Consider the following 144,179-nt stretch of genomic DNA (forward strand, 5'->3'; position numbering starts at 1 on the left):
AGGGACTTAAAGTTTGTTTTTAGGTATTGATCAGTTCAAAGTTTTTTCACAACTTTAATCATTTCCTGTTTAATAAAACAGTCCAGTCTAGTATCTCAGACTCAAACAGAACAGACAAACACAAATGAAACAAAATTTTACTATAGAAGGTTTGAGAAAATTAAAGTTAAAAATGTGGACTTTTCAATTATGGTGCTCATAATTTGCTCATATTAAAAATGATTATTTTTTAAACCTTGAGAGGTGACACAGCTACTTCCCCTCACTCTTGTTCATGGTGACGTAGAGAAGTAGAGTTTCATTTTTAAAGTGTCACTGTTCAGATCTGACTCTGTTTTTTGCGTCTTGCAGCAGCAAGAAGGGCGCCGCCTCGCGCCGCAGGAAGTGAGCGGCTCCTCGTGGCGTCCGGCCGACAGGAAGCGCGTTCCCTCGGCTACAGGAGCGGCTCCAACATCAGCAGCATTGAGTGTTTTCTGTATGAATTTAGCTCCAATAAAATTACATAAATATAAAAAATGTTCTCAAAGTATTTGTGTTAAAAAATAAAAAAATTTAACTGTTGAGACAATAAATTCCAGAATTCTTCGTCCTATAGTCTGAGTGTCCAAGTTTGTGCGAATCACATCGATTAGCGTCCCGTGGATTCAATTAAAACCCGACACAATATAAATAAAGATAAGAAATAAACCTTTTTATGTTTTACAAACCTGAAGTGTGAGAAAAAACAGATAACGCAAGTGAATTGCAACAAGTGGATGTTTATTGAACTTAACATTATTGGTAATAACAAGTAATGTTTTATTAATCAGTACTTATTATTGTAAAATCCACATTGACTTAGAATCGTACTTTGAATAAAAGTCAATCTATTTAAGATAAGATTTGTAATTAAAACTTCCTGACCAAACTTTTACTATAGTGTGGGTAAATAATAAACTTTTAAAGAACTGTTAATTTATCTTTGCCAAAAATAAAGAAAAATTTAAGTGATTAACTTCCTTTAAATATTTACAAGCTGCTCTGAAATAATTCCTGTTCAACAATGTGCAACCATGTAACATTTCAAAGATGCCTGACATGATGACTGATATAATTGAAGCACATAAAAGTCAAACATTTTGATAGTCTGATGAAAACATCCTAAACATAGCAGGTAAAGATTTTATGTTTTTCTGCCAATCAGAGCAGCTAGATTGTGCTTCAAGTTTGTTTTGTACTGCCACCCAGTGGCGAATAATATGTTTGCAAGGACAGAAGAAGATGTCAAAGATGCCATAATGCTTCGAGAAATAATTTCAGTTTACATAATACAGACTATTGCTGAGGAGGAGATAAATAAATATTGCTTTATTCAAATTGTATACACTCATAAATAATATGTAGAAACATATGACACAACAATCCCAGCATCCTTTGTGTGTGTGTGTGTGTGTACTATAAACGTGTACTATAAACTAGTAACTCTTATTTACAGATGTACAAAATGGTCCTTGGTCATTAAGTCAGAAGCAGAAATCAATGAAAGCCATATAGAGATATTTATATATATATATATGTTTGTGTGTATAGATACATTTCTGCTGATATTTTTGGATCATGCAGCATCCTTCAGTTAATTCGGACTGAAAGCTGAAGGAAGTGTACTGAGATGTTCTCATCCAAACAAAGAGAGAAATCCCTTTAGCATGTTGGTATGAAAATATCTCTGCTCCAACTGCAGAGGGAATATTTTAGAGAGTTCTGAAAATAGGGGGAATAAGTTTGTTTCTCTGTGGAATTTGAGTCCGGGACTCCGTCAGCTTCAGAGCGGCTCGTACATGCTGCTGGGTTCGGCCGAGGGCCTGGAGCCAGCAGGGCTGTTCACAGGTGATCCAGGACCCCGGGGAACCACGCTGTCTCCCGGGGGGGCCACAGCTGGGTCCGTGCTGATCCGCTCTACGATGCTGGACAAACAGTCCAAACTAGAGATGTAGGACGGTTTAGAGCTGCTGGAATCTGTAAGAAACATAAAGAAATATTAGTTTTTGCCTTTAAACGAAACAGACAGGTAATGGAGGCCATGTTGAAAGAGGCACAGACTCGTTATTTCAAAGGACAAATAGTCAAAGTGGTTAAATCACGGTTATATTATGAAAGAATGGTCATGTCGTCACATGGGGTAAAGTCAGGAATCAAGTTTCAATAAAGAAGAAAACCAACGCATATAAAATGAAGCTGTTTATATGAAAGAATGAAATAAACAAGACAGGAGAGACAGGACAGAGACTCACCGTCTGTCTGACTGCAGTAGGAACCGTCACTGTTTTCACTTCTGGTTGAACACGGAGACATGAAATCCACCTGCAAGCATAAATCAAACAATCAGTCAATTAACCAAATATCATCGATCGATTAGCAGACACCAGGAGCTGATGCAGTGTTTACCCCAATCAAAAGTGAACAATTGTCCTGTAGATTTGTAATTTTATGGTTTTAACATCTTGTTCTTTTAGTCTGGAAAATGATTCACTGTGAACCTTTAATACACATACGTACAACTCTTAAAATTACAGTTTAGAATGTCATTAGCAAAGTTACATCAAACATGTTTACTGCCACATAGATTATCAAGATTGAATCTGCTCAAACCTGCTGCTCACTTGATAAAAATATCTTAAAGTTCAACAACTGAAACAAATATCTGCTGTAAGTGTCGAATCTGCTTTTATCACCAAATTATTTCTCAAGCCTAAATGTTATTTTAAGCATCAAAGATTCAAATGTACATCTTGAAAATCCCATTCATCGAAATTAGCCACCGTAGCCAGAAATAAAAACCCTGCAGACACATTCTTTACATTTCACGAGGCAGCACATGAACTCTTCAGCTGTTGGGCTCACCGTGCCATCGGAGCAGTTGGAGCGGGGGCTGGAGGCGTCCGAGTCGGCGCTGTAGTGTTCCAGCGGCGGGTAGAAGCTGTCGTCCCGGCCCGTCCTCAGCAGCGCCTGCAGCGACTCGATGTAGCTGATGGCGTTGCGCAGGATCTCCACTTTGGGCAGCCGCTGGTTGGGATTGGAGGCAGTGCAGCGCTTCAGGTTCTCGAAGGCGGTGTTCACTTTGCCGAGCCGACGTCTTTCTCTCACGGTCGCTGCTTTTCTTCTGTCCTCGTGAGTGGTCTTGGTCTTGCAGGCCTTGCAGGCCCACAGCAGGCAGTGTCCCGCCTGGTGGGGGGCCCCCGGGGCCCTCACATGCTCGTCCTTGGGCACGTGGTGGTGTTGATGGTGGTCCCCTGGCTTCACTAGGCCGGCGTGCAAGAGCCGGGCGTCCAGGTCATCGAAAAAGTTCAGGTCACTGGTGCTGAAGCAGGGGTCATCGTAAAGGTCATTGGTTGGAGAGAGAGGGAAAGGAAGGTCTGACAAATCCATCGTCATCTGCAGAGAGGAGAAGAAAACCCCTCTGAGAACCGAACTGATAAAAGTCTCCACAAAACTTAGATTTGAGAACTAGAAATAGTGTAAAACCATAAGAAGTAAAGAAAGCTCAACAGTCAGCTGACCTGGTGAGAAAGTGTTTAAAAATTAGAAATAGTCGAGAGAGAAGTGAGAGATTTTAAAGGACTAGTGTTTGTAACTTCACCTCCTTCAGTTCGTCTTTATAAAGGAGTCGGACTGGAGGCGGGGCTGTGGTGTAAGTGACCAACAGGAGGGTGTGTGTGGGGGGGGGGGGGTGTGTGTGTGTGTATGTGTGTGTGTGTTTGTATGTGTGTGTGTGGGAGTGTTGGGGTCACTGAGGTGAAACTCAGCGACAAAAATGAAGCCGTAAAAATAAGCTGATCAAGTCTTTACTAATCGTTCAGTCTTAAGATGAGTTGATATTCGACAATTTAACATATGAATAAATATTCTTTATATTGTATTACAAATAAATATATATTTATAATATATATATGATATATTATATACTATTTTTTCCTAAATAAATATATAAAAACCTGAGATTTTTTAACTTTAACTTGTTTAGTAGTAATGAATATTTTGAAAAAGACCAAATGACACATAAATCATTTTACAATAAAAGCTCAAATTGTAGTTTAATGATACTTTCATTATCTAACCAGCTGATTTTCAGGTAGTTTCACCTGCTAATTTCATATGAGATACAGATATTTCATAATTATATTTCATAGTGAAAATCTGTGCTGAGACAAGTTGTTATAGAAGAAAACAGCAGAACTGTGGTTTGTTCTCGTCCAGTGTTTTGTATCATTCATTCATTTTCATTCATTTGTATATTTATTTGATGACAAAATCCTGTAAATGAGCCGGAGTTAGTTGTGTGAGCTCAAATTCAGTTGTTGTCAGTTTATACAACCTGCATTAAAATAAAATGACCTTATATAAATATCCAAGGATAGTTAATGTGCATTGTATAAACATACGACATCCACACTAACTTTACCATAAAACACTTTGGCAGATAATAAATTAAATAAGAAAACCAAATGAAATCATTATCATTATTATCATTCTCACTTTCTAACAGGATAGAAACAGTGCAAGAGGTTAAAAAATAAAACAACATTATTGTGTTTAAAATTGAAGTGAAGTAAGATGCATAAATCTATGGTATTTAATTACTCATTGAATGAATATAACTTATAGTAATGAATTTGTATTTGTATTATATATTTTCATATTTTATCACATCATACAGATATTCAACAGTTTAACAAATCATATCTCCTGGTCTCTAATCGTCTTGTTCTGATTTAAAAATGATTAGTGTTTAAACGAACCCACGTTTAATACTTTGAATCCCTCCGACTGCTGAGAGCTGGCGTCCTGCTGAGGAGGTCAAAGTTCACCGTGTCGTCAGATCACCGATCTAAGGCCGACGGGGTTTTAGGGTTTTAGGGTTTAAGGGTTTTAGGGTTTTAGGGTTTAAGGGTTTTAGGGTCGTCGCTGGACAACAGTTTAAGACAATTTGTCCAAACAGGTGAAATGATCCCGACTCACAGGCTCAATGATTCTCATCACTTTTAAGGTTTGTTTGAAGTTGTCATCTGTTTTTCTTTCCTGTTGTAGATGTCGTCTGGGTTTCAGATGAAGCACTGAAATCATTGTCTTATATATATATCTATATATACATATACATTTATTTGAGACATTAGGTAAATGACAGATTTTGTTGAAATGTCAACTGTAAAGATTTCTTTGCTCTTGATTTGAAACAATCTCACTGAACTTGTGATTTAAATTTAACTAAAATAACTTAACAGAACCAATTTGTATTTTCACAAAATACTGAGAGAGAATCTAACTGATGGTATTTGTATTTTCATTTAATAGATATTTCAATACTTTCTTGATGATTGTTAACAAAACCAACAACCATTGTTTTCCTTATGTGATCTAACATTAACATGTTGTCTTGTTTTGTTGGATATTAAAAGTTGGGTTTTAATTCTTCCTAATAGTGTTAGACTGTATGTTACACACACATTAATGTAAAGTCCAGGTTTACTTGTTGGAGGGACAGTGTCTTCAGACATGTTCTGTGTGTGTTGTCTTGTGAAAGTGACTCTTCACAGCTTCAGGTTATAAAGAGCTGGACGGCTCAGCTCAGATCACAGACTCCTCCCACCTCCATGAAGGCACCGTGTTAAATTTAGCAGCTCATGAAATCTAAGACAAGTTCCTTTCTTATTTTGGCTGAGCCCCCCCCCCCATCAACTCTCACAACCCCCACCTCTTTTCTGCCGAGCTCATTCAAAGAAACCAATAGAACTTATAGAGCACATATGAGGACATCATAGTTTTTAAAGTGTTCTAAGTTAGTTAAATCTGTCCCACTCCTTTTTTATTACAGTTTCTTACTGAACACTTCATCACTCGCAACTTTACAACCCCAACCTCTTCATTTCTGTGTTTGTCTGCTGCTTCTTTTGTTGTTTCGTTGTTTTGTTTTTGCATTATAGACTTGTTTATAAAGCTGGCCGACATGACAGCTCCCAAAACTGAAATCGCCACATCATCTGCATTGCCCCCTGGTGGCTGGCTGCAGTATAGGCCACAAACCTAAATGTTACCATTCATGTATTTTACTATTTTATAGTGTTTTAATAAGTCTCGTCTGTTCTATATAAATTCATTGTTTTATAAATTTAGGAGCACTTGTCATTTTTGGATTTATTCGACATCAGTCAGTGTTCACTTCCTATGAGATTATCTTTAATAATTGTATTGTCCTGTTTTGTTGTTACTTCCTATATTCAAAATAATCTTGTTTTGATTGTGTCAGCCATTTTTTGTTTTAGTATATTAAGAACAATATTATACATCCATTTATGGATTTTTGGTTCAGTGCTGTTTGACATATACGTTGGTTTTTAATATAGCAGTTGTAATTTCACCACAGCAAATATTTAAATTGTTCAAACAACTATTTTGGTTTTCCAAATGCATTTTGAGGTCTGGATATCATTGCTTAAGAGAAACTACATATTTTTTTCATTGCAAAGCAGAGAGAGCGAAACATCAACAACAACAAAGATAAAAGACAAAAAAAAAACAGTAGTTGAATGACAAATAATAAGAAAAAAATTATTATTATAATTTATGTTTCTTTATTTCCTTTCCTTTCTTTCTCTTTTTGCACCAATCATTGATTTATTGAATTGAGTGAAATTTTGGCAAGTGCCCTTGATTGCTCAGTTCCTTATTTTTCTTTATTCCCCGACCAAACTGACCTGAATATATTATTTAATTATTTGATTCCATGTAGATATGTGACGTCTTTATACTCAGTTAGTGGGAGTTTGAGGATTCTTATATTGAAGTATTTTAAATAAATAACGAATAATACAAATTCTCAAACATAGGCACAAAGTAAAGTCAGAAGAATCCACAGGGAGGAAAACAATCTGTAGCAAAGCTCCTTTAATACGATTCTCATGTCAGTGGCGACAAGAATAAACATGTAAGATGTACTATTGTATCACAAAAGGAAAACAGAGTTATAGTTGTGTGGACCTGCTGGAACCATCACAGTGATTTCCCAGCTGGTTGTGTAATCGTCTGTCCTCATCTCAGATTTTCTTTTCTTTTTGAGTTTAGCTGAAGCTTTTAATCTCGTTTCCGTCTCCTGTGTTACTGTGATCGGATCCGGTTTCATAAGGATCCCACCAGTTTACAGGGTCAGGTACCAGGAGAAGATATTTTTATTAGGCTGTTGAAGTCTGTGTGTGGGGGGGGGAAGGCGTCCTCTGCTGTTGGAGTTGGTTTAGTATTTGTATGTGTATATTAAAATGGGTGGAATTTCTTAGATTTCTCATCATTTACATTATAATTATTCAAATGAAAAGTATAATTTATTATTCATATCATAATGAAACCGCTGAAACTAGTGATTATGTTTGCTGTGAATAATCTTCTTGATGGATCCATTTATCATTTATTTTATAACCTTTTGCTCACTGAGGTTCTCGAGGTTCTTTCCTTCACAGGCAGAACATCTTAAACTAAAATATTCTCAAGGTGCGTTTTACTAATCTAATCTAATCTAATCTTACTAATAATTCAATGATTTGATGGATTTGTTTTTTCCAGATCACTTTCTGTACCTTTCACCCAATTACCTGAATTTACTGCGGCTCATGTTTTGTTTGAGTCAGCCTGTTAATGGCTTCTGTTGTCCGTCCATCAAGTGAAAACAAACACACAGTAAATCTTTCAGTCGCGTCACCTGTCGCCAGCGTCGCCATCAAAGCTCCAACGAGGAGACCATGAAACCCCGGTCTGATCCGACCTCAGTGGGCGAGGACACGTCAGGACAAGTTGGGAAACATTTGAACAAATTGGGACATGTTGGGACATATTGGGACACCTTTGGACACGTTGGGAAAAACTGGGACACATTGGGACGCGTTACGATACACTGGGACACATTGGGACAAGTTGGAACACATAAGGACATGTTGGGACACACTGTGACATATTGGGACACCTTTGGACACGTTGGGACACACGTTGGGACATATTGGGACACCTTTGGACACGTTGGGAAAAACTGGGACACATTGGGACACGTTACGATACACTGGGACACATTGGGACAAGTTGGAACACATAAGCACATGTTGGGACACACTGTGACATATTGGGACACCTTTGGACACGTTGGGACACGTTGGGACATATTGGCACACCTTTGGACACGTTGGGAAAAACTGGGAAACATTGGGACACGTTACGATACACTGGGAAACATTGGGACAAGTTGGAACACATAAGGACATGTTGGGACACACTGTGACACACTGGGACACATTGGGACACGTTTGGATATGATGGGATACACAAGGACACACTGGGAAACATTGGGACATGTTGGGACACACTGGACGGGAGGACGGCCTGATGGACCTGGATGTGGTTTCCAGATGGACTGGAGCTCAGAGGGAGTCTCACAACACAAACACACAAACACTAACAACAACAACTCTGTTTAACATGTCTTTTCTTGTGTTGTTGACACTTTCTTAAAGTACAGCATCACTTTAAGATTAGATTTGAAATGTTTTACTATTTAATATCTATATTTATTTTTTTAATATTTTGATTCATTTAAAAACAGCTTTGTGTCGTAGTTTCTTCAAATCCATTGTTTTACAGTTGCTGAATTATTGTTGTATTTATTTATTTTTAAATTCGAAATATCCTTTGGCCTGAAAATGGGTTAAACATAAATACATTTATTTATATTTAAATTAAGAATATAAAAAAAACTAGGCTTGAGTGAAAAGTTCTCAGGACATTTTTTCCTTTAATCTTAAATAAGTAACTTTATTAAAGTGCAACAGTAGTGACGAGTGATATTTGTTTTTGTTTCAAGCTTTCACCTGCAACGTTCGCTGCAAACGAAGATGAACGACGTGAGGGTTCCCCAAATCCTCTGCACTGCCCCCTGGTGCCCTGTTGTGTCTACTGTTAAATATTACCAGCATTACATATAATGGCATTTGATTAGTTTATATCTAACTTAATTCGATTTTTTTTATACTTTAAATACATATTTAGTTCAGCCATTTATATGTACTATTCCCGTCATTTAAATGTCACCATATCATCCTTGTTGCCACATTTAATTAATTAATTAATTATCTATCTGCATTTGTTTTATTGTATTCATAGCAATATCATACTTGTAAATCCACAAGGAGGGTTTCATTTTAATTTCTGTTCTTTTTTCACTTGTAAATCACTTTAACTTGCTTGAAAATTAATACATATAAGATTTATTATCATTATCTTTATTTGCAGCTAATTTTGCAGCTTCATTACCAAAAAAAATGGAAGAAAAATCCAGCTGGAAAAGAAAACCTGATTCTGTAAAACTCTACAGATACAGGACGTCAACTTTGTTATTTCAACCCAAAACAACTTTAGAATTTGAACTGAAAGATGTTTCAAATGAACTTTACAGCTGTGGTGTGTTGGAGCTCGACAGGTGCACATGTTCTCTCGGCCACTGTCGGACTCTGACTTACTACTTCCTGTTGCGTGGCGAGGTGGTTGACCTCTGACCTCTTTGATGGGCACGACTAACCGCTCTAATAGGATGCAAATATCCTGCTGGGACACACACACACACGCACTCATACGCGCACACACATACACACACACACACACACACAGACACACACAGCAGATTGGTTAACCATGCCGTGCCTCTGCCCTTCACTCTCTGTCGTGTTTGCTTTAAAACGCATTTGTCATATAACAGTTTATATAAAGAGATATAAGTACATAGAGATAATATCCAGTTACAGAACCTCAGGACCTGGAAGTAAACTCCTGCTTCGATAATCAGAACAATGAAACTGTGGATCTCTGGTCAGAAATCGAGTATTCCAGCCTGTGTTTGTGAAAGAGGAAAGAGACACCGCCTCTAAACACAAGCAACAATCCATACACAATAACACATATTAATAATAATAACAATTATAATAACAGTATTAAACTTTATTGACACTTTCCAGAAAACTGATGATGCAATTTACAACTTGACACCAATTTCCTCTCAGATTTTTGAAAAGTGCTTTATAAATAAAGTTATAATTATTATCAACATGTTGAACCTGCAGAAACTCTGCGAACAAACCACGAAGAAGGTTTGTAAACATTTATTTTGCTTTTAGCGGAACTAAATTACTAACTGTACACAGTCAGTACTGCACAGTGAGTAGGAGTGTAGCTGTGTAGTAATCAGCTGGTGTCGATCTGAACTCTGATGACTCACGTCCTTGTTCCTGAAAATGCTCCTGTTCTCTCCTCTGTTGTGAAACATCACTGAAACTGTGATTTACCAGAAACGGTGAGAAACCACAGAAATGTCACATAGATGATAATAAGGATGAGAGTTAAATTCAGTCTGTCAATCAAACAGAAACATCCCTGTTCATTCATCACAGAAAGTGAAGTCAGAATATCAGAGGCTGAACTATAAGCATGTTCTCAGATTTAACTTATCACAGCCAAAATAATTCACCACAACTACACTATGATGATGTGAGTAATGATGGTTTACTGTGTGTTTCATTTCATCTTTGTCAAATATCTAATGGTTAAGAAATTACTAAAAGAACTACACAAAACTACAAGATACTGCTAAATTAAATAAAATACTGCAAAATAACTACTAGGATTGTGCAGATTGATGAAGATCTCATTGATCATCAGTGCGATCATAGATGAAATTATTATTATTGTTGTTATTATATTATATATTGTATTTAAAGCATTTAAAGCATTATATGAATCACGTCAAGCACTGACACTTCTTCTATTGAACGTTCTGCTTCATTTCAGTGAAGAATATTTTACATTTTATTACATTTCAAATAAGACCAGTGAATCAAATGTAAAGACAGAGGCTGAAGGTTTAAGTTTTTTATTTGTGCACCTTATTCCCAGTGAGTCTGTTAAAGGGTTCATGACGTATCGTCTCTTTAGTGTCCTCGCCGTCCTCCACTGTGATTCTGTCTTGAGAACAGATCTTCTCCTCTCAGGGGTCAAAGGTTAAATCAATTCAACCTGCTCTCTCTATCTGCCACCAGGTCACTTCCTGTAGAGGGGACAAATGTGCAGCTCTGCTCCTGTCCCTGGACGCCAGGTCTGTTGTTTCACTCCTCCTCCTCGGGGATGTAAATCAGAGTGAGACTTCTGTCCTGTTCAAAGAGTCGCTGACAAAAGGTTCCAGTGATTGAAGTGGTGACGGTGCTGATGTGTTTTATGAGCTTCTGACCTGAAGAGGAAGCAAGAGATTCAGCAGCGCGTCACTGTCAAACCTCCTGGTCCAGAGTTTCGTCAGCAGCGAGAAAGACGTGAGAGGAGAAGACGAAGAAGACGAAGAAGACGACGAAGAAGAAGAAGACGAAGAAGAAGAAGAAGAAGAAGAAGACGGGATGTGGTGTACGGATGGGTCCAGGGGGAGATCAGAGTTTGTATCATGTTTGTTACAGAACAGAGGAAGAAACTTGTTCATTCTTTCTGCTCCTTTTCAGACGGGAAATTAAACATTTATTTATATTAATTTATGTTACTGATTATTTATCCTGTTAGGTTGTTTTGTTTGTTACTTCTAATACTTATGTTGCTGACTTTTTAAAATATTTAAAATAAATTTGACTAAAAATGATTCTGGTTACTTGTTGCCATGTTTAACAAGATATTGTTTACTGTGATATAAGCACAAGATGTTAGTTGTTGTTCACAGGTTTGTCTTTATTTACATTCTGGCATTTTTGGGATAAAATAATTGACAGTGAAACATGATGAAATATGAATTGACGTCTCCAGAGTCACATGTTTAGTTTTTAGTTCAGGTTTTACTCATTTAAGTTCAGTATTTTCTTATATATTACAGATTATTTGTTGACCATTTGCACATCTTTTTACTTTACCTCTAATTATATCTATATATCTATTTATACGAGAACAGCAACGTTCACATTAAAGATCTTTGAGGTGTCATCAAGACTAGAAGAGAACTATATAGATACAGAGCATTTACGGTTTACATGAGTAACAGTTGTTAAATCATCTATCACTTTTATACACTTAGTATATAAACGACTTGGTTTCCAGGCTGTGGAGAATTGTTCCTCTCTAATGTTGGACCGTCTTCTTGACCAGGGGGGTGGGGGGGTTGTGGGGGGTGCAGCTGTTGTAGCAAGATTAGCAGAGCAAGTCGATCCCTTACAGCACCCCCCGCCCACTACACACACACACATGCACAGACACACACACACACACACATCTCAACACTGAACCTCTAAAAGCCTCCATGCAGAAATAGAAGTTTGAAATGTTGCGTTCATGAGCTCACAACTCGTACTTCAGTGTTCTGAACTTCTTACAGCGGATTGAATCTTCACACCACAAAGATTCTGGTTCTTCTCCAGCTTCCTCCTCAGTCCCCCCCCACCCCCCAATTCCCTCAGGGTATAAACTGTAAAGATAACAAAGATAACGGATGGATGGATTTCCTAAGCTCTATGTTTTATGTGGTGGGTTAAAGTTTAGAGTTTAACAGGAGATCAGATGAGTTTCTCAATGTGGCGTCACCGACAGATCATCATTTGACATTTAAACCACCACAGTTCTCAACGTCTCTGTGAATGTTTTGCGTCCCTTTGTTGTAATTTTGTGTTCAGTCAAACTCATTTTACATTTAAACTTGGCTGTTTTTGTCTCCTTGTCGTCATTTTTACTTCGAAATTATATCGTGTCCATTTGTCTTTGTGTTTCATCTCTTTGCTGTTGTGTTTCTGTGGATGTGCGTCAAATTGTTGTCATTTTATGCCGAGTCAAACACACGTGTCTCTTTTGAGTCCCTTTCCTTTTGCATTTTGTCGTTTTGTGTCTTTTCAGTTCACTGTTCAATGTGGAGGTTTTTCATTCAGTCAAACTCATTGTGCTTCTCCCTGTAACAGTTTAACAATTCTTTAAGGATTTTTTTGTCGACACTTTTCTTTTGGATGTTTTTGTTCTACTGTGATTGTTTTGCAGTAACTTTCTGTCTCTACGTCTCCTTTTACTTCTTCAGCATTTTGAAAGTCATATTGTATTTCCTTGTGGTTGTTCGGCCGTTTTTACCCGAGCCTTGTCACTTGTTCATAAAGAGGCCCCCCAGACGAATCTCTTGTTCACCTAAAGTACCTTCCTGATGATGATGGAACACAAGCATCAGTCCGGTTCCCGCACCACCGCTGATGCCAGGTTGGCGGCGTTCGGCCGGCCGTTACATGTTTTGTGACATCAGGGAGTATTTTGGTTTAACGTCAGCGGTCACAACAGCAGCTGTGTCACCGCGAGCTTCACATCATTGAGCCCGATCAGGTTCTAACAACAGAACGTGGCCTCACAGGAGACGGAGGAGAAACCAGGTCCCCTCGTCCTGATGCTTCAAACAAAGGACACACACACACACACACACACACACACACACACACACACACACACACACACACACACACACACACACACACACACACACACACACACACACACACACACACACACACACACACACACACAGCAGCCAGGCTTGAGGTTCCGTCCACTTCTTTTACTGTGTGTTAATATTAGGATATTATAGATTTAAAGAGCATCAGGCTCCAGGTCTTGGCAGCTTCCTGTGTCTCAGGGCAGAATCAGATATGAAGACTGACCGCCCAGATTACACGTCTGCTATAAACTGCTAGTGCCTGGATTTTGTGGCTTCGCGGCTCGGTATCGTTTTCCCGTCGACCAGCGCCAATGTGCTCCAGCATGTAATCAGCTGTGTGCAGAGCAGATTTACTGGCCTCACATCGTCTGCACATCCATCTGCACACATCTGGTTGAACAGTTGATTGATACTGGACCCAGAGTCTATGAAATTAAAGAGGAAACAGCAGCTTGGTCTGAACGAGTTGCTTTCTCGTATCTGCTCTGTCTGGAGTCTGGAGAATAAAAGTTTCACCATGTTTCAGTGTTGAACAAAGAGACAAGGAAAATTAAAGTTCAATAAAAACAAACCTTTACGTTTATTAAGTAGTTAACATGTTGACAATGTTTCAAAACTGTCAAATCCCACAGAAAGGATCACTGGGGTTGAAACTAGGATATAAATGTGATAATAAATGTTTCTGAAGCCAAACAAAAATGTGTTTACAGTCATTTCAATTCACCTACAATGATGAAAACCACCAGGGGGCGATACCTTGCAGATGCTGTTTATACCCAATCAGGCAATGATTTATTTATTATGTGATAAAGCCTGAAGATAGTTCTGGATCAGGTGAGTCCTGAATATGCCCTTTGTTATACCGCTGGGGAAATCCCATCATCCCCCCCACAACACACAAATTAATTTGTATATTTTAATACACATCACTTTTTCCATGGATACAATATTCTGGTATCAACCAGATTAAGACAATAATCTGAATAAGACACTGACATATAAACAGTATGTTCTGATGAGCTTAACCTGAATGAGATCATACTCAGAATAATCTATTATCATTGATAAAACATTATAACGTCCTGTCGGAGTTTACACAACATCTTGACATACGACAGTTACAAGTGATGACATCACTTCCTGGACGTAGTGAGGTCTGTGTGTGAAGTACGATCAGAGACTGTATATAAATGATTCTTCTGCAGTTGATTACGTTATGGATTGAAAAATGTCACTTTAAGGGATATTCCCTCGTTTCCTTTTATTTCATGTACATTTGTGAATAAATGTCGATGAGTGTGATCTTATTGTCCGATGTTATATAAACGCTGTACATGAAAGAAAGTCCACTTGTATAAAACTTTCTATCTCTTTGTACATGAGCAGGAACATGCAGATCAGTTATGAACACATGTGTGAAGAATCCAGTGAGAATGAAAATCATCAAAATATGAATTCACATGTTTTTCATGAAGTCATTGAACTGATTCGATCTGATGAGTCCAGACGTTTTCATCTTCTCAGTGAAGCAGAGCCGCAGGCTCCCGGCTCCAAACCAATTATCTGTGTTTCTAAACGTCTTTCACCCACAGACTCACACCACTTTACATCAGAGTCATTAGGTGAAGCAGGTTATTAAACTATGTTCATGTCAAACTTCACTATTTGACAAATAACGTGATTAAATTAACTTTGAACAGAAAACAACCTCAGCTTCTCATTGGGTTATGTTTTAATCTGAAAAAGAAATTTTTTTCATTTTCTTTTTTTCTTTATTTACATCGACTCTTAGAAGTCACTGTTAACTTTATACTTCAATGTACTGAGCATCTTATTTACAGCCTGGTCTCATCAATCTGTGTTCAGATAACACGACTTTACACTTTCTGATTCCCTGCAGTGCTCATGGTTTTCACCTGATGTCTTTAGTTTTCAACACAACATGCTAACACGCTGCCGTCAGCAGGATCAGGGGGAAGCTGTTTAAAATATAAGAAGCTTGTCTGAACTCAGCAGTTATTTATTTATAACAGCGACTGCTCACAGCTTCACGTCCCAACTAGTAAATATAATGTCAATTTTAACATTTGAAAGTAAAATTTGCATTAACTTTGATAACATTTCTGCAGAACACGGAAATATTTACGACTTTGACTTTTGTGAGTCAAAGGACAGAGCAGCAGCAGATCCAGAGATGATGCTGTGTCACATCCACAGGAACACACAGGGAGGACGGTGGACTGGACACTGTGTGACAGCTGATCTCAGAGCAGTTCACCTCCTCTGATTCCTCTGGAGCTCTGTCTCCACTCTGCCTCCCAGCAACAAGGCCCAGTCAGAGCCGCTCTACACACAAGCTGCTGCTGCTTCAGCCTCTGGATCCTCAGGACACAGCTCAGCCTCCGTCCACACACACTGTCCTCTTCACACTCACCTTCACACAGACTTCCACCTGTTGAGAGAAGAAGACATCAGTGTTACAGAGACTCACTTCATCAGCTGTGAGTCAGTGATGCAGCACATCCAGTAGAAAGAGCAGCAGGGACTTCAGTCCTGTTCAGAGGTGGAGCAGCTTCCTCTCTGCTTCATGTTCACATGTTGGAATGAACACGCTAAGAGCTCAGTGTGTGTCTTCTGCATGTCAAAGTGCAGAGTGGACACCTGAGAGCTGGATTTACTGCTGCTACAGGTGAAGACATGTTTCACTGTGTGAGCACATGCACATTTATGGGGCGGGTTTTACTGTGTATGACCAATCACAGACATGGACAGTTTGACTGACAGCAGAGCCTCATATTTCACAACCAGGATCAAACTGTTCTATAATAAAAATCTGAGGAGAACAAACACATGATCCAGAATAAAATAAACTCAGTTACAGCTGCTAAATGCAGGAAGAACAGCTGGTAAAACATCTGCAATTGTGTAAGTTACAGCGACTCCTGGTGACATTTGGAAAAAATATAATACGTGACCACGATATAATAACCTGCGTGAACGAGATAAATAACTCGAGGCCACGAGATCTGAATCTGTTGTTTACTAACAAGACACGTGGAAGAGAAGAAGATTCTAGATGAGAAACGTTTGAATCCCAGGATGTGTCCTCGATAATGAGCTTTAGTTTGACACACACTGTCTCTGAGACACACACTGACTCAATGTTTCTGAGTACACAAACTGACCCTGACTCCCTGACTCTTAGGACACACACTGTGGTGAAACCTCTGACATCACTACTCTATGAAAACACATGGACCTGTCTCCAGAAAGCTGACTGAGTGCATCTGGTGTTTTGGTGACAGGATGAGTCTGGAGAGATTGAGGTGTTCTGGGTGAGTTAGAGATCAACTGAACCAACCAGACGTTGATTTAAACTTCCCTTATCCTTCCCTTTAAGGAGAGTGTGCATCACACAACAGTGTAGAGTCACTGTGGTCAGTGGGCAGAGCTTTTATACGGTTTGATCTCCAACTTAACCTGGGGCAGGTAAGCCGTTTATATATATATGTTACCATGGTGATTTACCTCGTTAAGAAGTGGACAAGCTTTGTAGGACTGAAACAACTAAACCTGAAGTTAACCTGATAACCACAAATCCTGCTTGGTAGCACAGACCCTGGATCTGTGATACTGACTGTGTTTAGTAAAATACTGATGAAAGCAGCGTGGACTGACTCCAACCATCTACTGACCTCAGAGTCTCCAGTCGACAGGTTGAACTCTGCTTTAGATCAAGCAGCTCCTTCACTTCTGAGTCCTGAAGGTTGCTGTGGCTCAGATCCAGTTCTCTCAGATGAGAGGGGTTTGACCTCAGAGCTGAAGCCAGAGAAGAACAGCTGATCTCTGACAGACTGCAGCCAATCAACCTGAAAAAAGAATAAAACTTAACTGTAAATTAAGCTGAGTTCATGTGTGAAAATAACAGATACATATTCATGTCAGCACAGACTCTTAACATGGAAGATAAATATGAAATCAGACATGTTGGACTAAAAACGAGTGTTGATTCAGTAAAACTGATTATTTGGACCCGGTCTCTGTCCTGCAGATCAGTTTAGGAAACTCAGAACTAAACTCAGATGTGTTTTAACAAGTAGCTGAATATTTAAAATGTCACAGATTAATTAATCAATGGATTCAAGTTATGTATGAAGAGGAATTATATTAAATTAGAATTTGATGAAATCAATTGGGTATGAATGCTGTTTATAAATATGAGATCTACAAAAGTCAGTCAGTGAACTGACCACAGAGTCTCCAGTAGACAGGATGGACTCTTTAGAAAACCACACAGCTCCTTCACTCCTGAGTCCTGCAGGTCGTTGTCACTCAGATCCAGTTCTCTCAGATGAGAGGGGTTTGACCTCAGAGCTGAAGCCAGAGAAGAACAGCTGATCTCTGACAGACTGCAGTAATCCAACCTGGATAAATTATAACAATAATAAACTTTATTGACATAGTACTTTTAAAAACAGAGTTTACAAAGTGCTTTGACAGCAAACCAAGAAAAGTAAATAAAAACTTGAACCCATAAAAGCAGTAAAATGACAAAAGAGATAAATGAAAATTAAAAAAAGGTGAAAATTATTAAAAAAAACAGTAAAAACACAACATCACATAAAAGCAAGTCTATAGCAATGGGTTTTATGTGATTTAAAAGAAGTCATTGACTCTGCCTTATCTCCTAAGGGGGCCCTGATTGTGAAAGCACGGTCACGGTTTAGTTTCAACCTGGACATTGGAACAGCAGGATACACCTGAGGATCTAAGGCTGTGTGCAGGAACATACGGGCTCAATAATTCTGTGATGTAGTTTTGGGCTAGATGCTTTAAAACTGATCAGTAAAATCTAAAAATCAATTCTAAAACAGACAGGAAGCCAATGGAGAGAAGCGAGGATCAGGGAGATGTGATGTTGCTGTCTAATACCAGTGAGAAGCTGCTGCGTTCTGAACTGGTTGGAAACTAATTGTTGTTTTCTTTACCCTAAAATGAAACATTTATATTCAACTACTTTATATTTACATGCTTTATATATAAATCAGGAGTGGGTCCTCTCTACAGAGGCAGCTATGTTTTTTACAGTAGCCCAAACTGGACAAACTAAACCTTTTGAGTTTCTATGAAAACTGAAGCTACCACAGGTTCTCTTTCATGTTTGGAAAGGAGGGGGGGTGTTCAGCTGCAACATGACACTTCACCACTAGATGCCACTAAATTCTACACACTGAACCTTTAACAATAACACTTGATGTTTGACCCCAGAGACTCCAGTCGACAGGTTGGACTCTGTAGAAAACCACACAGCTCCTTCACTCCTGAGTCCTGCAGGTTGTTGTAGCTCAGATCAAGTTTTGTCAGATGAGAGGGGTTTGACCTCAGAGCTGAAGCCAGAGAAGAACAGCTGATCTCTGACAGTCTGCAGCACTTCAACCTGCACAAATAATAATAATAATAATACTCTTTATTGACTTTTTAAAAACATATTTCACAAAGTGCTTTAGCAGCAAAGCAAGAAAAGTGAATAGAAACTTGAACCCATAAAAGCATTAAAATGACAACAGAGATGAAATAACAAGTAAATAAAAGGTGAAAATGATAAAAACAGTAAAAACACAACATCACATGAAAGCAAATCTATAAAATGGGTTTTAAAGGAGATATATTATACCCATTTTACCACAGTTGATACGGTTCGTTGGGGTCTTAATGAAATGTCTGAAACATATTTTGGTCAAAATACCACAAGGATCATTTAAAACAGCTCCCTTTTTACCCTGTCTAAAACAGCCCTCCTCAGATTGACCTGTTTTGAGTGCCCCTCCCCCCACGAGATACGAGCGCCCGGATTTTTGCCATCCGTTACCTTTGTAGAAATATGGAGACGAAGATACAATCTTGCAACCATATCGTTTTGAACCAGAGTCAGGCGGATCGAAGCCTGCCTGCGAGGCTGGGGAAGCCGGTTTCCCAAGGTGCACAAAAGCTTGCACTCAAGATGCGCTGTGGTCGGCTGCACAGATCTGTATGTAACGTCCCACACTCAGAAGACACAAGAGTGAAATGGGTTGAATTCATATTTCAAGGCAAGGCCCCTGAAAGAATTGGCAAAAGTCTGTTGGTGTGCTCCGCGGTAAGCCCCGGGTTCCTCCCGGAGCTACGCCTGTCTGAGGGTCGCGTTTCCATCACTCGGAGCCGCTGAGACGATGGAGCCCGGGCTCCAACGGCCTGGCTCCGGTGGAGCTCTGTCAGTGCCAATGCTAATGCTAATGCAACTCCACCATCTCTCCCCGGAGCCGGTGAGATGATGGTGGGGGGCTGTCCAAGGCCATGTAGCGAGACTCCCTACTTGGGCATGGTTCGACAATGACGTACTTATCGGTCGTAATCCCATTGCACGCACTCAAGAGTATCGTTTCTGACATAGAGGAACCATAACAAATCGCGGGAGTTGTTTTTTTCCAGAGTTTTGGGGACTGTAGACATGCCAGATACCCATATTAACGTGTAGAAGCACTACAAAAGTGGAATTTGCACAATATGTCTCCTTAAAGAAGTGATTTAAAAGAAGTCACTGACTCTGCCTTATCTCCTCAGGGGGCCGTTCCAAAGCCGAGGGGCCCTGATGGTGAAAGCACGGTCAAGGATTAGTTTCAACCTGGACTTTGGAATAGCACGATCCACCTGAGGATCTAAGGCTGCGTGCAGGAACATACAGGCTCAATAATTCTGTGATGATGATTTAAAAGTGATCAGTAAAATCTTAAAATCAATTCTGAAATGGACAGGGAGCCAATGTGTTCAGCTGCAACATGACACTTCACCACTAGATGTCACTAAATTCTACACACTGAACCTTTAACAATAAAACATGATGTCTGACCCCAGAGACTCCAGTCGACAGGTTGGACTCTGTAGAAAACCACACAGCTCCTTCACTCCTGAGTCCTGCAGGTCGTTGTTTCTACTCAGATCCAGTTCTCTCAGATGAGAGGGGTTTGACCTCAGAGCTGAAGCCAGAGAAGAACAGCTGATCTCTGACAGACTGCAGGACCTCAACCTGAATAAAGAAATATAAATATTAGAATGTGTCCTCCTGTTGTTGTGGATCGTCATCATGTCAACACAGACTCTCAACTTGCTGCTGACCTCAGTCCAGTCTGTGATCTGAAGATAAATATCAGATCAGACATCTTGGACCATTTTTTCATTCATTAGCTTCTTCTCTGTGTGTTGGTCAGGGTTGTGTAATAAAACACAGTATAAAGTAGGGATGGCTCCTGACAGTCACTTCCTGTTTGTTTCTATACTTATCAACTGTGTGTTTCAATAAGAATGTATCGTATTTTGAAAACCTGAGGAGGACGAGTGCAGGTGAATGGAGTAGATGAGGTGGACGTGACTGACAGGCTGGGTGAATGACTGATGACTGAGGGACAGTGAGCAGAGCAGAACTGAGACAATTTAAATAAATAATGACCTAATAAGAAAGAAAGTCTGAAAAGTGAAGAAGGATTTAAGGACCTCAGAGTCTCCAGTCGACAGTTTGGACTCTCCAGTCCAGGACACAGCAGCTTCACTCCTGAATCCTGCAGCATTTTTAGAGTCAGATCCAGTTCTCTCAGATGTGAGGGGTCTGACTTCAGAGCTGAGGCAACGACTTCACAGTGAGCTTCTGAGAGTCTAAGACCTAAACCACCGAGTCTGTAATTAAAAAAAAATATCTGTTAGAACAACATTCATACAAAACGTGATCATGTGACCCTCACTCTGGTAAATCCCCTTTTTGCCTCATGAACATGTTAAAAACTCCTCAAGAGAATCCTTTCAGATTTGGTGCAAGTGTAACGGTGTAAATATGTTGATTGTTAAAATCCTGTCCAACTCGGAACTGCAGTCATCATTTTTTAAGGTATTTCTTTTATTTTGCTGTGTTTATTTTATTTTGAAGGGCCACAACAGGAACTTCCGGGGATTAGTGGGGATTAGTGGGGTGCAACCTCTTTTTTCCCTCAGATGCAGTTTCCACAGCACCGCGTAAGTTGTGTCCCTTCTGTCTGTCAGTGTTTTAGTTGATTATGGTTAATTTAGTGTTTAATAAAATGCATTTTTTGTAACTTTTCTTTTATAGATGATTGTGTTCCATTTGTGGTTTCAGGTTTGTTTGTTTATAGTGGGATAATGCAAAACTATACGATCACGTGTCAGGCAGATGCAGTTTCCACAGCACCGAATGATTGTGTTCCATTTGTGGTTTCAGAAAATAAAGTTTAATTGTTCTAGCAAGCCTGAGTCATGAGGGATGAATGAAAAGAGCAGCAGTACAAACACACACCGTCACACAAGCGTTCGTTTGGACTGACAGAGGAACCCATAAGATTCAGGTGGTGAAAGGTCAAAGGTCAAGGTCGCACAACATGTTTCTGTCCTCTATAAGATGATGTCTCAAGTCTGTCTTTAGGGGATTTCTTCACATTTTGACCAGTTGGACTCAAAGATAAACTGATTCAAATTCAGTGATCAAAGGTCACAGTGACCTCATATTATTTTTAATGCAACATGTCAGGAACCTGGAGGGACTGACACTGCACTGGTTGGTGGTGGCGTACAAACGCAGGGTGGTAATTCTAGTTTGAAAAGAATAAACAATATTTCCAGTTCTGCTTCTTCAGTTTAAAGGAACAGTCAGTGATTCTCATCCTAAACACAGAGAAGCTGTGATTTATCTAATTAATCACCGTTTCTAAATGCCCGAAAAACCCCCATTTTCTCTGTTTATTGTTGTGGTAACAGAAAGATAAATGACAGAAGGCGGATATATACATTTTAAGGCTGTCAACGTTAACACCTGCGATTAATCTGAAAACCTTAACACGTAATTTTTTTTTTTCCGCAACTTAATCACGTCACCAAGTCTGACCACAATATCCTGCCATAGTCCTCCAGCGCAGATGTTTACCTGCCTGCTGCGGGTGAAGAAGTAGCGAAGTGATGAGTGAGGAGACTGACCCCGGTGTGCTTAACGGCAAATTTAGACTTAAAAAGTTTCGGAATTGGAGGATAGATAAAACCAAAGTTGTGTGCACATACTGCAGTGATGAACTGTCTTTCCACCGTAGTACAGCGAGTCTGAAGTACCATCTTCGTGCAAAGCACATCTTTGCTAACACAGACGCTAACACCGAGCCGAGATCAAGCCGTGCTCGTCAAGCTACACTCTGTAGAAAACCACACAGCTCCTTCACTCCTGAGTCCTGCAGGTTGTTGTTTCTACTCAGATCCAGTTCTCTCAGATGAGAGGGGTTTGACCTCAGAGCTGAAGCCAGAGAAGAACAGCTGATCTCTGACAGACTGCAGTACTTCAACCTGAATAAAGTAATATGAATATTAGAATGTGTTCTCCTGTTGTTGTGGATCGTCATCATGTCAACACAGATTCTCAACTTGCTGCTGACCTCAGTCCAGTCTGTGACCTGAAGATAAATATCAGATCAGACATCTTGGACCATTTTTTCATTCATCAGCTTCTTCTCTGTGTGTTGGTCAGGGTTGTGTAATAAAACACCGTTTAAAGTAGGGATGGCTCCTGACAGTCACTTCCTGTTTGTTTCTATACTTATCAACTGTGTGTTTCAATAAGAATGTATCGTATTTTGAAAACCTGAGGAGGACGAGTGCTCGGCCTCAGTCCACATGTTATTTACTGACACTTTCTTAGTGATCAGGAGAAGGTGAGTGCAGGTGAATGGAGTTGATAAGGTGGACGTGACTGACAGGCTGGGTGAGGGACAGATGACTGAGGGACAGTGAGCAGAGCAGAACTGAGACAATTTAAATAAATAATGACCCAATGAGAAAGAAAGTCTGAAAAGTAAAGACGGATTTAAGGACCTCAGAGTCTCCAGTCGACAGTTTGGACTCTCCAGTCCAGAACACAGCAGCTTCACTCCTGAATCCTGCAGCATGTTTAGAGTCAGATCCAGTTCTCTCAGATGTGAGGGGTCTGACTTCAGAGCTGAGGCCACGACTTCACAGTGAGTCGCTGAGAGTCGACAACCATCGAGTCTGTAATTAAAGAAAATATCTGCTAGAACAACATTCATACAAAACGTGATCATGTGACCCTCACTCTGGTAAATCCCCTTTTTGCCTCATGAACATTTTAAAAACTCCTCAAGAGAATCCTTTCAGATTTGGAGCAAGCGTTCGTTTAGACTGACAGAGGAACTCATAAGATTCAGGTGGTCAAAGGTCAAGGTCACACAACATGTTTCTAGCCTCTTGAACATGATGTCTCAAGTCTGTCTTTAGGGGATTTCTTCACATTTTGACCAGTTGGACTCAAAGATAAACTGATTCAATTTCAGTGGTCAAAGGTCAAAGGTCAATCATTCAATCAATCAATCAAGTTTTATTTGTATAGCCCACATTCACAAATAACAATTCGTCTCATGGGGCTTTAACATTGTGTGACATCCTCTGTCCTTAACCCTCAACAAGAGTAAGGAAAAACTACTAAAAACCCTTTTCACAGGTAAAAATATGTAGAAACCTCAGAGAGAGCCACATGTGAGGATCCCTCTCTCAGGACGGACAGAAATGCAATAGATGTCAGGTGTAAGAAAACATCATCAGGATTTTTAGCAGCATCCATGAGGGTAAACATTTTTCAATACTATGTGTCAGGCAGTCCCGCTGCAATCACAGTCTCTGGCCAGCAGCAAGACCACGATCCAGCATCAGGATGAGATCCACTGTAATCCACAGTCATTGTCCACCGCCGCTAGTTAGAATCCATTATCAGCTGCCGCCTCGGTCGTGGTCCCTCATCATCCGATGCCAACGCGACAAAGGATCCTCCATTACAACGACGATCAGCTGGCACGATACAGAATCCACCGAACTGGATCCACCATTGCGACCTCCGACACGCGATCCACAATCATAATCCATGGTGCGGCCACAGCTGTGGCCCTGCATCCGCGGGCGCTAAGGCACAGAAACTCCGGGAAAAGGGGTCAAGTTAGTAACATGTACTGATCAGATAAGAATTATCTTGATGTGATAAATATGGAGAAAAGGAAGGAGAAGCAGGAAAGAGAAGCTCCGTGTGTCTTGTGTCATAAATTCCCTGTGCGTCTTAGCATCATCAGGGGTTTTTGCCATTTAATCAAATTTGGAACATCGCACTAATTAGCTCTAACTATAAGCTTTATAAAAAAGGTCACAGTGACCTCATATTATTTTGAATGCAACATGTCAGGAACCTGGAGGCACTGACACTGCACTGGTTGGTGGTGGCGTACAAACGCAGGGTGGTAATTCTAGTTTGAAAAGAAAGAAGAATAGACAATATTTCCAGTTCTGCTTCTTCAGTTTAAAGGAACAGTCAGTGATTCTCATCCTAAACACAGAGAAGCTGTGATTTATCTGATTAATCACGGTTTCTAAATGCCCGAAAAACCCCCATTATCTCTGTTTATTGTTGTGGTAACAGAAAGATAAATGACAGAAGGCGGATATATACATTTTAAGGCTGTCAACGTTAACACGTGCGATTAATCTGGAAACCTTAACACGTAATTTATTTTTTTTACGCAAATCAATCACATCACCAAGTCTGACCACAATATCCTGCTGTAGTCCTCCAGCGCGGATGTTTACCTGCCTGCTGCGGGTGAAGAAGTAGCGAAGTGATGAGTGAGGAGACTGACCCCGGTGTGCTTAACGGCAAATTTAGACTTAAAAAGTTTCGGAATTGGAGGATAGATAAAACCAAAGTTGTGTGTACATACTGCAGTGATGAACTGTCTTTCCACCGTAGTACAGCGAGTCTGAAGTACCATCTTCGTGCAAAGCACATCTTTGCTAACACAGACGCTAACACCGAGCCGAGATCAAGCCGTGCTCGTCAAGCTACACTGGCGGAGTGCAGCAGAGCCGGCTCTGTCAACAAAACGACAACAACTAAGCTAACTAATGCTATCGCTAAATGAGCATGAACTCTATGGAAGTGAAAAGGCAACGAAGTGGAGCAGCTGGCACGAGCTTCATTTATTGCACTGACAGGAGACCACTGGACATCAGTAAGCAACCATAACTACCTCGGCATAACAGCTCATCTAACAGATAAAGTTCACAAGTATCAAATAATGTTATTCATTGCAGAGTTTGAAAAGGTTTTGTCTCTTTAAAGACACCATAGCATTCATTTCTTCTTTTTAAACCTTAAGCCTACTCACTGTAAAATTTTATTCAATGATTGACAGGCAAGCAGTTATTTTTGTATTTGATGTGGTTGTCTGCTAATTAAGTTTGCATTTTTGGGTGTTGTTGCTCAGTGAATTAAGATATTATAATTGCCTGAGATGTAAAATACAGTTTTAAAAAACCCTAACCAGTTTGTCATACATTTCTTTATTCAAACACTGTACTTGTTAATAGTATTAAATAATATTTTAATTGTGTGACTGCCTATTGACGTGATTAACTTGATTCATTTTTTTAATCGATTAACAGCACCAACACATTTACATAAGTTTTTTTTCAATCAAACTAAAACATACCACACCACAATTAAATGTGTTTCTGTCTCTTTGCTTTGCCTCTGTACAAACATAAGATGATGTTATTTAGAACATTAAATATCTTTATCAAACTCAAAGAACCTTTATCCTAAACAATCTGGGCTTCTTAGCCTTTGCTCTCTCTTTTTTTTAGCAACAATAGGATGTTTGAATAAAACTTTTCTCTCTTTTTTTTTTAAATCAAACAAACAAAACCTTTACACGATTAAATGTGAATGTGAAATCTGAATCTGAGCCCATCTGCAGAAGCAGTGTTGAGCCAGTTCACACTTAAAAAGAACAAGTTCCAAGTTCAGTTCATGCAGATGTTGATGAACTAGTTGACGTTCACAGTTAATTTTTTATTGGGATGATTCAGGTGGCAAACGTCCGGTCATGTGTTTGGTTCTGAATAGATGGAATTCGGATCATGTCTGCGTGTCTCTCATTTTAAAACTGAGTCCTGACTGTGAGCGTCTCGTGTTGGACTGAGCACAACATGTTGACGAGTCATTTTCATGATGTTTAAATTCAGCCTCATAAACTGTGGAATCAAACCAACACTAAGTGACTTCATGTGCTGATCAGGTCCTGATAACTAGTGTTAGTGTTTATTAGTTCCAGTGAGAGCAGAGTGGAGGAGGACACAGAAACTCCAGCTCAGAACAAACCAGCTGCAGCTTCTGCTCTGATCATGAAGCAACTGATCACTGAGCAGCTGAGACCAGAGAAACTCTGTGTTTCACTTCCACAAAGTCACTGAGCGGCTGATTCACGTAAACAAGCTCGGATCTCTGGATCTCAGTCTCCAATCAACCTTACTCTGATCTACATGTCTTTGGGTTTGTGGAGGAAGCTGGAGAACCCAGAGAAAACCCTGCAGACACCAGGAGAACCTCCTCCTCACAGAAAGGCTGCACTAACAGTGTTGACCACTGCAACACCATGCTGCCCAAAACAATGAGGATCATTTAACACTGAGTGTATTTGAAGAACGACTCATCTCCACTGATTGAACATGTTATTGATCATGTCTGGACTCACCGAGCCTTCCTGCAGTTCCTCACAGCTGGGATCAGTCTCCATCGACCCTGGTCTGATGTGTTGAACTTCTTCAGGTCCAACTCATCCAGAACCTCCTCTGACATCTGCAGCATGTAGGCCAGAGCTGAGCAGTGGATGACAGAGAGTTTCTTCTTTGATTTGTTCTCTGACATCAGGAACTGTTGCATCTGCTGATGAACTGAGTGGTCGTTCATCTCAGTCAGACAGTGGAAGATGTTGATGCTTCTGTCAGGAGAAATGTCATCACTCTGCATCTCCTTCAGGTTGTTGATGACTCTCTGGATGATATTAGGATTGTTCTCTGTCCGACCCAGCAGGCCTCCTAAGACTCTCTGGTTGGACTCCAGACTGAGGCCGTGAAGGAAGCGAACAAACAGGTCCAGATGACCATTTGTACTGGTTAGGGATTTTTCCATGGTTCTCTTCAGGAGGTCATCCAGGGAAAAGGTACCCCATGTGTTTCCATATGTTCCCAAGAAGTTGTTGAGTTCTTCTTTGTTCCTCTTAGTGTAACAGTGGAACATGTAGACTGCAGCCAGAAACTCCTGAACGCTCAGATGAACAAAGCAGTAGACTGATTTCTGGAAGAACACACACTCTCTTCTAAAGATCTCAGTACAAACTCCTGAGTACACCGAGGCCTCTGTGACATTAAGACCACACCGCTCCAGGTCTTCTTGGTAGAACATGATGTTTCCTTCCTCCAGATGTTTAAGTGCCAGCCTCCCCAGCTTCAGGAGAACGTCCCTGTCTGCCCTCTTCAGCTGCTTTGGAGTCGTCTCATGTCCCTCACCGTACTTGTTGTTCTTCCTCTTTGTCTGAACCAGCAGGAAGTGTGAGTACAGGTCAGTCAGGGTCTTGGGCAGCTCTCCTCTCTGCTCTGTGGTCAACATGTGCTCCAGAACTGTAGCACTGATCCAGCAGAAGACTGGGATTTGACACATGATGTGGAGGCTCCTGGACGTCTTGATGTGTGAGATGATTCTGCTGCAGAACTTTTTTTTACTGAATCTCCTCCTGAAGTACTCCTCCTTCTGGGCGTCAGTGAAGCCTCGTACTTCTGTGACCCTGTCAACACATGCAGGAGGGATCTGATTGGCCGCCGCAGGTCTGGAGGTTATCCAGACGAGAGCCGAGGGAAGCAGATTCCCCCGGATGAGGTTTGTCAGCAGCACGTTGACTGATGACCTCTGTGTGACCTCAGACACAAGCTCCCTGTGGTTGAAGTCCAGAGAAGGTCTGCTTTCATCCAGGCCGTCAAAGATGAACAAAAGTTTAGAGACAGTGAGCGTCTCTGCCGTGAGCTTCTGTAACGCTGGATGGAAAACACGGAGCAGCGTGAGGAGACTGTGCTGCTGGTCCTTCACCAGGTTCAGCTCCCTGAACGAAAGCACAGTCAGCAGACCCACATCCTGGTTTTCTAAACCCTCTGCCCAGTCCAGAGCGAACTTCTGCACAGAGAAGGTTTTTCCAATGCCAGCGACGCCGTTGGTCAGGACGACTCTGATGCTGCTCTGCTGGTCAGTGAAGCCTTTAAAGATGTCGTGGCACCTGATGGGAGTGTCGTGGAGGCTCTTCCTCTTGGAAATCGTCTCAAGCTGCCTCACCTCATGTTGAGTATTAACCTCTTCACTCTGTCCCTCTGTGATGTAGAGCTCAGTGAAGATCCTGTTGAGGAGGGTTCTACTTCCTGTTTCATCAGTTCCTTCAGTCACATGTTCACATCTCCTCCTCAGACTGAGCTTATGTTCATCTGAAACCTCCTGCAGACCACGATCTGCTGAAAGACATAAAACAATGTCAGAGACAGAGAATCTAAGAATCATCTGATTGTTTTCATCAGATACAGAAAAACTCTTGAAAATAAAAGCTTTTTAACTTTGTGCTTTTATAACGATGTTAAATGTTGATGCTGTATGAAGGAACAAAATAAAACAACATGTGCTGTTGTCAGAAGTAAAGACATCAGCAGACACATGTACAGTGCTGCTCTGACCGGCTGTCTGACCTCCAGCTCCTGTTCTGGATCTTTGTCCACACTGGGGACAGGAGAAGTTTCCTGAAGAACCAGACTGGTCCCAGTATGAGGTGATGCACTGTCTGCAGAACCAGTGTCCACAGCTGGTGGAGACTGGATCCTTCAGGACGTCCTGACACGAAGCACAGCAGGACGACTGCTCCTCCTCAGAAACGTGACTCCTCTTCCTCTCCCTGTGAAGACATTTCCTGATCACTCACATGTCACAGTCACATATTGTGTGTGTGTGTGTGTGGGGGGGGGGGGGTTCCTCTTTCACAGACATGTTGAGAGGACTGATATTTACCAGTGTGTGGAATTTGATGCAGATCCAAATCAAAATGAGTCTCTAGTGGATTTCAAAGTGGTTTCATAAGGAGCGTGTTGGTTCTTGGTGAAGGTCTGAGCTCTTTGAGTGATTCTGAGAGATTAGTGACCAACTTCAATGAAGCTGTGTCCTAATGCAGGGGCCACACTAGAGTAAACTAGATCCTCTTCAGATCAGGTCAGTGTAGAAACAGTCTCTTACTCTGTGTGTGAGGGTCCAGGTTCATTACTGAAGAGTGGAGGTTCTCCTTTGGACCAGTCACTCTTCAGAGACAGACAGCTGGACCCTGGAGACTCTGCTCTCAGTCTGTGGTCCTGACCTCTGCAAATACAAACATGTTTTTATTCAGAACACTTTATTCACTGGTTCATTCTCTGAGGATTCAGTTTGGAGGTTCACATGTTTGTAGCAGGTCTCTTACTTTGTGTTTGAGGGTCCAGGTTCATTACTGAAGAGTGGAGGTTCTCCTTTGGACCAGTCACTCTTCAGAGACACACAGCTGAACCCTGGAGAATCTGCTCTCAGTCTGTGGTCCTGACCTCTGCAAACACAAACATGTTTTTATTCAGAACACATCATTCACTGGTTCATTCTCTGAGGATTCAGTTTGGAGGTTCACATGTTTGTAGCAGGTCTCTTACTTTGTGTTTGAGGGTCCAGGTTCATTACTGAAGAGTGGAGGTTCTCCTTTGGACCGGTCACTCTTCAGAGACACACAGCTGAACCCTGGAGACTCTGCTCTGTCCTCCTCTTCCTCTTCATAACCACTCATCTTCAGTCTGAGAGGAAAAACACTGTGAGCTCAAAGGAATCAGGACAAACAAGTCTGTCAAGAAACACACCCAAAAACACGAAGGGAGGACAGACACACAAACACACACACACACACACACACACACATAAACACACTAAGGTGACTGTAACGTACGATTCTGAAAACATGTTCTGTTATTAAACACTTGATGAACAGATGTTATGAAGATAAAACATGAAACTGTGAGTTAACTCTGTTAATTAGTCCTTTGAAGGCTCTTTGTTCCACAGCTGCTGTTCACATCTGTCTCTGGTCCGATCACATGAAACCACGTCTGTCACCAGGTGTGAACTGACAAACTTAGAGTCATGTGATTATAAGACAGATGTTAACAGGTGTGAGAGTGTGACAGTAAAACTTTCAGAAAGTTGTGTTCACACTCACCTGCTCACTTTTCTTCCTTCTGCTCATCCAGGTGAAAATGGAGTCTGACACTTCACTGTTGTCATGCTCCTCCTCCCTGTTGAACCCGTTCACTCTTGAAAACAACCAGTTCAAAGTCCAGTTCATACAGATGAAAATGAACTGGTTCATGTTCACAGTTCATTCTGTTATTGGGAAGGTACTTTTTTTTATAATTGATGGAGTGCCATAATTTATCCAGAACTTGATTTAACACTGAGTCCTGACTGAGCGTCTTACTGATCCAGGATCAAAACCTGATGTCTATTCATCCGATGTTTGGCCACCAGGGGGCAGAAGTACAACCTGACAATGATAATAATAATAATAATAATAATAATAATAATAATTATAGTAATAACCAGGGATAATATCATCTATAATGCACAGCATCCTGTTATCTAATAAACAGATGAAAACCTTTTTTAGTTTTTCAAAAGGAAATATTTATTGAAAATGAAAATGTACATTTATATAATACAAATCCGCTTTAACTTTAAAATATCCAGTGTTTGATATGAACAAACACAGAAAGAAGTTTGGTCAACAGAGAAACATGCATCTATAACGCTCCACCGGGCTCTTCCTGTATTTTCTGTCATCGATAATTGAACCAAATCAAAGTTTGGTTTGTTTCTTCTCCGCTTGGACCAAATGTTTCCACGAAATAAAAACAGCTTTGCTCTATCGAACTCCAATAAATAAATAAAGTGCTCCACACACTGCTGGATTCAGATCTGTTCATTCACCTGACTCCCTCTGATTAACGAAAAGATGTGTGTAATCAATACATTTACAATGTATTGTCTTAATAAGAGAGAAATCTCAAAGTGTTGGATGTTGCAAAACATTTCAAACATTAAGAAACTTAGTTATTTACAAAAACCAGGCACAATGGGAGGAGATGTGGAGAGTGTGCAGGCTGACAGGGAGGTGGCGCTACAGCAGTTTGAACAGTAACTTTGAACCATGGACTGTAAAATAAAGATGGACGATGTCTCAACTTCCTCCTGATGATCAAAAATGACGCCAAAATATCTCTGATCCCAACTACTAACATGGAGGAGCCAAGATGTATGAATTATACTGCAACCAGCAAGCAAGGGGCAATCAAGATGATTTGGCTTCACTTTTGAAGAGCAGCCATGTCGTCCATCTTTAACTACAGATGATGGTAAAATGATACGTAAACAGCTTCAAGTGCAGTTGGCACATTAAATTGTTGTCTAAACGTAATCTTGCAGCATAAAAACTTTTCTCGGCTAAAATCAAAACTATAAATATAAATGACAAATAAAGTTGTCACATGTCGACTGCTGCAGATGAAGCTGCAGTTCGACCTCCCTGCCAGCAGAGGCACCGGAACATCGTACTCTGTGTGTGTGTGTGTGTGTGTTCAGGACCACTGGCAGGAGCAGTCGGTGGGCTCCTGGATGCTGTAGCTGACCCAGGTTGCGTTGCCGCTGCAGTAGAGCTGCACCGAGCACCGCTGCAGCCCCGTCTGTAAGGGATCCAGGATGGTGTGTGGATTCAAACGCACGACTCGGAGACACAGGTAAGTGCTGTTAACAATCTTTACTGTAAATCCAACAGGGAGCAGGCAGCGGCAGAGTTGGTAAAGATAACAGTCCAAGGTCGGTACACGGGTAAATCCAACAGGGAGCAGGCAGCGGCAGAGTTGGTCACGATAACAGTCCAAGGTCGGTACCCGGCAGGCAGTCGATCACGAAGCAAGGTATCCGACAAGAAGAGGGCAGAGACGTAGGTCGTTAAACAGGCAGAGATCGGTAACAAGGTAGCTATACGGAGAAACTGCTGGGACGCTAAGAACATTAAGATACAAAGACGAACTGGCAACGCAACACAGGAACCCACAGACTAAATACACCAGGTAATGAGGGCCAGGTGCAAACAATCGGGGAGCAGTCGCTAATCACCAACGTGGAACACACACACGAGGGAGGGAGTGAGGAATCTGAAACGAGAGGAGATGTGAGTAAACAATAACAACACAGAACAGAAGAATAAGTTCTACATATAATCCAACTTAGCTTAATATTCGGGACTGGACCTAACAGTACCCCCCCCCCCAGGGACGGCACCGGACGTCCCAGGCTGGTCAGGATGTAGGCGGTTGAAGTCTCGAATAAGGTCCGGATCAACAATGTTCTTAGTAGTGACCCACTTCCTCTCTTCAGGACCGTATCTCTTCCAGTCTACCAAATATTGGTGATCGCGACCGCGGCGACGGACTGCCAAGAGGCGTTTGACAGTGTACACAGGACCTCAATCGACGATCTGTGAGGAGGCGGGGGCTTGGTGGGCGGAACCAACGGACTCTCCAATGCCGGCTTGATCCGAGAAACGTGAAAGGTTGGATGCACCCTCATGGAACTGGGCAGCTGGAGACGCACTGCAGCGGGGTTGATAATCCTGGAGATGGGGAATGGACCAATAAAACGGGGAGCCAACTTGCGGGACTCCACACGTAGGGGAATGTCCCGGGTAGACAGCCAAACCTTATTGCCCGGTTGGTAAGAAGGTGCAGGAGTCCGACGTCGGTCCGCCGCTCTTTTTGTACGGACAGAGCCTCTTAGGAGGACCTCCCGGACCCCACTCCAAATCCGACGGCACCGATGTATGAACCTCTGCGCAGAAGGAACATTGACCTCCTCCTCCAAGTCGGGGAACAATGGAGGTTGATAGCCATGGACACATTGAAAGGGAGAAAGGCCTGTAGAAGCACTGGGTAATGTGTTATGTGCATACTCTACCCAGATGAGGTGCTTACTCCAGGTGGCCGGGTTTTGGGAGACCAGGCATCGTAGACCGGTCTCCAGGTCCTGGTTCATGCGCTCTGCCTGGCCGTTGGACTGGGGATGATAACCGGAAGAGAGACTCACTGTGGCACCGAGGAGGGAACAGAACGCCTTCCAGAATTGCGACACAAACTGTGGACCCCGGTCTGACACCACATCCTTCGGGAATCCATGAATGCGAAACACGTGTTCCAGGACAGCCTCTGCAGTCTCTTTGGCCGAAGGCAGCTTGGGCAGGGGAATAAAATGAACCATTTTAGAGAAACGATCCACAACTGTTAGAATGGTGGTGTTACCTTTCGAAGGAGGCAACCCGGTAACGAAGTCCAGAGCGATGTCAGACCAGGGGCGATGGGGCACAGGAAGTGGCTGCAGGAGACCAGAGGGTGGACGTCGCGAATTCTTGCTCCGAGCACAGACAGGACAGGCAGTCACATATTCCTTGACCTCTCTCTCCATGGACGGCCACCAAAAGCGTTGTCTGGCCACATAGAGCGTCCGCCGTATCCCAGGGTGACAGGAAATCCGGGAGGTATGGGCCCAATGAATGACCTGCGAACGAAGTTGCACCGACACAAACAAACGGTTCGGAGGGCAGCCGTCCGGCACCTGACAATTCACATTTGTCTGTCTGACCCTCTGTTCAATATCCCAGGTAACCGCCCCTACCACACAGGATGATGGCAAGATATGAGAAGGAGCTCTCGGAACAGAACCAGGGTCAAACAAACGAGACAGAGCATCAGCTTTACCATTTTTAGAACCGGAGCGATATGACAGAGAGAAATTAAATCGATTAAAAAACAAAGCCCATCTGGCCTGTCTAGAATTAAGACGTTTGGCTGAACGGATGTACTCGAGATTTTTATGGTCAGTCAAAACCAAGAACGGCTGTTCTGCTCCCTCCAACCAATGACGCCACTCCTCTAGAGCCACTTTAATCGCTAGCAACTCCCTATTCCCCACATCATTATTTCGCTCAGCGGGCGAGAGTTTTCGAGAGAGAAAAGCGCAGGGATGAAGCTTCTTGTCCACTTCTGCTCTTTTCGAGAGGATGGCCCCACTCCTACGTCCGAGGCATCAACCTCAACCACGAACTGAAGACTAGGATCCGGGAGCGTGAGGACTGGGGCAGTAGTGAATGTCTCCTTTAACCTTTGAAAGGCTCTCTCAGCTGTAGTGACCACTGAAACTTCATGTTGGAGGAGGTCAGTTTATGCAATGGAGATGCAATTGTGCTAAAGTTCCTAATGAACCGTCTGTAAAAATTAGCAAATCACAGAAAACGTTGGAGATGTTTGCGAGAAGTGGGAGTAGCCCACTCAGTCACCGCGCTAACCTTAGCTGGGTCCATCTGGATGTTGTCTTGAGAAACGATGAACCCTAGGAAAGCGACAGAGGACACGTGAAATTCGCATTTCTCTGCCTTCACAAAGAGTTGATGGGTGAGAAGACGCTGGAGAACCTGATGAACATGCTGGACATGAGTGGTCTCATCTGGAGAGAAGATGAGGATATCGTCTAAATAAACAAAGACATATTGGTTCAACATATCACAAAGTACGTCGTTAACCAAGGCCTGGAATACCGCTGGCGCATTACATAAACCAAATGGCATCACGAGGTACTCATAGTGACCACTGGGGGTATTAAAGGCTGTTTTCCACTCATCCCCTTCTCTTATCCTCACCAAGTGATAAGCGTTCCTCAGGTCCAACTTGGTGAAGACCTTAGCGTTCCTTAATAGCTCAAACGCAGAGGAGATGAGGGGAAGAGGATAACGATTCTTGATGGTTATCTCATTTAAACCCCGATAATCAATACATGGGCGGAGCGTTTTATCCTTCTTGGCCACGAAGAAAAACCCAGCTCCTGCAGGAGAGGAGGACGGCCGAATCAGTCCTGCTGCCAGATAGGAGTCAATATATTTGGTCATTGTTTTTACCTCTGGGGAAGACAAGGAATAGAGGCGCCCCCTAGGGGGTGAACTACCTGGTAGCAGGTCAATGGCGCAATCATAAGGTCGATGAGGTGGTAAAGAGGTAGCCCGTGTCTTGTTGAAGACCTCCTTGAGGTCTAGGTAACATGGAGGAACTTGGGAGAGATCTGGGAAATCCGCATCCGATGAATCTGTGCGGGGAGAGGTGACAGCCGATCGAGACACAGGAAGTTCTAGACACTTGGGAGAAGAGACATCAGAAGAGTAAGATACATTGGAGATAGACACAGCGCGAATGCAGGTTACCGAACAGTTCTTGTCCCAACTTGTTATCTCCCCTGTACCCCAGTTCATGTGAGGGTTGTGTTTGGAGAGCCATGGAAACCCCAAAATGAGAGGGTGTGCTGGAGAGTCAAAAAGGAAAAAACTCAGAGCTTCAGAATGTTCCTCGGATATAATCATCTGAATTGGATCAGTCCGGTGCGTTATTTTACATAGTAACCGTCCATCTAGAGCGTGAGCCTCTACTTGTTTGGGGAGAGGAATTAACTTTAAATTTAATTTCTTCGCTAACCTCCAGTCCATAAAATTCTCGTCAGCCCCGGAGTCAACCAAAAAAGGATAACTGACAATCTGAGAATGGGTAATGAGGGTGGCTTTCATGAAAGGTCGAACAGCAGACACAGTAGTGTGACTCACCAGTGTATATCTTGCCGTTGCCTGGTCCTTCACTGGACAGCCTGAGAGGTAGTGACCCTTCTGCCCACAATAGATGCATCTCCCCTCATGGACTCGACGTTGACGCTCCTCTGGACTGAGCTTGGTTCGCCCCAGCTGCATTGGCTCCTCCTCACCAGTAGAGGGCGCAGATGCGCCGGCCGTGTGGGTGAACCGCGCCGAAGCCTGCCAGGGCTGCTGAGTAGTAGTTGACTGCCCCCTCTGGACGGGAGTAGAATAGTCCGGTCTGGACTTCCTCCGGTCCTGGAGACGTTTATCAATCTTGACCACCAGAGCTATGAGGGAATCCACGTCTTCTGGCAACTCACTCAGTTGATTAATTGATCTTTTATGGGTTCTGCTAACCCATACAGGAATGCGTCGAACAGGGACTCCTCATTCCACCCGCTATCGGCTGCCAACGTGCGGAATTCAATAGCGTAATCCGAGACGCGTCGATTGCCCTGGCGAAATCCCATCAGTGCTCTCGCCGCCTCTCTTCCGGGGCTAGTGGTGTTGAAGATCTTGCTCAGTGTCTCCGTAAACAGCTGCACCGAGGAGCAGATGTGCGAGTCTCTTATCCACTCAGCTGTCGCCCATCTCTCTGCCCTGCCAGAGAGATACGAAATTATGTAGGCCACCTTGGAGCGCTCCGTCTGGAAAGCGGATGCATTTAACTCGAAGTGGAGACCACACTGGACCAGAAAGGACCGACAGTCTCCAGAATCCCCGGAAAATCTTTCGGGACGCGAGAGATGTGGCGAGACAGCATGCGGGGCAACAGCAGGAAGTAAAGCTGGATCTGGAGCTGGAATGGGAGCTGGAACAACAACACTCGGAGCAGTGAAGGTATCCAAACGATCCATGAGTTTCTGCAACTGATCAGTCAGAAAACTAACCTGGCTGTGAATGTTCTCCTGGCGTACCGACATCCCTTGCATCTCACGGCGAACTGTTTTAAATTGTTCCTCCGTCTGCTGCAGTACTGGTGTCGGCAGGGCAGGGTGCCTGGAACCGGAGTCGGCTGAATCCATTTTAGTGGCCAGTTCGTACTGTAAGGGATCCAGGATGGTGTGTGGATTCAAACGCACGACTCGGAGACACAGGTAAGTGCTGTTAACAATCTTTACTGTAAATCCAACAGGGAGCAGGCAGCGGCAGAGTTGGTAAAGATAACAGTCCAAGGTCGGTACACGGGTAAATCCAACAGGGAGCAGGCAGCGGCAGAGTTGGTCACGATAACAGTCCAAGGTCGGTACACGGGCAGGCAGTCGATCACGAAGCAAGGTATCCGACAGGGAGAGGGCAGAGACGTAGGTCGTTAAACAGGCAGAGATCGGTAACAAGGTAGCTATACGGAGAAACTGCTGGGACGCTAAGAACATGAACGTGACACGACGTTCACCTGCAGGACACAGAGCGTCAGTGCAGAAGGTCACACGGCTGGAAGTCGCCCAGAGGAGTGGACACATTTTTTAAAATTAAAAGTGTGATTTTCAAGTCGCTGTCCGATTGAATTGAAGATTCTCCACATCCTTTAAATTATGACGTCCTCAACTGGTCTGTGCTCAACATCCAGTCTGTATATTTCTTCATTTATTTTTATTCTCTTTTAATTTCTGTTTAAATGCTTCTTTCTGATATTGTCTAATGTTGCTTTGACAATTCGTCATGATGCTTCTTATCTTTTGAAAAGTACTTTGAATTTCTTCGTTGAAATATGATATACATATAAACTGTGAGTAATTTTAGCTTTTAAATGAAAATGGAAAGTGTGTGAAATAGGAGCGTTCAGACACTTTCCTATTTCCAGTTGTGTAAATCCAATTAGTTGCCAGTGTAAACTCGAGATTCATATTTAAAATGTGAAATTTGTCCACATGCAAACACAAAGTTCAATACATGTGAAAAATTAAGTTTCCAATTACAATTAAAGAGATTTTTTTGATTTAAATAGACGGTTCCTTTAAGGAAATTCTTATTTCACATACATTTAGCACCAATAACTACATTTCTTCTGCCAGTAAATGTACTGGGAAATTACAAAGCTGTAAAATGAAGTGTTACCAGTTTTCAAGATTTTCTTATTTCTTATTGTATGAACCAGGAATCACGTTGGACACAAACATACCGGACTGTTACTGCGACAGTCGTTCTTCCTGATCGTCATCCTCACCATCACCCGCTGACACGACTTTCCATCTTCTTTGCCTGTTCACACCAAAAATCAGTCCGAACGAAGTGAGCATGAAAACACACGTGATCTGACAAATGTAGCGACATAGCAAAAGAAGAAGGAAAGAAGAAGAAGAACGTCAGAGCTGAGGCCGTCAATCAGGCACAAGCTGAGAAGCTGATTTAATGGACGGACGACGAGTTGGATGACGGAGAAAGTTAAAAGTAAAAGCAACTCGGGAGGAAACTTCCCCGAGAAAAGAAAAATGAATTTTTGAGCAGCATCATGCTTGTATCTCCCACAGTAAACTTCTTCAAACCAATTTAAACCAGAGGGTGTGAACGTGCTCCATCAACGTTTGAGACATTTTCACACCAACACACATCAACGCAGCGGCCATGTTGTTAAAGAGGAGGCTGTGAACCTGTCTGTCGGATTCATCCTCGATCAGATTAAATGTGATGTCTGACTCTCGAAGTTTTGTTTGTTAGAAATATCAAAATGTGGATTTTCTAACTTTTACATAGTTTAATTTGGCAGAAATATCACCGGTAATATTTCTGTTCTATGTAAATTCAGAATGTAGCATTGTGTATAATAACTCTTTATTCCCTGTTTCCTGGTTTCATCAGAAAACAGCACAAAATATATTTAAAATTATGATATTTTCTACAATTTGAAGTGATCAGCCTCTCTCTTCAATATGGCGGCAGCAGAGACGTTTCACACCATCAGGGGATGTGAGGTCTGTGTGAACATATCTAAAGTATTTCTAGCATTTTGCAAAAACACAACAGATAAAATAACAACATAGTACAAAGCTGCTATGTGCGGCACATCAGCTGTTTCCTGTTCTTCCTCTGACCGTTTTTAACACATCTGTGAGTAAGTGAGTCACATGTATCAGGAATATAAGTCAAATAAGTAAATATATGTGTCATAATTCATATTTATTGTTAGATTAAATCATATTCATTTGTGTTAATCAATTTAAATGGGAAAGTTAAAAGTTTTTACATAAAGAGTTAAATGAAATTATTCAGTGTATAATAATATCTATCATCTGTTGTTAATATTGAAATAATTCAACCACGTGTAGAATTTTCTTATTTTTCTTCAATGTAAACATGATGCAACGTCCTGGACTTGTTAAAAAGAGGAAACTGCAGATGTAGGAATATAATTTAAATGGGAATAAATTCAACATTAGAATCCTTTTGGTTACATTATGGAAAAAAGTTTGTTGCATGTACTAGTTACACAGCTCTAAATACTACATTACCCATCAGCCCCTGATGCTGATTATCGCTCACAGAGTTCTCTGGTGGTGGAACGAAACTCATAAACTGAAGAACTTACTTCAAATGTTGAAATGTGTAAAACATGAGTATTTTAAATATGGTTAAGTTGCAATTTATTTACATGACAGCGTTTTCAAGTAGAGCTGAAACAATTGAAAATAAACTCAGTGAAATCATCATGTTGAGACAAGTGTCTCCACAAAATAACACAAACTGTTCAACACAACAGAACCAAAATGTCCACTGTCTTCAGGACATCGTCTCTCAGACACTTTCTGTCACTTGTCTCTGCTGTGAACCTCCCATCATCAATTATTTCCCAGCATGCTGCTGTTCCCAGTGGCCTGCTACAGTCTCCCCCTGGTGGTTGTTCTGAGGTGGTGGTTGAGAACATACAAATAGATTTACATCATTGTTCTAGAAATTATTCATCAACAATTCACAAACTGGACAAATGAAGAATTCTCATTTCATATAAAACATCCTTGGGTCAGTTTTCTATTAAATATGGTAAAATATTTATGAAAGCTTCCTCAGAGACCTAAAGATGCTCTGCTCTTCGACTCTTCTTCATACTGTAAATATGACATTCATTTTTCTTATGGTTGGTTCGATTTTGTCAAACTGGTGATTTTGTTCTTTTACCTGCACCAAGGACGAGATGTTTGCACCTGTTTGTTTTAAGAGGAAAGAAAAGCAGAGTCATGATTCCAGTGAAGTCGGTGGAAGGATGTTTATTGAGCATTAAAGCAGAGACAAGTAGAAACAGAACTTTTTTCTCTGAGATGTTTTTTTTCTTGTTACATCTGGTTTGTCACAGAGGAAATGATCCATGTGTTTGACTCATAGACTGAATATAAAGGCTTTGACTGGGATGTGCTGCTGTTATACTACAGCGCCACCTGTGGGTCAAAAAGTAGAAAAGCAACCATCGCTCTGCACCTGATGAGACACTGAGTCAAAGCGGTCACAACAGCAGCTGTGTCCGCGAGCTTCACATCATTGAGCCCGATCAGGTTCTAACAACAGTACGTGGCCTCACAGGAGACGGAGGAGAAACCAGGTCCCCTCGTCCTGATGCTTCAAACAAAGGAAACTCAGAGAACACGCACGCACGCACGCACGCACGCACGGCAGGCTGGAGTCTAACCCTTCCACTGCTTTTACTGTGCGTAAATATTAGGATATTATAGATTTAAAGAGCATCAGGGTCCAGGTCTTGGCAGCTTCCTGTGTCTCAGGGCAGAATCAGATATGAAGGCTGACCGCCCAGATTACACGTCTGCTATAAACTGTTGGTCCCTGGATTTTGTGGCTTCGCGGCTTGGTATCGTTTTTCTCGTCGGCCAGCGAAATGAGCCGCAGCATGTAATCAGCTGTGTGCAGAACAGATTTACTGGCCTCACTTCCTCTGCACATCCATCTGCACACATCTGGTTTAACAGTTGATTGATACTGGACACAGAGTCAATGAAATTAAAGAAGAAACAGCAGCTTGGTCTGAACGAGTTGCTTTCTCATATCTGCTCTGTCTGGAGCCTGGAAAATAAAAGTTTCACCATGTTTCAGGGTTGAAGATGAACAAAGAGACAAGGAAAATTAAAGTTCTATAAAAACAAACCTTTAAGTTCATTAAGTAGTTAACATGTTGAGAATGTGTCAAATCTGTTAAATCCCACAGAAAGGATCACTGGGGTGGAAACTAGGATATAATTGTGATAATAAATGTTTCTGCAGCCAAACAAAAATGTATTTACTGTAATTTCCATTCAAGTTGAGTGGGATAAATATAAATTGAAAACCACCAGGGGGCGATACCTTGCAGATGCTGTTTATACCCAATCAGGCAAGGATTTATCTATTATATGTTAAAGCCTGAAGATAGTTCTTGATCAGGTGAGTCCTGAACCAGCCCTTAGTTATGCTGCTGTAAGTCTCGACCGCTGGGGGAACTCCCCCCAACACACACATTCATTTGTATATTTTACTACACATCACTATGTGTCTATTTCAACCGATACAATATTCTGGTATCAACCAGATTAAGACTATAATCTGAATAAAACACTGACGTATAAACATTATGTTATGATAAACTTAACCTGAATGAGATCATACTAAGATTAATCAACAATCATTGATAAAACATGATAACGTCCTGTCGGAGTTTACACAACATCTTGAAATCCGACAGTTACAAGTGATGACATCATGTCCTGGACGTAGTGAGGTCTGTGTGTGAAGTACGATCAGAGACTGTATATAAATGATTCTTCTGCAGTTGATCATGTTGTGGATTGAAAAATGTTGCTTTTTTGTATTTAGTTTTCAACAACAAAACAATATGCATTTTCAGACAGTTACTTTCTTCGTCCATTTTTCAACTGTATATATTATTGGTATACATGATATTCAGATACAGTGTGCAATGCATAGAGAGAACAACAAACATCAAATAGTGCTCACTCCAAGAAAAATAAGAATATGAATTAATGATTAATTACACACATACATAATTAAATTAAAAAGAAAAAAAATTATAAATAAAACCACGGATGAGAAATAGTAGTTGTCCACTACTGAATGTAGTTTCATAGGTGCTATATATGCTTTTCAGAGCGGATGAAGAATTTCACTTTCAATTTGACAAATAACGTGATTAAAACTTTGACCAGAAAAACAACCTCAGCTTCTCATTGGGTGAAAATATTTCAGTTTCCATTTTTAATCTGAAAAAGTTCTTCACCTCGTCATTTTCTTTTCTTCTTTATTTACATTGACTCTTAGAAATCACTGTTGACTTTAAACTTCAATGTACTGATCATCTTATTTACAGCCTGGTCTCATCAATCTGTGTTCAGATAACACGACTTCACACTTTCTGATTCCCTGCAGTGCTCATGGTTTTCTACTGATGTCTTTAGTTTTCAACACAACATGCTAACACGCTGCCGTCAGCAGGATCAGGGTGAGACTGTTTAAAATATAAGAAGCTTGTCTGACCTAAGCAGTTATTTATTTATAACATTGACTGCTCACAGCTTCACGTCCCGACCAGTAAATATAATGTAACTCTTTACATTTGAAACAAAAATTTGGATTAAATTTGAACATTTTTCTGCACATAACAAAATATTTACGACTTTGACTTTCCTCTGGAGATCTGTCTCCACTCTGCCTCCCAGCAACAAGGCCCAGTCAGAGCCACTTTACACACAAGCTGCTGCTGCTTCAGCCTCTGGATCCTCAGGACACAGCTCAGCCTCCGTCCACACACACTGTCCTCTTCACACTCACCTTCACACAGAATACCACCATCTGTTGAGAGAAGAAGACATCAGTGTTTCAAGAGACTCACTTCATCATCTGTGAGTCAGTGATGCAGCACATCCAGTAGAAAGAGCAGCAGGGACTTCAGTCCTGTCCAGAGGTGGAGCAGCTTCCTCTCTGCTTCATGTTCACGTGTTGGAATGAACACGCTAAGAGCTCAGTGTGTGTCCTGTTACGACCCTGTGTGTTGGTGTGACACTGTCTGTTTCTCCTCCTTGTATGTGAGCCGTCTCCCTTTGAGTGTGTGTGTGTGGCCTGATTGTTAGCAGGTTGGACCTGCTGATTGGAGTGAGCTGCCTGATTGCTGCTCCAGGATTGGCCAGACTGAAGAGAGGAGCCTACAAGAAGCACTGACTGACTGCAGTCTCCCTCTCTCCACCGAATCTCCCACTTCCAACCAGGACCAGAGTCTGTATGTCGTGTTGTTCTGTTGTGTATATCTGTAGTAAATGAGTGTTGGTGGTAGCTCTGTAGGAGGGAGAAGCCTTTTCTTTTACCCCTGTTTTCTCCTGTGTTTTCCTGAGGAGTTAGATAAGCGTTTGTCTTTTTGTTAACCGTTTTGTTTCATTGATAGGAACGTAGGGAATAAGATTGTTTTGTTTGTTGTGTTTGCCTTTCTCCCTCTGAAGCAAATAAAAGCTACCATTAAACCAGTAATTCTGTGTGACACTGGCCTGCTTGGGAGTGGGAAGAATGGGGAGAGAACCACATGGCACGTCTCTGGGTTCCCCTAGCCCAGGGGCGTAACAGTCCTCTGCATGTCAAAGTGCGGAGTGGATACCTGAGAGATTTACTGCTGCTACAGGTGAAGCCATGTTTCAACCAACCAGACGTTGATTTAAACTTCCCTTATCCGTCCCTGTAAGGAGAGTGTGCACCACAAAACAGTGTAGAGTCACCGTGGTCAGTGGGCGGAGCTTGGATACGGGTTGATCGCCAACTTAACCTGGAGCAGGTTAGACGTTCATCATGAGTTACCAAGGGGATTCACCTCGATAAGAAGTGGACGAGCTTCGTTGGACTGAAAAAACTAAACCTGAAGTTAACCTGATAAACACAAATCCTGCTTGGTAGCACAGACCCTAGATCTGTGTTACTGACTGTGTTTAGTAAAATACTGATTAAGGCAGCATGGACCATCTACTGACCTCACAGTCTTCAGTCTACAGGTTGGACTCTGCTGTAGATCAAGCAGCTCCTTCACTGCTAATTTCTGCAGGTTGTTGTATCTCAGATCAAGTTCTCTTAGATGAGAGGGGTTTGACCTCAGAGCTGAAGCCAGAGAAGAACAGCTGATCTCTGACAGACTGCAGTCCTCCAACCTGGATAAAGAATACAATTTAACTGTAAATTAAACTGAGTTCATGTGTGAAAACAACAGATAAATATTAATGTGGGCACAGACTTATAACATGGAAGATAAATATGAAATTAGACATGTTGGACTAAAAACGAGTCCTGATTCAGTACAAATAGATTATTTGGACCTGGTCTCTGTCCTGCAGATCAGTTTAGGAAATCCAGAGCTTAACTCAGTGTTTTAACAAGTAGCTATATATTTAAAATGTCACGTATTAATTATTGAATGGATTAAAGTTATGTCTGAAGAGGAATTGTGTTAGAATTAAATGAGATAAATTGGGTATAAATGCTATATTATAGATATGAGCTCTCCAAAATTCAGTCAGTGAACTGACCTCAGAGTCTTCAGTCGACAGGTTGGACTCTGTAGAAAACCACACAGCTCCTTCACTCCTGAGTCCTGCAGGACGTTGAAGCCCAGATCCAGTTCTCTCAGATGAGAGGGATTTGACCTCAGAGCTGAAGCCAGAGAAGAACAGCTGATGTCTGACAGACTGCAGTCCTCCAACCTGGATAAAGAATACAACTTAACTGTAAATTAAACTGAGTTCATGTGTGAAAACAACAGATAATATTAATATGGGCACAGACTTATAACATGGAAGATAAATATTAAATTAGACATGTTGGACTAAAAACGAGTCCTGATTCAGTACAAATAGATTATTTGGACCTGGTCTCTGTCCTGCAGATCAGTTTAGGAAATCCAGAGCTTAACTCAGTGTTTTAACAAGTAGCTATATATTTAAAATGTCACGTATTAATTAATGAATGGATTAAAGTTATGTCTGAAGAGGAATTGTGTTAGAATTAAATGAGATAAATTGGGTATAAATGCTATATTATAGATATGAGCTCTCCAAAATTCAGTCAGTGAACTGACCTCAGAGTCTTCAGTCGACAGGTTGGACTCTGTAGAAAACCACACAGCTCCTTCACTCCTGAGTCCTGCAGGACGTTGAAGCCCAGATCCAGTTCTCTCAGATGAGAGGGATTTGACCTCAGAGCTGAAGCCAGAGAAGAACAGCTGATCTCTGACAGACTGAAGCTCCTCAACCTGGATAAAGAAATATGAATATTAGAATGTGTCCTCCTGTTGTTGTGGATCGTCATCATCGTCATCATGTCAACACAGACTCTCAACATGCTGCTGACCTCAGTCCAGTCTGTGACCTGAAGATAAATATCAGATCAGACATGTTGGACCATTGTTTCATTCATCACCTTCTTCTCTGTGTGTTGGTCAAGATTCAAGATTTTATTGTCAAATGAACAGATAACATGAAGTAGTCACTGTCAATGAAATACTTGGGTCGCACACTCTCTTTAAGCAATGCTCAGTAATTTCAACCCAAAAAAAATTAAATAAAAATAGAAATAGTATAAAATAGAATAACAATAAAATAGAATATCAAAAATTTAAAATAGAAAATAAAATATATATATCTAAATATATATCTTTATCTTTGCTGGTGCAAATATGCAAATATTCCAGGGTGCTGGTTTGGTGGAGTTATTGCAGTTCAGAGGAGTTTAAAAGTCTTATGGCCTGGGGGATGAAACTGTCTCTGAGCTGGTGGTGCCGGCCCGGATGCTGCGGTACCGTCGGCCAGACAGCAGCAGGCAGAAATGTTTATGGCTGGGGTGAAGGGTGTCTTTAATAATCCAGTTGCTCTTCCTCCTGCACCGCTGGGTGTAGAGGTCCTCCATGGATGGCAGCGCCGTCCTGGTGATGTGTTGAGCAGACTTCACCACCCTCTGTAAAGCCTTACGGTTGAGGGCGGTGCAGCTGCCGTACCAGGCGGTGATGCAGCCAGTCAGGATGCTCTCTAAGTTGCACAGGATCCTGGAGTCCACGTGGAGCCTCCGCAGCCTGCGGAGGAAGAAGAGTCGCTGCCTGGCCGTCTTCCTGATGGAGTCTGTGTGATGGGTCCAGGTCAGGTCATCACTGATGTGGACCCCGAGGAACTTGTAGCTGCTGACTCGCTCCACCGGGGTCCCGTTGATGAAGAGGGGGGCGTGTTCCACTCCTTGTCCCTTCCTGTAATCCACGATCAGCTCCTTAGTTTTGCCGACGTTGAGAAGGAGGTTGTTGTCCTGGCACCAAGATGTCAGAGCTCTGAGCTCCTCACTGTAGGCCTTCTCATCGTCGCCGGTGATCAGGCCTATGACAGTGGTGTCATCAGCAAACTTGTCGATGGTGTTGGAGCTGTTGGTGGCCACGCAGTCATGCGTGAACAGGGAGTACAGGAGAGGACTGAGCACACAGCCCTGGGGGGCACCGGTGTTGAGAGTCAGGGTGAAGGATGTGGAGCTACACCTGTGGCCTGCCCGTCAGGAAATTCAGGATCCACTCACGGAGGGCGATGTTGAGCCCAATGTCTCTGAGCTTGGTGACGAGCTTCAGGGGCACGATGGTGACGAACAGCATTCTCACATATGTTTCCCTCTGGTCCAGGTGGGAGAGGGCAGTGTGGAGGGTGAGGGAGATGGCATCTGCAGGTGCCTTGCGTGTGTTGATCAGGTTGAGATATCTCCACACGTCTGCCCTGGATATGACGGGGGGGCAGCGGTCCTCCTTGGCCTCTTCAATCTCCACAGCTGGCGTAAAAAGTGTTCACATCCTCTGGGAGAGATGCAGACACATCATCAGCACTGCTGATCTTAGCTTTGTAGTCTCTGATGGTTCTCAGACCGGCCCACATGTTTCTCCTGTTGCAGCTCTTGTAGTGGGACTCCACTTTGTCCCTGTAGAGTCTCTTAGCTCTGCTAATAGCACTCCGGAGCGCGTACCTGGACTTGCTGTATTCCTCCAGATCCCCTGAGATGTAGGCAACGGTCCTTGCTTTGAGTTTAGCATGGACATCACAATCAATCCAGGGCTTCTGATTTGGAAATGTTCGTACAGAAATCCTGGGTACGACGTCAGCGATGCATTTCCTGATGTAGCAGATGACCGCGTCCGTGTACGTGTTGATGTCATCATCCTGGAACACGCCCCACTCCGTAGTGCAGAAGCAGTCCTGAAAAGCCGAGTCTGATTGGTCGGACCACCGCTGAATGGTCCGAGTCACCGGTCTGTCACGCTTGAGTTTCTGCCTATAGGAAGGCAGCAGCAGAACTGAAACGTGATCCGATTTGCCGAATGGGGGGCGGGGGAGGGCCTTATACGCTAAAAGGGACTGTAAACATGGTCCAGTGTGTTCGCGCCGCGCGTCGGACAGTTGATGTGCTTGTAGTATCTCGGCAGGACTTCCTCATCTTGGCGTTGTTAAAATCCCCGGCCACAATAAACGCAGCCTCGGGCCGTGATGTCTCTGTCCTGTCGATAACCGCATGCAGCTCGTCCAGCGCCAGGTTGGTGTCGGCGTGTGGCGGAATGTAAACAGCTGTTATGACAGCCGATGTAAACTCCCCAAGGAATGTAATAAGGCCGGCATCTGATCATGAGGTGCTCCAGGTCCGGAGAACAGCCCGAAGAAATAGTCTCCACATCCGAGCACCACAGATTGTTCACCATGAAGCAGACACCTCCTCCCTTGCTCTTCCCAGAGTTAATTGTCCGATCATGGCGGTGAATGGAGACCCCCTCGGGAACAATGGCGGAGTCCGGGATCGATGAGTCGAGCCAAGTCTCCGTGAAAACCATCACGTTACAAAACTTGATGTCCCATTGAAAAGCCATCCTGCTACGAAGTTCATCCAGCTTGTTATCCAGGGACTGAACATTAGCCAGAAGAATGCTTGGTAGAGGAGGCCGGTTCCCACGTTTCCTCAGCCGAACCTGGACGCCTGCTCGGGACTCTTGTTTCCTTCGTTGCCTCCGTGTTCCAGGTAACGCAGCTAAACAGGGCCATGGGAATTCTCCTTTGTTTGTTGTTGGTGGCGGAGAAAAATTGTTTTTTACCGTTAACCCGATGGACAGAAGTTGTTCTCTATCATATGTGATGATAGGGCTCGCTTTATCGGAGTGCACAATGCAAAATAAAGTAGAATAAATAACAATAAGATAGAAAAAAGAGAAAAGCTGTGGGAGAGCGTGAGACACGGCATTCATCCTCTGCGCCACCTTCCTTCACTGAGCAGGTTTGTGTAATTAAACACTGTTTAAAGTAGGGACGGCTCCTGATGTCACTTCCTGTTTGTTTCTATACTTATCAACTGTCCAACGTGTTTCAATAAGAATGTGTCTTATTTTGAAAACCTGAGGAGGACGAGTGCTCGGCCTCAGTCGACATGTTATTTACTGACACTTTCTCAGTGATCAGGAGCAGGTGAGTGCAGGTGAATGGAGATGATGAGGTGGACGTGACTGACAGGCTGGGTGAGGGACAGATGACTGAGGGACAGTGAGCAGAGCAGAACTGAGACAATTTAAATAAATAACGACCCAATAAGAAAGAAAGTTGGAAAAGTGAAGAAGGATTTAAGGACCTCAGAGTCTTCAGTCGACAGTTTGGACTCTCCAGTCCAGAACACAGCAGCTTCACTCCTGAATCCTTCAGGTTGTTTTTACTCAGATCCAGTTCTCTCAGATGTGAGGGGTCTGACTTCAGAGCTGAGGCCACGACTTCACAGTGAGTCACTGAGAGTCCACAACCAGCGAGTCTGTAATTAGAGAAAATATCTGTTAGAATAAAATCAAAAAACACAACATTCATACAAAACGTGATCATGTGACCCTCACCTTGGTAAATCCCCTTTTTTTCTAATGAACATGTTAAAAACTCCTCAAGAGAATCCTTTCAGATTTGGTACAAGAGTTAACTTAACTGACAGAGGAACTCATTAGATTCAGGTGGTCAAAGGTCAAAGGTCAAGGTCACACAACGTGTTTCTTGCCTCTTGAACATGATGTCTCTAGTCTGTTTTTAGGCAATTTCTTCAGATTTTGACCAGTTGGACTCAAAGATAAACTGATTAGGTTTCAGTGGTCAAAGGTCACTGCACTGGTTGGTGGAGGCATACAAACTCAGGGTGGGAATTCTAGTTTGAAAATAAAGAAGAATAAACGATATTTCCAGTTCTGCTTCTTCAGTTTAAAGGAAAAGTTAGTGATTCTCGTCCTAAACACATAACAGTCAACTGAATGAATTAATCTGTAGTGTTTGTTAGCTGTTCTCAAACTTTTGCAAGCTGGGCCCCCCCAAAGCTGGTTAGGGGTAGTTGGGGCCCCCCCACCCACCCGCCGCCCCCCACCACCGCCCTCAACTACACCACCATATTAAGATAGATAGATAGCATATTGTTATTGATAGGCCTGACATGTCAAGCTTAGGCTATTGTTAGGCCCATACAGACAATTATTATTACTTTTTTACTATGTATTATTATTATTATTATGATTATGATCAGTAGTAGTAGGCCTGTTAACAGGCTATTAATATTAGCAGCTATGTGAGACTGCATGCTTTCTAATTATAATAATCATCATTATTATCAGCATCATTATATTATTATTATTATCCTAATAATCATAAGTGTTATTATTGTTATCATTAAGATACTATTATTATAATAATACTCTTGTGATTTAAAAAAAAAATCTTGCAAGTCTGTCAATGTGAGACATGAGCCTGCTTTGCCTTGCAAAGGTCCTCGATTCTTGGGGCAATGTTTGACAAACATATCCTCAGGTCATCCTCGATCTGTGCGAGGTTGCGATATTTAGTTTTGAGCGCATTCAGTCTTGAAAATTCTGCCTCGCACAAATAAGTCGACGCGAAAAGGAGGATCATTTTTAAGGCGCAAAGCTGAGGGTATTCCGGCATCATTGCTACCCAGAATGACGAAAGAGGGGAGGTGGTAAACAGATGCTTTAGTCTACTATCACTCTTCAGCTCAATAAGCTGCTCTTGCATGTCTATTGACGGCTCATCTGCTGAGCAGAGAAATGGATCCCGAACCCAGGCGAATGAACAGTAGTCCTCTTTGAAATAGGACCCAAACTGATTCTTCAGCGCTAAAAGGTGATCAGCAGCTGATTGGAGGAGAGAGGAGAAATCAGTGCCACGTGCATCGACAATCAAGTCTGCAAGGCGGGGAAACATGTCGCAGTTTCCAGAACTGATGCAACCATGCCAGAGAGCAATTTTTTGCGTGAAGGCATTCACTCTATCAGCGAGGAGCAGAACGTTAGATTTGCGGCCTTGCAAAGACCGGTTAAGGCCATTCAGCCGGTCAAAAATATCCACCAAATAGAGAGAGAGGCAAGCCACATGGCATCTTCCAGGTGCTTCGCCAGATCTGTTTGACTTTCAGTCAAAAACCACTTCACCTCCTCTCGCAGCTCATACAGCCGTTGTAACACCCGCCACCTGGAGAGCCAGCGAACTTCAGTGTGCAGCAACAGCTGTTCTTGCCCTGACTCCATCTCCTGGCAGAGGACCCCAAACAAACGGGAGTTAAGTGGACGAGCTTTAATATGGTTAATTATTTTCACGGCCTGGTGAAGCACTGACTCGAAGAGCGGTGGCATTTTCCTGGCAGCAAGTGCCTCGCGATGGACCATGCAGTGTGTCCATTGCACAAGTGGAGCAACTTGCTGGACGCGAGCTACGAGGCCACGCTCACGCTCTGTCATCGACCGCGCTCCATCTGTGCAGAGGCCAATACACTTTCCCCAGCCCAAACCACTGTCTTGGATGAACGTGTTAAGGACATTAAAGATTGCCTCCCCTGTTGTACGGGTCTGAAGAGGCCGGCAAAACAGGAAGTCCTCCTCAATTTCCTTTTCCCGCACATACCTCACATAAGTGAGAAGCTGGGCCTGTCCAGCGATGTCAGTCAGCTGCAATGCATAGTAAGGACTGATTTGAATGTAGTGTATTAGTTGCTCTTTGATATCACTAGACATTTCTGATATTCGGCGTGATCAATGTCATTTGACATAGGTATTGCGCTGAGTTTAGCAGCTGCACTCTCTCCTATCATTATTCTACAGATGTCTTGCACGGCCGGCAAAATCAGTGTTTCGGCAATTGCATGGGGTTTGCCAAGCTTAGCAATTCTATGAGCAACAACATACGATGCCTCCAGACACTGCTTGGAGACAGTGCTATGCTTGGAGATGGTGGTTTGTTGTTGCTGGAGGCCATCACGTTTATGTTTAAAGAAGTCCACAGGCTTCTCTTTCAAGTCAGGGTGTTTGGTGTTGAGGTGCCTTTTTAATTTGCATGGCTTCATGCTGTCATTTGCCAGCACCTCGGCACACAAAACACACTGAGGACGTTGCTCAGTCGTGCCAGTGACGGTGAAACCAAACTGTAAATAGCTCTCGTCATATTTGCGAAGCTTTGGCTTCTTCGCAACTGCCGCATTGGTTGCCTGACTTTTACGAATCAGAAACCAACCGTCCATAGTTGTGTTTGTTTGCTGATACAGTGTGTGGGATGTTAATAAAGTTCTAATTGCTACGTTGTGGTCTTGTGAGTGTGTTTGTATGTGTGTCTGTGAGCGACTTGCACACGAATAATGAATAAGGCTGTGCTAGGCAATGGTTCCTAACAAAACGAACAGTACACAATGTAGACAGGGACAGCACAGAATAGTATTCAAGTGCTGGTGTTTTACTTGTTGCAACACGGTGGATGATTGAAGATGTAAAGGTAGGATTCAAGGAGAAAAGGGCTAGCTGCAGTTGGAAGAAGTTAGCTAGCTAGAAGGCTAGCTCTTGGGGCTACGAGCTTTCTAAAAAGACTGTGGAACAAATTACTCCTTAGATCATGCCACGAATAGGCCTACTGCAAGTGCAGGAAGGTATTACTATTACTTATCCTTTAGCGGTCTCAGGGCCTGGAGCCAATCTCAGCTGACACTGTATCTCAGTCTCCAATCAAACTATCTCCGATCTACATGTCTTTGGGTTTGTGGAGGAAGCTGGAGAACCCAGAGTAAACCCTGCAGACACCAGGAGAACCTCCTCCTCACAGAAAGGCTGCACTAACAGTGTTGAACTCTGCAACACCATGCTGCCCAAAACAATGAGAATCATTTAACACTGAGTGTATTTGAAGAACAACTCATCTCCACAGATTGAACATGTTATTGATCATGTCTGGACTCACCGAGCCTTCCTGCAGTTCCTCACAGCTGGGATCAGTCTCCATCGACCCTGTTCTGATGTGTTGAACTTCTCCATGTCCAACTCATCCAGAACCTCCTCTGACATCTGCATCATGTAGGCCAGAGCTGAGCAGTGGATCTCAGAGAGTTTCTCCTTTGATCTGTTCTCTGACTTCAGGAACAGTTGCATCTGCTGATGAACTGAGTGGTCATTCATCTCAGTCAGACAGTGGAAGATGTTGATGCTTCTGTCAGGAGAAACGTCATCACTCTTCATCTCCTTCAGGTTGTTGATGACTCTCTGGATGATCTCTGGATTGTTCTCTGTCCTACCCAGCAGGCCTCCTAAGACTCTCTTGATGATCTTTGGATTGTTCCCTGTCCGACCCAGCAGGCCTCCTAAGACTCTCTGGTTGGACTCCAGACTGAGGCCGTGAAGGAAGCGAACAAACAGGTCCAGATGACCATTTGTACTGGTGAAGGATTTATCCATTGCTCTCTTCAGAAGGTCATCCAGGGAGAAGGTACTTTCTGTGTCCCCATATGTTCCCAAGAAGTTCTTGAGTTCTTCTGTGTTCCTCTTGGTGTAACAGTGGAACATGTAGACTGCAGCCAGAAACTCCTGAATGCTCAGATGAACAAAGCAGTAGACTGAGTTCTGGAAGATCACACACTCTCTTCTGAAGATCTCAGTACAAACTCCTGAGTACACCGAGGCCTCTGTGACATTAAGACCACACCGCTCCAGGTCTTCTTGGTAGAACATGATGTTTCCTTCCTCCAGATGTTTAAGTGCCAGCCTCCCCAGCTTCAGGAGAACGTCCCTGTCAGCCTCCGTCAGCTGCTGTGGAGTCGTCTCATGTCCCTCACCGTACTTGTTGTTCTTCCTCTTTGTCTGAACCAGCAGGAAGTGTGAGTACAGGTCAGTTAGGGTCTTGGGCAGCTCTCCTCTCTGGTCTGTGGTCAACATGTGCTCCAGAACTGTAGCACTGATCCAGCAGAAGACTGGGATTTGACACATGATGTGGAGGCTCCTGGACTTCTTGATGTGTGAGATGATTCTGCTGCACAGCTCTTCATCACTGAATCTCCTCGTGAAGTACTCGTCCTTCTGGGCCTCAGTGAAGCCTCGTACTTCTGTGACCCTGTCAACACATGCAGGAGGGATCTGATTGGCCGCCGCAGGTCTGGAGGTTATCCAGACGAGAGCAGAGGGAAGCAGATTCCCCCGGATGAGGTTTGTCAGCAGCACGTTGACCGATGACCTCTTTGTGACCTTTGACACAACCTTCCTGTGGTTGAAGTCCAGAGAAGGTCTGCTTTCATCCAGGCCGTCAAAGATGAACAAAGGTTTACAGACAGCGAGTGTCTCTGCCGTGAGCTTCTGTAACGCTGGATGGAAAACACGGAGCAGCGTGAGGAGACTGTGCTTCTGGTCCTTCACCAGGTTCAGCTCCCTGAACGAAAGCACAGTCAGCAGACCCAAATCCTGGTTTTCTAAACCCTCTGCCCAGTCCAGAGTGAACTTCTGCACCGAGAAGGTTTTTCCAACGCCAGCGACGCCGTTGGTCAGGACGACTCTGATGCTGCTCTGCTGGTCAGTGGAGGCTTTAAAGATGTCGTGGCACTTGATGGGAGTGTCGTGGAGGATCTTCATCTTGGAAGCCGTCTCAAGCTGCCTCACCTCATGTTGAGTATTAACCTCTTCACTCTGTCCCTCTGTGATGTAGAGCTCTGTGTAGATCCTGTTGAGGAGAGTTCTACTTCCTGTTTCATCAGTTCCTTCAGTCACATGTTCACATCTCCTCCTCACACTGAGCTTATGTTCATCTAAAACCTTCTGCAGACCACGATCTGCTGAAAGACAAGAAACAATGTCAGAGACAGAGAATCTGAGAATCTGCTGATTGTTTTCATCAGATACAGAAAATAACAGCTTTTTAACTTTGTGCTTTTCTAACGATGTTAAATGTTGATGCTGTATGAAGGAACAAAATAAAACCACATGTGCTGATGTCAGAAGTGAAGACATCAGCAGACACATGTACAGTGCTGCTCTGACCGGCTGTCTGACCTCCAGCTCCTGTTCTGGATCTTTGTCCACACTGGGGACAGGAGGAGTCTCCTGAAGAGCAAGACTGGTCCCAGTATGAGGTGATGCACTGTCTGCAGAACCAGTGTCCACAGCTGGTGGAGACTGGATCCTTCAGGACGTCCTGACACGAAGCACAGCAGGACGACTGCTCCTCCTCAGAAACATGACTCCTCTTCCTCTCCCTGTGAAGACATTTCCTGATAACTCACATGTCACAGTCACAGGTTGTCATTACTTCTGTCAAGGAGGTTTTGTTTTCACCCAGTATGTTTGTGTGTTGGTTGGCTTGTTGGCTAGTGGGATTATAAAAAACAATAGATTAAATAAACTTGGTGGAAGGATGTGGTCTGTGAACCTAACGATTGTGGGGGGGGGGGGGATTTGGTGCATAAGTACGTACGTACAAAAGCCGAAAAAGAAAGTTCAGATTTATAAAACTGTGCGCACGTACACCTAAACGCAATGTTCGCTTTATAAATCACAGTCCACCTGGAGACGTACGTACGTGGCAGAAAACTTGGACTACTGGCAGAGAAGGGGTCTCTGGTTCGATGCTGGTTCGACTCCACGGTTCGTCTCCTCGGAGTTTCGGCGGAAACTTGCCTGGATGTTGTAACGAACCTGGACCTGTCCAAAGTTCAAAAGGACTCTTCTCCCTACCCTGTCTAGTGCCCCTGAGCAAGGCACCTTACTCCCCCAACATCTGCTCCCCGGGCGCCGTACCTGGCAGCCCACTGCTCTGCTCTGCAGTGTGTCCTGCACCAGATGGGTGAAATGCAGAGGACTAATTTCCCCAATGCATGAGTGTGTCTTTGCATGTTTGTGCATGTGTGTGGGATTAATAAAAGTGTATCTTCTTCTTCAAATCCGCCATCCACAAGCCCACTTTCAACCATAAATGGTCAATGCAAAGCACGGCATGAATATTAAATTATGCTGCTGACCAATGGGTTTCCTCCGTGAGTCCTGAAGGAGTCACGGCATCAAGCGATGAGAAGAGGAAGTGAAACTTTCTGACACTTACATCGAGGTGATTGTTAGTGAGGTGGAGGTGAAGAGCGACTTTATGGGACAGCAGTGATGTCACTAATAAAGAAAATACACTGATACTCTGCCGCTGCTGCTGTGGATAACACACTGTGTGAGATCAGAGATCACTGAACCCTCGCTTCCTCCTCGTTCTTCCAGTCACGTGCACACATCGAGCAGAACCCCGCACCGGTGTCACGGCAGTATTTATTTATTTAGAGCATCGGACTGATTCCCTCACATCAGTGGATCCTCACCTCCTCTGGGATATTATTTGGAAAGTTTCTTAATTTCTTGAAAGTGATCTCCAGTGCGCTCTGTGCTCCTGATGGCTCACTGCAGCGATCTGATGATACACGCAGTGTTAGAAGATATTAATAAAACCTATTAGTAACACCGCTGTTAAAATGAATCTAAACTTAATTTGCTGTAAGTGGTTTAATATATTTTTTAAATAAAAGCTTTGTGTGGAACAGATTCGTCGCGCGAGCAAAGCTACGCTGTTGGTTTTCAAAACGTGCGTACGCATGGGTCAGAGTGTGCGTGGAAATACATATTTTCCCGTCAAGTTTGTTTTTATAAATCCCAACGTTTGTGTGAGAAGTGGGGTACGCACGTTTCAGGACACGTTTTGTGCTTACGCAACTATTATAAATGAGACCCCTGAGCTCTTTGAGTGATTCTGAGAGATTAGTCACCAACTTCAATGAAGCTGTGTCCTAATGCAGGGGCCTTACTAGAGGAAACTAGATCCTCTTCAGAGCAGGTAACAGTAGAAACAGTCTCTTACTCTGTGTGTGAGGGTCCAGGTTCATTACTGAAGTTTGGAGGATCTCCTTTGGACCAGTCACTCCTCGGAGACACCCAGCTGAACTCTGGAGACTCTGCTCTCAGTCTGTGGTCCTGACCTCTGCAAACACAAACATGTTTTTATTCAGAACACATCATTCACTGGTTCATTCTCTGAGGATTCAGTTTGGAGGTTCACATGTGTGTAGCAGGTCTCTTACTTTGTGTGTGAGCGTCCAGGTCCATTACTGAAGGTTAGAGGATGATGCATGGACCAGTCACTCTTCAGAGACAGACAGCTGGACCCTGGAGACTCTGCTCTCAGTCTGTGGTCCTGACCTCTGCAAACACAAACATGTTTTTATTCAGAACACATCATTCACTGGTTCATTCTCTGAGGATTCAATTTGGAGGTTCACATGTGTGTAGCAGGTCTCTTACTTTGTGTGTGAGCGTCCAGGTCCATTACTGAAGGTTAGAGGATGATGCATGGACCAGTCACTCTTCAGAGACACACAGCTGAACCCTGGAGACTCTGCTCTGTCCTCCTCTTCCTCCTCATAACCACTCATCTTTAGTCTGAGAGGAAAAACACTGTGAGTTCAAAGGCACCAGGACTAACAAGTCCAAACCCACGCACAAAAACTTTTTGAGAAGAGATCTACCACCCTGATATCTTCCAAAAACCCATTAGTAGGGTCGTATTTATAATTTATTTGAAAATCTTAACGCACGAGCATAAATACTCACAAAGATTAATTTCAATTCATATTTATTCGATCTTGCAAATGTTTCACATACATTTTTTTTAAATCAAAGGCAGAAACAGAAACATTTAAGTGCATTTATTTTGAAGCTCACACAGGAAGTGCTGCAACCAGTAATGTTTGCGACATGAGTCCATAAACATTCAAATCACTTTCTATATTTATTCTGCTGTGAACCACAATGTTTAACTTTCTGTCACAAACGTCTTTACTACAGTTCCAGAACCCCTTTCAAAGTAAAAGCACCCGGGCGTTTGACTTCCTGAATCGATGTCATTTTTCTAACACAGTGGTTCTCAAACTTTTTCTGTCATGCCCCACTTTGGAGCTAGAACATGCCCCATCCGTTCCCCTTTCCCAACAAAATGATGACAAAATGGGCCAAGTTTAACATGTGTATTTACATAACATACACATGAACATTAAATTCACATTACTTTCAGGAATTTGTGATGTGCAAATAAAAAACCTTTTCAAACAACTTTTTGTGACATTTGCCATTTTTTTCAAAGAATAGTGGAATAACTTAATTTAAATTCAACTTAATTTAAGTACTTAGTGACATTTATCACTACATGCTTACGTCAGTCTGTACTTTTTCAAAAATAGAGAAAAAATTTATTAAATTATAACCACTTTGTTACAACGATGATAAAGCTCAACCAAAACGAACACATGCATGTGACTGGGGTGTAATGTTTCTAAGTGTCTTCTTAATTAGTTGGGCCTCATACTGTCAGCTGCCAGAGTTTTCAGACCTAAAATACACACTGGGGTCTCCTCATTTCCTCCTTCATTTACTGTGAACCAAAGAGCAAGACAGGCTTCATCATACTTTCTTTTCAACTTGTCACTGACCGGCTGCTTCACGGGTACAAGCTCTGATCTCACTGTGTGTCTCTCTGAGCGAATGAGTGGGGGCGGAGCCCCGGGGCCTGCGTGTGTGTGCTGTCTGGACACACACACACACATTTAACGCTCCTGGTATTTCATGCTGGCCTGATACGATGATGGTTTAACAAATGAACATGAACGTGAGTTCACTGTTCGGGAAAAATATGTGCGACATGCACAACACTATACAGGGAGCTGCTGCAGGGCCGCGGGTTGCCGACCCCTGCCTACGGCAAAAGAACGATTTTTTACCGTTCCACCGTTTAAGAGATGCGGACGTTAAAACATAAGTTCAGCCTCACATTTCCCCTCCCGGTCGCTCGCCCCACAGTTTGAGAATCATTGTTCTAACGGGTTGTTCTTAGATGATCCGTGAAGCTGGTGTGGATTGTTAGAGTCTCTGAGGTGGACCAGGGTCTTCAGAGACCCACAAGATCCTTTGAGCTCCTCTGATGAGTCCATGAAGGATCTAGATTCTCCTCAGAGGATAAACCTTTGTCAGCTGCTGGAGCCGAACAGAACCAACCTGACCCGTAGTCGCAAAGTGCTCCCAGTACCACAGACTATCTGCATCTACTTTACTTCACTGACTGATACTGATGTACTGGGAGTGTTAGCGGAGGATAACCACACATACTTTAATACGCTGATCCTTAAAGTAACTTCATATTATGAAATTAAATATTTATTTGGAGGATAGATAGTTTAAAGATTTCGTTACAGGTAAGGGGTTAGAAATTAAATTAATAAAATGTAATTTTCTTTAGGAAACCAGCCGGAGGATGGAGCAACTTATGTCTCAGAGTATGTAGGAGATGTATTATTGTACAAGTACAATACTACAGTGCCCCTTCATGTAATACTGGTTTATGTCATTTGAAATCCACCAATAAACATGCAAAGCCATAAACAAACATTGTATAAAAAAGTGTTTTTATATAAAACGACATTAAAGTGAATTAATACAAGCTCATGAAGTTCCTGTGTCTTGCAACACCCTGCCACTGGGAGAAGGAAACTCAACATCTAGTGTTAACGTCATAAAGGCTGGAAATGAATTACAGAACTTTATAGACAGTAACACTGAGAGCACATCAGTCAGCAGCTTTAAGCAGCACTCTATCTCCACCCAGTTCTATGGCTTTGTGCCCAAATGAAGGTCAAACACAAGCTCTTCAACTTTATATTCACTTTAAAAGTCACACTCACACATCATTATGAAGTTAAAAAACTGCATAAATAGTGGTGTTATATAGTATAGCTGTTTTAGATGTATGTTTATATATATGTGTACCTGGGTCTGCAGGTCTTACTCCTCAGCCAGTGAGTCCAGAGCTTTACTGGGATCAACAGTGAAGACTCTTCACTGGTTGGTGACCACTGCTGTAACGTATGATTCTGAAATCACGTTGTGTTATTAAACCCTTGATGAACAGATGTGATGAAGATGAAACGTGAAACTGTGAGTTAACTCTGTTAATTAGTCCTTTGAAGGCTCTTTGATCCACAGCTGCTGTTCACATCTGTCTCTGGGATCTGATCACATGACGTCTGTCACCAGGTGTGAACTGACAAACTTAGAGTCATGTGATCAGCAGACGGATGTTAACAGCAGGTGTGAGAGTGAGACAGTAAAACTTTCAGAAAGTTGTGTTCACACTCACCTGCTCACTTTTCTTCCTTCTGCTCATCAAGGTGAAAATGGAGTCTGACACTTACCTGTTCTCAGGCTCCTCCTCCCTGATGAACCAGTTCACTCCTGAAAACAACAAGTTCAAACTCCAGTTCATACACATGAAAATGAACTGGTTCATGTTCACACTTCTTTTTTTAATGGGATGGTAATTAGTTAATAATTGATGTCGGAGCTTCAAGTGAACGGACTTTGCTGCCCTTATCTTATCTCAAGGTGTGAGTCACTGTGAGGGAGGGGCCTCACATACAAACACACACACACACACGCACACACACTTGGGTTAGCCCGCTGTCTGGTCAGCCGATGTTTGGCCACCAGGGGGCAGCAGAACAACCTGACAATGAGTATAATAATAATGATAATATAATAATAATAATTATAATAGTAATAACCAGTGATAACATCATGTATATTGCACAGCATCCTGTTATCTAATAAACAGACGAAAACCTTTTTTAGTTTTTCAAAAGGAAATATTTATTGAAAATGCAAATGTACATTTATATAATACAAATCCTCTTTAACTTTAAAATATCCAGTGTTTGATATGAACAACCACAGAAAGAAGTTTGGTCCACAGAGAAACATGCATCTATAACGCTCCACCGGGCTCTTGTCGAGCCCGGTCCCTTCAGGACCAGACAGCGTGTTCGTTGATTCGAGGTTCAAGTGGGAAAGGTTAATAATTTAGACAAGTTCAGTGTTCAAAAGTTTCACAGTAATACGTTTATTGTATAAGAACAATACTTACAGAGAGTCTCTGGGGTTCTGCTGGACACGTCACCAGGTCACTGGATCCTGTCGAGAAGCAAAAAGCCCCCACTTTTCCCAGGTCCACATTATTTGTAAGAGACATTGTCTCAAATCTCAAGATGAATTTACTTCTCACACTTCTCTCCAAGCTGCACTTTGCGGTCAGATTGACCCTCAGATGGTTGCACTCTGTGTTTGACCCTGTTCCTGAGTCTAGAAATGATATATCACTCCAGGATAAAAGAAACAGTTGTAATATTGTTAATTCTATAGACTACACAGCTAATATTGATTCACAGGATATAATGTAGGTAAAATATAGTAAAACATAAGATAGAGAACAAAACATAGATATCTCAACACTCTCCCTGTATTTTCTGTCATCAATTATTGAACCAAATCAAAGTTTGGTTTGTTTCTTCTCCGCTTGGACCAAATGTTTCCAACAGCTTTGCTCGATCGAACTCCAATAAATAAATAAAGTGCTCCATATACTGCTGGATTCAGATAAGTTCATTCACCTGATTCCCTCTGATTATCTAAACGATGTGTGTAATCAGTACATTTACAATTTATGTCTTAATAAGAGAGAGAAATCTCAAAGTAAGAGGGAAATCTCAAAGTGTTTGATGTTGCAAAACATTTTCAAACATTAAGAAACTTAGTTATTTACTAAATCCAGGCACAATGGGAGGAGATATGGAGAGTGAGCGGGCTGACAGGGAGGTGGCGCTACAGCAGTTTGAACAGTAACTTTTAACCATGGACTGTAAAATAAAGATGGATGACGTCTCAACTTCCTCTTGGCGATCAAAAATTAAGCTAAAATATCTCTGATCCCAACTATTAACATGGAGGAGCATAGATTTATGAATCATACTGCAGCCAGCCAGCAAGGGGCAATCAAGATGAAATTGGCTTCACTTTTGAGGAGCAGCCATGTCGTCCATCTTTAACTACAGATGATGGTCAAAAATGATCTGTAAACAGCTTCAAGTGCAGTTTTTACATTAAATTGTTGTAATGTACAAATGTAATCTTGCAGGGTTAACACCATTTTCGGCTGAAATCAAAACTATAAATATAAATGACAAATAAAGTCGTCACATGTCGACTGCTGCAGATGAAGCTGCAGGTCGACCTCCCTGCCAGCAGAGGCAGCAGCACATCGTACTCTGTGTGTGTGTGTGTTCAGGACCACTGGCAGGAGCAGTCGGTGGGCTCCTGGATGCTGTAGCTGACCCAGGTTGCGTTGCCGCTGCAGTAGAGCTGCACCGAGCGCCGCTGCAGCCCCGTCTTCCGGCAGCACTTGCAGAAGCGAGCGTACGTGTTGATGTTGTAGTTGTAGATGCTGGCGGACGGACACTTCCCGTCACATGACACGATGTTCACCTGCAGGACACAGAGCATCAGTGCAGAAGGTCACACGGCTGGAAGTCGCCCAGAGGAGTGGACACATTTCTTTAAATTAAAAGTGTGATTTTTAAGTCGCTGTCCGATTGAATTGAAGATTCTCCACATGCTTTAAATTATGACGTCCTTAACTGGTCTGTATATTTCTTCATTTATTTTTATTCTCTTTTAATTTCTGTTTAAATGCTTCATTCTGATATTGTCTAATGTTGCTTTGACAATTCGTCATGATGCTTCTTATCTTTTGAAAAGTACTTTGAATTTCTTCGTTGAAATATGATATACAAATAAACTGTGAGTAATTTTTAGCTTTTAAATGAAAATGGAAAGTGTGTGAACTGGGAGCGTTCAGACACTTTCCTATTTCCAGTTGTGTAAATCCAATTAGTTGCCAGTGTTAACTCGAGATTCAAATTTACATATGTGAAATTTGTCAAAATGCAAACACAAAGTTCAATACATGTAAAAAAAATTAAGTTTCCAATAACAATTAAAGAGATTGTTTTGATTTAAATCAAACAATCGGTTCCTTTAAGGAAATTCTTATTTTACATACAATTAACACCAATAACTACATTTCTTCTGCCAGTAAATGTACTGGAAAATTACAAAGCTGTAAAATGAAGAGTTACCAGTTTTCCAGATTTTCTTATTTCTTATTGTATGAACCAGGAATCACGTTGGACACAAACATACCGGCCTGTTACTGCGACAGTCGTTCTTTCTGATCGTCATCCTCACCGTCACCTGTCACACGACTTTCCATCTTCTTTGCCTGTTCACACCAAAAATCAGTCCGAACAGGTGAGCATGAAAAAATCAAGAAAACACACATGTGATCTGACAAATGTAGCGACACAGCAGACAGCGGGAAAGAGAAGAAGCGTGACAGAGAGGAAAGAAGAAGAAGAAGAACGGTCAGAGTTGAGGCCGTCGATCAGGCACAAGCTGAGAAGCTGCTTTAATGGACGGACGACGAGTCGGATGACGGAGAAAGTTTGAAAATTAAAATTAAAAGCAACTCGGGAGTAAACTTCCCCGAGAAAAGAAAAATGAAATGTTGAGCAGCATCATGCTTTTATCTCCCACAGTGAACTTCTTCAAACCAGTTGAAACCAGAGGGTGTGAACGTGCTCCATCAACGTTTGAGACATTTTCACACCAACACACATCAACGCAGCGGCCATGTTGTTAAAGAGGAGGCTGTGAATCTGTCTGTCGGTTTCGTCCTTAATCAGATTAAATGTGATGTCTGACAGTCGCAGTTTGGTTTGTTAGAAATATCAAAATTTTCAAACTTTTACATAGTTTAATTTGGCAGAAATATCACCGGTAATATTTCTGTTCTTTATGAATTCAGAATGTAGCATTGTGTATAATAACTCTTTATTCCCTGTTTCCTGGTTTTCATCAGAAAACAGCACAAAATACATATATATATATACATATTTAAAATTATGATATTTTCTACAATCTGAAGTGATCAGCCTCTCTCTTCAATATTGCGGCAGCAGAGACGTTTCACACCATCAGGGGATGTGAGGTCTGTGTGAACATATCTAAAGTATTTCTGGCATTTTGCAAAAACACAACAGATAAAATAACAACAGAAAACAAAGCTGCTATGTGTGGCACATCAGCTGTTTCCTGTTCTTCCTCTGACCGTTTTAAACACGTCTGTTCAACATCTGTGAGTAAGTGAGTCACATTATATCAGGAATATAAGTCAAATAAGTAAATATATGTAATAATTCATACTTATTCTTATATTAAATCATATTCATTTGTGTAAATCAATGTTACTGGGAAATAGAAGCTAAAGTTTGTACATAAAGAGTTAAATGAAATGATTCAGTGTATAATAATATGACTATCATCAATTCTTTATATTGAAATAATTTAACCAAGTGTAGATTTTTCTTATTTTTCTTCAATGTAAACATGATGCAATCTCCTGGACTTGTTAAAAAGAGGAAACTGCAGATGTACGAATATATTTAAAATGGGAATAAATTCAACATTAGAATCCTTTTGGTTACATTATGGAAATTGGTTAGTTACATTTAAAAGTTACACTGCTCTAAATACTACATTACCAATCCGCCCCTGATGCTTCTTATCGCTCACAGAGTTCTCTGGTGGTGGAACGAAACTCAAACACTGAAGAACTAACTTCAAATGTTTAAATGTGTAAAACATGAGTATTTTAAATATGGTTAAGTTCCAATTTATTTACATGACAGCGTTTACAAGTAGAGCTGCAACAATTAACCAATCATCTGTTGTATAATTGTAATTAACAAAAAGAACACTTCAAATTGTGCCAGACTAAAAAGTCTCATACACGTTAAAAATGATTTGTCAGAACGTTGATACTGCAGCTCCACTCCAGTGACACAAGATGGCAGCGTTCGTACCTGAGATATTTTGGCTTCACTTTCGTACAGCAGGAGGAAGCAGAAACACGTCATCCATCTTTATTTAAAAATCATGAACGTCCCACTAACTGAACTCTGTTGTCCAGCCCCTGTCACCGCCACTTCTTTATTTCTCTCTCCGTACACAGGAGTCACACACTCATCACACTAGGTGTTCTGTTACTTTTCATAACCCCCACAATATGTAGCCCCCTACCCACAATGCACAGGTTCATTACCCACAATGCTTAGGGGTACTACGTCACACCACAACAACAACACTTCTCGAGGGGGCAGGCCATACCTGCAACACTACCCCCACCTGGATGATGATTAAACCCTTAACATCACTCCAGCATGTATACATTATAAAGGGAAAGCATTAGACATTAATTGTACAAAACATTCCCCATAACACAAGCCCTGAATCCCCACAGACCTTGAAGGCATCTTTACCAAGTGGAAACAGCTTAAAGCAGGAGGTAATGTCCATATAATGTCCATGAAGCATACTGCATAGATCCTTTTTTTTTATGCAACAAAGATGTCCGTGACACACATACTGAAAATAGTGATGCTATTAATCAATCCAGTTACCTTTAACTTGAAAATGTGACAAAAATAATACCATTCCACCTTCTTTCCGGTTGTTTACTTTCATACTGTGATCTTCACGGCGACATATCGTATGGCAAATTCAAAACAATAGAACAGTCAAAGGACTCTTTGACAACAATAAATAACTACAAAAATAGGCCCATAAATAATGTGCAAAATATTAAGAGGCAACTTTCATTGAACACTTTTGGTTACAACATGGAATTTTACAATTCAGGAACTCTTTTCTTTTTTTTTTCTCTGAGTAGGGCAGCGATCTGCTTACACCCTGACTCAGGTTGAAGGCTGTTCACATTTCAGTGACTGACCAAGTTACCAAACCTGTCTGGTGGTTCTCTGGGCCGCTGGGACCTCCGGGCAGAGGTAATAGGCAGAGGGGGATCCACCTCTACAGGTGCCCTGGGGCCGGTTTTTCAAAAGTTTTAATCTGGATCAAACTGATCCAGATTTGGAAATCTCGTTTTCTGCTATCCAGGATCACGTAATCCATTTTATTTTTATGCTGGTTTTTCAAAGCAATGTGGGATTGGATTACTCTGATCTGGATTCAAACTTTTCAGGATTACCAAATCTGGATTACCTGTGGTCTAAATGGAACTATCACAATGTAGCTATGTAAAGAACAACAGGTAGAATAGTGTGGGGTCACTCCAATATGCTTTATTTGAACAGAAAATAGGACTGAACGGAACAGCAAACAAACAATATAAACATCCCCCTCCATTGTCCATATCTTGGAAACAGGCAGTCCACTCATCTGAGACCTACAACAAATAAATAAATAAATACATACTTTACTCACAAATACATTATGGATGTTTCGAACAGGTTTCAAACAAAGATTTATTGAATTGAACTGGATAAAAAAAGGTTTAAATGTCCAATACTTAACAAAATAAATTACTTCTTAGTTCTTGTTAGGAGTAGTTCTTCTTATGAGTTCTCCTTCTTCTTCATCATCTTCATCTGCTGCTTGGTTTGCTGCAGTCGGGCAAGAATAAGCTGTTCCTCTGCTAGATGGATCTGTATTTCTGCCCTTTCAGTCCCTTTTTGCAGAAGTACCTTATAGGCGTCATCTTTCTTTGGGTGCTTTGAGCCTCTCTCTGGGGGTCCTGTGGGAACTAGGCCTTCTGGCTCCACCTGTGATTGACCTTCTCCCTCGATTACAGGGCTGAGATGAAGAATAAATGTTTCTGAAGAAGGCTCACTTTCTGCTGTCATCACAGGCTCACCATCCTCTGCAACATCTTGGATCCCATGCAGAGCTTCCGACTTTTCACCTCCAATAATATCAAGGACTATGTCTGTGTATTCACCCCTCTTATATGGGTTGTTGCCTGTTTGGCTGTTCTTGGCTTCAGCGTGGTCTTTTGTTGCCCTACATAGCCTACCTACTTTATGTACTTCCTGTTGAACAATTCAAGTGAAATTGATGAATAAATATAAATACTGTAAAATGCATGATATAAATGTTGTATTATTTAACTAACCAATTTTAGTTACCTAGTTTTATTACTGATATCCACCATGAATCCACCCTCCTGCTGGGATCAGTTTAGTCCTGATTTTTGGGATCACAATGATCCCAATCCTACCAAAAAGTTTTGAAAAACCCAAACTCAAGGTTTGATCCGGATCAACAACAAGATTAGATTACGTGATCCAATCCAATTTCTGAATCCTTTTTTTCTTTTGAAATACCCATTTTCAAGATTTGATCCAATCCAATAGCCGTAATCCGATCAGATTACTTTTGAAAAACTGGCCCCAGGTGTCAGTGTCGTTGAAGACCCAGCTGCTGTCCAGCAGGGCCCTGGAATAATAGGGTTTGAGCTTGTCGTGGTGAACTTCTTTGGCCTTGGCTCTTTTTAATCCAGTAGATCAAGTCGTCCAGTACGCCCACGATGAAGTAGGGACCCTCATGGGCAGGAAGAAGCTTCTGCACCCTGTCCTGAACCCTTTTGGTGCCTTTATCCAGGTGCCAAACAGCATTTCCGACTTTGTGTTGGACTCAACAGATGTTTTTGTCGTACTTTCTTTTATTTAAAGGTCCCATCAGATAGACTGCAACCTTCTCCATGGGAGCACCAACTCGCACCGTGCCCATGGCGGCCTTAGGTGTTTTCTTTGGGCGAGCTTTTGCAGCACAGCTGGGGCAGGTGCGACACCAGAGGGTTACATTGTCCTTCATGTTGTACCAGTAATACCTGGTCCAGTGTTAATTTTGGCAGCTATTTTTGATTTAGTCTTAGTCTTAGTCTTTTGACGAAAATGCATATTAGTTTTAGTCTAGTTTTAGTCATTTTTATCCTTCTTAGTTTTAGTCTAGTTTTAGTCGACGAAAACAAATTACATTTTAGTCTAGTTTTAGTCGACAAAAACAAATTACCTTTTAGTCCAGTTTTAGTCACATTTAATAGCCACATTAAACTCCTTATCTTCCCTTCTCAGGTCCAGGGACCCCCTGTGTTGTGTCTACAACTGCGTACTAGTCTAGCTTTCAGTACTTGTTGTTGTCCATTAGATGTCCCTCCTATAGGTATATAGCAGGGGTCGGCAACCGTTACTATCAAAAGAGCCATTTTGCCCCCTCTTCCCCCAAATAAAATGTGTCTGGAGTCGCAAAACATATTTGATAACAAAGCTGATAAAATTTTATATAAAGTTATACTATACTAATCTGTAGATTATTGCATTTATGAAATTATAGAACAACAATAAAGAAAACTGTTGACATTTTATTTATTTTTACCTGTTAAAACAAAGGGAAACACCAAATGCTTATGAAGAGGAGAAGAAAATACACAGGCAAGTGTAGGCCTACTTTGAAATAAATTAAACGCAGAACTATGTAAGGTTATTTGAGTCATCCCCATATTTGTGGGAAATGTATGAAATAATAAGTACCCTATTTTGAAATAAATAAAAACATATAGCTGCAGCCTATATATTTTAGTTGGCGTTGGCGAAATGTGAAAACAAAAATTGAAAGCAGATCAGACTGGAGGCGGACACAGAAGCTGGAGCTCGGTAGAAACCAACTGCAGCCTCTGCTCTGATCCAGAAGCTGCGGCGCTGATCTCTGATCAGCTGAGACCAGAGAAACTCTGTGTTTCACTGTTTCCATAGTTAAGAAGCAGCCGGGGAGTCAGTGACCGGCCTGCTTCACATGAACGAGCTCTGATCTCACTGTCTCTCTGAGCGAGTGCGCGGGGGCGGAGCCGCGGGACCGGAGCACACACACACACACACACACACAGACACACACACTCGCCGCTCCGGGTACTTCATGACGGCCTGATACGATTATGTTTTTAAAAATTGGTGTGACTTAGTCAACCGCCAACATTTTCGTTTCGTCTCGTTAACGAAAATTAAAATAGATTTCGTCTTAGTTTTTATTTTCAAAGATCCATTTAGTAACGTCTTTCGTCTCGTCTTAGTCATGGGAAAAGGGGCGTTAACGAATATTTTTTGTTATCGTTATCGTCAACGAAATTAACACTGGTCTTAAGGCTTGTGAGAGTTCTTTCTACTCCAAAGTGTCTACCCACTGGACAATCGTGCATCTGTTCCATCACTGAGTGGCAATACTTGTGAGGCAGTAAGATCTGAGGGTAAAACTCACTTCCTTCAGTGCAATAGAATTTCCTTATTTTTCGTATTTCCTTACTTTCTGATAAAGTCTTTTCCACTGTGCCCACAAGGCTTTGGTGGCGGGGCTGCAGTGTGCTATATCTGCATATGATGGCCTGTCTCTCCCTTCATCCATCCACTTTTTCACTGGTCCTATGTCAGGGTCAGACTCCTGGGCAGTGCTAAGCTGTTCTTGAGTCCAACCAGCGAATAGATTGGTGTTGGGACGCTCACTCATCCTGTTGATGCTGGGATGTAACAGGTCCTCACTGCAGATGTCCTCTACCCCCACTAGAGGTTGCTCTGTCGGAATCACCATGGCGACTTCAGCTGTGATGTCTGGCAGGTCAGTGGGAGCAGGTGCCGCTCAGGCCTCAGTGGGTTGAGGATCCAGATCCCCCCACACCTCTGCTGGCTGGAGAACCCCGGCAACTGTCCCTTTCTTCAGGGTGATAGGCGCAGGGCCTATCGATTCTGATGGGGATGTTAGTGCGTTGCTGGGTCTTAACAACAATGCGGGCCACCAGGACACCGTGCCTCTTAATGAAACCTTTCGTTGGGGTCTACATAATTTCTCCATCTGCTGAATGACGGAGTCTGGCGGTGCCCGGCACTATATATTCACACCCAGACTCCAACATTGTGGTGCGGGCTACTCTGACAAGGTGCACCTCAGGCTGTGGGCTGGGCTTGAAGCGAGGTATCTTCTCACCCAAGAGAGTGATTTCTCTGTGACCATAATCCAAGTTGGCCTGTGCCTGCAGCAGGAAAGGGTGCCCCAGGATAACTTCCATGTTAGCTGTGTCTGCCATAATAAAGTTCACGTTTGTAACTCTGCCTCCGGCTCGGACTGGCAGGTTGACTTCCCCTTGGACTCTCAGACCCTCAGGACCGTTGCCCTGCAGAACTGGCAAGGTGGATGGCTGGATTTGAGGTCTGGATTCATGAGGGAAGGCATTGAAATGACGAAGGGGCAGTAGGTTCCTCCGAGCGCCAGAGTCTAGCAGAGCACGTAATAAAAGTCCATATATCCGTATTGGAACACTCATTTAATCTTCGGAGCCTTTGGTGCAGGTGACCACTTTACCTGAGTCAGGAACCGGAGCTGTGCTGGCCCTGGGTGCATATCGTTTGGGCTTACAGGGAGAAGTGCAGTTCCTCTGTATATGCCCCACCCCAGAACAGTTGTGGCAAATAGTATGGTAAGTATGACTTCTCCAAAGTTCGTTTTTACAGGCTTAGCTTTGTTGGACTGCCACTGCTGGTGAGATCTTTGCTTTCTCACTGGTGGGTAAGCGGGCTCTGCAGCTCGCTCATCATTGACCCCCACTGTCTCTTTAAAGGCTGAAACACGGCGCTCTCAAGCGCCATATCGACCCTGGGTCTCCGTTCTGCAGCATTTCGAAGACCTGGCTGCATAAGCTGTTTGACGGCTCTTGCTGCCCGTCTGGGGGTTTCACAACTGTGGGCCATCTCGTAGGCTCTCACCAGGGTGGGAGGCTTCTCCTCCAGCAACTTTTGAACTAACTCAGCATCAGCCAGGGCATTCATGAAGATCTCCACACTGATGCTGTCCTGCTCCAACTCTCTATGGCCCTCCTGTCAGGCTGGCCACATTCACACCGGTCAATCTCCACGCTCCGTCGCGGTGCTGCTCCACAGTGTGCGGCTGAGCTGGGTTGAACTTGTCCTCCATAATGCTGTGTTGCATGTTGGGGCATACATGGGGTGAAAGGTGCCACGGCTGGCTGAAGTGGATGCAGTGTTCTCTAAACAGTCACAATTGCACTGAAAAGCGCTTATAAACTCACTCCTCGTGGACACGTGCTCATGTGTCGGCGTGATGAAAGGGTTTGAGTGCGCCTGCGATGGCGTGCAGCTGCAACCGTTCGCCCCGGTTAGCGATGTCCGCGCTAACCCGGGCAGTCTCTTGGATGTCCACCAGAAACGGATTCGTGCTGGTGTATGGCCTCGGGCCATTAACATTAGCTCCGCGCGCCGACATCTCCTCTGCTAATCCGCTCCAAACTTTTCTTTTGATCCCGGACGAGCCCCCAGTGTTACCTTTTCTTCGCTCAGTATCTCGGCTCCTCAACTGTGGTTGGGAGCGCACTGTTAGTGTTTGTCTCGGCTAGTCTTGCCGGTAACCAGCCGTCCGGACCAGTTGGTTAATGAGAAGTAGACGTGCTCGTAGCTTTCAATCACCGCCACTTCTTTATTTCTCTCTCCGTACACAGGAGTCACACACTCATCACACTAGGTGTTCTGTTACTTTTCGTAACCCCCACAATATGTAGCCCCCTACCCACAATGCACAGGTTCATTACCCACAATGCTGAGGGGTACTACGTCACACCACAACAACAACACTTCTCGAGGGGGCAGGCCATACCTGCAACAGAGTGCTGCGTCTGTGTGGTGGTCGGTTGGTGTTTTTAATGTTACTTGGTTTGTTGAGCGTGTTACAGTATTCACTACCTCTGAGTATTTCACAGCGGCCTTGGTTTTTATCACAGTCGGCTCTAAAAATAGGCCGGACCTTTTATGTCCGTCTGTCCTGAAGCAGCGGTTTTAGAATCATTCTGCGGTGGAAACCTCATGAGTCATTGAGTTCAGTCTCTTCATCGATGCAGAGTCCTGTTAAAGCGTGATCGTTACTTTTTTAAGAGAAGACCAGCCGAACTCGCTTGGTCAATCAACAATTTATTTAGAACACAATGAACAGGTTACAGCAAAGCAATGGGCTTTCAGTACATTAGTTGTATCAGAGCGCCACGAACATCCGGCATCTGTCTATTTTATAACAGTAGTTCTTCGTTCCTCCTCCTCGGAAGTGCGCACGCATCCATCCTCTCGGCATTTGGAATCAAAGTAGAACAGGGAGACACTCCCAATGACGCTATAGTTGCTAGGCAACCTGTTTACTTCATAAAAGACCTTGAACCAGCAGATGCAATGTCGGCCAAAGGTGTTTACAATTGGAGAAAAGATTATTGTGTTTTCTGCTTCATCAACACAATCGTGACTGTAAACATTCGGTTCCTCGAAACCAAAGCAACATACAACATTAAATCAACAACGTCCCTCTGTCTGACCTCCTATCAAGACAGCTGTGAGACTGACCATCAATATGACACACACACAATTCTAGCTAGTTTCAAGATTGAACATTCTGAGAATCAAAAGATTATTGCAAATATTCTGTATGAAGGCCTAGTATCTAACTAAAAATACTTCTATCTTTATTGTTAAATGGATTTGTATTTATATAGCTCTTTTCTAGTCTGATGATGACCACTCAAAGCGCTTTACAGTACAGTTTCACATTCACCCATTCAAACACACATTCATACAGTGCATCTACTTGCAGCACTTTGTTATTCTGTGGGGGGCTATTGAGGGCTCAGCATCTTGCCCAAGGACACTTCAGCATGCAGATGGTTCAGACTGGGGATCGAACCGCCGACCTTCTGGTTGAAGAACGACCACTCTACCTCTTAGCCACAGCCGCCGTTAAGAGTACAAATATAATTTGAAATGCTTCTATCTTCATTTGTTTAGAATTCTGTACACAACCTATAGTTACATCGTGATGCATCTAAGAATCAAGACATTTCCACACCTCTCCCCTAATGGACGGGCCGGCTGTGGGGGGGCAGTGCGAAGGTAAAACCTTCAGAAAGTTGTGTTCACACTCACCTGCTCACTTTTCTTCCTTCTGCTCATCCAAGTGGAAATGGAGTCGGACACTTCCCTGTTCTCATGCTCCTCCTCCCTGTTGAACCAGTTCACTCTTGAAAACAACCAGTTCAAAGTCCAGTTCATACCCATGACAATGAACTGGTTCACGTTCACAGTACATTTTTTATTGGAATGGTATTAAGTTGATAATGATCATTGATCCAGATCTTCACTTTAACATTGAGTCCTGACTGTGAGCGTCTCCTGTTACTGATCCAGGATCAAGACCTGCTGTCTGTTCAGCCGATGTTTGGCCGCCAGGGGGCAGCAGAACAACCCGACAATGAGTATAATAATATAAAATAATAAATACATGCACCAAGGAGGTGATGTTTTCACCTTTTTGTTTGTAGGATGAAAGAAAACCAGAGTCATGATTCCAGTGAAGTCGGTGGAAGGATGTTTATTGAGCATTAAAGCAGAGACAAGTAGAAACAGAACTTTTCTCTCTGAGATGTTTTTCTTCTCGTTACATCTGGTTTGTCACAGAGGAAATTATCCATGTGTTTGACTCATAGACTGAATATAAAGGCTATGACTGGGATGTGCTGCTGTTATACTACAGCGCCACCTGTGGGTCAAAAGTAGAAAAGCCACCACTGCTCTGCACCTGATGCAGAAATGAAAACGTCCCTTTTTTAAGTCCAGAGTTTTGATATTTTGTGTCCAAGACAAAACTCTGATTTTGAGCTCAACGTAATTTAAATGTGTTTAACTTTGTGTGGAACTAAATTAATGTGCGACGTGAATCCAGGAACTTTAAGATCATAAACATATAAACAGAATTTGGTTATACACACATGGAGACATACTGAGGGACAAAGGTGGAAATTAATGAAGGCGAAGTTAAATACACTTTAAGTGACTGTTTACTGAGGGTTTATATATTCTGTTGGTGTTGTGTCATTTCAATAAACACATTCTTCATGTGAATAAACACAATCGGTAGCGAGGGGCAAGACTTTGGGGCTGTGGCACTGTCGCCTCAAAGCAACAAGGTCCAGTCAGAGCCGCTCTACACACAAGCTGCTGCTGCTTCAGCCTCTGGATCCTCAGGACACAGCTCAGCCTCCGTCCACACACACTGTCCTCTTCACACTCAGCTCCACTAAGACCGCCCCCACCAACTGTTGAGAGAAGAAAGACATCAGTGTTACAGAGACTCACTTCATCAGCTGTGAGTCAGTGATGCAGCACATCCAGTAGAAAGAGCAGCAGGGACTTCAGTCCTGTTCAGAGGTGGAGCAGCTTCCTCTCTGCTTCATGTTCACGTGTTGGAATCAACACGCTAAGAGCTCAGTGTGTGTCCTCTGCATGTCAAAGTGCAGAGTGGACACCTGAGAGGTGGATTTACTGCTGTTACAGGTGAAGACATGTTTCACTGTGTGAGCACGTGCACATAAAAGGGGCGGGGTTTACTGCATATGACCAATCACAGACATGGACAGTTTGACTGACAGCAGAGCCTCATATTTCACAACGAGGATCAAACTGTTCTATAATAAAAATCAGAGGAGAAGAAACACATGATCTAGAATAAAAGAATCTCAGTCACAGCCGCTAAATGCAGGAAGAACAGCTGGTAAAACATCTGGGATTGTGTCAATGTGTAAGTTACAGCGCCCCCTGGTGGCATTTGGTAAACATATATTACGTGACCACGATACAATAACGTGTGAACGAGATAAATAACCCGAGGTCACGAGATCTAAATCTGTTGTTTACTAACAAGACGAGTGGAAGAGAAGAAGATTCTAGATGAGAAACATTTGAATCCCAGGATGTGACACACACTGTCTCACTGTCTCTGAGGACACACACATGGACCTGTCTCCAGGAAGCTGACTGAGTGCATCTGGTGTTTTGGTGACAGGATGAGTCTGGAGAGATTCAGATGTTCTGGGTGAGTTAGAGATCAACTGAAACAACCAGACGATGATTTAAACTTCCCTTATCAGTGTAGAGTCACTGTGGTCAGTGGGCGGAGCTTTGATACGGGTTGATCTCTAACTTAACCTGGAGCAGGTGAGCCGTTCATCAGAAGTTACCATGGTGATTAACCTCGTTAGGAAGTGGACGAGCTTCGTAGGACTGAAAAAACTAAACCTGAAGTTAACCTGAAAAACCACAAATCCTGCTTGGTAGCACAGACCCTGGATCTGTGATACTGACTGTGTTTAGTAAAATACTGATGAAAGCAGCGTGGACTGACTCCAACCATCTACTGACCTCAGAGTCTCCAGTCGACAGGTTGGACTCTGCTGTAGATCAAGCAGCTCCTTTACTGCTGAGACCTGCAGCCTGTTTCTAGTCAGATCCAGTTCTCTCAGATGAGAGGGGTTTGACCTCAGAGCTGAAGCCAGAGAAGAACAGCTGATCGCTGTCAGACTGCAGTTCCATAACCTGAATAAAGAATAAAACATAACTGTAAATTAATGTGTGAAAATAACACACAAATATGCATGTGAGCACAGACTCATAACATGGAAGATAAATATGAAATCAGTCATATTTCTGATTCAGTTAAAATATATTATTTGGACCCGGTCTCTGTCCTTCAGATCAGTTTACAAAGTGCCTAGACAGCAAAGCAAGAAAAGTAAATAAAAACTTGAACCCATAAAAGTAGTAAAATGACAAAAGAGATAAATTAACCAGTAAATAAAAGGTGAAAATGATAAAAACACAGTAAAAACACAACATCACATAAAAGCAAGTCTATAAAAATGGGTTTAAATAAGTGAATTAAAAGAAGTCACTGACTCTGCCTTATCTCCTCTCCTCAATAATTCTGTGATGTAGTTTGGGGCCAGATGCTTTAAAAGTGATCAGTAAAATCTTAAAATCAATTCTAAAACGGACAGGAAACCAATGGAGAGAAGCAAGGATCAGGGAGATGTGATGTTGCTGTTTAATACCAGTGAGAAGCTGCTGCGTTCTGAACTGGTTGGAAACTAATTGTTGTTTTCTTTACTCTAAAACGAAACATTCATATTTAACTACATTATATTTAAATACTTTGTATTTACATCTTGTGCGGGCTTCTTTTTTACAGTAGCCCAAACTGGACAAACTAAACCTTTTGAGTTTCTATGATATCTGAAGCTAACACAGGTTCTCTTTCATGTTTGGAAGGGGGGGTGTTCATCTGCAATATGACACTTCACCACTAGATGTCACTAAATTCTACACACTGAACCTTTAACAATAAAAACATGGTCTCTGACCTCAGAGTCTCCAGTCGACATGTCGGATTCTGTAGAAAACCACACAGCTCCTTCACTCCTGAGTTCTGCACGTCGTTGTTACTCAGATCCAGTTCTCTCAGATGAGAGGGGTTTGACCTCAGAGCTGAAGCCAGAGAAAAACAGCTGATCTTTGACAGTCTGCAGCCCTCCAAACTGAATAAAGGAACAAACTTAACTGTAAATTACATTGAGTTCATGTGGGAAAATAACATACAAATATTCATGTCAGCACAGACTCATAACATGGAAGATAAATATGAAATAAGAAATGTAAAAATAGATTATTTGGACCCGGTCTCTGTCCTGCAGATCAGTTTAGGAAATCCAGAACTAAACTCAGATGTGTTTTAACAAGAAGCTGAATTTAAAATGTCACAGATTAATTAATGAATGGATCAAGTTATGTATGAATTATGTTAAATTATAATTAAAAGAGATCAATTGGGTGAAAATGCTGTTTTATAGATATGAGATCTACAAAAGTTAGTCAGTGAACTGACCTCAGAGTCTCCAGTTGACAGGTTGGAGTCTGTAGAAAACCACACAGCTCCTTCACTCCTGAGTCCAGCTGGTTGTTGTCAGTCAGAGAAGAACAGCTGATCTCTGACAGAATGCAGCTCTTCAACCTGAATAAAGAAATATGAATATTTGAATTTGTCCTCCTGTTGTTGTGGATCGTCATCATGTCAACATACTCTCAACATGCTGCTGACCTCAGTCCAGTCTGTGACCTGAAGATAAATATCAGATCAGGCATGTTGGACCATTGTTTCATTCATCTCCTTCTTCTCTGTGTGTTGGTCACTGAGCAGGTTTGTGTAATTAAACACTGTTTAAAGTAGGGATGGCTCCTGACAGTCACTTCCTGTTTGTTTCTATACTTATAAACTGTCCCATGTGTTTCAATAAGAATGTGTCTTATTTTGAAAACCTGAGGAGGACGAGTGCTCGGCCTCAGTCCACATGTTATTTACTGACACTTTCTCAGTGATCAGGAGCAGGTGAGTGCAGGTGAATGGAGTTGATGAGGTGGACGTGACTGACAGGCTGGGTGAGGGACAGATGACTGAGGGACAGTGAGCAGAGCAGAACTGAGACAATTTAAATAAATAATGACTGAAGAAGAAAGAAAGTTTGAAAAGTGAAGAAGGATTTAAGGACCTCAGAGTCTCCAGTCGACAGTTTGGACTCTCCAGTCCAGAAAACAGCAGCTTCACTCCTGAATCCTGCAGCCTGCTTCCACTCAGGTCCAGTTCTCTCAGATGTGAGGGGTCTGACTTCAGAGCTGAGGCCACAACTTCACAGTGAATCACTGAGAGTCGACAATCACAGAGTCTGTAATTAAAGAAAATATCTGTTAGAATAAAATCAGAAAACACAACATTCATAGAAAACATGATCATTTGACCCTCACCCTGGTAAATCCCCTCTTGTCTCATGAACCTGTTAAAAACTCCTCAAGAGAATCCTTTCAGATTTCGTACAAGTGTTCATTTAGACCAGGGGTGTCCAAACTTTTTGTCCCGAGGGCCACATACAGAAAAAAATACCTTTTTCACTCACGCCGCCACGCCCCCCTGCCCTGGATTGGACTGTTGACAGTTGCGTCGCTCAGGGCGGGGCGGCGTGGCGTGTTGGCGTTCTGAGGGACCAGCAAAGCAATTCACCGTCAGACCACTAGGTGGAGTAACGTTTTTTGTCGAAGACAACCTTAGAGACACATTCTTTGTCGACTGTTTATTACTTTTTCTGGAGGACAAATTTGTCCCTGATCATTCTACACAGCTTCGTACACTCGTCGACCTGCAAATCGACGTCAGCCGAGATAAAAAATGACATGTAATCTCCTTCCAGGAATTGCAGGTCTGCGTGTCCTTATATTTAGTCAGTGACGGGTTATACAAGTGGTCATACTTTCAGATCTCTTCTGCCAAGTGCTCTTCTATTTGGTCCATATCCGTTCTTCTAAATCTTCCTTGGTTTCTGCCGGTATTATGGGGCATGAAACCGGAAATATGACTCTGGAAAGGATGTAGTTAGCGGACCAATCACAGCCTTGCGGGCTGCGTGAGGCTTGTGTAGCTTTGTCGTGTAGTTACAAAAATTGGTGAACGCCCGCAAGCACCTAAGGAGGAGCACGCAAGGGGCTCTTGCGTGCCCCTTCTTGCGTGTCTCTGAAAATGCAGAAGCATGCACCGGCCTCTCTCCTGTCGACGAAGCCTGGCCCCATGAAGTAAAACAAATTCTTTAAGTGCCATTTGAGCGCTACAAAATTTTGAGTTTCAAATTTTTTTTTATACATTATATTTTTAGACATTGATGCGGGCCAATTAAAAATGGATGGCGGGCCGCAGTTGGCCCGCAGGCCGTAGTTTGGACACCCCTGATTTAGACTGAGAGATGAACTCATTAGATTCAGGTGGTCAAAGGTCAAAGGTGAAGGTCACACAACATGTTTCAAGCCTCTTCAACATGATGTCTCAAATCTGTCTTTAGGGGATTTCTACACATTTTGACCAGTTGGACTCAAAGATAAACTGATTCGATTTGAGTGGTCAAACGGCAAAGATCACATTGACCTCATATTATTGTGAATGCAACATGTCAGGAATCTGGACACTGCACTGGTTGGTGGTGGCGTACAAACACAGGGTGGTAATTCTAGTTTGACCAGAAAGAACAATAAACCATATTTCCAGTTCCGCTTCTTCAGTTTAAAGGAAGTCACTAATAAACAGTACTTACCACATATAGTATCGGTAAATATGAAATCTCATCACATTTCAATCCTCCGTACTCAGACTTTTGACTACTGTTTCTTTACTACAGTAAAATGAGGTTTGTTTGGAGTATCAGGAAGAAAAAATCAAGTAAAATCAAGAACATGATTTAACGTATATTCAGGTATTTTCTTTAATATAAAACCAACCTTAAAAATACCATCTTAGTTTTCTAACCCCTACATTGAGGCAATGCTTACTGCATTAGAAACTGACCAAAAACTTAACTAGACTCTGTTTTATTTGCATAAACCTAAATTTAAATTTTTAAAATACAGTTTTCATACCATCAACCTCAAGTTATTATTAGTCTCATATATTATTACATCTTAACAATAATGTCACAAACTGACATATGACGGAAAATGTGGAAATAAATTTGTCAACAGCTGCTTTCTGTCTTGTTCCTTTGTCTCGTTTATTTTCTGATTCACAGACTTTACGTTTGCTTTCCTGACATATTGAACATCACTTCTCCAGCTGTCACTCACTTCCATTATGTTTCAAGGAACAAGGACTAAACGATTAGTTCGTAGGGGTGAGACAGGTGACCTCAGGGCTTCAATGAATCAATCCATTAAGTCAACCAGTTTCATTAAGCACTTACACATGAAATGAATTTAATGAATTATTAATATATATTTTAAATCATTACGGCTTTTCAACGGACCCCTCCCCGTTGGGTTCCACTTTCCCCCCCACTGGAGCTAATCTCAGCTGACACTGAATCTCAGTCTCCACTCAACCTAACTCTGATCTACATGTCTTTGGGTTTGTGGAGGAAGCTGGAGAACCCAGAGAAAACCCTGCAGACACCAGGAGAACCTCCTCCTCACAGAAAGGCTGCACTAACAGTGTTGACCACTGCAACACCATGCTGCCCAAAACAATGAGAATCATTTAACACTGAGTGTATTTGAAGAACGACTCATCTCCACTGATTGAACATGTTATTGATCATGTCTGGACTCACCGAGCCTTCCTGCAGTTCCTCACAGCTGGGATCAGTCTCCGTCGACCCTGGTCTGATGTGTTGAACTTCTTCAGGTCCAACTCATCCAGAACCTCCTCTGACATCTGCAGCATGTAGGCCAGAGCTGAGCAGTGGATCAGAGAGAGTCTCTCCTTTGATTTGTTCTCTGACGTCAGGAACTGTTGCATCTGCTGATGAACTGAGTGGTCGTTCATCTCAGTCAGACAGTGGAAGATGTTGATGCTTCTGTCAGGAGAAATGTCATCACTCTGCATCTCCTTCAGGTTGTTGATGACTGTCTTTATGATCTCTGAATAGTTATCTGGAGTGTTCTCTTCCCGACTCAGCAGGCTGTGTAAGACTCTCTTGGTGATCTTTGGATTGTTCCCTGTCCGACCCAGCAGGCCTCCCAAGACTCTCTGGTTGGATTTCAGACTGAGGCCGTGAAGGAAGCGAACAAACAGGTCCAGATGACCATTTTCACTGGTGAGGGATTTATTCATGGTTGTCTTCAGGAGGTCATCCAGGGAGAAGGTACTGTGTGTGTTCCAATATGTTCCCAAGAAGTTGTTGAGTTCTTCTGTGTTCCTCTCGGTGTAACAGTGGAACATGTAGACTGCAGCCAGAAACTCCTGAATGCTCAGATGAACAAAGCAGTAGACTGATTTCTGGAAGATCACACACTCTCTTCTGAAGATCTCAGTACAAACTCCTGAGTACACCGAGGCCTCTGTGACATTAAGACCACACAGCTCCAGGTCTTCTTGGTAGAACATGATGTTTCCTTCCTCCAGATGTTTAAGTGCCAGACTCCCCAGCTTCAGGAGAACGTCCCTGTCAGCCTCCGTCAGCTGCTGTGGACTCGTCTCATGTCCCTCAGCGTACTTGTTGTTCTTCCTCTTTGTCTGAACCAGCAGGAAGTGTGAGTACAGGTCAGTCAGGGTCTTGGGCAGCTCTCCTCTCTGGTCTGTGGTCAACATGTGCTCCAGAACTGTAGCACTGATCCAGCAGAAGACTGGGATTTGACACATGATGTGGAGGCTCCTGGACGTCTTGATGTGTGAGATGATTCTGCTGCACAGCTCTTCATCACTGAATCTCCTCCTGAAGTACTCCTCCTTCTGGGCGTCAGTGAAGCCTCGTACTTCTGTGACCCTGTCGACACATGAAGGAGGGATCTGATTGGCTGCCGCAGGTCTGGAGGTTATCCACACGAGAGCCGAGGGAAGCAGATTCCCCTGGATGAGGTTTGTCAGCAGCACGTTGACTGATGACCTCTGTGTGACATCAAACACCAGCTCCCTGTGGTTGAAGTCTAGAGAAGGTCTGCTTTCATCCAGGCCGTCAAAGATGAACAAAGGTTTACAGACAGCGAGCGTCTCTGCCGTGAGCTTCTGTAATGCTGGATGGAAAACACGGAGCAGCGTGAGGAGACTGTGCTGCTGGTCCTTCACCAGGTTCAGCTCCCTGAACGAAAGCACAGTCAGCAGACCCACATCCTGGTTCTCTAAACCCTCTGCCCAGTCCAGAGTGAACTTCTGCACCGAGAAGGTTTTTCCAACGCCAGCGACGCCGTTGGTCAGGACGACTCTGATGCGTCTCTGCTGGTCAGTGGAGGCTTTAAAGATGTCGTGGCACTTGATGGGAGTGTCGTGGAGGATCTTCATCTTGGAAGCTGTCTCAAGCTGCCTCACCTCATGTTGAGTATTAACCTCTTCACTCTGTCCCTCTGTGATGTAGAGCTCAGTGTAGATCCTGTTGAGGAGGGTTCTACTTCCTGTTTCATCAGTTCCTTCAGTCGCATGTTCACATCTCCTCCTCACACTGAGCTTATGTTCATCTAAAACCTCCTGCAGACCACGATCTGCTGAAAGACAAGAAACAATGTCAGAGACAGAGAATCTGAGAATCTGCTGATTGTTTTCATCAGATACAGAAAAACTACAGAAAATAAAAGCTTTTTAACTTTGTGCTTTTCTAACGATGTTAAATGTTGATGCTGTATGAAGGAACACAATAAAACCACATGTGCTGTTGTCAGAAGTGAAGACATCAGCAGACACATGTACAGTGCTGCTCTGACCGGCTGTCTGAGCTCCAGCTCCTGTTCTGGATCTTTGTCCACACTGGGGACAGGAGGAGTCTCCTGAAGAACCAGACTGGTCCCAGTATGAGCTGATGCACTGTCTGCAGAACCAGTGTCCACAGCTGGTGGAGACTGGATCCTTCAGGACGTCCTGACACGAAGCACAGCAGGGCGACTGCTCCTCCTCAGAAACATGAATCCTCTTCCTCTCTCTGTGAAGACATTTCCTGATCACTCACATATCACAGTCCCAGATTGTCAATACTTCTGTCAAGGAGGTTTTGTTTTCACCCAGTATGTTTGTGTGTTGGTTGGTTTGTTTGTTAGTGGGATTATAAAAAATGACAGATTACCAGTGAATTTGGTGGAAGTATGTGGTCTGTGAACCAGATCGGGGGGGGGGGGTCCTCTTTCACAGACATGTTCAGAGTACTGATGTTTACCAGTGTGTGGAATTTGGTCCAGATCGAAATCAAAATGAGTCTCTAGTGGATTTCAAAGTGGTTTCATGAGGAGCGTGTTGGTTCTTGGTGGAGGTCTGAGCTCTTTGAGTGATTCTGAGAGATTTGTCACCAACTTCAATGAAGCTGTGTCCTAATGCAGGGGCCACACTAGAGGAAACTAAATCCTCTTCAGAGCAGGTCACAGTAGAAAAAGTCTCTTACTCTGTGTGTGAGGGTCCAGGTTCATTACAGAAGAATATAGGAGGTTCCATGGACTGGTCACTCTTCAGAGACAGACAGCTGGACCCTGGAAACTCTGCTCTCAGTCTGTGGTCCTGACCTCTGCAAACACAATCATGTTTTTATTCAGAACACATCATTCACTGATTCATTCTCTGAGGATTCAGTTTGGAGCTTCACATGTTTGTAGCAGGTCTCTTACTTTGTGTGTGAGGATCCAGGTTCTTTACTGAAGAGTATAGGAGGTTCCATGGACTGGTCACTCTTCAGAGACACACAGCTGAACCCTGGAGACTCTGCTCTGTCCTCCTCTTCCTCCTCATAACCACTCATCTTCAGTCTGAGAGGAAAAACAATGTAAGCTCAAAGGAATCAGGACAAACCAGTCTGTTCAAGAACCACACCCAAAAATACCAAGGGAGGACAGACACACACACACACACACACACACACACACACACACACACACACACACACACACACACACACACACACACACCAGCTAAGGTGACTGTAATGTAGGATTCTGAAAACACGTTCTGTTATTAAACACTTGATGAACAGATGTGATGAAGATCAAACGTGAAACTGTGAGTTAACTCTGTTAATTTGTCCTTTGAAGGCTCTTTGTTCCACAGCTGCTGTTCACATCTGTCTCTGGGATCCGATCACATGAAACTACGTCCGTCACCAGGTGTGAACTGACAAACTTAGAGTCACATGATCAGCAGACGGATGTTAACAGCAGGTGTGAGAGTCAGACAGTAAAACTTTCAGAAAGTTGTGTTCACACTCACCTGCTCACTTTTCTTCCTTCTGCTCATCCAGGTGAAAATGGAGTCTGACACTTCACTGTTCTCATGCTCCTCCTCCCTGTTGAACCAGTTCACACATGAAAACAACCAGTTCAAAGTCCAGTTCATACACATGACAATTTGCTCGGTCAAGTTCACAGTTAATTTTTTATAGGGGTGATATTTAGTTAATAATTATCATTAATCCAGATCTTCACATTAACACTGAGTTCTAACTGAGTGCGTCTCCTGTTACTGATCCAGGATCAAGACCTGATGTCTGTTCAGCCGATGTTTGGCCGCCAGGGGGCAGAAGAACATCCTGACATGACATAATAATAATGATAATATTAATAACCAGGGATAACATTATGTATAATGCACATCATCCTGATATCTAATAAACAGACAAAAACCTTTTTTAGTTTTTCAAAAGAAAATATTAATTGAAAATGCAAATGTATATTTGTATAGTACAAATCCTCTTTAACTTTAAAATATCCATTGCTTGATATGAACGAACACAGAAAGAAGTTTGGTCCACAGAGAAACATGCATCTATAACGCTCCACCGGGCTCTCCTTGTATTTTCTGTCAACAATAATTGAACCAAATCAAAGTTTGGTTTGTTTCTTCTCCACTTGGACCAAATGTTTCCACGAAATAAAAACAGCTTTGCTCTATTGAACTCCAATAAATAAATAAAGTGCTCCACCTACTGCTGGATTCAGATCAGTTGATTCACCTGACTCCCTCTGATTATCTAAAAGATGTGTGAGTACATATACAATTTATTATCTTGATAAGAGGGAAATCTCAAAGTGTTGGATGTTGCAAAACATTTTCAAACGTTAGGAAATTTAGTTATTTACAAAAACCAGGCACAATCGGAGGAGATGTGGAGAGTATGCAGGCTGACAGGGAGGTGGCGCTACAGCAGTTTGAACAGTAACTTTGAACCATGGACTGTAAAATAAAGATGGATGACGTCTCAACTTCCTCCTGTCGATCAAAAATGAAGCTAAAATATCTCTGATCCCAACTACTAACATGAAGGAGGCGAGATTTATGAATTTATGATCAAGATGAACTGGCTTCACTTTTGAGAAGCAGCCATGTCGTCAATCTTCAACTACAGATGATGGTAAAATGATCCGTAAACAGCTTCAAGTGCAGTTTGTACATTTATTTTTTGTAAAATGTAATTTTGCAGCGTTAAAACCATTCTCGGCTAAAATCAAAACTATAAATATAAATGACAAATAAAGTCGTCTAGTGTCGACTGCTGCAGATGAAGCTGCAGTTCGACCTCCCTGCCAGCAGAGGCACCAGAACATCGTTCTTTGTGTGTCTGTGTGAGTTCAGGACCACTGGCAGGAGCAGTCGGTGGGCTCCTGGATGCTGTAGCTGACCCAGGTTGCGTTGCCGCTGCAGTAGAGCTGCACCGAGCGCCGCTGCAGCCCCGTCTCCCGGCAGAACTTGCAGAAGCGAGCGTACGTGTTGATGTTGTAGTTGTAGATGCTGGCGGACGGACACTTCCCGTCACATGACACGATGTTCACCTGCAGGGCACAGAGCATCAGTGCAGAAGGTCACACGGCTGGAAGGCGCCCAGAGGAGTGGACATATTTCTTTAAATTAAAAGTGTGATTTTAGAGTCGCTGTCCGATTAAATTGAAGATTCTCCACATCCTTTAAATTATGACGTCCTCGACTGGTCTGTGCTCAACATCCAGTCTGTATCTTTCTTCAGTTCTTTTTACTCTCTTTTAATTTCTGCTTTAAATGCTTCTTCCTGTTATTGTCTAATGTTGCTTTTTACAATTCGTCATGATGCCTCTTATATCTTATGAAAAGTAGTTTGAGTTGCCTCGTTGAAATATGATATACAAATAAACTGTGGGTAATTTTGCCTTTGAAATGAAATTGGAAAGTGTTTGAACTGGGAGAGTTCAAACACTTTCCAATTTCCAATTGTGTAAATCCAATTACTTGTTAACTCGAGATTCATATTTAAAATGTGAAATTTGTCGACATGCAAACACAAAGTTCAATACATGTGAACAATAACAATTAAATTGATTTGTTTTAAATTAAATGGAGGGTTCCTTTGAGGAAATTCTTATTTCACATACATTTAGCTCTAATAACTAGATTTCTTCTGCCAGGAAATGTACTGGGAAATTACAAACCTGTCAAATGAAGTGTTACCAGTTTCCAGATTTTCTTATTTCTTATTGCATGAACCAGGAATCACGTTGGACACAAACATACCGGCCTGTTACTGCGACAGTCGTTCTTCCTGATCGTCATCCTCACCCGCTGACACGACTTTCCATCTTCTTTGCCTGTTCACACCAAAAATCAGTCCGAACGAAGTGAGCATAAAAAAATCAAGAAAACACACGTGATCTGACAAATGTAGCGACACAGCAAACAGCGGAGAAGAGAAGAAGCGTGACAGAGAGGAAAGAAGAAGAAGAACGGTCAGAGCTGAGGCCGTCGATCAGGCACAAGCTGAGAAGCTGCTTTAATGGACGGATGACGAGTTGGATGACGGAGAGAGTTTGAAAGTTAAAAATTAAAGCAACCGGGAGGAAACTTCCCCGAGAAAAGAAAAATGAAATGTTGAGCCGCATCATGCTTTTATCTCCCACAGTGAACTTCTTCAAACCAGTTGAAACCAGAGGGTGTGAACGTGCTCCATCAACGTTTGAGACATTTTCACACCAACACACATCAACGCAGCGGCCATGTTGTTAAAGAGGAGGCTGTGAATCTGTCTGTCGGCTTCATCCTCAATCAGATAAATGTGATGTCTGACTGTCACAGTTTGGTTTGTTAGAAATATCAAAATGTGGATTTTCAAACTTTTACATAGTTTAATTTGGCAGAAATATCACCAGTAATATTTCTGTTCTATATGAATTCAGAGTGTAGCATTGTGTATAATAACTCTTTATTCCCTGTTTCCTGGTTTCATCAGAAAACAGCACAAAATATATTTTACATTATGATATTTTCTACAATCTGAAGTGATCAGCCTCTCTCTTCAATATTGCGGCAGCAGAGACGTCTCACACCATCAGGGGATGTGAGGTCTGTGTGAACATATCTAAAGTATTTCTGGCATTTTGCAAAAACACAACAGATAAAATAACAACAGAGAACATCTGTGAGTAAGTGAGTCACATATATCAGGAATAAATCAAATAAGTAAATATATGTTATAATTCATATTTATTCTTATATCAAATCATATTCATTTGTGTAAATCAATGGTACTGGGAAATAGAAGCTAACGTTTTTACATAAAGAGTTAAATGAAATGATTCAGTGTATAATAATATAACTATCATCTATTGTTAATATTGAAATAAATCAACCACGTGTTGAATTTTCTTATTTTTCTTCAATGTAAACATGATGCAACGTCCTGGACTTGTTAAAAAGAGGAAACTGCAGATGTAAGAATATATGTAAAATGGTAATAAATTCAACAATACATTATGGAAATTGGTTTGTTACATGTACAAGTTCCACGGCTCTAAATACTACATTACCCATCAGCCCCTGATTCTGCTTATCCTCACAGAGTTCTCTGGTGGTGGAACGAAACTCAAACACTGAAGAACTAACGTAAAATGTTTAAATGTGTAAAACATGAGTATTTTAAATATGGTTAAGTTCCAATTCATTTACATGACAGCGTTTACAAGTAGAGCTGAAACAATTGAAAATAAACTCAGTGAAATCATCACGTTGAGACAAGTGTCTCCAAAAAATAACACAAACTCTTCAACACAACTTTCTGTCCCTTGTCTCCACTGTAAACCTCCCATCATCAATCGTTACCCAGCATGCTGCTGTTTCCAGAGGCCTGCTACAGTCTCCCCCTTGTGGTTGTTCTGAGTTGGTGGTCGAGAACATACAAACAGATTTACATCATTGTTTTAGAAATTATTTTAAGCCAGGCTTGAATCTCTGTCCACTGCTTTTACTGTGTGTAAATATTAGGATATTATAGATTTAAAGAGCAGTCGGCCAGCGAATTGTGTCCGAGCATGTAATCAGCTGTGTGCAGAGCAGATTTACTGGCCTCACTTCCTCTGCACATCCATCTGCACACATCTGGTTTAACAGTTGATTGATACTGGACACAGAGTCTATGAAATTAAAGAAGAAACAGCAGCTTAATCTGAACGAGCCAAATGTTGCTTTCTCATATCTGCTCTGTCTGGAGTCTGGAGAATAAAAGTTTCACCATGTTTCAGTGAGGAAGATGAACAAAGACACAAGGAAAATTAAAGTTCTATAAAAACAAACCTTTATGTGTATTAAGTAGTAAACATGTTGAGAATGTTTCAAATTTGTCAAATCCCACAGAAAAGATCACTGGGGTGGAAACTAGGATATAAATGTGATAATAAATGTTTCTGCAGCCAAACAAAAATGTGTTTACTGTCATTACAATTCACCTACACTGATGAAAACCACCAGGGGGCGATACCTTGCAGATGCTGTTTATACCCAATCAGGCAATGATTTATTTATTATGTGATAAAGCCTGAAGATAGTTCTTGATCAGGTGAGTCCTGAATAAGCCCTTAGTTATGCTGCTGTAGGTCTCGACCGCTGAGCACTCTCATCATGCACTGAGCACTTCTCCCCCTTCTCTCTGTCTCTCAGATATTTATTTATAACAGTGACTGCTCACAGCGTCATGTCCCTACCAGTAAATATAATGTCACTTTTTACATTTGAAAGTAAAATTTGCATTCATTTTGCACATTTTTCTGCACATAACTTGGAAATATTTTGGATCCTCAGGACACAGCTCAAGCCTCCGTCCACACACACTGTCCTCTTCACACTCACATCCACTCAAACCAGTCACTCCACCTGTTGAGAGAAGAAGACATCAGAGGAAAACAAACACATGATCCAGAATAAAAGAAACTCAGTTACAGCTGCAAAATGCAGGAAGAACAGCTGCTAAAACATCTGTGATTGTATCAATGTGTAAGTTACAGCGCCCCCTGGTGCATTTTGGTAAAAATATATTACGTGAACATGAAATAATAACGTGTGTAAAGGAGATAAAATAACTCTAGGTTGTTTACTAAAAAGACGAGTGGAAGAGAGAAACGTTTGAATCCCAGGATGTGACACACACTGTCTCACTGTCTCTGAGGACACACACTGTCTCACTGACTCTGAGGACACACACTGTCTCTGACGACACACACTATATCTGAGGACACACATACTGACTCTGAGGACACACACTCTCTCCGAGGACACACACTGACTCTGAGGACGGACACACTGTCTCTGAAGACACTGTGGTGGAAACCTCTGACATCACTACTCAATAAAAACACATGGACCTATCTGCAGGAAGCTGACTGAGTGCATCTGGTGTTTTGGTGACAGGATGAGTCTGGAGAGATTGAGATGTTCTGGGTGAGTTAGAGATCAATTGAACCAACCAGACGTTGATTTAAACTTCCCTTATCCGTCCCTTTAAGGAGAGTGTGCACCACACAACAGTGTACAGTAGAGTCACTATGGTCAGTGGGCGGAGCTTTAATACGTGTTGATCTCCAACTTAACCTGGAGCAGGTTAGCCGTTCATCAGAAGTTACCATGGTGATTTGCCTCGTTAAGAAGTGGACGAGTGGCATAATAGAGGCCTGAAATGTTTTAAAGATCTTTACAAAGATGGTATTTTTCGCAGCTTTACAAATCTCTCAGGAGAATTTCATCTCCCAACTTCTCATCTCTTTCGATACTTTCAAATTAGACAGTGCGCTAAAGCTTTGTTTCCAGTTTTTCCCTCCCTGCCGCCGACCCTACAGTGGGAGGTGCTTTTAAACCACGATCAACTTCAAAAATCACTCATCTCTAAAGTTTATAATGAACTTCTGTCTTTTGATTGCTCTCCAGTTACTAAAGTTAGGGCTGCCTGGGAAGATGAACTGGATCTAAACTTGGAGGATGACTGGTGGGACACTGCTCTTAAGAAAATTCACACAAGTTCATCCTGCGCTCGTCTCACACTTATACAGTTTAAAGTTCTGTTTAGAGTCCACTTTTCTAAAGCGCGACTGTCGCAAATGTACCCCAGTATCACTGACAAATGCGACAAATGTCATGCCTCATCCTGCAATTTAACCCATATGTTCTACTCTTGTCCGCTATTCTCTTGCTTTTGGCTGAACTATTTTGACACCATGTCAAAAATACTTTCAGTGACTATAAAAGTCTCCCCCCATGTTGCCATATTCGGGCTCCCAGAGGACCATAACCGGTTTACCTCTAATCAATTAGACATTTTAGCTTTCACTTCTTTACTGGCAAGACGCCACCATCTTCTCCACTGGAAGTCAACTAAAGCTCCCTCCAGCACTCAGTGGCTCAACGACACCATGTCTTTTCTAAAGCTGGAAAATATCAGATATTCAGTGAAAGGTAGCTCTAACAAATTTTTTAGTAAGTGGCTTCCCTTTCTTACATTCTTCCACTCTCTCCAGTCCCTGCCCCCTGATTGACGGCCCCCCCCCCCTCTCTCTCTCTCTTTTCTCTCTTTCTTCTTCCTTTTTATTCATTCATTTACTTATTCTTTTTTTGTTTTTCCATTTTTTTTTGTTTTTTTCCTTTTAATTTGTTTAAATTGTGCAGCTTTAATACTTAATTGTTACTTAATAGAATTTTCAGTTATCTATCTATCATTATTGTTGTTGTTTTCATTGAGTTGTGTAATTTGTTGTTCACTGGACCACGTTCATGTGGTCCAAAAAATAAAAAAAACAACCCAAGAGGAAGAATGTATTTATTATTCTTGATCCATCAAGATGCGCAGTGTTTTTGTGGTGTTTATGTCTCTGTATATTGCTGATTGCCGTGCTGATATTGTGATACCCAATGTAAATTTGACATTGATTTCTGACCTACTGTGCCTAACCTCTTAATAAAAATATAAAAAAAAAAAAAAAAAAAAAAGGAAGTGGACGAGCTTCGTAGGACTGAAAAAACTAAACCTGAAGTTAACCTGATAACCACAAATCCTGCTTGGTAGCACAGACCCTGGATCTGTGATACTGACTGTGTTTAGTAAAATACTGATGAAAGCAGCGTGGACTGACTCAAACCATCTACTGACCACAGAGTGTCCAGGCGACAGGTTGGACTCTGCTTTAGATCAAGCAGCTCCGTCACTCCTGAGTCCTGCAGCCTGTTGAACTTCAAATCCAGTTCTCTCAGATGAGAGGGGTTTGACCTCAGAGATGAAGCCAGAGAAGAACAGCTGATCTCTGACAGACTGCAGCCACACAACCTGAATAAAGAATAAAACTTAACTGTAAATTAAACTGAGTTCATGTGTGAAAATAACACACAAATATTATTGTGATGACATGGAAGACAAATATGAAATCAGACATGTAGGACTAAAAACAAGTCCTGATTCAGTAAAAGTATATTATTTGGACCCGGTCTTTGTCCTGCAGATCAGTTTAGGAAATCCAGAACTAAACTCAGTGTTTTAACAAGTAGCTGAATATTTAAAATGTCACAGATTCATTTATGAATGGATTCAAGTTATGTATGAAGAGGAATTATGTCATATTAGAATTAAATGAGATCAATTGGGTATAAAAGCTGTATTATAGATATGAGATCTACAAAAGTCAGTCAGTGAACTGACCTCAGAGTCTCCAGTCGACAGGTTGGACTCTGTAGAAAACCATACAGCTCCTTCACTCCTGAGTCCTGCAGGTCGTTGAAGCTCAGATCCAGTTTTCTCAGATGAGAGGGGTTTGACTTCAGAGCTGAAGCCAGAGAAGAACGGCTGATCTCTGACAGTCTGCAGCCACTTAACCTGAATAAAGAAATGTGAATATTAGAATGTGTCCTCCTGTTGTTGTGGATCGTCATCATGTCAACACAGACTCTCAACATGCTGCTGACCTCAGTCCAGCCTGTGACCTGAAGATAAATATTAGAACAGACATGTTGGACCATTGTTTCATTCAATCAATCAATCAATCAAATTTTATTTGTATACCCCATATTCACAAATCATGATTTCGTCTCATAGGGCTTTAACATGGTGTGACATCCTCTGTCCTTAACCCCCAGCAAGAGTAAGGAAAAACTACTAAAAACCCTTTTAACAGGTAAAAATACGTAGAAACATCAGAGAGACACATGTGAGGATCCGTCTCCCAGGACGGACAGAAGTGCAATAGATGTCAAGTGTAGGAAAACATCATCGGGATTAACGTTTTTAGCAGCATTGAGGAGGGTAATCATTTTGAAGGATTCATCTCCTTCTTCTCTGTGTGTTGGTCACTGAGCAGGTTTGGGTAATTAAACACCGTTTAAAGTAGGGATGGCTCCTGATGTCACTTCCTGTTTGTTTCTATACTTATCAACTGTCCAACGTGTTACAATAAGAATGTGTCTTATTAAATAATGACCCAATAAGAAAGAAATTTGAAAAGTTAAGAAGGATTTAAGGACCTCAGAGTCTCTAGTCGACAGTTTGGACTCTCCAGTCCAGAACACAGCAGCTTCACTCCTGAATCCTTCAGGTAGTTTCCACTCAGATCCAGTTCTCTCAGATGTGATGGGTCTGACTTCAGAGCTGAGGCCACGACTTCACAGTGAGTCTCTGAGAGTCGACAACTAATAAGTCTGTAATTAAAGAAAATATCTGTTAGAATAAAATCAAAAAACACAACATTCATACAAAACGTGATCATGTGACCCTCACCCTGGTAAATCCCCTTTTTGTCTCATGAACATGTTAAAAACTCCTCAAAAGAATCCTTTCAGATTTGGTACAAGCGTTAATTTAGACTGACAGAGGAACTCATTAGAATCAGGTGGTCAAATGTCAAAGGTCAAGGTCACACAACATGTTTCTGTCCTCTTGAACATGATGTCTCAAGTCTGTCTTTAGGGGATTTCTTCACATTTTGACCAGTTGGACTCAAAGATAAACTGATTAGATTTCAGTGGTCAAAGGTCAAAGGTTACAGTGACCTCATGTTATTGTGATTGCAACATGTCAGGAACCTGGAGGGACAGACACTGCACTGGTTGGTGGTGGCGTACAAACGCAGGGTGGTAATTCAATTGAATTGAGTGATTATATACACAAACAGTGGCAGCCAGCCAATAGAGGGCGCTAGTGCGCCCCCCTCCCTTGTGGAGTGTGTTTTTTCATTTTTTTACGTCTTTAATCAAAAGTAATCTAACATTAACTATGATAACTTATTTGTATTATTTATTCATATGTTCAGTGGAAAAGTTTGGGTAACGATCAGGGCACAGTCTGTGGTTCAGGGGAATTGGCAATGTCCAGACGAGGAGCCAATAAGAGACTGTTGCTGGGGAAGATACGCGTATAGCAAAGTCAATTCGGCCAATCAACATCGTCGAAAATAGAAGGTTCTGCTAGAGCCCAAGCCCGGTCGCTTTGTGTCGGTGGATGAAATCAGACGGAAGTAGTGACATGACGGCAGCAGGTTAGTTAGTGCAGTATGCAATTTACTTTTAGGATTATTATTGGAATTAAATAAATGCAACTATTTCACAAAGACCTGGTATCCTGCAGTACAACAACAACACACACACACACACACACACACACACACACACACAAACACAGGGTGGTAATTCACTTGGATTGAGTGATTGTCTCCTCACGCTGAGCTAGCTGTTTGCTCAGATAAAAACTTTTCACATGTGTATATATATATACATATTTATATACATTTATATATAAATGTATGTAAATATATATATATATATTGGTCATTGAGCTTGAGGATTGGATTCCACTACCCACATCTGATCAGTTGGTCTCATATGGACATGAGAACAATGAGAATGTATATATGTATTAATACCAAATGTATATGGTACATAAATGAGTTTGTGAAGGAAGCTGGAGAACCCAGAGAAAACCCTGCAGACACCAGGAGAACCTCCTCCTCACAGAAAGGCTGCACTAACAGTGTTGACCACTGCAACACCATGCTGCCCCAAACAATGAGAATCATTTAACACTGAGTGTATTTGAAGAACGACTCATCTCCACTGATTGAACATGTTATTGATCATGTCTGGACTCACCGAGCCTTCCTGCAGTTCCTCACAGCTGGGATGAGTCTCTGTCGACCCTGGTATGATGTGTTGAACTTCTCCAGGTCCAACTCATCCAGAACCTCCTCTGACATCTGCAGCATGTAGGCCAGAGCTGAACAGTGGATCTCAGAGAGTTTCTCCTTCGATCTGTTCTCTGACGTCAGGAACTGTTGCATCTGCTGATGAACTGAGTGGTCGTTCATCTCAGTCAGACAGTGGAAGATGTTGATGCTTCTGTCGGGAGAAATGTCATCACTCTGCATCTTCTTCAGGTTGTTGATGGCTCTCTGGATGATCTTTGGATTGTTCCCTGTCCAACCTAGCAGGCCTCCTATGACCCTCTGGTTGATTTTTGGATTGTTCCCTCTCCGACCCAGCAGTTCTCCTAAGACTCTCTGGTTGATCATTGGATTGTTTCTTGTCCAACCCAGCAGGCCTCCTAAGACTCTCTGGTTGGACTCCAGACTGAGGCCGTGAAGGAAGCGAACAAACAGGTCCAGATGACCATTTGTACTGGTGAGGGATTTCTCCATGGTTCTCTTCAGGAGGTCATCCAGGGAGAAGGTACTGTCTGTTTTCCCATATGTTCCCAAGAAGTTGTTGAGTTCTTCTGTGTTCCTCTTGGTGTTACAGTGGAACATGTAGACTGCAGCCAGAAACTCCTGAACGCTCAGATGAACAAAGCAGTAGACTGATTTCTGGAAGATCACACACTCTCTTCTGAAGATCTCAGTACAAACTCCTGAGTACACCGAGGCCTCTGTGACATTAAGACCACACTGCTCCAGGTCTTCTTGGTAGAACATGATGTTTCCTTCAGCCAGATGTTTAAGTGCCAGCCTCCCCAGCTTCAGGAGAACGTCCCTGTCAGCCTCCGTCAGCTGCTGTGGAGTTGTCTCATGTCCCTCACCGTACTTGTTGTTCTTCCTCTTTGTCTGAACCAGCAGGAAGTGTGAGTACAGGTCAGTCAGGGTCTTGGGCAGCTCTCCTCTCTGGTCTGTGGTCAACATGTGCTCCAGAACTGTAGCACTGATCCAGCAGAAGACTGGGATTTGACACATGATGTGGAGGCTCCTGGACGTCTTTATGTGTGAGATGATTCTGCTGCACAGCTCTTCATCACTGAATCTCTTCCTGAATTACTCCTCCTTCTGGGCGTCAGTAAAGCCTCGTACTTCTGTGAGCCTGTCAACACATGCAGGAGGGATCTGATTGGCCGCCGCAGGTCTGGAGGTTATCCAGACGAGAGCCGAGGGAAGCAGATTCCCCCGGATGAGGTTTGTCAGCAGCACGTTGACTGATGACCTCTGTGTGACCTCAGACACAAGCTCCCTGTGGTTGAAGTCCAGAGAAGTTCTGCTTTCATCCAGGCCGTCAAAGATGAACAAAGGTTTACAGACAGCGAGCGTCTCTGCCGTGAGCTTCTGTAACGCTGGATGGAAAACACGGAGCAGCGTGAGGAGACTGTGCTGCTGGTCCTTCACCAGGTTCAGCTCCCTGAACGAAAGCACAGTCAGCAGACGCACATCTTGATTTTCTAAACCCTCTGCCCAGTCCAGAGTGAACTTCTGCACTGAGAAGGTTTTTCCAACGCCAGCGACGCCGTTGGTCAGGACGACTCTGATGCTGCTCTGCTGGTCAGCGGAGGCTTTAAAGATGTCGTGGCACCTGATGGGAGTGTCGTGGAGGCTCTTCTTCTTGGAAGCCGTCTCAAGCTGCCTCACCTCATGTTGAGTATTAACCTCTTCACTCTGTCCCTCTGTGATGTAGAGCTCAGTGTAGATCCTGTTGAGGAGGGTTCTACTTCCTGTTTCATCACTTCCTTCAGTCACATGTTCACATCTCTTCCTCAGACTGAGCTTATGTTCATCTAAAACCTCCTGCAGACCACGATCTGCTGAAAGACATGAAACAATGTCAGAGACAGAGAATCTGAGAATCTGCTGATTGTTTTCATCAGATACAGAAAAACTACAGAAACTAAAAGCTTTTTAACTTTGTGTTTTTATAACAATGTTAAATGTTGATGCTGTATGAAGGAACAAAATAAAACCACATGTGCTGTTGTCAGAAGTGAAGACATCAGCAGACAAATGTACAGTGCTGCTCTGACCGGCTGTCTGAGCTCCAGCTCCTGTTTTGGATCTTTGTCCACACTGGGGACAGGAGGAGTCTCCTGAAGAACCAGACTGGTCCCAGTATGAGGTGATGCACTGTCTGCAGAACCAGTGTCCACAGCTGGTGGAGACTGGATCCTTCAGGACGTCCTGACACGAAGCACAGCAGGACGACTGCTCCTCCTCAGAAACATGACTCCTCTTCCTCTCCCTGTGAAGACATTTCCTGATAAGTCACATGTCACAGTCACAGTTTGTCATTACTTCTGTCAAGGAGGTTTTGGTTTTCACCCTGTGTGTTTGTGTGTTGGTTGGTTTGTTCGTTAGTGGGATTATATAACTCCACTGAACAGATTACCAGTAAACTTGGCGGAAGGTTGTGGTCTGTGAACCAGATGGGGGGGGGCTTCTTTCACAGACATATTCAGAGGACTGATGTTTACCAGTGTGTGGAATTTGATGCAGATCCAAATTAAAATGAGTCTCTAGTGGATTTCAAAGTGGTTTCATAAGGAGCGTGTTGGTTCTTGGTGGAGGTCTGAGCTCTTTGAGTGATTCTGAGAGATTAGTCACCAACTTCAATGAAGCTGTGTCCTAATGCAGGGGCCACACTAGAGGAAACTAGATCCTCTTCAGAGCAGGTCACAGTAGAAACAGTCTCTTACTCTGTGTGTGAGGGTCCAGGTTCATTACTGAAGTTTATAGGAAGCATCATGGACATGTCACTCTTCAGAGACATCCAGCTGAACACTGGAGACTCTGCTCTCAGTCTGTGGTCCTGACCTCTGCAAACACAAACATGTTTTTATTCAGAACACATCATTCACTGGTTCATTCTCTGAGGATTCAGTTTGGAAGTTCACATGTTTGTAGCAGGTCTCTTACTCTGTGTGTGAGGGTCCAGGTTCATTACTGAAGTCTAGAGGAAGATCTTTGGACCAGTCACTCTTCAGAGACACCCAGCTGAACACTGGAGGCTCTGCTCTGTCCTCTTCCTCCTCATAACCACTCATCTTCAGGCTGAGAGGAAAGACACTGTGAGCTCAAAGGAATCAGGACAAACAAGTCTGTCAAGAAACACACCCCAAAAAAACAAGGAAGGACACACACACCCACACACACACCAGGTAAGGTGACAGTAACGTATGATTCTGAAATCACGTTGTGTTATTAAACACTTGATGAACAGATGTGATGAAGATAAAACATGAAACTGTGAGTTAACTCTGTTAATTAGTCCTTTGAAGGCTCTTTGTTCCACAGCTGCTGTTCACATCTGTCTCTGGGATCCGATCACATGAAACTACGTCTGTCACCAGGTGTGAACTGACAAACTTAGAGCCATGTGATCAGCAGACGGATGTTAACAGCAGGTGTGAGAGTGAGACAGTAAAACCTTCATAAAGTTGTGTTCACACTCACCTGCTCACTTTTCTTCCTTCTGCTCATCCAGGTTAAAATGGAGTCTGACCGCTTCCCTGTTCTCAGGCTCCTCCTCTCTCTCTTTACAGTAGATATGAGAGTTGCTCACAGACCAGTTAAAGCTGCAGTGTGTAAGACTCAGGTGAAAGGATCCCTCTTTGGAAATTAAATATAAAATAATCCTGGTGATGTTTCCACGAGTGTGTTTGATCTAAATTGAATGAATCACAGTTTTCTTTACTTTAGAATGGGAAGATCTGTATCACGTTATAACGTGAAACTTGTCACGTTGTCCTGTGGAGTGGAGCTTCCTGAACCTGCCGCTCACAGGAGGAAACAGTGCATTTGTTGGGGACTATTTCCAGCAGCGGATGGAGCACAAACACTTGAGATGTGTCAGGCTGTGGATGATCACACACAATATGTTCATATCAACACGAAGAAAAATATAAAATATTACCAGAATTGTTCTTTTGAACGTTTTCTCCTGATAATCAGACTGAGAGAGTTTGAGTTTTGGGCTGTAAATCATAGATAAAGTCCGTTCATCCTCTTCTGGTTATAATACTGAAGGATTCACTCCTTCTTTTCTCATCTAACAAATTTGACTTATCTTTCTTCTACTTCCCAGCCTATGTGTATAATACTGAATATTTGGTAGTGGTCACTTGCAACTGATGAGTCTTCCAGAGGTGTCAAAAGTATTCACATTCATTACTCAAGTAGAAGTATAGATACTAGAGTTTAAAAAGACTTCTGTAGAAGTTGAAGTATCAACTCAAGCTTTTTACTTAAGTGAAAAAGTACTGGTTTCAAAACTGCTAAAAGTATAAAAGTAAAAGTAATGTAAGAGGAAATTTCTTTCCATTAAGAAACTTAAGCCGCGTCTCAGGGGCCTTTAGTGCACTCCCCCACCTCCTCCAAAAAAAAAAAAACATTTTTCTAAAGGCTATTATAACTATTATGTTTTATTAAAATGTTATGTTGAAAAATGTGGGATGCACTAGGCTACACGTTTCAGCTGCATATATGCCCATTGAAAATTATCACATTTTATGACAATGCAAATACATTAAAGTACCATATGTGTACTACTGAGCATTAACATGCGTTTCATGGAGCGGAAGACATGATAACTAGTTGCTAATAAGTATTGTAATAGTGCAAAAAGTCAAACTTCAGTGGAATGTTATAAATAACCTTTATTGGAAGGGACCTTGAGATCTTTGGACTCAATCCTGTATGTACAACAACACTACCAGTTGGATTTGTTCAGCAGCAAAAGCAGGAGGTTCTCAAAGTCATTTGAGGCTACGCCTGAGGAAGGATCATAACCGGTACAACCTGATTCCACTCTGCCTGGCTCTTCCTGGCCTGAAGATGAGCCCTGCAACACGAAACAGTCTGTCACAGGCTACTGAGGCTATCTTGCAGCGTTAAAACCATTCTCGGCTAAAATCAAAACTATAAATACAAATGACAAATAAAGTCGTCACATGTCGACTGCTGCAGATAAAGCTGCAGTTCGACCTCCCTGCCAGCAGAGGCACCAGAACATCGTTCTTTGTGTGTGTGTGTGTTCAGGACCACTGGCAGGAGCAGTCGGTGGGCTCCTGGATGCTGTAGCTGACCCAGGTTGCATTGCCGCTGCAGTAGAGCTGCACCGAGCGCCGCTGCAGCCCCGTCTTCCGGCAGCACTTGCAGAAGCGAGCGTACGTGTTGATGTTGTAGTTGTAGATGCTGGCGGACGGACACTCCCCGTCACATGACACGATGTTCACCTGCAGGACACAGAGCGTCAGTGCAGAAGGTCACACGGCTGGAAGTTGCCCAGAGGAGTGGACACATTTCTTTAAATTAAAAGTTTGATTTTCAAGTGGCTGTCCGATTGAATTGAAGATTCTCCACATCCTTTAAATGATGACGTCCTCAACTGGTCTGTGCTCAACATCCAGTCTTTATATTTCTTTATTTCTTTTTATTCTCTTTTAATTTCTGTTTAAATGCTTATTTCTGATATTGTCTAATGTTGCTTTGACAATTCGTCATGATGCCTCTTATATCTTATGAAAAGTACTTTGAATTGCCTTGTTGAAATATTATCTACAAACTGTGGGTAATTTTAGCTTTTAAATTAAATTGGAAAGTGTGTGAACTGGGAGAGTTCAAACACTTTCCAATTTCCAATTGTGTAAATCCAATTAGTTGCTGGTGTTAACTTGAGATTCATATTTAAAATGTGAAATTTGTCCACATGCAAACACAAAGGTCAATACATCTGAAAAATTAAGTTTCCAATAACAATTAAATTGATTTGTTTTGATTTAAATGGACGGTTCTTTAAGGACATTTTTATTTCACATACATTTAGCTCTAATGACGAGATTTCTTCTGACAGGAAATGTACTGGGAAATTACAAACCTATAAAATGAAGTGTTACCAGTTTCCAGATTTTCTTATTTCTTATTGTATGAACCAGGAATCACATTGGACACACGTTGGACACAAACATACCGGCCTGTTACTGCGACAGTCGTTCTTCCTGATCGTCATCCTCACCGTCACCCGCTGACACGACTTTCCATCTTCTTTACCTGTTCAGACCAAAAATCAGTCCAAACAAAGTGAGCATGAAAAATCAAGAAAACACATGTGATCTGACAATTGTAGCGACACAGCAAACAGCGGGAAAGAGAAGAAGCGTGACAGAGAGGAAAGAAGAAGAAGAACGGTCAGAGCTGAGGCCGTCGATCAGGCACAAGCTGAGAAGCTGCTTTAATGGACGGATGACGAGTTGGATGACGGAGAAAGTTTGAAAGTTAAAATTAAAAAAAAAACTCGGGAGGAAACTTCCCTGAAGTTGAAAAATGAAATGTTGAGCAGCATCATGCTTGTATCTCCCACAGTGAACTTCTTCAAACCAGTTGAAACCAGAGGGTGTGAACGTGCTCCATCAACGTTTGAGACATTTTCACACAAACACACATCAACGCAGCGGCCATGTTGTTATAGAGGAGGCTGTGAGTCTGTCTGTCGGCTTCGTCCTCAATCAGATTAAATGTGATGTCTGACTGTCGCAGGTTGGTTTGTTAGAAAGACCCAAATGTGGATTTTCAAACTTTTATATACTTTAAAATGTAAGAAATATCACTAGTAATATTTCTGATGTAATATTTGTTTCTAAGCTGTTCTATGTAAATTCAGAAAGTAGCATTGTGTATAATAACTCTTTATTCCCTGTTTCCTGGTTTCATCAGAAAACAGCACAAAATATATATTTAAATTATGATATTTTCTACAATCTGAAGTGATCAGCCTCTCTCTTCAATATGGCGGCAGCAGAGATTTTTCACCCCATCAAGGGATGTGAGGTCTGTGTGAACATATCTAAAGTATTTCTTTCTATTTTGCAAAAAACACAACAGATAAAATAACAACAGAGTACAAAGCTGCTATGTGCGGCACATCAGCTGTTTCCTGTTCTTCCTCTGACCGTTTTAAACACGTCTGTTCAACATCTGTGAGTAAGTGAGTCACATATATCAGTTATATGAGTCAAATATGCAAATATATGTCATAATTCATATGTATTCTTATATTAAATCATATTAATTTGTGTAAATCAATGTAACTTGGAAATAGAAGCTAAAGTTTTTACATAAAATGATTCAGTGTATAATAATATTATTATAATCTATTGTTAATATAGAAATAATTCATCCACGTGTAGAATTTTCTTCTTTTTTTTTCAATGTAAACATGATGCAACGTCCTGGACTTTTTAAAAAGAGGAAACTGCAGATGTAAGAATATATTTAAAATGGGATTAAATTCAACATTAGAATCCTTTTGGTTACATTATGGAAATTGGTTTGATACATGTACAAGTTCCATTGCTCTAAAGATTACATTACCCATCAGCCCCTGATGCTGCTTATCACTCACAGATCTCTGGTGGTGGAACGAAACTCAAACACTGAAGAACTAACTTGAAATGTTTAAAATACTCATGTTTAAAACATGAGTATTTTAAATATGGTTAAGTTCCAATTCATTTACATGACAGCGTTTACAAGTAGAGCTGAAACAATTGAAAAGACAAGTGTCTCCACAAAATAACACAAACTATTCAACACAACAGAACCAAAATGTCCACTGTCTTCAGGACATCATCTCTCAGACACTTTCTGTCACTTGTCTCTGCTGTGAACCTCCCATCATCAATTATTTCCCAGCATACTGCTGTTCCCACTGGCCTGCTACAGTCTCCCCCTGGTGGTTGATCTGAGTTGGTGGTCGAGAACATACAAACAGATTTACATCATTGTTTTAGAAATTATTTATAAACAATTCACAAACTGGACAAACGAATAATCTTCATCTATGTTTATATAAAACGTCCTTGGGTCAGTTTTCCAGTAAATATGGTAAAATATTTATGAAAGTTTCATCAGAGACTTAAAGATGCTCTGCTCTTCATCGACTCTTCTTCATACTGTGAATATGACATAAATTTTTCTTCTGGTTGTTTCCATTATGTCCAACCGGTGATGTTGTTCATGTACCTGCAGCAAGGACGAGATGTTTCCACCTGTTTGTTTGCAAGATGAAAGAAAAGCAGAGTCATGATTCCAGTGAAGTCGGTGGAAGGATGTTTATTGAGCATTAAAGCAGAGACAAGTAGAAACAGAACTTTTCTCTCTGAGATGTTTTTCTTCTCGTTACATCTGGTTTGTCACAGAAGAAATTATCCATGTATTTGACTCATAGACTGAATATAAAGGCTTTGACTGGGATGTGCTGCTGTTATACTAAAGCGCCACCTGTGGGTCAAAAAGTAGAAAAGCCACCACCGCTCTGCACCTGATGCAGAAATAAAAACGTCGTTAACTTTGTGTGGAACTAAATCAATTTGTGACGTGAATCCAGGAAATTTAAGATCATAAACAAACAAATACACAGAATGTGGTTATACACACATGGAGACATACTGAGGGACAAAGGTGGAAAATAATAAAGGCAAAGTTAAATACACAACATGTGACTCTTTACAGAGGGTTTATATATTCTGTTGGTGTTATGTCATTTCAATAAACACATTCTTCATGTGAATAAACACAATCGGTAGGGAGGGGCAGACTTTGAGGCTGGCTGGTGGTTGGCACTGTCACCTCACAGCCAGAAGGTTGCTAGTTTGAATCCCGGTTCAGATGGGGTCTTCCTGTGTGGAGTCTGCATGTTCTCCCCGTGTTTCCTCCAGGTGCTCCGGCTTCATCTCACAAACACATGCAGATTAGGGGTTGGGTAAATTGGAGACTCTACATTGAGCGTAGGTGTTAATGTGAGTGTGAATGGTTGTTTGTCGGCCGTGTGACGGACTGGTGACCCGTCTGAGGCGCACCACACCTCCCACCCCCAATGTCAGATGGGATCGGCTCCAGCTCCCCCTGCTGCCCTCAAGAGGACAAGCGGTAAAGATTGTGAACGGAGGGAAGAGATCAAAAAAGATGCTGCAAATTCACTCAATACAGATTTAGAAAAGTGTTGATCTTTAGTCATGTCGTCTTGACTCGTGTGTTTGTGTTCAGATAAAGTGAGTGAATAAATGAGTGGAGGAGGTGGAGGATTGGAGTGTGTCTGCAGACACTGAGTCAAAGGACAGAGCAGCAGCAGATCCAGTGATGATGCTGTGTCACATCCACAGGAACACACAGGGAGGACGGTGGACTGGACACTGTGTGACAGCTGATCTCAGAGCAGCTCACCTCCTCTGATTCCTCTGGAGCTCTGTCTCCACTCTGCCTCCCAGCAACAAGGCCCAGTCAGAGCCGCTCTACACACAAGCTGCTGCTGCTTCAGCCTCTGGATCCTCAGGACACAGCTCAGCCTCCTTCCACACACACTGTCCTCTTCACACAAACCTTCACTAAGCTCACCACCTGTTGAGAGAAGAAGACATCAGTGTTTCCAGAGACTCACTTCATCAGCTGTGAGTCAGTCACTGCGGTTACATGTGTCCGATTGAAACCCGATTTCTGGCGTTGTCGGGTTTCAATCGAAGATCCATTTCATGTAACTCCACAAATCTAGATTTCTTGTGTCCGACTGAAGTCGGATAACCAACCCCAGATAATTCGATCGGATTTTGCTGTATATCGGACAACGCGCGCATGTAACTCTGGAAGCTAGACAACAACTGGAGATGACGTCTTTGCGCATGCTTGAGATCCTGCCCCCCCCCCTCCCTCCCTGGCCGTGACCCGGAAATGCGCCGTTCGCATTCGCAGTACTCGTAGAGTAAACATGCACAACATCATGTAGAGGGACGTAGCTTCACCTTGCTCTCCGTTCGTCATCTTTCTCGCATGCTGAGTTGAAGGCTGTTGTTGTTTTTAGTTGGTAGAGGTGACGAGGTCAAGCGGAAATGGCTGTATCACCACTAGCTGTAATGAAAACAGCGCCACCTTATCGTAGCGGGGTATGAAATGCTTTCGGACAAGAGTCGGATTTCTCAGTGCCATGTACCCTGAGATAGAGCAGTTAACCCCCCATGGATAGAGAAACCGGGCTTCAGCCGAAATCGGGTTTATGCCATCATGTAAACGTAGTGAGTGATGCAGCACATCCAGTAGAAAGAGCAGCAGGGACTTCAGTCCTGTTCAGAGGTGGAGCAGCTTCCTCTCTGCTTCATGTTCAGGTGTTGGAATGAACACGTTAAGAGCTCAGTGTGTGTCCTCTGCATGTCAAAAGTGCAGAGTGGACACCTGAGAAGTGGATTTACTGCTGTTACAGGTGAAGACATGTTTCACTGTGTGAGCACGTGGACATAAAAGGGGCGGGGTTTACTGCATGACCAATCACAGACATGGACAGTTTGACTGACAGCAGAGCCTCATATTTCACAACCAGGATCAAACTGTTCTATCATAAAAATCAGAGGAGAACAAACACATGATCCAGAGTAAAATAAACTTAGTCACAGCTGCTAAATGCAGGGAGAACAGCTAGTAAAACGTCTGGGATTGTGTCAATGTGTAAGTTACAGCGCCCCCTGGTGGCATTTGGTAAAGATATATTACGTGACCACGATATAATAACGTGTGTGAACGAGATAAATAACTTGAGGCCACGAGATCTGAATCTGTTGTTTACTAACAAGACGAGTGGAAGATTCTTGATGAGAAACGTTTGTGAAACAGGATGTGACACACACTGTCTCACTGACTCTGGGGACACACACTGTCTCTGAGGACACACACTGTGGTGGAGCTTTTATACTGATTGATCTCTAACTTAACCTTGAGCAGGTTAGCTGTTCATCATTAGTTACCATGGTGATTTACCTCAATAAAAGAAAGCAGCGCGAACTGACTCCAACCATCTACTGACCTCAGAGTCTCCAGTCGACAGGTTGGACTCTGCTGTAGATCAAGCAGCTCCTTCACTCCTGAGTCCTGCAGGTCGTTGTTACTCAGATCCAGTTCTCTCAGATGAGAGGGGTTTGACCTCAGAGCTGAAGCCAGAGAAGAACAGCTGATCTCTGACAGACTGCCGCACTCCAACCTGAATAAAGCATAAAACTTAACTGTAAATTAAACTTAGTCCATGTGTGAAAAAACAAACAAATATTCATGTCAGCACAGACTCATAACATGGAAGATAAATATGAAATCAGACATGTTGGACTAAAAACGAGTCCTGATTCAGTACAAATAGATTATCTGAACCCGGTCTCTGTCCTGCAGATCCGTTAAGAAATTCAGAACTAAACTCAGATGTGTTTTCATAAGTAGCTGAATATTTAAAATGTCATAGAATTAATGAATGGATTCAAGTTATGTATGAATTATGTTAAATTATAATTAAATGAGATCAATTGTGTATAAATGCTGTATTATAGATATGAGATCTACAAAAGTCAGTCAGGGAACTGACCTCAGAGTCTCCAGTCGACAGGTTGGACTCTGTAGAAAACCACACAGCTCCTTCACTCCAGAGTCCTGCAGGTCATTGTCACTCAGATCCAGTTCTCTCAGATGAGAGGGGTTTGACCTCAGAGCTGAAGCCAGAGAAGAACAGCTGATCTCTGACAGACTGCAGCTCTTCAACCTGAATGAAGAAATATGAATATTTGAATGTGTCCTCCTGTTGTTGTGGATCGTCATCATGTCAACACAGACTCTCAACATGCTGCTGACCTCAGTCCAGTCTGTGACCTGAAGATAAATATCAGATCAGACATGTTGGACCATTGTTTCATTCATCTCCTTCTTCTCTGTTTGTTTGGTCACTGAGCAGGTTTGTGTAATTAAACACTATTAAAAGTAGCGATGGCACCTGACAGTCACTTCCTGTTTGTTTCTATACTTATCAACTGTCCAAGGTGTTTCAATAAGAATGTGTCTTATTTTGAAAACCTGAGGAGGACGAGTGCTCGGCCTCAGTCCACATGTCATTTACTGATACTTTCTCAGTGATCAGGAGCAGGTGAGTGCAGGTGAATGGAGTTGATGAGGTGGACGTGACTGACAGGCTGGGTGAGGGACACATGACTGAGGGACAGTGAGCAGAGCAGAACTGAGACAATTTAAATAAATAATGACCCAATAAGAAAGAAAGTTGGAAAAGTGAAGAAGGATTTAAGGACCTCAGAGTCTCCAGTCGACAGTTTGGACTCTCCAGTCCAGAGCACAGCAGCTTCACTTCTGAATCCTGCAGGTAGTTTTCACTCAGATCCAATTCTCTCAGATGTGAGGGGTCTGACTTCAGAGCTGAGGCCACGACTTCCCAGTGAGCCCTTGAGAGTCCACAACCACAGAGTCTGTTATTAAAGAAAATATCTGTTAGAATAAAATCAGAAAACACAACATTCATACAATTCGGATCATGTGACCCTTACCCTGGTAAATCCCCTTTTTGTCTCATGAACATGTTAAAAACTCCTCAAGAGAAGCCTTTCAGATTTGGTACAAGCGTTCATTCAGACTGACAGAGGAACTCATTAGATTCAGGTGGTCAAAGGTCAAAGGTCAAGGTCACAGAACATGTTTCTGGCATCTTGAACATGATGTCTCAAGTCTGTCTTTTGGGGATTTCTTCACATTTTGATCAGTTGGACTCAAAGATAGATTGATTAGATTTCAGTGGTCAAAGGTCAAAGTTACAGTGACCTCATATTATTGTGACTGCAACATGTCAGGAACCTGGAGGGACTGACACTGCACTGGTTGGTGGTGGCGTACAAACGCAGGGTGGGGATTCTAGTTTGACATGGCTTCATGGAGCAGCTCATTCTGCCCATGCGTTCAAATATTAACATGGTAATTCCACTAATGAATCATCCCGCGTTAACAAGTTAAAGTTGACAGCCCTTATATATATATATATATAAATAAATATACAGCAAACTTCAGCACAATTGGATTTCACGCTCCACATCTGATCTAGTTGCTCTTATATGTAAATAAGAACAATGAGAATGTTAATATACAAACCAAATGTAAACATATATTAATGTATATATTACGTCTCATCTCCACTGACTGAACATGTTAATGATCATGTCTGGACTCACCGAGCCTTCCTGCAGTTCCTCACAGCTGGGATCAGTCTCCATAGACCCTGGTCTGATGTGTTGAACTTCTCCAGGTCCAACTCATCCAGAACCTCCTCTGACATCTGCAGCATGTAGGCCAGAGCTGAGCAATGGATCTCAGAGAGTTCCTCCTCTGATCTGTTCTCTGACGTCAGGAACTGTTGCATCTGCTGATGAACTGAGTGGTCGTTCATCTCGGTCAGACAGTGGAAGATGTTGATGCTTCTGTCAGGAGAAATATCACCACTCTCCATCTCCTTCAGGTTGTTGATTACTCTCTGGATGATCTCTGGATTGTTCTCTGTCAAAACCAGCAGGCCTCCTAAGACTCTCTGGTTGGAATCCAGACTGAGGCCGTGAAGGAAGCGAACAAACAGGTCCAGATGACCATTTGTACTGGTGAGGGATTTATTCATGGTTCTCTTCAGGAGGTCATCCAGGGAGAAGGTACTTTGTGTTTTCCAATATGTTCCCAAGAAGTTGTTGAGTTCTTCTGTGTTACTCTTGGTGTAACAGTGGAACATGTAGACTGCAGCCAGAAACTCCTGAACACTCAGATGAACAAAGCAGTAGACTGATTTCTGGAAGATCACACACTCTCTTCTGAAGATCTCAGTACAAACTCCTGAGTACACCGAGGCCTCTGTGACATTAAGACCACACCACTCCAGGTCTTCTTGATAGAACATGATGTTTCCTTCCTCCAGATGTTTAAGTGCCAGCCTCCCCAGCTTCAGGAGAACATCTCTGTCAGCCTCCGTCAGCTGCTGTGGAGTCGTCTCAAGTCCTGCACCGTACTTGTTGTTCTTCCTCTTTGTCTGAACCAGCAGGAAGTGTGAGTACAGGTCAGTCAGGGTCTTGGGCAGCTCTCCTCTCTGGTCTGTGGTCAACATGTGCTCCAGAACTGTAGCACTGATCCAGCAGAAGACTGGGATTTGACACATGATGTGGAGGCTCCTGGACGTCTTGATGTGTGAGATGATTCTGATGCACAGCTCTTCATCACTGAATCTCCTCCTGAAGTACTCCTCCTTCTGGGCGTCAGTGAAGCCTCGTACTTCTGTTACCCTGTCAACACATGCAGGAGGGATCTGATTGGCTGCCGCAGGTCTGGAGGTTATCCAGACGAGAGCCGAGGGAAGCAGATTCCCCCGGATGAGGTTTGTCAGCAGCACATTGACTGAAGACCTCTGTGTGTCATCAGTCACAAGCTCGCTGTGGTTGAAGTCCAGAGAAGGTCTGCTTTCATCCAGGCCGTCAAAGATGAACAAAGGTTTACAGACAGCGAGCGTCTCTGCCGTGAGCTTCTGTAACGCTGGATGGAAAACACGGAGCAGCGTGAGGAGACTGTGCTGCTGGTCCTTCACCAGGTTCAGCTCCCTGAACGAAAGCACAGTCAGCAGACCCACATCCTGGTTTTCTAAACCCTCTGCCCAGTCCAGAGTGAACTTCTGCACCGAGAAGGTTTTTCCAACGCCAGCGACGCCGTTGGTCAGGACGACTCTGATGCTGCTCTGCTGGTCAGTGGAGGCTTTAAAGATGTCGTGGCACTTGATGGGAGTGTCGTGGAGGATCTTCATCTTGGAAGCCGTCTCAAGCTGCCTCACCTCATGTTGAGTATTAACCTCTTCACTCTGTCCCTCTGTGATGTAGAGCTCAGTGTAGATCCTGTTGAGGAAGGTTCTACTTCCTGCTTCATCAGTTCCTTCAGTCACATGTTCACATCTCCTCCTCAGACTGAGCTTATGTACATCTAAAACCTCCTGCAGACCACGATCTGCTGAAAGACAAGAAACAATGTCAGAGACAGAGAATCTGAGAATCTGCTGATTGTTTTCATCAGATACAGAAAAACTACAGAAAATGAAAGCTTTTTAAGTTTGTTTTTTTATAACGATGTTAAATGTTGATGTTGTATGAAGGAACAAAATAAAACCACATGTGCTGTTGTCAGAAGTGAAGACATCAGCAGACACATGTACAGTGCTGCTCTGACCGTCTGTCTGAGCTCCAGCGCCTGTTCTGGATCTTTGTCCACACTGGGGACAGGAGGAGTCTCCTGAAGAACCAGACTGGTCCCAGTATGAGGTGATGCACTGTCTGCAGAACCAGTGTCCACAGCTGGTGGATACTGGATCCTTCAGGACGTCCTGACACGAAGCACAGCAGGACGACTGCTCCTCCTCAGAAACATGACTCCTCTTCCTCTCCCTGTGAAGACATTTCCTGATAACTCACATGTCACAGTCACAGGTTGTCATTACTTCTGCCAAGGAGGTTTTGTTTTCACCCAGTATGTTTGTGTGTTGGTTGGTTTGTTCATTAGTGGGATTATAAAACACCACTGAACAGATTACCAGTAAACTTGGTGGAAGGATGTGGTCTGTGAACCAGACATGTTCAGAGGACTGATGTTTACCAGTGTGTGGAATTTGGTGCAGATCCAAAAAAAAAAATGAGTCTCTAGTGGATTTCAAAGTGGTTTCATAAGGGGCGTGTTGGTTCTTGGTGGAGGTCTGAGCTCTTTGAGTGATTCTGAGAGATTAGTCACCAACTTCAATGAAGCTGTGTCCCAATGCAGGGGCCACACTAGAGGAAACTAAATCCTCTTCAGAGCAGGTCACAGTAGAAACAGTCTCTTACTCTGTGTGTGAGGGTCCAGGTTCATTATTGAAGAGTGGAGGATAATCTTTGGACCAGTCACTCTTCAGAGACACACAGCTGAACACTGGAGACTCTGCTCTGTCCTCCTGTTCCTCCTCATAATCACTCATCTTCAGTCTGAGAGGAAAAGAATGTGAGCTCAAAGGAATCAGGACAAACAAGTCTGTCAAGAAACATACCCCAAAAAAACAAGGAAGGACACACACACAGACACACACAAACACACCAGCTAAGGTGACTGTAACGTATGATTCTGAAGTCACGTTGTTATTAAACACTCGATGAACGGACGTGATGAAGATAAAACGTGAAACTGTGTTTTAACTCTGTTAATTAGTCCTTTGAAGGCTCTTTGTTCCACAGCTGCTGTTCACATCTGTCTCTGGGATCCGATCACATGAAACTACGTCTGTCACCAGGTGTGAACTGACAAACTAAGAGTCATGTTATCAGCAGACGGATGTTAACAGCAGGTGTGAGGGTGTGACAGTCAAACCTTCAGAAAGTTGTGTTCACACTCACCTGCTCACTTTTCTTCCTTCTGCTCATCCAGGTGAAAATGGAGTCTGACACTTACCTGTTCTCAGGCTCCTCCTCCCTGTTGAACCAGTTCACTCTTGAAAACAACCAGTTCAAAGTCCAGTTCAAACACATGAAAATTAACTGGTTCACATTCACAGTTTATTTTTTATTGGGATGGTATTTAGTAAATAATGATCATTGATCCAGATCTTCACTTTAACACTGAGTCCTGACTGTGGGCGTCTCCTGTTACTGATCCAGGATCAACACCTGATGTCTGTTCAGCCGATGTTTGGCCGCCAGGGGGCAGAAGACTAACCTGACAATAATAATAATAATAATAATAATGATAATAATCTATATATTGCACAGCATCCTGATATCTAATAAACAGATGAAAACCTTTTTTAGTTTTTCAAAAGGAAATATTTATTGAAAATGCAAATATATATATATATAATACAAATCCCCTTTAACTTTAAAATATCAAGTGTTTGATATGAACAAACACAGAAAGAGGTTTGGTCAACAGAGAAACATGCATCTATAACGCTCCATTGGGCTCTCCCTGTATTTTCTGTCAACAGTAATTGAACCAAATCAAAGTTTGGTTTGTATCTTCTCCGCTTCGACCAAATGTTTCCACGAAATAAAAACAGCTTTGCTCTATCGAACTCCAATAAATAAATAAAGTGTTCCACATACTGCTGGATACAAATCAGTTAATTCACCTGACTCCCTCTGATTATCTCAAATATGTCTGAATCAGTGCATATACAATTTATCGTCTTAATAAGAAGGAAATCTCAAAGTGTTGGATGTTGCAAAACATTTTCAAACATTAGGAGTCTCCAGTCGACAGGTTGGACTCTGCTTTAGATCAAGCAGCTCCTTCACTCCTGAGACCTGCAGCCTGTTTCTAGTCAGATCCAGTTCTCTTAGATGAGAGGGGTTTGACCTCAGAGCTGAAGCCAGAGAAGAACAGCTGATCTCTGACAGACTGCAGTCCTTCAACCTGAATAAAGAATAAAACTTAACTGTAAATTAAACTGAGTTAATGTGGGAAAATATAATACAAATATTCATGTCAGCACAGACTCATAACATGGAAGATAAATATGAAATAAGAAATGTAAAAATAGATTATTTGGACCCGGTCTCTGTCCTGCAGATCAGTTTAGGAAATCCAGAACTAAACTCAGATGTGTTTTAACAAGTATCTGAAAATTTAAAATGTCACAGATTAATTAATGAATGGATTCAAGTTATGTATGAATTATGTTAAATTATAATTAAAAGAGATCAATTTGGTACAAATGCTGTTTTATAGATATGAGATCTACAAAAGTTAGTCAGTGAACTGACCTCAGAGTCTCCAGTCGACAGGTTGGACTCTGTAGAAAACCACACAGCTCCTTCACTCCTGAGTCCTGCAGGTCATTGTCACTCAGATCCAGTTCTCTCAGATGAGAGGGGTTTGACCTCAGAGCTGAAGCCAGAGAAGAACAGCTGATCTCTGACAGACTGCAGCTCTTCAACCTGAATAAAGAAATATGAATATTTGAATTTGTCCTCCTGTTGTTGTGGATCGTCATCATGTCAACACAGACTCTCAACATGCTGCTGACCTCAGTCCAGTCTGTGACCTGAAGATAAATATCAGATCAGACATGTTGGACCATTGTTTCATTCATCAGCTTCTTCTCTGTGTGTTGGTCACTGAGCAGGTTTGTGTAATTAAACACTGTTTAAAGTAGGGACGGCTCCTGATGTCACTTCCTGTCTGTTTCTATACTTATCAACTGTCCCATGTGTTTCAATAAGGATGTGTCTTATTTTGAAAACCTGAGGAGGACGAGTGCTCGGCCTCAGTCCACATGTCATTTACTGACACTTTCTCAGTGGTCAGGAGCAGGTGAGTGCAGGTGAATGGAGTTGATGAGGTGGACGTGACTGACAGGCTGGGTGAAGGACAGATGACTGAGGGACAGTGAGCAGAGCAGAACTGAGACAATTTAAATAAATAATGACCGAAGAAGAAAGAAAGTTTGAAAAGTGAAGAAGGATTTAAGGACCTCAGAGTCTCCAGTCGACAGTTTGGACTCTCCAGTCCAGAACACAGCAGCTTCACTCCTGAATCCTGCAGCCTGCTTCCACTCAGGTCCAGTTCTCTCAGATGTGAGGGGTCTGACTTCAGAGCTGAGTCCACAACTTCACAGTGAATCACTGAGAGTCGACAATCACAAAGTCTGTAATTAAAGAAAATATCTGTTAGAACTAAATCAGAAAACACAACATTCATAGAAAACATGATCATTTGACCCTCACCCTGGTAAATCCCCTTTTTGTCTCATGAACATGTTAAAAACTCCTCAAGAGAATCTTTTCAGATTTGGTTCAAGTGTTCATTTAGACCAGGGGTGTCCAAACTTTTTGTCCCGAGGGCCACATACAGAAAAAATACCTTTTTCACTCACGCCGCCGCGCCCCCCTGCCCTGGATTGGACTGTTGACAGTTGCGTCGCTCAGGGCAGGGTGGCGTTCTGAGGGACCAGCCAAGCAATTCACCACCAGACCACTAGGTGGAGTAACGTTTTTTGTCGAAGACAACCTTAGAGACACATTCTTTGTCGACTGTTTATTACTTTTTCTGGAGGACAAATTTGTCCCTGATCATTCTACACAGCTTCGTACACTCGTGGACCTGCAAATCGAAGTCAGCCGAGATAAAAAATGACATGTAATCTCCTTCCAGGAATTGCAGTGCTGTTGTCCTGTTGTCAGAAGTGTTATAGTCCCCGTGGGTTACACCACCATTTTGAGTTCAAACCCCAGGCGTTGTGGGCCCTCTTAATTTTGTGAATCATTATCGACCTCCCTTCTTCCTCTCTCAACCCCCCCCCCCCCCCCACACACACACACGTAGACTTATCAGAAGTATTGCAGTGTGATAAATTGTGATGAATGTGCTGTGACTATATAGTGGAGTTTGTTGAGTGAAGAATCATTTTGAATAACATTGACTTTAATATCGTTTTAACAAATCCTTTTATAATTAAAGTATCTGTGTCTTGTGATCATTTGTGCATGTTTATGGAATACAGTTGGATTACGATGGTTAGAACTTAAACCCTTCATTGTACATTTAATGGTCATTAATATTAAATATTGAGATTATTAATTTGACTTTGTCAAACTGAAACTGTTCTTTTTAGACTGATTGTTGGTTCCCTGTTACCAGGGTGGTGCCCCGTCTCGATTATAAATATAGATCGTATTATTCTTAAATTGATAATTTTATTGTTTTGACTAATTATTTCATTATTCTTAGTTGATAACTTATCATTGTTAATTGATAGCTTATACTTCCTAATTGATAATTGTTTGTTTTCATTAATAATTCATTATTCATTGATTGATTATTCTCTTGTTTTCATTAATTATTTATTTATTCTTAATTGTTAAACTTTATTATTTACTCATTAATAATTTTCTTCTTAATCGATTACTTAATCATTTTCAATTAATTATTTATTTATTTTTAAATAAATAATTTTGATTGTTTTTAATAATCATATTTTCATGATTACTAATAATTAGCCAACGTCTAGTCCCTCTACTTTTGCACAACAGAAGTGAAGACATCAGCAAACACATGTACAGTGCTGCTCTGACCGGCTGTCTGAGCTCCAGCTCCTGTTCTGGATCTTTGTCCACACTGGGGACAGGAGGAGTCTCCTGATGAACCAGACTGGTCCCAGTATGAGGTGATGCACTGTCTGCAGAACCAGTGTCCACAGCTGGTGGAGACTTGATCCTTCAGGACGTCCTGACATGAAGCACAGCAGGACAACTGCCTCCTCCCCAGAAACATGACTCCTCTTCCTCTCCCTGTGAAGACATTTCCTGATAACTCACATGTCACAGTCACAGGTTGTCATTACTTCTGTCAAGGAGGTTTTGTTATCACCCAGTATGTTTGTGTGTTGGTTGGTTTGTTCGTTACTGGGATTATAAAACTCTACTAAACAGATTACCAGTAAACTTGGTGGAAGGATGTGGTATGTGAACCAGATTGGGGGGGGGGGGGGCTGGAATTTTTGTGCAGATCCAAATCAAAATAAGTCTCTAGTGGATTTCAAAGTGGTTTCATAAGGAGCGTGTTGGTTCTTGGTGGAGGTCTGAGCTCTTTGAGTGATTCTGAGAGATTAGTCACCAACTTCAATGAAGCTGTGTCCTAATGCAGGGGCCACACTAGAGGAAACTAAATCCTCTTCAGAGCAGGTCACAGTAGAAACAGTCTCTAACTCTGTGTGTGAGGGTCCAGGTTCATTAGTGAAGAATATAGAAGGTTCCATGGACATGTCACTCTTCAGAGACAGACAGCTGGACCCTGGAGACTCTGCTCTCAATCTGTGGTCCTGACGTCTGCAAACACAAACATGTTTTTATTCAGAACACATCATTCATTGGTTAATTCTCTGAGGATTCAGTTTGTAGGTTCACATGTTTGTAGCAGGTCTCTTACTTTGTGTGTGAGGATCCAGGTTCATTACTGAAGAGTATAGGAGGTTCCATGGACATGTCACTCTTCAGAGACATGCAGCTGAACTCTGGACACTCTGCTCTTTCCTCCTCTTCCTCCTCATAACCACTCATATTCAGTCTGAGAGGAAAAACACTGTGAGCTCAAAGGAATCAGGATAAACAAGTCTGTTCAAAAAACACACCCAAAAATACCAAGCAAGACACACAGACACTCACTCACTTACAAACACACATGCAGGCATGCCCACTCACGCAGGCATACACACACACACACACACACACACTTCAGCTAAGGTGATTGTAACGTATGATTCTGAAAACACGTTCCGTTATTAAACACTTGATGAACATATGTGATGAAGATCAAACGTGAAACTGTGAGTTAACTCTGTCAATTAGTCCTTTGAAGACTCTTTGTTCCACAGCTGCTGTTCACATCTGTCTCTGGGATCCGATCACATGAAACCACGTCTGTCACCAGGTGTGAACTGACAAACTTAGAATCATGTGATCAGCAGACGGATGTTAACAGCAGGTGTGAGAGTGTGACAGTAAAACCTTTAGAAAGTTGTGTTCACACTCACCTGCTCACTTTCCTTCCTTCTGCTCATCCAGGTGCATATGGAGTCTGACACTTCCCTGTTCTCATGCTCCTCCACCGTGTTGAACCAGTTCACTCTTGGAAACAACCAGTTCAAAATCCAGTTCATACCTACAGTCTATAGTTCATACACATGAAAATGAACTGGTTCATGTTCACAGTACATTTCTAATATTATTATTGGGATGGTATTTAGTTGATAATGATCATTGATCCAGATCTTCACTTTAACACTGATTCCTGACTGTGAGCGTCTCCTGTTGCTGATCCAGGATCAAGACCTGATGTCTGTTCAGCCGATGTTTGGCCGCCAGGGGACAGGAGAACACTGACAATGAGTGTGATAATAATAATAATAAATACATGCACCAAGGAGGTGATGTTTCCACCTGTTTGTTTGTACGATGAAATAAAACCAGAGTCATGATTCCAGTGAAGTCGGTGGAAGGATGTTTATTGAGCATTAAAGCAGAGACAAGTAGAAACATAACTTTTCTCTCTGAGATGTTTTTCTTCTCGTTACATCTGGTTTGTCACAGAGGAAATGATCCATGTGTTTGACTCATAGACTGAATATAAAGGCTTTGACTGGGATGTGCTGCTGTTATACTACAGCGCCACCTGTGGGTCAAAAGTAGAAAAGCCACCACCGCTCTGCACCTGATGCAGAAATGAAAATGTCCCATTTTTAAGTCCAGACTTTTGATCTATTGTGCCAAAGACAAAACTCTGATTTTAAACCCAAAGTAATTTAAATGTGTTTAACTTTGTGTGAAACTAAATCAATTTGCGATGTGAATCCAGGAACTTTAAGATCAAAAACAATCATATAATCATATGGCACTGTCGCCTCCCAGCAACAAGGCCCAGTCAGAGCCGCTCTACACACAAGCTGCTGCTGCTTCAGCCTCTGGATCCTCAGGACACAGCTAAGCCTCCGTCCACACACACTGTCCTCTTCACACTCACCTCCACACAGATCACTCCCACCTGTTGAGAGAAGAAGACATGGAAACACAGTGCCATATGTTTCCAGAGACTCACTTCATCAGCTGTGAGTCAGTGATGCAGCACATCCAGTAGAAAGAGCAGCAGGGACTTCAGTCCTGTTCAGAGGTGGAGCAGCTTCCTCTCTGCTTCATGTTCACGTGTTGGAATGAACACGCTAAGAGCTCAGTGTGTGTCCTCTGCATGTCAAAGTGCAGAGTGGACACCTGAGAGCTGGATTTACTGCTGTTACAGGTGAAGACATGTTTCACTGTGTGAGCACGTGCACATAAAAGGGGTGGGGGGGGTTTACTGTGTATGACCAATCACAGACATGGACAGTTTGACTGACAGCAGAGCCTCATATTTCACAACGAGGATCAAACTGCTCAGTAATAACAATCGGAGGAGAACAAACACATGATCCAGATCTGTTGTTTACTAAAAAGACGAGTGGAAGAGAAGAAGATTCTTGATACGAAACGTTTGAATGCAGGATGTGACACACACTGTCTCTAAGGAAACACACTGACTCTGAGGACACACACTGTGGTGGAGCTTTAATACTGGTTGATCTCCAACTTAACCTGGAGCAGGTTAGCTGTTCATAAGTTAACATGGTGATTTACCTCGTTAAGAAGTGGACGAGCTTCGTAGGACTGAAAAAACTAAACCTGAAGTTAACCTGATAACCACAAATCCTGCTTGGTAGCACAGACCCTGGATCTGTGATACTGACTGTGTTAAGTAAAATACTGATGAAAGCAGCGTGGATACTGACCTCAGAGTCCCCAGTCGACAGCCTGAACTCTGCTTTAGATCAAGCAGCTCCTTCACTCCTGAGTCCTGCAGGTTGTTGAACTTCATATCCAGTTCTCTCAGATGAGAGTTTGACCTCAGAGCTGAAGCCAGAGAAGAACAGCTGATCTCTGACAGAATGCAGCCCTCCAACCTGAATAAAGCATCAAACTTAACTGTAACTTAAACTTAGTTCATGTGTGAAAAAAACAAACAAATATTCATGTGAGCACAGACTCATAACATGGAAGATAAATATGAAATCAGACATGTTGGACTAAAAACGAGTCCTGATTCAAAACAAATAGATTATTTGGACCCGGTCTCTGTCTTGCAGATCAGTTTAGGAAATCCAGAACTAAACTCAGATGTGTTTTAACAAGTAGCTGAGTATTTAAAATGTCACAGAATTAATGAACAGATTCAAGTTATGTATGAAGAGGAATTATGTTAAATTATAATTAAATGAGATCAATTGGGTATAAATGCTGTTTATAGATATGAGATCTACAAAAGTCAGTCAGTGAACTGACCTCAGAATCTCCAGTCGACAGGTTGGAATCTGTAGAAAACCACACAGCTCCTTCACTCCTGAGTCCAGCAGGTTGTTGTCACTCAGATCCAGTTCTCTCAGATGTGAGGGGTTTGACCTCAGAGCTGAAGCCAGAGAAGAACAGCTGATCTCTGACAGTCTGCAGCTCTTCAACCTGGATAAAGAAATATGAATATTAGAATGTGTCCTCCTGTTGTTGTGGATCATCATCATGTCAACACAGAGTCTCAACATGCTGCTGACCTCAGTCCAGTCTGTGACCTGAAGATAAATATCAGATCAGACATGTTGGACCATTGTTTCATTCATCAGCTTCTTCTCTTTGTGTTGGTCACTGAGCAGGTTTGTGTAATTAAACACGGTTTAAAGTAGAGATGGCTCCTGAAAGTCACTTCCTGTTTGTTTCTATACTTATCAACGGTCCAACGCGTTTCAATAAGAATGTGTCTTAATTTGAAAACCTGAGGAGGACGAGTGCTCGGCTTCAGTCCACATGTTATTTACTGACACGTTCTTAGTGATCAGGAGCAGGTGAGTGCAGGTGAAAAGAGTTGATGAGGTGGACGTGAATGAAGCGTCTGTCTCCAGCAGATATGAAACTACCTCCTCGTATTTTGTGTGTTCCGACGAGTGACTTATTTCGGTGTAAAAAAAACAGTTGACCCGACACTGTTTCCCTGGATGAGAGGAGGAGTGTGTTGGAAAGCTGCTGGCACAGTGTGGACGAGTCGAAGCAGAGAAGACGGGCGCACAATCCCCAAAGTTACGGTAAGAGCTAAGCTACAGACAGAAGCCATATTTTATAGGAAACTTCACACCTCTGAGGCGAATGGTGGCTCCATGAACCGGACGGAGGGGGAGATAAAAGAAGAGACGCGCTGTGCTGTTTAAAATACATTCTCCAGGTTCACTTTATCTGGTCCATTTCATCGTTGTGTTTCCACAGCCTGATTCCCGCACACAACGAGGCGTTCACTGCACGTTAGGCTGACACTCGCTGAAAGCCCGGATTTTAAGTGTGGAAAATGACGCCATTGTATGTAAGTAACTGTTTAGGAATTGTTTTTATTTGCTGTGGACCTTCCAACGGTGATGCATTGAGGCTATTTCCGTTTATTAATAATAAACTCATGTTACTCATGTTGTTTTCCAGCTGCCTGTACTATGACGTTCTAAGACATATATATATATATATGTATAATATATCAATTATTAGTAATAACTATATATTAATTATTATTAATATTATGTGGGAGGGGGTTTATCCACGTGTGTATTATAATGACCCAGGGTGACCAATAGCAACAGATCTAGCAACCAATCACAAGTGACTTTTCGTTTCAAAGGTCTGTTGTTTCATCCAATCGCTTGTTAGATAAGGTCTCACTAGCGATTTCGTTGCTATTCATATGCTAATTAGAAAAACACCTTTGCTCTACGACTCCCCGGAGGCACTCCCCTCTCCCCACCACTGCTATACAGGGGGTAGGTTCCTGACCGTTTTCGTCCCGGGCTAACGTGGAATTTGCATCCTGTAAACAGGAACTAACTGCCAGAAATTAGGTGAGTTTGCAGGCATTTGCAGTGACGAAAATTCAGCTTTTAGTCTAGTGTGAGTGGAGCTTGACTGATTAGGTGGACTTGACTGACAGGCTGGGTGTGTGACAGATGACTGAGGTACAATGAGCAGAGCAGAACTGAGGCAGTTAAAATGAATAATGACCGAATGAGATAGAAAGTTGGAAAAGTGAGGAAGGATTTAAGGACCTGAGAGTCTCCAGTCGACAGTTTGGACTCTCTAGTCCAGAACAAAGCAGCTTCACTCCTGAATCATCCAGGTAGTTTTCACTCAGATCCAGTTCTCTCAGATGTGAGGGGTCTGACTTCAGGGCTGAGACCACGACTTCACAGTGAGTCTCTGAGAGGTCACAACCACCAAGTCTGTAATTAAAGAAAATATCTGTTAGAATAAAATCAGAAAACACAAAGTTCATACAAAACGTGATCATGTGACCCACACCCTGTTAAATCCCCTTTTTGTCTCATGAACATGTTAAAAACTCTTCAAGAAAATCCTTTCAGATTTGGTTCAAGCGTTCGTTTAGACTGACAGAGGAACTCATTAGATTCAGGTGGTCAAAGGTCAAAGGTCAAAGGTCAAAGTCACACAACATGTTTCTGGTCTCTTGAACATGAAGTCTCAATTCTGTCTTTAGGGGATTTCTTCACATTTTGACCAGTTGGACTCAAAGATAAACTGATTTGATTTCAGTGGTCAAAGGTCAAAGGTTACAGTGACCTCATATTATTGTGAATGCAACATGTCAGGAACCTGGAGGTACAGACACTGCACTGGTTGGTGGTGGCGTACAAACGCAGGGTGGGAATTCTAGTTTGACTAGAAAGAAGAATAAACGATATTTCCAGTTCTGCTTCTTCAGTAACAGTCAGTGATTCTTATCTTAAACCAAGAGAGGCTGTGATTTATCTGATAAATCACCGTTTCTAAATGCCCAAAAAATCCCTTTTATCTCTGTATATTGTTGTGGGAACAGAAAGATAAATGACAGAAGGCGGAAATATACATTTAACATTAGTTTTTTGTTATTGGTGACAAGTCCAAATGAAAGTGATTAAGATTGAAAAATCTGGACTCACCGAGCCTTCCTGCAGTTCCTCACAGCTGGGATCAGTCTCTGTCGACCCCGGTATGATGTGTTGAACTTATTCAGGTCCAACTCATCCAGAACCTCCTCTGACATCTGCAGCATGTAGGCCAGAGCTGAGCAGTGGATCTCAGAGAGTTGCTTCTTTGATTTTTTCTCTGACGTCAGGAACTGTTGCATCTGCTGATGAACTGAGTGGTCGTTCATCTCAGTCAGACAGTGGAAGATGTTGATGCCTCTGTCAGGAGAAATGTCATCACTCTTCATCTTCTTCAGGTTGGTGATGACTCTCTGGATGATCTCTGGATTGTTCTCTGTCCGACCCAGCAGGCCTCCTAAGACTCTCTGGTTGGACTCCAGACTGAGGCCATGAAGGAAGCGAACAAACAGGTCCAGATGACCATTTTCAGTGGTGAGGGATTTATTCATGGTTCTCTTCAGGAGGTCATCCAGGGAGAAGGTACTGTGTGTGTTCCAATATGTTCCCAAGAAGTTGTTGAGTTCTTCTGTTTTCTTCTTGGTGTAACAGTGAAACATGTAGACTGCAGCCAGAAACTCCTGAACGCTCAGATGAACAAAGCAGTAGATTGATTTCTGGAAGATCACACACTCTCTTCTGAAGATCTCAGTACAAACTCCTGAGTACACCGAGGCCTCTGTGACATTAAGACCACACCACTCCAGGTCTTCTTGGTAGAACATGATGTTTCCTTCCTCCAGATGTTTAAGTGCCAGCCTCCCCAGCTTCAGGAGAACGTTCCTGTCAGCCTCCGTCAGCTGCTGTGGAGTCGTCTCATGTCCCTCACCGTACTTGTTGTTCTTCCTCTTTGTCTGAACTAGCAGGAAGTGTGAGTACAGGTCAGTCAGGGTCTTGGGCAGCTCTCCTCTCTGGTCTGTGGTCAACATGTGCTCCAGAACTGTAGCACTGATCCAGCAGAAAACTGGGATTTGACACATGATGTGGAGGCTCCTGGACGTCTTGATGTGTGAGATGATTCTGCTGCACAGCTCTTCATCACTGAATCTCCTCCTGAAGTACTCATCCTTCTGGGCGTCCGTGAAGCCTCGTACTTCTGTGACCCTATCAACACATGTAGGAGGGATCTGATTGGCCGCCGCAGGTCTGGAGGTTATCCAGACGAGAGCCGAGGGAAGCAGATTCCCCCGGATGAGATTTGTCAGCAGCACGTTGACTGATGACCTCTGTGTGACCTCAGACACAAGCTTCCTGTGGTTGAAGTCCAGAGAAGGTCTGCTTTCATCCAGGCCGTCAAAGATGAACAAAGGTTTACAGACAGCGAGCGTCTCTGCCGTGAGCTTCTGTAACGCTGGATGGAAAACACGGAGCAGCGTGAGGAGACTGTGCTGCTGGTCCTTCACCAGGTTCAGCTCCCTGAACGAAAGCACAGTCAGCAGACCCACATCCTGGTTTTCTAAACCCTCTGCCCAGTCCAGAGTGAACTTCTGCACCGAGAAGGTTTTTCCAACGCCAGCGACGCCGTTGGTCAGGACGACTCTGATGCTGCTCTGCTGGTCAGTGGAGGCTTTAAAGATGTCGTGGCACTTGATGGGAGTGTCGTGGAGGATCTTCTTCTTGGAAGCAGTCTCAAGCTGCCTCACCTCATGTTGAGTATTAACCTCTTCACTCTGTCCCTCTGTGATGTAGAGCTCAGTGTAAATCCTGTTCAGGATGGTTCTTCTTCCTGTTTCATCAGTTCCTTCAGTCACATGGTCACATCTCCTCCTCAGACTGAGCTTATGTTCATCTAAAACCTCCTGCAGGCCACGATCTGCTGAAAGACAAGAAACAATGTCAGAGACAGAATCTGAGAATCTGCTGATTGTTTTCATCTGATAAAGAAAAAATACAGAAAATAAAAGCTTTTTAACTTTGTGCTTTTATAACCATGTTAAATGTTGATGCTGTATGCAGGAACAAAATAAAACCACATGTGCTGTTGTCAGGAGTGAGGACATCAGCAGACACATGTACAGTGCTGCTCTGACCGGCTGTCTGAGCTCCAGCTCCTGTTCTGGATCTTTTTCCACACTGGGGACAGGAGGGGTCTCCTGAAGAACCAGACTGGTCCCAGTATGAGGTGATGCACTGTCTGCAGAACCAGTGTCCACAGCTGGTGGAGACTGGATCCTTCAGGACGTCCTGACACGAAGCACAGTAGGACGACTGCTCCTCCTCAGAAACATGACTCCTCCTCTTCCTCTCCCTGTGAAGACATGTCCAGATAAGTCACATGTCACAGTCACAGGTTGTCACTTGTTCAGAGGACTGTTGTTTACTAGTGTGTTGAATGTGGTGCAGATCCAAATTAAAATGAGTCTGTAGTGTGTTTCAAAGTGGTTTCATAAGGAGCGTGTTGGTTCTTGGTGGAGGTCTGAGCTCTTTGAGTGATTCTGAGAGATTAGTCACCAACATAATGCAGCTGTGTCCTAATGCAGGGGCCACACTAGAGGAAACTAGATCCTCTTTAGAGCAGGTCACAGTAGAAACAGTCTCTTACTTTGTGTTTGAGGGTCCAGGTTCCTTACTAAAGGTCAGAGGAAGTTCTTTGGACATGTCACTCTTCAGAGACAGACAGCTGGACCCTGGAGACTCTGCTCTCAGTCTGTGGTCCTGACCTCTGCAAACACAAACATGTTTTTATTCAGAACACATCATTCACTGGTTCATTCTCTAAGGATTCAGTTTGGAGGTTCACATGTTTGTAGCAGGTCTCTTACTTTGTGTGTGAGGGTCCAGGTTCATTACTGAAGTTAAGAGGTTCTCCTTTGGACCAGTCACTCTTCAGAGACAGACAGCTGAACCCTAGAGACTCAGCTCTGCCCTCCACTTCCTCCTCATAACCACTCATCTTCAGTCTGAGTGGAAAAACACTGTGAGATCAAACACACACAATGAAGCCAGGTACATGAGCTAAGTGTTTCTTCAAATATAACAAGTCAAGGAGTCAACCCTCCTACACTGTTTCCATGTTGTCACGGTAGGTAGGTTTAATGTGTCGCACTCTGCTGATCACAGCGTTGAGTCAAACTGTTGATTGTCTGACAGAAGTTCATCCTGATTCTTCTTCTCTCTAAAGTCAACAAGTAGAAAACTGACCCAAAGTCTGTGACAGTAAAATAATATGAATGAATAATATTAACGTTGCTGAACACTCACCAGCCTCAGACTTCACATCTCCTCCGTCTGCTCCTTGTAGTTAGAACGAGTCTGAACACTTTCCCTAGCTGCTCCTCCTCCTCTCTGCTTTTACTGGAAATCACCTGAGTCTGTGTGTGTGAGAGTGTTTGTGTGTGTATGTGAGTTTGTGTATGTGTGTGTGTGCACGTGTGTGTCACGTCACGTGTTGTGTCACAGGTTTAAACATGTGTCTCATGCTGGGATCTAAAGCCAGGTAAAGAGAACAATGGAGGCCTACATGTAACTCCAGAAGCCTAAGCTAGAGTTTTCAGCATCTTGATAAGACGGCGCCCAAATTCCTTCAGGGAAACACCTGAAGTCATAAACCGCTGCTTGAATTAAACTTGTGAACACAACTTTGTACAGAAAGTTGTGTTCACACTCACCTGCTCACTTTTCTTCCTTCTGCTCATCCAAGTGAAAATGGAGTCTGACACTTCCCTGTCCTCATGCTCCTCCTCCCTGTTGAACCAGTTCACTCTTGAAACCAACCAGTTCTAAGTCCAGTTCATACACATGAAAATGAACTGGTTCATGTTCACAGTTAATTTTTTATTGGGATGGAAGTAATTGATGGAGTCGGATCATTGATCCAGATCTTCACTTTAACAGTGCGTCCTGTGATGGAAATTTCTGTATTTAGATATGTTTAATGAATGAACATGTTACGGTTAGATGAAGGAGATGGACCCAAATGCAGAGATATCAAAAAAAAGTAATTTAATATATCACAAAGAATATTTAACAAGACAAACAAACAAAACAGGAACACTAGCAGTAGCACTGGCGACAAGGCGCACATAGAACAAGGAAAACAAGCACAGGGAAGCTGGACGAAACAGCAGAACATGAACTAACCATAGAAACAACGTGAAACGACGTGGAACAACCAGTACAACCCGACAGAGGACAAGGGGAAACACAGTGGCTTAAATGCACAGGGAAGACTGGGGCAATTGGACACAGGTGAAACACATGAGGACTGAGGAAGATAATCACCGACAGGAAGTGAAGACAGGGACAACACACCAGGAACACAAGACTATAAAATAAAACAGGAAACAGAAACAGAGTGCAAACATGAAAACAACTCAAACAAACAACAGAGATAAACTAAAACACTTTTGGCCTGACAACTACCACCTAACTTGCCAGACTGTTACAGAACAGACAAGTATATAGGAATATATGACAGTAAAATGATCTACTGTCCAGAGAAAGAACAAGGACACAGATTCCTGAGGGGTGGGAATTAATGGTCATGGCTTATTTTGAGTAATTGCAAAATATGTTATTGAAGTTTGTTGAAACTGATTATTTTCAATTGTGTAACTCTGTTGTATCGTCTTATGTGCCAAGACTAAGGGTTACTTCCTTAATAAAGTCTATGATTGGGCCTTATGTTCAATTTCTGAAATTCATATATCCTGGACTATTCCTAATCTAAATGATGAGATGTTATAAAGATGTTGAGCCTATTAGGCTCAAAAGGGAGGAATTGTGATGGAAATTTCTGTATTTAGATACGTTTAATGAAAGAACAGACAAGTATATAGGAATATATGACAAATGTGTTTCTGTCTTTTGGACTTTAAGTCAGGATTGTGGCTCAAGTAAACTATAAGTATATTGCTCCTGGATGCCTTTAGATGTGGCTTCCTCTATACAGTGTAAACAAAAGGTTTCACAGCAGGGGCCAATCAAGTGTCTTCAGCAGGAGGCTGCAAGGGCTCTTAGGTGTGACTGACCAGAGACGTGGGGTGTGGGAAGATGTTTTCACACCAGAGTCTCTCAGAGCATCTGAGCACATCCACATGTCATTGTCTTGTAGACTTCAAAGCAGACCTCTTGGATATTGATGGAGACCATGTGTAACCTTTCTGTCAGGACATTCATGGAGCTGATTGGACAACCTTCTTGTCCTGTGATGAGGAGGGGCTTGTCTATATTAAATATGTAACGTTGCCTTGGCTCGGGACCATTGAGGTAAGTCTGTCACCATGACTTAACCTTTGAGCCCCATCCGCAGACGGTTTGAATTAAACTCCAGATTGGTAATTGTTTTGCTTGTCCTTGTATGAAAATTTCTATTACAGTCCTGACTGTGAACGTCTCCTGTTACTGATCCAGGATCAAGACCTGATGTCTGTTCAGCCGATGTTTTGGCCACATCCTGAATATAATAATAATAATACGAGTAATAACCACGGATAACATCTCTATTGCACAACATCCTGTTATCTAATAAACAGACAAAAACCTTTTTTAGTTTTTCAAAAGGAAATATTTATTGAAAATGCAAATGTACATTTGTATAATACAAATCCTCTTTAACTTTAAAATATCCAGTGTTTGATATGAACAAACACAAAAGAAGTTTGGTCCACAGAGAAACATGAATCTATAACGCTCCACCGGGCTCTTCCTGTATTTTCTGTCATCGATGATTGAACCAACTCAAAGTTTGGTTTGTTTCTTCTCCACTTGGACCAAATGTTTTCCACGAAATAAAAACAGCTTTGCTCTATCGAACTCCAATAAATAAATAAAGTGCTCCACATACTGCTGGATTTAAATCAGTTAATTCACCTGACTCCCTCTGATTATCTAAAAGATGTGTGTAATCAGTACATATACAATTTATTGTCTTGATAAGAGGGAAAACTCAAAGTGTTGGATGTTGCAAAACATTTTCAAACGTGAGGAAATTTAGTTATTTACAAAAACCAGGCACAATGGGAGGAGATGTGGAGAGTGTGCAGGCTGACAGGGAGGTTGCGCTACAGCAGTTTGAACAGTAACTTTGAACCATGGACTGTAAAATAAAGATGGATGACGTCTCAACTTCCTCCTGTCGATCAAAAATGAAGCCAAAATATCTCTGATCCCAACTACTAACATGGAGGAGGCAAGATTTATGAATTATACTGCAGCCAGCCAGCAAGGGGCGATCAATATGAACTGGCTTCACTTTTGAGGAGCAACCATGTCGTCCATCTTTAACTACAGATGATGGTAAAATAATATGTAAACAGCTTCAAGTGCAGTTTGTACATTTATTTTTGGTAAAATGTAATCTTGCAGCGTTAAAACCATTCTCGGCTAAAATCAAAACTATAAATATAAATGACATAAAGTCGTCACGTGTCGACTGCTGCAGATGAAGCTGCAGTTCGACCTCCCTGCCAGCAAAGGCAGCAGAACATCGTACTCTGTGTGTGTGTGTGTGTTCAGGACCACTGGCAGGAGCAGTCGGTGGGCTCCTGGATGCTGTAGCTGACCCAGGTTGCGTTGCCGCTGCAGTAGAGCTGCACCGAGCGCCGCTGCAGCCCCGTCTCCCGGCAGCACTTGCAGAAGCGAGCGTACGTGTTGATGTTGTAGTTGTAGATGCTGGCGGACGGACACTTCCCGTCACATGACACGATGTTCACCTGCAGGACACAGAGCGTCAGTGCAGAAGGTCACACGGCTGGAAGGCGCCCAGAGGAGTGGACACATTTCTTTAAAGGTGACATATTATGCCCATTTTACCACAGTTGATATGGTTCATTGGGGTCTTAATGAAATGTCTGTAACAAATTGAGTAAAAATACCACAAGGATCATTTAAAACAGCACCCTTTTTACCCTGTTTAAAGCAGCCTTCCTCAGATTGACCCCCTCACCCCTCCTCCCTCCTTCACGAGATACAAGCGTCCAGATTTTTAGCTATCCATTACCTCTGTAGAAATATGGCTACTGGAGACGGAGATACAATCTTGCAACCATATCGTTTTGAACCAGAGTCAGGTGGGACGAAGCCTGGCTCCACCGGCTGGTTAGCTCCCCTTGCCGGGGGGAGCCCGGCTCCCCGGCTAGCGTGAGCCCGCAAGCTAACCGGGCCGGTGGAGCCGGGCCGTGTAGCCAGACTTTGACGTCGGCTCGGGTCGTAATCCCATTCGACGCCATCTAGCGTAGATGGAGGAGTTTTTGGGACGGTAGACATGCTAGTACCCAAATTAACGTGTAGATGCACTACAAAAGTGGAATTTTCATAATATTTTCCCTTTAAATTAAAAGTGTGATTTTCAAGTCGCTTTCCGATTAAATTGAAGATTCTCCAAATCCTTTAAATGATGATGTCCTCATCTGGTCTGTGCTCAACATCCAGTCTTTATATTTCATAATATCTTTGTATATTTCTTCATTTCTACTTATTATCTTTAAAAAAAAAATGTTAAATTCTTCTTTCTGGTATTGTCATATGTTGCTTTGACAATTCGTCATGATGCTTATTATGTCTTATAAGGTAGTTTGAGTTGCCTCGTTGAAATATGATATACAAATAAACTGTGGGTAATTTTAGCTTTGAAATGAAATTGGAAAGTGTGTTAAATGGGAGAGTTCACACACTTTCCAATTTCCAATTGTGTGAATCCAATTACTTGTTAACTCGAGATTCATATTTAAAATGTGAAATTTGTCAACATGCAAACACAAAGTTCAATACATGTGACAAATTAAGTTTCAAATTACAATTGAATTGATTTGTTTTGAATTAAATGGAGGGTTCCTTTGAGGAAATTCTTATTTCACATACATTTAGCTTTAATAACTAGATTTCTTCTGCCAATAAATGTACTGAGAAATTACAAAGCTGTAAAATGAAGAGTTACTAGTTTCCAGATTTTCTTATTTCTAATTGTATGAATCAGGACACAAACATACCGGCCTGTTGCTGCGACAGTCGTTCTTCCTGATCGTCATCCTCACCGTCACCCGCTGACACGACTTTCCATCTTCTTTGCCTGTTCACACCAAAAATCAGTCCGAACGAAGTGAGCATGAAAAAATCAAGAAAACACACGTGATCTGACAAATGTAGCAACACAGCAAACAGCGGGAAAAAGAAGAAGTGTGACAGAGAGGAAAGAAGAACGGTCAGAGCTGAGGCCGTCGATCAGGCACAAGCTGAGAAGCTGCTTTAATGGACGGACGACGAGTTGGATGACGGAGAAAGTTTGAAAGTTAAAAATAAAAGCAACTCGGGAGGAAACTTCCCAGAAAAAAGAAAAATGAAATGTTGAGCAGCATCATGCTTTTATCTCCCACAGTGAACTTCCTCAAACCAGTTGAAACCAGAGGGTGTGAACGTGCTCCATCAACATTTGAGACATTTTCACACCAACACACATCAACGCAGCGGCCATGTTGTTAAAGAGGAGGCTGTGAATCTGTCTGTCGGCTTCGTCCTTAATCAGATTAAATGTGATGTCTGACTGTCGCAGTTTGGTCTGTTAGAAATATCAAAATGTGGATTTTCAAACTTTTACATAGTTTAATTTGGCAGAAATATCACCGGTAATATTTCTGTTCTAAGTGAATTCAGAAAGTATCATTGTGTATAATAACTCTTTATTCTCTGGTTCCTGGTTTCATCAGAAAACAGCACAAAATATATTTTAAATTATGATATTTTCTACAATCTGAAGTGATCAGCCTCTCTCTTCAATATGGCGGCAGCAGAGACGTTTCACACCATCAGGGGCTGTGAGGTCTGTGTGAACATATCTAAAGTATTTCTGGCATTTTGCAAAAACACAACAGATAAAATAACAACAGAGAACAAAGCTGCTATGTGCGGCACATCAGCTGTTTCCTGTTCTTCCTCTGACCGTTTTAAACACATCTGTGAGTAAGTGAGTCACATATATCAGGAGTGTAAGTCAAATAAGTAAATATATGTGTCATAATTCATATTTATTCTTAGATTAAATCATATTCATTTGTGTTCATCGATGTTGATGGGAAATAGAAGCTAAAGTTTTTACATAAAGAGTTAAATGAAAGGATTCTGTGTATAATAATATGACTATCATCTATTGTTTGTATTGAAATAATTCAACCAAGTGTAGAATTTTCTTATTTTTCTGTGTAAACATGATGTAACGTCCTGGACTCAACATAGAATCCTTTCCAATTAATTTACATGACAGCGTTTACAAGTAGAGCTGAAACAATGAACCAATAATCTATCATATAATTGGAATTAATAAAAAGAAAACTTCAAATTGTGCCGGACTAAAAAGTCTCACACATGTTAAATATTGTTTGTCAGAACGTTGATACTGCAGCTCCACTCCAGTGACACAAGATGGCAGCATTCGTACAGGAGACATTTTGGCTTCACTTTCGTACAGCAGGAGGAAGTGGAAACAAGTCATCCATCTTTATTTACTGTCGATGTTTTAATAAAGTGTTCAGTTTCACATCGATGGCGCTGTGTGCCTCACATAGTAGCTTCAGTTTTCCACACAGCGCCCCCTGGTGGCGGCTGTGCAGAAGCATGCACATGTTCCACAGCTGCGACCCACACACACCCACCTCCCACCTCAGCATCTACTGACACATGCAGACGTCTAAGCCCGACTACTGGGCCACTACCAACAGCACATTGTTGTCAATCAACAATGCACTGCCCAGACAGTGCTAATGGGGACAGAGTTTGACTGTCGTGTACATGTACGTGATCCACTGGGAAAGGGGCGGGGTTTCCTTTCTGTCCTCTCAAGTGTGACGTCATTTCTGTGGCCAGCGTGACGGAGGCCCCGCCTCCTTTGAGGGCGTCATTTAATGATGTCACTACGACATCTTTTTAATTTAAACACTCGTACGACACAAAAAGTCGTCCTGTGAGTGAAATGGGTTTTTGAAGGGAGGAGAATAAATCATAAGACAAAAGCTGTTGTAGTGATTTTAATTTGACCAGAAATGAGGCAACAGCTGAGAGGACTGTTCTGGAGGAGGGTTGAAGTCCCACTGAGGGGGGGGGATTCATCCTGGTTATAATCTTTGGAGGGAGTACATTGTTGAATTTCAACAATGGCACGGATTGGCCTTGTTGTTGTGGTACCTCGTTCACAGTTTGTGTTAACTGTGGGAGTCAGGGGGCTAACGGGGAAAGGGAGCAGAGGGAGTCCAGTACCTGGTGGGATTGGTACATGTTGGTGAGCGGCAGCACACAAACCACAAACCCACTTGTACGTCATCAGATGCCTTTCAGTGAGAGCTGCTTCACTCGTGTGGCACTTTGAAAAAGGTGCTTCTCTGATCTGAATACAGGTTTTGGACTGAAACGGACAAACTGAAGGGCAAACATGTGGGATACATGTTGAGCGGCAGGTGAGGGCGCTCTTCAGTGTCAGCTGCAGCTACAGCTCTACACTACACTACAACACTGCCGCTACGCTCACGTCAGATACTCACATGTTCTGCAGCATCCGTCCATGTAACTTACGACTGTTCCACCGATCTGGGATCAGACAAAAGGGAAAACTGTGTTAAAAAAGTCCCTGATGGAAAATATCACCTATTCTAAGGATTAGAAGCATTAATAAATCAATTCACCTTTTTCAGCAGTTAAAATGTTTGTATATCATCTACAACATCTACATCAAGTTTAAGCAAAACGATTACAAAACAGGAACAAACACCAAATATTGAAACATTTAATTTGATGTTTATTAGTTTGAAAACTAAGAAAATATTGATTTAAAAGTCCAGAGTCATATTTTAGAATCAACTCAATAAAATGTGAGACTCTTGTGTAGGGACATGGTTCTTGTGAAACCACAGGCCTTCTCTTCGGCCTTCATGAGTAGCCAAAAGCTTGAAACCCCATGTTCTTTGTTCAGGAGCAAGCCTCCCGAACTCAGTCTCCCAGGATGCCACAGGTTCCATTGTTCTGGAAAAAGCCAGAGCCCAGGGAACTCAGTCTCCCATGATTCCTCAACTTCACACAGAGGTATGAAAAGCCTCCTATTGGTCACTCTGGGCCCAGGACCTGTGAGGTCACTGGGCCGATATAAGGCCACTTCTCCCCCTCTTCCGTCCTGTATTGCCAAGGGGGAAGACCGGCTGCTCCAGCTCACATCTTCTCTTCCCATCCAACGAGAGGAGTGCAAAGGTGCAGCTTCCAGCTCATCTCACTGAGGAAACCTCCTCGCACTTCAAGCTCTACCAAACTCCGAGCAGCGACTCGATGTCCTGCAGGAAAACTCCAACCAGCGTCTGAGCTGCACAGCTCAACAGAACCGCCAAGGCAGAAACCACAGGACCAGACAGAAGACTTCACAGAACTGCGAACTGAACTGCAACTTCCTTTTTCCTTCCTTATTCCCACAAACGGAGAGGTAACACAACTGGGCTTAATAATTATACTCGGCTAAGCAAGACTGTTTATTCGATTCTGTGTGACGTTTATAAGTTTGATATATGATGGGATATTGTGGTTACAAGTTATTTGAAAGTTAATGTTAGTAATGCTCTTAACAGGCTTTTTTTGCATATCTCTCTGATTCTTTCTCTGACTTAACATCCACACAGACACACGCATAACTCCTCACCTCATTAGCTCAGACCCCCGCTACATGTCGTAAACATTCCAAAAAAACAACAACCTTATCCTTTTGGCAAGCCACCATTATGGGAAGCACTCTGACTTACATAGACACACACACTTACATACACCTCTTGGTTTAGTTAGTACATTGTTGGGACATGGTTTTTGTGCAAAAAGCAGGCCTCTCTTTCAAGCCTATATGTGTTGTCAAAAATCTGAAAGCACATCGTCTGTGTCTTGAAAAAGCCACACGCCGCATGGACTAGAGCGAACTCAATCTCCCAGAGTGCAATGTGTTCTCTTTGTCCTGAGAAGGTCAAATAACTCAAACTCCCAGGAGGCTACATGTCCCCTTTGTTTCAGCAACTTCACATATAGGTGCGAAGTTCTACCAGGGGTCAACTCCAATTGGTCACTCTGGTCACATGACCTGGGGTCACTGGGCTCTATAAAAGACCAAGGCTCCGCCAGAGTCTTTCTCTTTCAACTCTTTCCTCATCCCCACCGAAGACAGCAGGCGGCCAGCCGCCTCTCCTGCAACTCCAAGGGAGGGGGGTCCAGGCTGCTTCACTCTCTTTCTCCACCAACCACCACTGAGGACAGCAGGCTGCCGGCCTTCCTCCTGCATCAGTGAGTGGAGAAACCGGATTCCTCCAGCTCAAATCTTCTCTATCCAACAACCGGAGGGCAAAGGTCGAGCTTCCAGCCCACCTTCTCAAGGAAACCTCCTCGCCCTTCAAAGGTCGAGCTTTCAGCTCATCTTCTCAAGGAAATCTCCTCGCCTTTCAAGCTCTTCCAAATCTCCTTGCAGCGATTCGATATCCTGCAGGTAAGGAATTCAACAAGCCAGAGCATCACAGCTCAACAGAACCGCGGAAGCAGAGACCACTGCTTCCGAGAGCCCCTCTCACACACACACACACACACACACTCACACACACTTCTTTGTTAGTTAGTATTTTGTTTAGCAATTGGTGTTTTTTTTTTACTTGTCCTGTCATTAATGTTGCATAAGTGAAGTTTGCCAACCGTTACACTGTCAAGAACTCTATAAACCTTATCTGTTCATTATATAATCTTTAATAGTAAATATTAAGATTTCAAAGTGAACTAGATCTAAATGAGACTGATCTTAATCAATAAATTGGCTCTTGTCCCTTCTGTGAAGGGTTGTGCCCCGCGAGAACTTAAACAAACTAAAGTTATGATTTAATATTAATGTTTTAAATATTAATGTTTTATATTTTATTTTGATAACCAAATTTATTGAACGCCTAAAGGCACACCAGCTTATGGTATCATTCCTAACCATTATTGCACAACACATTGTTAGTAATTTGTGTTTTATACTATTATATTCATAATACATGTTGTTCTTTCACAAATGTTCTTTCATTAATGTTGCATAAGTGAATTTTTCCAACCTCTACATTGTCAAGAACTCCATATCCTTCAACTAAGCGAACTATCTAGATGGTAAATTTGATTATAGTTATTAATTTAATTGTTCATCAGAGTTCCAAATTTGTAGTTAGTACTTTTATGAGGGTGGTGCCCTGAGGTAACTTTAACCAATTGAAGTTATGATTTCATATTAATATTTTAAATGTTAATATTTAATAGTTAATTTTGATAACCAAATTTATTGAATGCCGAAAGGCACACCATTTTATGGTATCACTTTTAAAGCATTATTGCGCAACACTGGTCAGGAGGAAAGCATGACTGTGTGTGTGTCTCTGTGTGTCTCTGTGTGTCTCTGTGTGTGTGTGTGTGTGTGTCTGACCTTCATACACTCGGTCTCGTTGAAGGGGGGGCAGCTGAAGGAGTAGGAGATGAGTGTGGGTCCGGACAGAGTGTCTGTGCAGTCGAACTTCATACAGTTCCACACCCAGGATTTGCCCGGCTGAAAACACACACACATCAACATCAACAAGTTTCTGAAAACTCGACATCAAATATATAATCACTTTAAGTAACTTTAAAATAAAGTGAAAAGGACTTCCTACCTTATAGAGCGCCACCGTCCCGTTCTCATGTTCATAGAGGCAAGAAATGTTCTTACAAGCGCCACAACATGTCGACTGGTCTTTGGGAGGGACGTAGATCTGATTCTGAGACACATGCAAACATTTCAGATGAGTCCTCTGAGTGAAATAACAGAAGGGTCTCTGCAGAGGGGGAGGGGGGGGGGTCTCACCGGCTGGCAGTGGGTGGAGCAGTTGATGCTGGAGGTGCGGAGCAGGTGGAAGCCGCTCGCCGGGTCGAAGCTGCGGCTGCACTGACGGCTGTGACACAGGCCGTCGTCCCCGTGCTCCACCAGAGTCTGGCCCGGCCGCAGAACCCCCCGCTCGCCGAACACACACACCGCCTCGCGCACTAACCACACACAGAGGTAGAGCTCAGAGGTCAAGGTGGACAGAGTGGCAGTAGATGCACGTTCTAACCGAAACTGGCAGAAATAACCTTTTTGTTGCTCATGTTGTTTCTACATCTTAAATCATTTCTCACCACACTTGTATCTTTTGCAGGAGCACTGGTTCTGTGGGTCGGACAGGAAGGCCCGGTCCAGCTGAGCAGCCTCTCCCTGCAGAGCACCAGGACAACACAACATTCAAGACTTGACCCACTAATATAATTCACTGGTACATTTCAAAATGTCAACTTTTCTGAAAATAAGAACAGAAACTTGTGACAGATTTTCTTTATTCAGGTTCAAACATGAAAATCAAAGAAAAGGCAGAATTTACACGTTAAACTCAGAGTTTTATACATGTTTAGATACACCCTGTAAAATATGTGCGAAGAGACAAACTGAATTATAAAAGTCAGGACGTACCAGGCCACATTTTGGGGAAGCGATTTTCTCACAGGAACATTCTGGAAGCAGAAAACAAACAGGAGCGACATCTTCACACTTCAGCTTCATGTTTCAGATGTTTAGTCGACAAACAACATTTCTGCATTATCATAAACTAAATCTGTGACCTGTTATAAACCTGATTTCAATCAATTTCTTTGAGGAAAAAGGACCCGACTCTGACGCTGATTTAAAAACCAAGATAAGGTGAACAAGCTACGAGTTACAGACGTAGGTTTGGGACCTGAATGCATCATGAAGTGTCACATGACGTACCACATGTTTGGTTTGGGCAGCAGCGACTCGGACCGGACGTCGATAACACCGACATCCCAACCGCACAACTGAGCTGAGGACACCTGTAGGGCTCACACACTGCACACACACACAGACACACACGCAAAATATATTCATGTACATACACAATTATAATTTCTCTCAATAATTAAAGTTTATAAAATGTTGACGTAACAGTGGCTTGATGTTTGAAGACAGACTCTGCAGAGGTTTTATTTTCTTCTGTTCAATCCAAACATGAATCAACAAAATTTTTAACGTGTCAAAGCTTCTGCATAAAACTGTATCTGAGAAAAACAAGAAATTACAGAGACACTGAGATTTTTTTTCATATTTCCTTTTAAAATGGAGAAGAAGAAAGAAGCATGAAAAGAACATACTTGCACAAGAATCACAACTTTGTGCAAGTACTGCACTTAAAGTAAATATACATGGCACCACTGAATCCCATATATTACCATGAGGGATAAATAATAATGACATGGGAGGAAGAGGAGAGGGAAGGTCACTATTGTGTAAATGTTAGAAGGTGTGTGTGTGTGTGTTTGTGTGTGTGTGTGTGTGTGTGTGTGTGTGTGTGTGTGTGTGTGTGTGTGTGTGTGTGTGTGTGTGTGTGTGTGTGTGTGTGTGTGTGTGTGTGTGTGTGTGTGTGCGTGCTCTGACCACACTGGTAGGCGGGGCAGCAGCGGTCGGTGACGTTCCCTTCGACCGTCAGCACCTCCCCTTCCCAACAGAGAGGAGGAGTCTCCGGACAGGAGGAGGAACACACTGCGGGAAACACACACTTTAAATGAACCTGCTGACGACTGGACGTAAACACAGGAGCTGATGTGACGTGTGTGTGAACTGACTGCAGATGTGGGCCAGACAGCAGCTGCCGTCGGCTCTGGTGGCGATCAGAGTCTGGTCCTCTCTGCAGGTGGGAACGTCCGACTCACAGAGATCAGGGTCACACTCTGAAACACACAGAAACTAATTCATCCAACAGATCCACGTGTTGGGAAACACTCTTCTTCACTTCTCATTGAGAGTTAAATGAGGAGATCGACACCAATGAGACGCTTCAGTGAAACAGTTCTAGTGTCTCAAGGTGAACTAGAATCACAGCCTCCACAAACCAGTCAAGTTGGCAAAGTTTCCCTGAGAAACTGTTGATTCAAGGCAGAGAAATCGATTCTCTTGATTGAGTGAAAGAAGTAATAAAAGCAAAAGTAGTGTTGGGGGGTGAAGTCCTGAGTGCTGACCATCAAACAATGGCTTGTAAATACTTGGGGCCTACAAGGCCAAGCTGAAACCAGAAAAACCCAAATGAAACTCTGAAACGCCCACTGAGGTCGAATCCCCGCCCACTAAGGTCAAAACCCTGACATCTTGTTGGCTGAGAGCCAACTGGAACCCCTGACCACTTCCTGAGGAGGCTGGACCTCCCAGGTAGTACAAGACTGCTGAACTCACAGAAATCTTTCTCTTTTTACTCCAGTGCTGACGTTGCAACTAGACCCCCAGGGGTCTTACCAGTCAACCCAGTAAGCTAATGGAGGCGATAAGACGTTTATTTGAATTCATGTCATTTCTTCTTTCATCTCAGTCGAAGTTTTATTTTGATAGGACTTTTTGCTGTTTTAACTTGAAAGACCGAAACAGGAAGTGCACCCACGGGACGGATTCCGACACTTTCCACAGACTTTTATGCTTTTTCCACATGACCTACAACGGCTACAAGCAGCCGCACGTTCCTGTAAGGCAGCACGATCTCCGCTGCTACCGAAGAAGACGAAGCCTCATCCCGTCACGGAGCACGACGTATCCGCTCCTGCTCGGCCCAGCTGCGGAGCTCACGGGAGTCCGCTACCAGAGACTACAAACTATTCACTGAACTTCCGGGATATTCGCGCCAACGCGCATGCACCCCACGAAACTATGGTTACAGTAAGAGAGGTTTATATTGTCTGGGCAGATGTTAGTTTTGATACGTAGCGTATTGTTTAATATTTGAGTGTATTCGTTTTGTGTGAGACCGCCGAGTCTATTGTTTAGCCACGACGATCCGGCTACTTCCGGTTCATTTCCGGGTTATTTGTGTTAGTGTTTGAGCGTCGCGAGAAGCACCTCCGGCCACGCTGTTTACGTCCGGGTAAGTCTGCACCGATCAGAACATCAGCCCACAACGTCCGCTTGGGGGCTGAGAGGTTAAATCACTGTTAACTTATCTCCGGCGTGTTTTAAGAGCTTCTTTGTTATCTTCTTGCATGTTTTCTCTCTCTCTTCGCCCTCTCTCTCTTTTCTCCTAAACCTACGTATAAACACGTTCCGATCTGTATTTATAATACACTTCAAGTCACATAGTTAAATCTATATTTAGAGGGCCTGAACGCATCTTGACGCCAAAGCTAAGCTAGAACAAAGAATCCTTTTGTTCTGCCTCCTCCTTTGTGTCCCACACGTGGTCCGGCGGCCATAGGAGATTATTCATCTCTAGACCCGCCCTCCATTTTGGCTCTAAATTCATAAACGAATCCGCCATCTTGTCTGTAGTCAAACCACCATTTTGAGAGTTTTTGGCTCTCTTGATTCCACGAATCATTATCGGCCGCTATCTTGGATGTGCCACTCCCCCTCTTCTCTCTCGCTCTCTCTCTCACACACAGACACACACACACATACACATAGAGAGACACATTGACACACACACACACACAGACAGACATACAAAGGTAGACCGCAGGTTTTACATGTATTTTCTGAATTGTGATAAGTGCTGCTGCTGTTGTTATCTTTGAAATATTGGAGTTTGTTAAAATGATGAATCATTGAATAACATTAATAATAGTAATAATAAATGCTTTTGTAATTAAAGTATCTGTAGTCTGTGATTATTTGTGCATATGTGTGTGAATACAGCTGGATTACGATAGCCTGTGCTCGAACTCGAAAACCCTTCATTGTTTAATGAATAATCATTAATATTAACTATTGAGATTATTAATTTAACATTTATCATATGAGACTGATATTTATAATTAGACTCGTATGTCCCTGTAACCAGGGTGGTGCCCCGCTACGATAAGTAATATTTACAGATTGTATCATTCTTAATTGATAATTTTATTGTTTTCATTAATTATTTAACTATTCTTAATGGATAACCGTATCATTTCTAATTGATTATTTTACTATTCTTAAGTGATAACCTTATCATTTTTAATTATTGTCAATAAATAATTTTTATTATTTTAATAATCATATTTCATGATTATTAATAATTAGCCAACGTCAAGTCTACTCCTATTGCACAACAGTAGATTGAGTTTGAAAGTAAACAATCACTTGCCTCCAGATCTCCCTCCACAGCCGCTAAAACACACTCGTACCAATTAGAAATGTTCTTTTATTCATTGCATTAATGCAGGAGGTAGAAATAAACATTACCTACTCTAATGTAAAATGCACATTTTGGGATCTTGACTGCTCTCTCAGAATGCTGCAGTAAAGACGTTTCCACCGATGCGACAAAACACATCACACCAGCCTCCAGAAACTCCTGCAGGTTAAACTAACTCTGAACTAATTCATTAAATTGCCATTTGGAGACTCCAAAGGACCCTTTGTAACCATGGTAACCAACTAGGCTAAAAAGGCTACTTTTACACTCAAAATCATACTTTTATTTAAAGGAGACAAAACCGGTCATATGGTTTAAAATTTATACAATAAACATCTTTCTTGTTTATTGGGGATGACACACTGACGCACGATGCTCTGGGACCAGCTGGACACTGTCTTGGTGTTTCCGTATATTTATCCCGTGATGCAGCACATCTGCATGTTGGAAATTTCTTTGGTTAAACGATACGCCAGTCATCAGAACAATCGGTTGCATTTGGCTCAGTCTTTACACGTCAGAAGAGGGGCAAGCTTTGTCCGTCAACGAGGTGTCTCGTTTGCTAATGCAGGCTGTGGACAGCCCATGCCAGCTCCGATTGGGTCAAGTTTAGATTGACAGCTCACTTGAACCGATAGGAGCTGCAAGCCACCATTTTGATAGCAAGAGAGCGGCTGTGTTTACATGCGAACAGGAGTTACGAGGGAAAATACGTAGCAGCTGACTGTGGCTGTCCTTTGATGTAATAGTGTGTTTTGGACTGATTATGTTACTGGATTGAACCGTCTGGACCTTTGGAAATGTACCAAGACCGTTTTTGTTGGAATGTTATCGATCTGTGGATTAATCTGATGCTTCTTAGGTGAGTGATGTCGACTTTGTTATTGTTTTTTTTGTTGTTGGTGGTCTGACTGAGACGTTGATTGTACCGGCTGTGGTGATCGGATCTTGAAATGGTTTACATCAGTCGAATCAGAAGAACTTTAGCTTTATCCAAAGATATGTTGCATCAGTACCTAGCTATACGACGCAGTTCTGTAAATAACGATGTTTGACGCGTATCGTCAGACGACACACCCGATGGCCACCCGCGGGCCGATGCAGCGCAACAGTCTAAACTATAAACAGAATGAAAGCACTCAAAATAAAACACAACTCCTCTCTGTCACTAAAAAACACATCTGGTGCTGTCAACACAAAATCACATCAAATACTATTAGAACGTTACTTCTAGAGATAAATATCATCTTAGATTCAGGCTAAATAAAAAGTCGGAGAAAGAGAAACTCACCACAGACGTAGTGGGGACAGCAGGAGTCCTGCCTGTAGTACGAAACCAGCTTCTCCCCGTACTTACACTCAGGAGGGACCAGGTCACACAGGCTCTGGTTACAAACTGCAGAGCCACAAATCACATCTTCAACATTGGATTTTATAATTCTACACCAACTTCTTCAGTTTGAACATTTCAAACTTGCCGCCTCACCGCAGACTCTCTGTGGGCAGCAGCTGGTGTCGTGGGCCAGGCTGATGATCACCTCCCCTGCTCTGCGGCACACGGGCGCCTCCACGTCGGAGCAGTCGTACTCCACGGGGACGATGGAGTCGTTGTCGCAGCGGTACATGCAGCAGGCGTCCTTCGAGGCCTTCCACACCTCGCCGTGAGCACGGGGAGTGCCGGAGCTGTCGGTGCAGGCTGAGGACGCACAAATGACGCCATGATTTCTAGTTCACTGGTCCTGAGACGACAACACTGAAGCAGACTGCAGGAACAAAGGATATTATGATCTAACTTTGTGACGTCCGGTCTGAGACTTACCGCATTTCTCGGGTGAGATGCAGAGGGCGGAGTAGGGCCGGTGGAGCAGCTTCCCCTCAGGACACACGCAGCCCTCGGTCAGGCCTGAACACTGGTCGGGGTCGGAGTCGAAGTCGTGGTTGGGGCAGGACTGAGACGTGCACGCCGGCAGACAGGCCTGATACCGCAGAGTGTCGGGACACGCAAAGGCTGCGGAGGAGAGACACGCAAACATGTCGGTGCCTCAATCACATCACAAGACCCAAGGTGGTGCTGCTGGGATGAATCAATCACGCTCCAGGTAAACAGGTCATAGGGTCGAGAACTTTGCCTTAATCTTTATTGCATGACTTTGGCCTGATTGTGCGCGTTTTAAAATACAATAGACACGTGATTACATAGGGATTTTTCACATGTTACAGTAGGAGAATGTTGGGACATGGTATTTGTGAACTACAGTTTGGCCTACATTTGTTGTCAAAGCCTTGACCACACGCTTTTCTTTGTTCTGGAGAAAACCAGAGCCTCCAGAACTCAGTCTCCCAGGGTTCCTCAACGTCACACAGAGGTGTGAAAACTGACAGGAGACACAAGGGTCCACCCCTATTGGTCACTCTGGGCCCCTTTACCTATGAGGTCATCAAGCAAATATAAGGTCAAGTCTCCCTTTTTTCATTCTCTTTCCACGCCACCCTCGAGAGGAGAAGGGTGTCCAGCTCTCTTTCCATTTACCCCTTCGAAAGGAGCTCAAAGTTGCAGCTTCCAGCTCACCTCAACAAAGAAACCTCCTCCAATCCAAGCTCTACCAACCTTCAAGCAGCGACGCGATGTGATGTCCTGCTGGAGAACTTCAAACAGCAACTGAGCAACAGAACCACAATGGCAGCAACCTTTTTTCCCTTTCCATGGACGGGTAACACAATCAGGCTTCATAATTATACTAGGCTAAGCAAAGACTGTTTATTCGATTCCTTGTCTGATTTGTATTGCTGTGATATTTTGGTTACAATTTATTTGAAAGTTAATGTTAGTTATGTTCTTCAGTGTTTCATTCCATGCATCTAGTAACTTTCCCCAATTTGGCACCAACACACAGAGACACGCTTATCTCAGCACCCATCTCTCTGACACAGTTCACATGTCGTAAACATTCCAAAGGGGGGGGGGGCGTTATCTTTAGAGTGGCCAGTCACTTTAACGGCAGCCGTTAGTAGCACACGCGGTTCAAAGCAAGTACATCTGCGGCCTTGGAGCCAACATTTTGTTCCAACATTTAGTTTATTCTAGTTTTTAAATTTTAAAGAGTTTTAACATATCTTCCGTTGTTTCACTGAAACTTACGACAGCGATCCGGACTCCTCCACTCGATGCAGATGTTAAATTTGTGACACGAGGCCACATATGCAGCTAGCGCCACACACTGGTTGTTGACGTACTCTGCATCTCGGACCCAGACCTCACAAAATGTGCTGGGCGGGACCTTAAAACCAAGAAAGAATAAAAATGTTTTTTATCTAAACACATTGGTCATCACTATTGATCAAAGTAAAATCAATCATTTATTTTTGCTTGTAATTTGTCAAAAACTTGTTTTACCGACGACAGGTCAGAATGCGACGATGGCAGAAAAAGGGTTGAAATTAAATTTCCATTTATTTATTGTATTTTATTATTTAATGATTGTTTTATATCATAATTAGGTAAACAATTTGTTCTTCTTTCACCCTGTAAGAATCTAGAACCTGAGCTGCACCTTCACTGTGTTTCAGACAGAACCTGAGTTTAGTTTGTGATCAGACTGAAAAACTGAGACCAGAAACCGGCCCGTAGATGGGTGAACACGTACGAAGGCGTGGCAGGAGGAGAAATGGTGGTTCTGCAGCATGTCCATGCATACGGAGCAGTCGCTGGTCGAGCAGTTGAGCTCGCGGCGGCGGCTCTGGCTGATGTAGCTGGTGGTGTTGGGAACCTGCCAGCTGTCGATGAAAAGAGCCGGATCCTCGCTCACGCCCAACGTGGTGCCGTCGGCCAAAGTCAGGTCGTTGGTTGGGTCTCCGTCACAGAAACCTGAGGCGGGTGTCACACAAACACAATATTCAAATCTCTCATAAAGGATGTGACAATCACTGAATGTGACAAATGGCTGTTGTAGCTGTTGTAACTGAACAATCAGGGATTCTGCTGTGTACAACATGCAACCCAGACTGGTGTTTCAAAGAGAACTGAAACAGTAGAATCTGTGCAGGAGTTCGATTTCTCTTACCACAGAGGCCCATGGTCGGAAGCTTGTTGCTGGAGCTGTCGATCACCATCATCCCGGTGCTGTGATACCACTGCAGCTTCAGACCGGCCGGGCTCCGGATCAGGTACATGTTTCCTGTGTCGTAGATCTCAAAGCCATACTTCTTGAAACGGGGTTTGGCGTATCGGGAATTGACGTAAAGCTGAAGGGGGCAAAGAGGTTTGCTAGAGGTTTAACCTGCTCGTGTGACAAATAAGATACAAAAACAGTTAAAGTCAAGATAAGAAGGACGCGTCACTTACCCTCCTCTGCAGCCGGTTGATAACGATGTTGTTAGACTTGTGTGTGATGTTTAACGCCACCAGACAGAGGTTGGTGTAATTCCAGAGGAGCTTGAGAAAAGAGAAGGAAATCAGTGACTTCTGTCTCCATCGCTTTAAGGGAACAAGGGAAGTCGACTTACCAGCGACTCAGAGTCCGCGGGACACTCCTGAACCAGGACGCTGACGGTCTCGTTGGGCAGCTGGCTCACGATGTATGAAGCAGCCTTGTAGATGGCAACGCTGTTCCCATCAAACGTGATCACATTCAAGTCCGGAAACATCGAGCAGCGACCTGGAACATCAAGAAAATGAAGAAAAAACCTAAAGCAGGTAAAAGTTAATCTGCAACATCCTTGAAATATCTGCTGGAAACACCGAGATGGAGAAGTTGGTTTTCCTCACATGGACAGTCCCACTGAGGGCAGCACTTGTCTCCATTGACCAGGATGGCGAAGCCGAGCAGGCCACAGTTCGGGGGTTCGGAGGTAAAGGGACAGCTCTGAGATTTGTTGAACAGGACGAGCTGGTTGTTGACGCAGATGTACTTTGTGCACTCGTCAACGATCTCTGCGTACGGAGGCTGGATGGAAACAAAATCACAAACTGAAAACCAGTTTCTGGCAAAATCTGTTTTTGAGTGTATTGCACCGTCTGTATCTTTATATACGACAGATTTTTATTATATCGTCAGGTGTCCATTTGCTCAAGAAGGTTTTGGAACTATAGTTAATTTAATCTTAAATAAACTGGGTTTAATATGCTGGTGTGTAATATTAATAAATGCATCTACTCTGTAAAATAGAAGAAGAAACTGGCTGCTGCTTTATAAAAAAGCTTGATTAAAGCTGCAGTTATGGCTTTTATTATGGAATTTAGCTTTAAAAATGTTCCTTCCTTGATTTATTTGGTTGTAAACAGGAACAAACACAGATAGAAATTTGGATCAAGTTAATTGTAGAACTTATATGTTAGAATGCTGTGCCACTGAAAGGTGGCTGTGTAATAAGTGAACCCACGCTGCACATCCTCATTGGTGTAACAGCCTCAGCCGTTGAGCCCTCTGCCGTGTGTCTGGTCGTTGCAAGCGCAGGAGACGCTGTTGACCCTGGACTGGTCTGACCCACTTTGTCCCACTCAGTAGTTTGGACCCTGGTGACTGTTAGGAGTGACGTCGCAGCAGGAGAGGTTATCCCCGGCTCCTGGGTGGAGACGAGCTCGCCAGGTGGCGGCATCACTGGTTGGGATGTGGGAGGTGACGCGTCAGTCTCTTTGGTCGTCTGAGTTTTCTCAGATGTGATTGGCTCTCTGCTGGTCGTCATGGGGACGGCAGTAGATGCTCTGACCGTTGTTAGGGTAGGACCCGGTGGTCGGGGGATGATGGTGGTCGGGCCGGGAACTGCTGCGGTCGTGTTGTCCAGCTTTGTCGTGCTCACTGTGGTGACCGACTCGGTAGATGTGGCGACGCCTGCAGACGGTACTGCTGACGTGGTTGTTGTGCCGGGGCTTGGTGCGACAGTCGGCAGCCCGAGAGTGGTCGATCTGGTGGTCACTGTTGGGGGCCTTGCTGCTATGGTAACCCTTGCAGTGTGTGGCCTGACTGTTGACCGCTCGGTCACTGTGATCCTCGGGGTGACTCTTGTTGTCACAGGGACTCTGGGTGTCGTCCTGAGGGTCGTCGTCCGTGATGTGATCGAAGCAGTTGTGGCGGGTGTAGCTCTTGCGGTGAACACCAAACGGGTGGTGACTTTGTCCGAAAAAGTTGTCGTCCGTGGAGTTGCCGACGTAGTTGTGTGCAGCGGTGACCAAGATGGAGGCAGCCTGGTTGCTGCTGTTGCTGACACCTCCACTCTGCCCGTCACTGGATGTGTCGCCTCTGTTAACGGCTGGAAGACAACAGGTCTCGGCTCGGTGGTGACATCACCTGGTGGCGCTGTTGTAGGGGCTGTTGCGATGGGCGTCGCAGGTGCCCCAGGTGCAGGTGATGGAGGTGTAAACAGTATCCCAATTGTGGTAGTGGCGATTTCTTCAGTTGAGGTTGTAGTTTGGGCAGCGGAGGTTGTGACAGACTCTGACGACGCAATGGTGACTGGCTTTGTTGTCGCTACAGCAGGATAAGGTACCTCTGTAGTTTTGGCAGAAGTGACCACATGGACAACATGTTCAGAAGTGATCTCTGGTGTAATTTTCACTGTCGGGCTGTAGACTGAGATGGAGGAGGTCTCTTGATGGGTGGCATGCCATTGCTCGGAGGTCCGCAGGGTAG

General features: G+C 42.7%; 8 protein-coding genes across 10 annotated transcripts in view; 1 reads left to right on the forward strand and 7 right to left on the reverse strand.

Moving 5' to 3' along the window:
• The window catches only part of LOC132998104 (troponin T, fast skeletal muscle isoforms-like), an 11,258-nt gene extending 10,870 nt beyond the window's left edge, over nt 1–388 (forward strand). For all 3 annotated transcript variants that reach the window (XM_061067602.1, XM_061067601.1, XM_061067603.1), the window contains one exon: nt 352–388. In XM_061067602.1, the coding sequence (XP_060923585.1) occupies nt 352–388 (37 nt within the window). The remainder of the gene's footprint in view (nt 1–351) is intronic.
• A 1,413-nt stretch (nt 389–1,801) lies between these two features.
• On the reverse strand, nt 1,802–3,411 carry LOC132998100 (myoblast determination protein 1 homolog). Its single transcript, XM_061067595.1, has 3 exons — nt 2,881–3,411; nt 2,271–2,340; nt 1,802–1,995 (listed from the first exon to the last, which is right to left on the reverse strand). Exons 1-3 carry the CDS (start codon nt 3,409–3,411, stop codon nt 1,802–1,804), a joined length of 795 nt encoding a protein of 264 aa, XP_060923578.1.
• Nucleotides 3,412–7,805: 4,394 nt separating this feature from the next.
• On the reverse strand, nt 7,806–38,329 carry LOC132998821 (uncharacterized). The gene is made up of 23 exons (XM_061068567.1): nt 38,291–38,329; nt 37,059–37,211; nt 36,875–36,967; nt 36,569–36,815; nt 36,297–36,423; nt 35,749–35,846; nt 35,496–35,633; nt 35,194–35,375; nt 32,963–33,872; nt 32,132–32,262; nt 29,132–29,324; nt 27,103–28,903; nt 23,384–23,557; nt 22,708–22,858; nt 21,017–21,045; nt 20,376–20,552; nt 18,753–18,926; nt 17,740–17,913; nt 17,189–17,358; nt 15,924–15,941; nt 8,187–8,237; nt 7,985–8,047; nt 7,806–7,885 (listed from the first exon to the last, which is right to left on the reverse strand). Exons 1-23 carry the CDS (start codon nt 38,327–38,329, stop codon nt 7,806–7,808), a joined length of 5,373 nt encoding a protein of 1,790 aa, XP_060924550.1.
• A 4,526-nt stretch (nt 38,330–42,855) lies between these two features.
• On the reverse strand, nt 42,856–96,092 carry LOC132998080 (NACHT, LRR and PYD domains-containing protein 12-like). Its single transcript, XM_061067569.1, has 12 exons — nt 95,965–96,092; nt 95,745–95,849; nt 95,062–95,290; nt 93,219–93,225; nt 79,604–81,108; nt 79,242–79,540; nt 76,650–76,823; nt 75,468–75,641; nt 45,212–45,385; nt 44,664–44,837; nt 44,115–44,288; nt 42,856–42,954 (listed from the first exon to the last, which is right to left on the reverse strand). Exons 1-12 carry the CDS (start codon nt 96,090–96,092, stop codon nt 42,936–42,938), a joined length of 3,162 nt encoding a protein of 1,053 aa, XP_060923552.1. The 3' UTR covers nt 42,856–42,935.
• LOC132998274 (otogelin-like) lies at nt 61,607–62,982 on the reverse strand. The gene is made up of 3 exons (XM_061067819.1): nt 62,935–62,982; nt 62,525–62,575; nt 61,607–61,807 (listed from the first exon to the last, which is right to left on the reverse strand). Exons 1-3 carry the CDS (start codon nt 62,980–62,982, stop codon nt 61,607–61,609), a joined length of 300 nt encoding a protein of 99 aa, XP_060923802.1.
• Nucleotides 84,166–86,666, reverse strand: LOC132998748 (otogelin-like). The gene is made up of 3 exons (XM_061068494.1): nt 86,660–86,666; nt 85,079–85,152; nt 84,166–84,366 (listed from the first exon to the last, which is right to left on the reverse strand). Exons 1-3 carry the CDS (start codon nt 86,664–86,666, stop codon nt 84,166–84,168), a joined length of 282 nt encoding a protein of 93 aa, XP_060924477.1.
• Nucleotides 96,093–98,081: 1,989 nt separating the features above from the next.
• On the reverse strand, nt 98,082–116,286 carry LOC132998822 (otogelin-like). Its single transcript, XM_061068568.1, has 4 exons — nt 116,201–116,286; nt 114,424–114,509; nt 99,017–99,096; nt 98,082–98,282 (listed from the first exon to the last, which is right to left on the reverse strand). The coding sequence occupies exons 1-4, from the start codon at nt 116,284–116,286 to the stop codon at nt 98,082–98,084; spliced, it is 453 nt and encodes a 150-aa protein (XP_060924551.1).
• Nucleotides 116,287–125,865: 9,579 nt separating this feature from the next.
• otog (otogelin) overlaps nt 125,866–144,179 on the reverse strand; it is a 60,353-nt gene continuing 42,039 nt past the window's right edge. The window contains exons 37-57 of the mRNA XM_061068569.1: nt 142,933–144,179; nt 142,319–142,496; nt 142,057–142,208; nt 141,896–141,985; nt 141,615–141,795; nt 141,198–141,418; nt 140,693–140,831; nt 139,373–139,561; nt 139,040–139,249; nt 138,845–138,949; nt 135,023–135,127; nt 134,835–134,939; nt 134,151–134,249; nt 133,854–133,894; nt 133,526–133,601; nt 133,215–133,393; nt 133,024–133,128; nt 132,801–132,920; nt 129,880–129,925; nt 127,342–127,421; nt 125,866–126,066 (exon numbers count right to left, since the gene is read on the reverse strand). The exon at nt 142,933–144,179 is cut by the window's right edge and continues 1,580 nt beyond it. Coding sequence (XP_060924552.1) covers nt 125,866–126,066; nt 127,342–127,421; nt 129,880–129,925; nt 132,801–132,920; nt 133,024–133,128; nt 133,215–133,393; nt 133,526–133,601; nt 133,854–133,894; nt 134,151–134,249; nt 134,835–134,939; nt 135,023–135,127; nt 138,845–138,949; nt 139,040–139,249; nt 139,373–139,561; nt 140,693–140,831; nt 141,198–141,418; nt 141,615–141,795; nt 141,896–141,985; nt 142,057–142,208; nt 142,319–142,496; nt 142,933–144,179 — 3,869 coding nt within the window. The remainder of the gene's footprint in view (nt 126,067–127,341; nt 127,422–129,879; nt 129,926–132,800; nt 132,921–133,023; nt 133,129–133,214; nt 133,394–133,525; nt 133,602–133,853; nt 133,895–134,150; nt 134,250–134,834; nt 134,940–135,022; nt 135,128–138,844; nt 138,950–139,039; nt 139,250–139,372; nt 139,562–140,692; nt 140,832–141,197; nt 141,419–141,614; nt 141,796–141,895; nt 141,986–142,056; nt 142,209–142,318; nt 142,497–142,932) is intronic.

Source organism: Limanda limanda, chromosome 3 (genome assembly GCF_963576545.1).
Source record: "Limanda limanda chromosome 3, fLimLim1.1, whole genome shotgun sequence".
NCBI classification, from domain to species: domain Eukaryota; kingdom Metazoa; phylum Chordata; class Actinopteri; order Pleuronectiformes; family Pleuronectidae; genus Limanda; species Limanda limanda.

Excerpts from the sequence above, each read along its gene's own strand:
- LOC132998100 (XM_061067595.1), bottom strand. The coding sequence starts at position 3,411 with ATGACGATGGATTTGTCAGACCTTCCTTTCCCTCTCTCTCCAACCAAT. Across the intron at positions 2,341-2,880 it reads CCAACTGCTCCGATGGCACG|GTGGATTTCATGTCTCCGTG; the intron begins GTGAGCCCAACA and ends TTATGCTTGCAG. Across the intron at positions 1,996-2,270 it reads CTACTGCAGTCAGACAGACG|ATTCCAGCAGCTCTAAACCG; the intron begins GTGAGTCTCTGT and ends TGTTTCTTACAG.
- LOC132998821 (XM_061068567.1), bottom strand. The coding sequence starts at position 38,329 with ATGACGATCAGGAAGAACGACTGTCGCAGTAACAGTCCG. Across the intron at positions 33,873-35,193 it reads TGAGGAACGCTTATCACTTG|CCACTTCCTGTGCCCCATCG; the intron begins GTGAGGATAAGA and ends GGTCTCCTGCAG. Across the intron at positions 7,886-7,984 it reads GTGTCCCAACGTGTCCAAAG|TTTTTCCCAACGTGTCCAAA; the intron begins GTGTCCCAATAT and ends AATGTGTCCCAG.
- LOC132998274 (XM_061067819.1), bottom strand. The coding sequence starts at position 62,982 with ATGTCTCAAACGTTGATGGAGCACGTTCACACCCTCTGGTTTCAACTG. Across the intron at positions 62,576-62,934 it reads ACACCCTCTGGTTTCAACTG|GTGACGGTGAGGATGACGAT; the intron begins GTTTGAAGAAGT and ends GTCGTGTGACAG. Across the intron at positions 61,808-62,524 it reads ACTGTCGCAGTAACAGGCCG|GTGAACATCGTGTCATGTGA; the intron begins GTATGTTTGTGT and ends TGTGTCCTGCAG.
- LOC132998748 (XM_061068494.1), bottom strand. Across the intron at positions 84,367-85,078 it reads ACTGTCGCAGTAACAGGCCG|GTGAACATCGTGTCATGTGA; the intron begins GTATGTTTGTGT and ends TGTGCCCTGCAG.
- LOC132998080 (XM_061067569.1), bottom strand. The coding sequence starts at position 96,092 with ATGAGTGGTTATGAGGAGGAAGAGGACAGAGCAGAGCCTCCAGTGTTC. Across the intron at positions 75,642-76,649 it reads TGTCGACTGGAGACTCTGAG|TTTGGAGGGCTGCAGACTGT; the intron begins GTCCTTAAATCC and ends TCCTTTATTCAG. Across the intron at positions 44,289-44,663 it reads TGTCGACTGAAGACTCTGAG|GTTGGAGGACTGCAGTCTGT; the intron begins GTCAGTTCACTG and ends TTCTTTATCCAG.
- LOC132998822 (XM_061068568.1), bottom strand. The coding sequence starts at position 116,286 with ATGAAGTTCAACAACCTGCAGGACTCAGGAGTGAAGGAGCTGCTTGAT. Across the intron at positions 114,510-116,200 it reads TGTCGACTGGGGACTCTGAG|AGTGAACTGGTTCAACACGG; the intron begins GTCAGTATCCAC and ends GTTGTTTCCAAG. Across the intron at positions 98,283-99,016 it reads ACTGTCGCAGTAACAGGCCG|GTGAACATCGTGTCATGTGA; the intron begins GTATGTTTGTGT and ends TGTGTCCTGCAG.